General features: G+C 48.6%; 2 protein-coding genes across 2 annotated transcripts in view; one reads left to right on the forward strand and one right to left on the reverse strand.

The window, feature by feature from the left end:
* Positions 1–7,568: 7,568 nt before the first annotated feature.
* Positions 7,569–110,322, forward strand: KCNB1 (potassium voltage-gated channel subfamily B member 1; the record flags this gene model as incomplete). Its single annotated transcript, XM_082600474.1, has 2 exons — positions 7,569–8,223; positions 108,313–110,322. Exons 1-2 carry the CDS (start codon positions 7,657–7,659, stop codon positions 110,320–110,322), a joined length of 2,577 nt encoding a protein of 858 aa, XP_082456600.1. The 5' UTR covers positions 7,569–7,656.
* A 31,045-nt stretch (positions 110,323–141,367) lies between these two features.
* The window catches only part of LOC309816692 (somatomedin-B and thrombospondin type-1 domain-containing protein-like), a gene marked incomplete at both ends in the record, with an annotated part of 18,022 nt that continues 15,210 nt past the window's right edge, over positions 141,368–144,179 (reverse strand). The window contains one exon of the mRNA XM_082644479.1: positions 141,368–141,485. Within this exon, the coding sequence (XP_082500605.1) occupies positions 141,368–141,485 (118 nt within the window). The remainder of the gene's footprint in view (positions 141,486–144,179) is intronic.

The following is a 144,179-nucleotide window of genomic DNA, read 5'->3' on the forward strand; positions in this document are numbered from 1 at the left end:
AAAACGTTAGGTGGTCGATGGGTGGGAATGGCTGAGAAAGTGGGTAGGGTGGCTGGGGGGGTGGGTGAGTGGTGGGTAGATGCATGAATATTTGGGCTGGATGAGTGATTGGGTGGTGGGATGAATGAGTATGTAGCTGCATGGGTGGGTAGATAGTAGGTGGATGAGTGACTAGGTGGGTAAGTGATTGGGCATATGGGCGGATGGATGGATAGATTGATCGATCGGTGGATGGATAGATGGACGAGTGAATGGGTAGATAGGTGGATGGAAAGACAGATGGTATATGGATGGGTAGATGGCTGGATAATGAGAGATGGGTGAATGAGTGGGTAGACAGATGGATAGTGGATAGAATATGTGAATGAATGGAAAAAAAGATGGATGAGTGAATAAATGAGTGCATGGATTGATGGGTGAGTGGGTAGATAAATGGGTGGGTGTATAGTTGGATAGTTTGGTGGCTGAGTATATGGATGGATGAATGGGTGGTTGGGTTGATGGGTAGGTGATGAGCAAAAGATGAAAATAAAAATGGAAATTGTTTGGGTTGGTCAGAAAATCAAGCTCACACACTTTCCAGGAACCTGGGCCAGGAACCCCGGGGCTTGATAAAGGTAATCAGGCTACATTGAAAAAGTACTAGAATCAGACATCTGGTCACTCAAAGACCATCCAACAGCTAATAGGTACAATCAGTGCCTGGCATATAGTAGCTGCTTAATCAATGTTAGCTGTTGTTATTGTGGTTGTTAGTGTGGTTACTAAAGTTATATTAATGTGTACTTGCTAGTATTATGTATGGTGCTAAGCACTTCCCATGCCTTATCTCATTAGTCCCACCAGCAACCCTGGGAGGTAGAGTCTATCATTGACCCCATTTTACTCACGATTATGATTATTATTATTGGGTTTTATTATTATTATTGGGGCAAAAGAGAAACGGGCAAAAAGATTGGAGTCCAAGCTGCTAGAAAAATCCCTGGGGCTACTGGAACTGTATCTGGGCAAGGCCACAGCATAGAGCAGTTGTCCTGAGTGACAGCCACTCAGAGGTGTCAATTATACCCCTTGAGCCTTTGGGTACCCTCATAACTGAAAACAATGATTCCTTCCCAAGGGTCTGTGGGTAGAGGGGAGAAGGGATTGATTAGTTTTGCTCAGTGCCCAGCAGTGCTGAGAAACCTGAGTAGGATACTCAGTGGGATTATAAATAAGTGATGCCTGGTGTTACAGAGTCCAAGAAAAAAAATCTGACTTCAAGTGGACATGTCTCTTGCCAGCCCAGCTTAGACGGGGATTCACTTGTATTTACATGGATGAATTGGGCTGACTTGACCTCATTCAGCCTCGGAGAAAACTCTCAACACCTCTCAGTGGGAAGTCTGCCGAGAGGGCCTGGACAGAAGATGGTTTGTGACCTAGTGCTGGTACTTGGCTGCCTACTTACTGGTGACCATCAGGATACTTACTGCACCTCTTTTTTTTTTTTTTTTTTTTTTGCAGTATGGGGGCCTCTCACTGTTGTGGCCTCTCCCATTGTGGAGCACAGGCTCCGGATGCACAGACTCAGCGGCCATGGCTCACGGGCCCAGCCGCTCCGTGGCATGTGGGATCTTCCAGGACCGGGGCATGAACCCGTGTCCCCTGCATCGGCAGGCGGACTCTCAACCACTGCGCCACCAGGGAAGTCCCTTACTGCACCTCTTGATGAGCTTTTTAGTTTTCCCATCTGTAGAATGAGATGGTTATACTTGAACTCTTAATGCAAGTCTCCTTCTCCATAGAACATTCTAAGTTTTATTACTCTTTTTGCACTGTTTCCTATAAGTACATTATAAGGAGATGATAAACTCCTGGTTAGTGGAGAGAGAATTGAATCACTTGGGCTCTTTGGGACTTAAATGACAAAATCACAACACAATCTGGCTTTACTAGGTAAGAAGGGGTATTCAGTACCCATAAGTGGAAAACCCAGAGGCACTGCCTTCAGGCATGGCTGGATCCAGGAGCTCTAATGACATTGACAGGACTCAGTATCTCAGTCTCTGGGCTCTATATTCCCTTCTGTTGGCTTTATTTCTAGATAGTCTCTCTGCTTATGATGGTGGAAAATTCTAAGAAACGAAGACCAGGTGCTTTCAAATAATTTATAGTCTTTTCATTTAGAACATAAAATTTCTAAATTGGGCACTCTGCAGAGCCTGGGGAAACAGAGAGCGGCAAGACAACTTCTTTGGACTTCCTTGGCCTTTGTGTGCAACAAGCATGAAATTAAATTTATACCAAGGCCAGGAAAGTAACATAAATAAGAAAAGGGTCTTGAGTGAGGAATATTAAGCAGAGGTGGAGACTGTAGCATAATAGAGAGCACATCCTGCCTAAAGGGGGTGGCTGTGATTCAAGGCCAGCCACTCCTCTTGTGCCAGCTGTAATTGCCATGTTACACAGGAATGTGGGCCAGTTTTAATCAGTTCCTCTAATTTTTCAAGAGAAGACAGAAATCCAGATTTTCATGGAAATCCCTCTGATATTTAAATATTAACTAAAAAAAAAAAAAATCTGTGATGGCCACACAACAAAAGTCTGCAGATAACCAGCTCATGACCTCTGCTATTTAGCATAGGAGATTGCCCAGAGGACTTGAACACTGCTTACATACTAACGATTTCTTTTAAAAAGATGTATACAAATATCAGTTTAGCTGACTTGAGACTATGAATCATCTCAGAGGGTCTCCTCATGAAAGGCTTGGAGTCAGAGAGGGGGCCCATAAGAGAACTCTTTGCCAGTTTTATTTCTCATATACCTTGCCCCCACCCTCACCAATAGGATTGGATACTCCTGGAGTCAGAGGTGTGTCTTATTCATAAGTTTCTTGTATACCTTCATATAAGAGGATTTCTTTATTCATTCAATAAATATTTATTGAGCATTTACTCTGTACCTGGCATTGTGCTGGGCACTATGGGAACAGTGTGGCAGACACTGTTGGTTGCCTACCCAACTTTAATCTTCACTTCTTCCTTGTTAAATAAACTTCAATTTTGTAAGGGCAATAATTAGTCTAGCCCTATAGGGTGAATCTTATTTTCTTTGACAGTGATTGGTATAGGAGTGGCCATGTGACCCATGATATGGAACTTGGCAGAGATTTTTTTGGGGGGTGGGGGAGGATAAAAGGAGAATTATTTTTGGCCACCTTGGCCATCTCCTTTCTGCCTTTGAATATGGTATTATGGAGACTTATGCCTGGAGTGGTGGCAACTATTTTGTGAATATGAGGCAACAAGCTTGGGACAAAAAGCCAATATATTGAAGAAGACAAGAGAAAAAAAAACGGAAGAAGCCTGGGTCCTTAATAACATAGTTGAGCTGCTTAATCAACTCTCCTACCACCCTCTTCCTAAATTTTTATGTGAGATAACTAAATATCCTTAGTCTTTAAACTCCTGTTAGTAAAGTATTCTGTTACTTGAGATGAGCAAGACAGACCACCTCCTGCCCTTGGGTAACCTACAATCTATCAGATGATGAGAGCTAGCCATGAGTACATGCTTTCTATAAATTCCTTATAATAATTTCCATCCTCCTTTTACACGGAAGAAAAAAATTGAGCCTCAGAGAGGTTAAACCACTTGCCCAAGGTCATTTTGCAAAAAATGGCACCCATCATTCTTACTCCAGAACTCACTCTTTGAGTCACTAGCAACACTTACTTCCTTCTTAAGTTTGCACTGAATCCTTTGCACTGAGTAAATGTATGAACAAGTCGCAGCAACAGGGCTTTTGCAGAAAAGTTACAGAACTGTCTGCGCTATCTGCACTTCTAACACCCAGCTGTACACGGATGTTCTTTATCGGAATCTGGAGCCAGAGGCAGAACTTTGCAGGAATTGGGCCACCTGGAGTGACAAATCTGAATGACATGGAATATCTAGCACTAGCCTCGGACTTGGGGAGGACTCTGCCCTGGCAGAGCACTGTAGCTATGAAATTGCCCAGCTATTCCCACCACTATCATCCCGGTCCAAACCCCATCATCTCTGGCCTGGACAATTGCAGAAGTCTCATGATGGGTCTTCCTGCTGCTCCCTTATGTCCCCCAGATTCCATAACACACGCAGCAGCTGGAAGAATCACTTTGAAACATATACCAGCACATGGAACTTCTCTGCTTAAAACTCTATCATGGCTTCCCATCACAATTAAAAAAAACTCAAAAACATTCCTTAACCTTGAGAATAAAATCCCCAAAGGGCTCTGCCTGGCCTGGTTCCATCCACTTCTCTAACTTCCTTTCCCAAGCTCATTTCTATCTTAGGGCTTTTGCTTGTTTTGTTTCCCCTGCCTGTACCTGCATCCTCAGGACTTCACAGGGTTGTCTTCTCCCTGCCCTCAGATTCTTGCCTTAGATATATCACCCCCTCCAGGAAGCCTTTCCTGCCTGACCACCCTATCTAAAGTTGCTGATACCTCTCCCAGTCATGCTCTATCACTTCCTCTCACTTACTTTTCTTCATGGCATTTAACACAATTCAAATGATCTGGTTTATTTTTTTACTTGTTTATTAAGTGTATCCCCCACCAGAATATAAGTCCATGAGTGTAGAGACGGCCTGTTTTATTCTCACTGTATTTCCAGTGTTCAGAGTAGTACCTGGCACATAGTAGGTGCTCACTAATTACTGGTTGAGAGAATAGCATTTCCAGACTGGGAAATACCTTTGCCTTCTATTAAATTAATCTAAGGCTTCTCAACCTTGGCACCATTGACATTCAGGGCTGGAGAATTCTTTATTGTGGGGCTTCAACCTGTGCATTGGAGGATGTTTAGCAGCATCCCTGGCCTCTACCTACAAGATGATGGCATCTTGGACACGGATCATGATGATGGAGGTGACGAGAAATGAACAGATTAAAATATATAATAATATTATGTGCAACTCCATGGAAATGAATTCCTTAATTTTAGAAATGAAGGAAAGGGCCAGATGGGGAAGGATCTTACTTTAGGGCACTGTGGCTTGCTTTTCTCCTCCAGAACAAGGGGCTCACCGCTGTGTCCACAGCATCTATTTACTTATCATGCAGTAAATATGTATGTGAAAGCATAAATGAGTAAACATGGGGCCCAACTATGGCATCCTTAGGGAGGCCTTGCTCACTTCTCTAGGTAAATCCTTCAGTTTTTTATTCATTTCTGGAGTTTATTTGATCGATTCTGTCTCCCCCACTGGACAGGGGGCTCCAGGGGAGGACGTATTCTTTGTTGACCCTGGCACAGGGTCTGGCACACAGGAAGCTCTCAATAACCAGCTGTCCAAAGTGACATGAATGAATGATTGAATCACCAGGCTTTATAAGCTAGCTCACCCTTCACTCTCTCTTCCCGTCACCTTGCTTTATTTTTCTTCTTAGCAGTTATCACCAGCTGCCACACTGGATATTTATTTGTTGATGTATCCATTGCTCACCTTCCCCTACTAGAATCTAGAATTCCATTCTAGAATTAGACTTTAGAATCTAGAATGGAAGCTCATGAAAGCAAGGGCTATTTAAAATTGCAGTCTTCTCCCCCTACCCCTGCCTCTATCCCTCTCCTCTGCTTCATTATCCCACTGCGCTTATCACCGTCTGACATATTCTTTGACTTTCTTGGTTTGGGTCTGTTTCCAACCAGCTCCACAAGGGCTGGACGTTTGCGTTTGGTTCACAGCTGTATCTCGGACGCTTATCTTTGTGCCTTGCACACAGTAGGCGCTCAAGCCACGTTGTTGACCGGATGAAGGAAGCCGGGATTGGAAGGGCCAAACCGCTAGGCGCGCCTCCTTCGTCCAAGACCCCAGCCCTCCCCGAGCCTCACCAACTGGCTGGCCCGGGCAGGCAGGAGTTAAGCGGCGCGCACGCTTCTGACCCGCAGGTGGCGCCGTCCCGCCTCGGTGCCCGACTCTGGGCGCTCAGAAGTGCGGGACAGAATCGCAGCGAGCGCGGAGCCGAAGCTCAGCCCCGACTTGTTGATCTCGCCCAAGCAGCCGCCACCGCTGCCGCGGGAGCAGGAGAAGGAGGAGGAGGCGGCGCCGCCCGAATCCGGTCTTGCCACCCGCGCCCCCAGCGCCCGTCCGCGCCCCTAGCCTCGGAGAGCGCGCTCCGGCCCCGCAGCGCCTGCTGCTCCGGCGCGTCGCCTGCCCGTCCGGCGTAGGCCGGGCCCAGCCCGGCCCCGGGTCCGCCGCTGCCCGCGGGCGGGGGCGCCCGGGCGACCGCGGCGATGCGCGGTCCCTGGCCCCGGGAGGCGGCCACCCTGGGGGTGAGTGTTGGGGCTCGCGGCGGGGGCGCAGGGGGACGCAGGAGGGGGTCTCCCCTGCCGCGGTTCGGCCTGTTGGTCCACGCAGGCTCCGCGGTTTCAGGCTGGGGGGTGGGGTGGGTGAAGGGCCTGGGCCCGGGGAGGTGCGCGATCCGCATTCTGGGGTGAGGGGTTAGGGCGTGAGCTTCACATGCCTGGGGGCTCAGAGGAGCCCCTGAAATCCCCAGTGCGCGGAGAGAGGAGGGCTCGTTTTGAAAAGGCCAGAAAATTCAGCTCACTTCCCCGCCTCCCACCTCCCCCACCCCTTCCCTTCCAAGCCCCGGGAAAGGCGCAGAACCCGGAGTTATAAAAAGCCACCGCAGGAGAGGAGCGAGGAGGAGGCGGCGGAGGAGGAGGAAGAGGAGGAGGGGGCGGGGAAGGAGCGAGGGGAGGACGAACCAGGTGCATCTCCAGGACTCTGCTCCCCCCTCCTGCCGTGGGGCAGGGGGCGCAGAGGGAGGGGCGGGACCCCGCGCAGAGCTTGGCTTTGCGTCTTCAGGGTTCACCTCGTTGCCGGAGAGACCTCAAGAGATGCTCCCGTGGCTTGGGGAGAGGGGTCGCTTCAGGACAGCGGGGCTTCATGACCACCCCGTCTGTTGTGACCGACAGGTGGGCACCTGAAACCCTCCGGAATTCTTCCCGATCTTTAAAGGTTTAGAAAAAGCAATCCCGCTGCCACCCCCAAGCCCTCAAATCCTAATTATCTCGGAGCGGGGGAAGGAAAAGATGAGCAGTTAAAAAAAAAAAAAAGTTTTCTCATGCAGCTCCCTCTTCTCCCCATTGCGGGGCCAGGTCGGGGACTGGACGGGGAGACCTAGGGAGAAGCGAGTTTCAGCACTCGAAGGGGCGGACAGCGCCCCAGGCGGCCGGGTCGGGTCCCGGCAGCAGAAGCCCGGGGTAGGGCCTCCTGGGCCCCCGGGGCGCCTCTTGGGGACCCTCTCCCCGCCCCGAAGGGCGGCCCCTCCCTCCAGCCACGGGGTGGGGCGGGCTTCAGCACCGGCGCGAAGGACAGCGCCCAGCCTTTCTGCGGGCCTGAGCGGCTTAAGCGCCGGGAAGGTCAAGGCCGGCTGGGGCCCGGGTGGAGAGGTGGGGAGGGGCCGCGCACAGCTCCCTCTTTGCTGACCAGCGTCTGCTTTCTGCCCCGCAGCCGTCGGGATGGAGGTGAGAAGACGGCCGTGACGCGCTCCCGCGCGGCCCCCTGCACCCCCAGCAGCCCACAGCGCTCCCTGCCCCCCTCCCCCGCGGCGGCTGGCCTTGCCCTCCAGTGACAGCGGCCTGGGGGGGCAGGGGGGGCGGGGGCGGCCGGACCAGCGATGCCGGCGGGCATGACGAAGCATGGCTCACGCTCCACCAGCTCGCTGCCACCCGAGCCCATGGAGATCGTGCGCAGCAAGGCGTGCTCGAGGCGCGTCCGCCTCAACGTCGGTGGGCTGGCGCACGAGGTGCTCTGGCGCACCCTGGACCGCCTGCCCCGCACGCGGCTGGGCAAGCTGCGCGACTGCAACACGCACGACTCGCTGCTGGAGGTGTGCGATGACTACAGCCTCGACGACAATGAGTACTTCTTCGACCGCCACCCGGGGGCCTTCACCTCCATCCTCAACTTCTACCGCACCGGACGGCTGCACATGATGGAGGAGATGTGCGCGCTCAGCTTCAGCCAAGAGCTCGACTACTGGGGCATCGACGAAATCTACCTGGAGTCCTGCTGCCAGGCCCGCTACCACCAGAAGAAGGAGCAGATGAATGAGGAGCTCAAGCGCGAGGCAGAAACCCTACGGGAGCGGGAGGGTGAGGAGTTCGATAACACGTGCTGCGCCGAGAAGAGGAAAAAGCTCTGGGACTTACTGGAGAAGCCCAATTCCTCTGTGGCCGCCAAGGTGAGTGTGAAATCTAGGGGCTGCTGGGCTGGGGCATTCAGCCTGTGTCCCCAGATCGAGGACCACGGCTGGGGGGACTCTGGCTTAGTTCCCAAATGTGAAGACCAGAAAAGAGGAAGGGCTATGGCTGAGATGTCAGAGGTGAGGACGAACGACCCCTTCAGACAGTTCGTTTGTGGCACTGGCCACCTCATCCTTTTATCATTCAATAATTTATACCCCAACTTTGTGGGAGAAAAGGATTTACAGAGACTTATGAAAACCCACAGCAAGAGAATGGACACTGCAAATAAAAAGGGCACAGAGAGACAATAAAGCTTTGGGATGGAGTAAAGTTGAGTTTGGTCTATTCTACATAATGCTCCCTTGTGGAGGCCCAGACCCGGGCTGGAGGGGGGTCACCCTGCAATTTTAATACTTATCCCTATATTTATAACCTCATTTTGCCCCAAGAAGGGAATGAAGGCAGCTTACAGACATACGTGGAGGGCATTGAGACACTGTCAGGCGGTTTTAGCATAAGTGAGAGAAACGAGGCAAAGGGACTCTGGGGGGTGGGTGTGTGCGTGCATGACGCATGCAGCTGGCTGTGGATGCCTGTGGGCGAGGGGTCACCCCTGGTTTGGTCTTTCTTAATTTGGTGAGTTGATTCCAAGAATGGTTTGATGCAGCTTCTAAAGATGCTTTGGCTGTTGGAAGAGGATGTAAATTTCGAAATAGGAGAGAAAAAAAATGAGGCAATGTGAAAAATAAAGCAGGAGAAAGAGGCAGGAATGGGTCCAATCACACTGGGTAGGCCAGGGAGTCCTGTGTGCTCTCAGGTAAAAAAGCAGAGGCTGTAAGGGACTAAGAAAGGATTGGGGTGGGGGCCAGGCCAGGCCAGGAGGTCATTTGTTGATGAGCAACTTCTCTGTGTCAGGTTGGGACTCAGGGATGCCTCAGAGAGGTGGGGGCCTGTCTTCACGTGGTCAGTGTGCTGGGATTTGGGAGTAAATGACAACACCGTGTGTGCAGTGCTCTAAAAGAGGCCATGCGGGACCCAGGGGGAGCCCAGAACAGAGAGGTGTTGATGTCAAAATCCAGGAAAACTGAGTTGGGAAAGATGTGTTGAACATAACTCATTCTCTGAGTGCAGGGCCAAAGAAGGCGGGGGCAGGTAAATGTATTTATGGCGAAAGGAAAAAGAGAAGAGGAAGTCTACATACCAGCCATGGTGTATTAGCTAGGGCTGCCTCCTGTCCAGCCTGGCCTCTCACTGTGGGTGCTCCCTGGCTCAACTGCCCCCCACTAAAGGCCCACCTACAGGGCTGGGTCTGGAGCGGGGTTTGTGGGGTCCTTTCTCCAGATCTGTCTGCCCAAGGAGAGGCCTTTGCGAGTGAATGTAGGACTGAGTGGCTGGTTGGAGGGTGGAGAGAGGCCCAAAGGTTTTCTCTCTTCCATGTCGACTCTAAAGAGGACAGGGAGATTCCTAGGCCTGTTTCCTCTTCTGTGGGCTGCCTCTGGCCATAATCCTGCCCCAGGTTTCATGTCCAAAAAGCCTCTCTCTTAAGACATAGTCACTCACCCTTAACCGGCTTAGGATCAACAGACTTATTTTGCTATTTCCAGGCCTGACACGGGTTCTTCCCCTCCACACCTGGTTTAGACCCAGATATGACTCTCCCTCCTTCCTGCCCTGTCCCTAAGACAAGAGGGGTAGAGGAGGGGAGGGTCACTTCCCCAGAAGAAGCAGGCAACAGGCTGTGTTTGGGTTGGTGCCTGACAGCTAGGCAAGTAGCTCAGGCTTGCAAAAGGCGCTGTTTGGGAATCAACAGCTTCATCTCTCCCTCGGGTTAATCCGCTCACAGGGACGAGTTTCATGACCTCTCTGTGATCCTAGGCTGGGGCTGCCGGCTAGTCCTAGCAGATGGACGACGGCCTAGGATATTCTGCAGCCAAGGCTGAAATGGTGAGGCAGGCAGGCTCATTGGCCCTCAGTATAGAAAACCTGCCATTGATCACGTATCTACTGTGTATGAAGTATAACAACACATTTAGCCTTATACCAATTCTCTACTATTATCCCACCTTTCACAAAGGGGGAAGATCAGAGAGGTTAAGTAACTCACCTAAGGTCGTGTGACAGGCAAACAGGAGGAGCCAGAAATTCAAACTCAAGTGTGATTTTGAAGGCACTGTTCTTTCCATAGTGGTTAAGTACCATAGTCTCCTCCGCAGTCTCCCTGCTTCCACCTTTGCCCCCTGCAATCCATTCCCCATTCGGCAGCTGGAACGAGCTTTTCTAAATGTATATTGGATCACATTATTCATCTGCTCGAAATGCGCCAGAGAGGTTTCCCATCGCACTCAGAATAAAGTCCAAACGCTTCACCATGAATCCAGCTTCATGACCTCTCTGAGCTCATCTCTTCTCTCTTCACTCAGTTTCAGCCCCACTGGCCTCCTTGCTGTTCCCTAAACAGGTCAGGCTTTATCCTAACTCAGGACCTTTGCACTTGCTGTTCCTGCCGCCTAGAATTCTCTTCCCCATATTGTCCCATGGCTGGCCTCATTCCTCGTAGGAGCTGGCCCCTGCTCAAATGTCCCCTCCTCTGAGAGACCTCTCCTGACCCCTGTTTAAAACAGCCTCCCTCCCCTTACACTCTGTCACATCTTGCAGTGTCTTTCCTGCACAGGGTTTAAGCACCATCTGAAATTATACTTGCTTCCTTGTGTTTCTCCGTTTCTCCCCCACAAGAGTATGAGCGTCAAGAGTGGTATTCACTGCCCTGTTTCCAGCACCCAGCGTGGTGCCTGGCACAGAGGATCTCCAGATAACTACACGTGGAATGAATGAATGGAGCAGGCAGTCAGTCAGTCACTGGGTCTCAGGGTCTGGGAACCTGTCATTCCTTCCTCCCAGCCCACCTGCAGCCCAGTTCTCTGTGCCTCTGGCCTCCTTCAATCGTTTGTTCTTTGCCCTTCCCACCCCCATCCAGCCCCCCAACTTGGATGCTTTGCTTGTCAGAACAGAAAGGCCTGTAGAAATTTCTCAGAGATCACAGAATAAGAAGTCAAGTGGAGGATCATTGCTGGGTGATTGTGAGATACAGAAATGACCATACCTCATATATTTAAGAGCAAGGACAGACCTGGGTTCCAAGCCCATGTTCACCCCCTCCCCAGTTTCTGGCCTTAGGCAAGTTCTTCACCTCTCCAAGCTCTAGCCTCCCACCAGCTAGCCTTCTAAAGTATAGATAAAAGGCCCACCTTGCAGGGTCATCATGAAATCATGTTGGTCAAAATTTAGCACAGTGCCTAACCCACAGTACATAGGGCTTATTGTTATAAATAATAGGGGGCAGAGGCCTTTCTCTATGCCTGGGTGGCTGAGTTGCAGCAAGCCCTTTCCTTCTGATAGCGGTCCTGGAAGGCTAAGCTGCCACTGTTAATAATTGATGGATGTTCTGGCAACACAGAGACAAACCAAAGCACAGGCCCTCGCCTTCCCCGTCAGGGGAGTGAAAATCAAAATCCATTAGGCAAAGGGCAGTGTGGTTGATTCTTGTTTGGAAGCTGGGGTCAGCTTCATCAGAGTGACATGATTGCAGTGCTGGGCCACCACTGAGTTTCTGCTTTCTGGGAAAACTACAGGCTTTTCTCAGTAGGAGAGACAGGGAACTAATTTGCCAGGCCAGGAGTGTCTGTGGTCCCTGGAAAAGTCTCAGGGTTAAAGCCTGAGATAATTTCCAGAGTAGCTGCTGTTTATTGTGCCAGGCACTGATTAGTGATACTTTATATGCACTATCTCATTGAAGTCCCTTCAACAATTCAATCAAAGTAATCTGCCAGTTTGGGCTATAAGTCACAGATAGAAACATGGAAGTGGCTTCTGTAAGGAGGAAGATGCATCTTCTCACTTAACGGAAAGTTCCACGTAGCTGGTTTTGTGTTAATGATTCCATGATGCCAGTAGAATTCTAGATTCTTTCTGTCCTTCTGCTCCTCCAGTGCCTGCAGGTGGCTTGGTCCTCAGGCTGGATGCCTCATCTCACAAAATGGCTACCTAGTTCCAGCCTTCAAATGTAGACACATGATATCTGACCATTGAAGAAGAGCGTGCCCTCTTATGTGCCTCTTTTTTTTTTTTTTTCTGCAAGGCAAACCTTTCCCAGCAGCCCCCTGGCAGACTTCTTTTTAAATCCCATTGGCCGGCATCAGGTCACATGCTCATGCTCTATCTGCAGGGAAGCCTGGAAAAGCGCGTCTGGCATTTTCAGATGAGGGAGGGAATGGATTTGATGAGTGGTATTAATATTCTTTTATAAAGAGGAAATGGAAGCTCTGAGAGGGGCAGTCACTTGCCAGAGCTCACACAGCTAAGTGCTCAGTCAATATTTGTTGAAGGAATGAAAATAGCAGAGCAAGGGTCTGAACCCAGGTTGGTCTGGTTCCCAAACCTGTGCTGCTTCAATCTGGAATCTTGGACAGCTCATTCAAGCTCTCGGAGCTTCAGTGAGCTCATCTGCCAAATGGTGATGGTATAAGTGCCCACCTCTTGGGACAGTTTTGATGATTCAATGAGATTTCAGATGTTGAATGTAATTTGCAAATGGAAAGTACTTTATACATATGAATTAGTATTATTATATTCCAGTGTGAGAGTATTCTTTATTTAGAGACTTTGGTCAGTACTTTGCCCACCACAGAATTAAAAATCAGCTCTGGGGACTTCCCTGGTGGTCCAAGTGGATAAGACTCTGTGCTCCCAATGCAGGGGGCCTGGTTTCATTCCCTGATCGGGGAACTAGATCTTGCATGTATGCCTCAACTAAGAGTTCGCATGCCACAACTAATACCCAGTGCAGGCAAAATAAATAAATAAATAAATAAATAATATTTTTTTAAAAAGCCTTCCCCCCCCCCTCAAAAAAAAAGATTCAGCTCTGGAGTCCAACAGATGTGGTTCATTTCTATGTTGCTTACCAGGAATATGACCTTGGGTAAGTTCCTTTCCTCCTCTGAGTGTTAGTTTCCTCCTCTAGAAAATGAGAATTATAATGGAGCCCGCCTCTTAGGGCCATTAGGAGATAATTTGCATAAAGAGCTTAACCCAGTGCCCGGCATGTAATAAATGTTCTATATGTGACCACAGTGATGATTAGTATTATCACCGAATTCCTCTTCTAGCTACTCCCCTGGTTGGCAACATCCCCTATTCCAGTGTTGTTGATTGTAGGATCACCGCCTGCCCCCTTGGGATTTCATGCCGTTAGTGTGATGATGCTTCTACTTCCTTGACTTGATCCAGGAGGGATTCATGTTTTATCATCAAGAAAAATGAGGGAAACCAACTCAGAATCCATGGGGCCCCTCCAGTGCTATGAATCGTCTGGCTGAGGCTCTTGCTGGCCCGGGTCAGTCATCCTGGATGTTTGTATTGGGTTGGCCAAAAGTTCGCTCAGGTTTTTGTTATGGAAACCCCGAACGAACTTTTTGGCCAACCCAATATGCCAGAGATTCAGAATCCCGGCTGTGGGGTCACACAGACCTGGGTTTGATTCCCAGCCCTGACATTTCCTAGCTCTGGATTTTGGACAAATCATTTCATTTCTCGTAGCTTCCATTTCCTAATCTGTAAATGAGGATGATAAGCAAAGCTACCTCCCAGGGTTGCCTGGAGGATTAAGTTTGATCGTGCATGGAAAGCACTGAAGCCACACTTCATAAATCCAGTATCCTGATTTGATAAGGGGAAACACGGAGGATGCTTCAAGGACTTGCCTGGGTCACAGAACAAGTTGGGGAAAGATCAGGGACCAGGATCATACCTGGGCAGCTGGTCTCCCAGGGGTTTTTGAAAGGCTACAAAAAGCTAGAGATTGTGAAAATGTTTAGGAAGGACAAGTGCTGGCCAAATGAGCAGTTTGGCCAAAGCTTAATTAACTGAAAGAGAACAAGCACGCATTAAGCACCAACCCCATACCCAGCAGTATGTGTACTTCCTATACTTGATAGTGTCGTGGATGGGAGCCCTGATTTTAGGGCTGCCCAAGTTCAACCTGTCGTGGATGGGACCAAGTTCAAAATTTGACTCCCCTGTTACTCACCATGTGACATGTGACAAACTACTGCACCTCCATGTGCCCCGGTTCCTTCAATCATAAAATGGGGGCAACAGCAGGGGCTGCCTCATTGAATCACCACCAGAATTAAATGAATTAATGCATGCAAAGCATTTCAAATAGGGTTTGACGCGTAGAAAGCCCTCAGTAACTGTTAGCGGTTTTTTTGTTTTGTTTTGTTTTTAATTGTCGTTTCATTTAACCCTGCATACTCTCCTGCCAGATAAATAAGATCCTTTTCAAAAATTCATTATTCTTATACAAAGATACATGCTCATTATCAGGTGAGGTTACATAACTTTGCTCAATGTCACATAGGCAATTGGAGCAGAACGGGGACCCAATCCTGATGGGGAAGATATGGTCAGCGTCCCACCCATATCCTTTTAGCTCTTACCTTTTCAGTGCCACTAGCCCAACTCCCAGCTGCAAGCACATGCAGTTCTTTGCCTAGAAGCTTCCTCTGGCCTGTGGAGTTCAGTAAAGAGAGGGAGTTAAGGCCCTACCTGGAGGGAGAAGCCCTCAACTGATGACTGATGGGGAAGGTGTATAATACTTCAGCTCCCTCCCCCTGGATGGGGATATAACTCAGAGGTTCATGGTCCACACTGGCCCTAGAGTTCCTCAGCAGAATTCAGCCCCAGGTGCCCACAGTGGTTCCTTGCCTGATAGTACACTCGTTGGCCTCTTCCCTGTCTCATGTCCCCTCTCCCCTACCAGTGTTTTCTAGGATCACTTCCTACATAAGCCACTTTACTCAGATCTTTATCTTAGGATCTGCTTCTAGGGATGCAACAAAAGACCTGTGGGAAACCTCAAACTCCTATCGGGGATCAAGCTTGCAAGAAAAAATTCCAGGGCTGGTTGGGCTCGGTCAGCCTCATTTCCAGCTCCTGGAGGAAATAAAAACAATAGCAGCCGCAGCTACCACTGTGCCTGACGCAGTGCAAGGAGCATTAAATGCAGTGTGGTATCTGATTCCCACAGTCACCTCACGAGGGAGGGATAATTATCCTCATCTTACAGCTGTGGAAACTGAGGCCCCGAGAGGTGAAGTGGCTGGCTCAGGGTCACATAGAGAATGGGAGGACTGCGAGCCCATGATCTGGCCTCTGTGCCATGTGAATGACCTTCAGGAAGTGAGAAAAGAGCTCCAGGATGCCTCTTCACCTTGGTGAGAGGCCTTCAGCGTCTCCCTCCTAACTTGGGAGTGTTCCTGGCCCCAAAGACTACGGGATGGGACTATTGGAGACACAGGGTTAGCATTAAGCATTATTTTAATGGATAATTTAAATGTTAAGATAAGGCCTTACCTTCTCCCTGACATGGGATATTCTTGATTTTGGTGTCTCTGGTAGAGGTGGGCTCGACCGGATGGGGGCAGGGGCAGAGGCACACCCCTGCCCCCAAATTGGAGGCGGGTGGGGCGGGAGCCGGAATTCACATGTTCGTATCCAGAGCACCAGTTCTCCTTTAAAATTTCCCTGATGACATAAATAGCAAATAAGACTTAATGTTACCACGTGAGACATATTCCTGCGGGTACGGGTATGGCCTGGGTTCCAATTCCACCCCCACTGCTTCCTGGCGGTATAAGCCCACAAGTCACCTCACCCGTGCTGGGAATGGGAATAAGAAATAGGGCACACTGGGCTTCCCTGGTGGCGCAGTGGTTGAAAGTCCGCCTGCCAATGCAGGGGACACGGGTTCGTGCCCCGGTCCGAGAAGATCCCACATGCTGCAGAGCGGCTGGGCCCGTGAGCCATGGCCGCTGAGCCTGCGCGTCCGGAGCCTGTGCTCTGCAACGGGAGAGGCCACAACAGTGAGAGGCCCGTGTACAGCAAAAAAAAAAGAAAAGAAAAGAAATAGGGCACACTTCACAGAGCAGGGTGCTCACCACTGTCTGAACATTTGGGTCACCTGAGCTTCGACAAACACCCATACCTGGACCCCACAATTGAAACAATCTCTGGGTGATTTCTTTTTTATTTGTGGTAAAATATACATAACATGAAATTTACCATCGTAACCAGTTTTAAGTGGATAGTTCAATAGTGTTAAGTATATTCACGTTGTTGTGCAACCACTCTCTAGAACTTTTTATTTTGCAAAATTGAAACTCTGTACCTGTGAAGCAATAACTCCATCCCCACCCCTCAGCCCCTGGCATCCATTCTTCTACTTTCTGTCTTTATGAATTTGACTACTCTCAGTCCAGTATTTGTCTTTTCATGACTGGCTTATTTCACTTAGTGTAATATCCTCAAGGGTCCCCTATGTTGTTGCATGTGTCAGAATTTCCTTCCTTTTTAAGGCTGAATAATAATACATTTTGTGTATATACCACATTTTATTTATCCGTTCACCTATCAGTGGACACTTGGGTTGCTTCCACCTTTTGGCTGTTTTGTGAATAATACTGCTAGGAACGTGGCTGTACAAATATCTCTTCGAGACCCTGCTTTCAGTTCTTTTGGGTGTATATCCGGCAGTGGAATTGCTGGATTATGTGGTAATTCTATTTTTAATTTTTTGAGGAATCTCCATACTGTCTTTCACAGCAGCTACACCATTTTACATTCCTACCAACAGTGCACAAGGGTTCCAGTTTCTCCACATCCTCACCAACATTTGTTATTTCCTGCGTGTTTTTGGTTTTGTTTTGTTTATCGTAGCCATCTTAACGGATATGAGGTGGTATCTCATTGTGATTTTGACTTGCATTTCCCTAATGATTAGTGATGTTGAATACCTTTTCGTATGCTTGTTGGCCATGTGCATATCTTCTTTGGAGAAATATCTATTTAAGTAAGTTGCCCACCTTCTAATCGGGTTGTTTGTTTTTTATTCTTGAGTTGTAGCAGTTTCTTTATATATTCTGGATATCAACCCCATATCAGATATATGATCTACAGATACGTTGTCCCATTTGGCAGGTTGCCTTTGTACTCTGCTGACTGTGTCTTTTGAGGCACAGAAGTTTTAAAGTTTGATGAAGTCCAACTTGTCTATGTTTTCTTTTGTTGCCTGTGCTTTTGGTGTCAGATCCAAGAAGTCATTGCCAAATCCAATGTCATGAAGTGTTTTCCCCATGATTTCTTCTAAGAGTTTTATACTTTCAGCCTTGCATTTAGGCCTTTGAGCTTTGTTTACAAACTTTGGGACTCTCATCATTATCACTAACACATTTCTAGAAGTCTGACTCTCATCTGCTTCTGCCATGCTCTGGGTGCAGGATGTCTCTGGCTTTTCAACCTCAGCGCTGTTGACATTTGGGGAGGGATAATTCTCTGTTGTAGGGGGCTGTCCTGTGCATTATAAGATGTTTAGCAGCATCCCTGGCCTCCACCCCCTAGGTGTTGCATGAAGAGTGGGCATTAGAGAAATAAAAGATGAGCAGCTGCCAGGAGGATGTTGCAGCATTGCAGTCAAGAGAAGACGGCGGGGGACTCCCTGGTGGTCCAGTGGTTAGGACTTGGCACTCTCACTGCCGGGTCCCGGGTTTGATCCCTGCTTGGGGAACTAAGATCCCCCAAACCACACGGCGTGGCCAAAAAAAAAAAAAGAGAGAGAGAGAGAGAAAAGATGGCAGCTTGGAAGAGGGAAGTAAGTCAGTGAAAGGTGGCTGGATTGGGGATACATGTGGGATGTGGGGGCGGTTCCTGGGCAACCACAAAACCTCAGCTTCCACCAGCAGCCACAGATGCCCAGTCCATGTGACGGGTCTTAGGGCCTGGCCACTTTCTAGCTGTGTGTCCTTGAGCCAAGTGGCTCAGTTTCCCCATCTGGAAAATGGGCCCAATCACAGCCCTTACCTTATAAAGAGGTTGTGAGGATTAGATGATGTAATATAGTAAATAACAATAAACAGATAACACCCACAAGCTCAATAGCAGCTGTTATTATTAGGATTGGTCGTATTCATTTATTCAGTAAGATTTATTGAGCACCTCCTATGTGCTGAGCACTGTCCTAGGTGTTGGGGACACAGCACAGAGAACAAAACAAAGATTCCAGCCCTCATGGCACTGAGATTCCAGTGAATAGAGAGATTAAGACCATTCAAAAAAGAAACAAATACAGATACTTCCTGGAGCTGAGAAACTGTGAAAAACAAATCATGAGACAGTCAGAGGAAGATGAATGCTAACTGGATATTTGATGTTATGGCGGAATGAATGCTATTTTTTAGGTGTAATAATTGCTATTGTGATTATGTTTGGAAATATTCATATTTTAGAGATACATACTGAAGTATTCATGGATGAAATGACAAGATGAAATAAATATGCAATATTTTGGTTGTAACAGGTGACACGGAGAAAGGTCAGCAGGGAAGGGAGCGGGAGTGTTCGGGTGCAGGGTGTTTAACCAGGATGGTCAGGAAAGGCCTCACCAAGAAGGTGCCAATTAAGCAGAAAACTGCAGGAAGGGAGAGAGGGAGGCATGTGGACTTTGGATGGGGAGAGTGTTTCTGGTGGAGAAAACAGCACGTGCTAAGGCCCTGGGGCTAGTACACATCTGGGGCAGTCAAGAAACAGCCAGGTGGCCAGTGTGGCCAGAGCAGAGTGAAAGCAGGGGAGCTGGGGAGGTAAGATCAAAGGGATGACTTTGTTGCTGTTGGACTTTGGTCTTTCCTCAGAGTCTGAGCCTCTGCACTGGCCTCCCTGCCTCCAGGGGTCCCCTTCCAGTCCCTTCTCTGCAGGGAACCCAAGCCATCTTTCTCAAGTGTAACCTGCTCATGCTAATCATCCCCTTCCAAAAACCCTTCCATGGTTCTCACTGCCCCCAGAATAAAGTCCAGACTCCTCAGCCTGACCTTCAAGACCTCAGCCAACCTCTCCACCTTCGTCTCCCCCTGTCCTCTGTCCATGGTACCCTCTGCTCACACCACACCCACCTTCTTGCATTCCCCGAATACACCATCCTTCCTGGGTCCTGCTCCACACTTCTGCCCAAGCTGAGTCCTCTGCTTTGCACCCCCTTCTCCCTCTTGTCTGCCTGCAGCCTCTCTCTCCTCACCCTTCAAGGCCCAGCTTCTCCTCCCTCCACCACCCACATCTCCATCAGGCAGCACTGCCTGCTCCCTCCTCTGTGCTCCAGAAACCTGATGTTCATAACTTCCTTGCACAAAACACTCTGAAGACTAGCTTATGAGTTTTTCTGTGGATGCCAGGCCTGGCCCACAGAGAGACAGGAGTGCTTAAGAGAGCAGGCTCTGCAGCCCGACTGCCTACATTCAAATCCTAGCTCGATGATGATTCAAGCTGTGTGCCCTTGGGGGAATGAATTTCTCTGGGCTTCAATTTCCTGATCCATAATTTGGGGAGCCTCCTAACAACCAGAGTAACAATTCTATTTCTTTCTTTTTTTTTTTGACCGCACAGCACAGCTTGTGGGATCTTAGTTCCCCAACCAGGGATTGAACTCGGGCCCTCGGCAGCGAGAGCTCAGAGTCCTAACCACTGGACCTCCAGGGAATTCCTGTGACAATTCTATATGAAGCACTCAGCGATCCCTGGTACTCAGCATGTGTTCAGTACAAGTTAACCATTGCTGTTATTATTAATTTTTATTGTTGTTTAGTGTTAGTAAACAATTGTTGAGTGAATGAATGAGCAAACTTGCATGATCTTATGGTGATTGATCAGAGGGGTCTCCCATACAAGGCAAGGGTCTCCCAGGTGTATCCCCTCCAATCTCCTCCCACCTTCCTTATCTCTACCTGCCCTCTACCATCCCCATACTTCCTGGGCCAGGAAGAAGTGACTTCTGGCCTTCCATTCACAGCGAGGAGGTGCAATTGAATTAGACACTTGAGGTGTTCCTTCACACCCTGTCTGCTCCATTTTTGCTCTGCAGCAGGGCTGGTCTCCACCATAATTGCCCACCATGGCCTGGCAGACAGACACTGTCTTTGAGAGAATAATGTTATATTGGCCAATTCCACATCATCTTTCACATCTGCCAGGTAATGCACCTGGAATCAAACAGCTTCTAAACATAGAGCATTATATTTCACTAATTGCTACCCAAGGCCCATCCCTGAGTCTTTCCAAGGTCTGTGTGATCCCTGTGGCCCCTTACCTTGGCCAGCATTGCTTCTCCGTGTCTTTGTAGACCCAACTGTTCGTACCGAAGAGGCAGTGCATGATCGCCCTGCCAGGGGCATGTGAGAACAGAAAGAAAGGTGGGGATAAGATAATGTTGGGGGACTTCCCTGGCGGTCCAGTGGTTAAGACTCTGTGCTCCCAATTCAGGGGGCATAGGTTCGATCCCTGGATGGGGAACTAAGATCCTGCATGCCGCAAAGTGTGGCCTCAAAAAAAAAAAAAAAGATAATGTTGAACCAGCCTTCAACATGTCTAGAATTCCCACTGAATAGATCAGTTTTCTTTTATCTCTTATGCTGTGGGTATGTTTACACATGCCTTATTGTTCCTTGAAATACTGACCGAAATTTGATTCAGTCATTCCCTCCTATTCCTGGGACAATCCTATTGGATTCAAAGTTAGTTTCCTTTCTAGGCTTCTCTGGTCCTTCTAAATTCATGTGGGTATATGTGCATGTTTTGAGGTCCTCCTTCAATGCCACCTGTTGTCTGTGTGACAAACATTTACTGCATGTTACTATATGCCAGGCATTGTGCAGGGTGCGTGAGAGGCACTTGTGTATCTATTGGTTTAGGATTCCTTTGGTTGTGGGTGACAAAAATGCAGTTCAAATGGACTTAATCAAAAATAAAAATGTAATTGAAAAGTCTTGGGTTAGGTAGGGCTTCAGGCAGGGCTGGATCTGGGGCTTAAATATATCATCAAGAATTGGTCTCCAATCCATCTAAGTCTCCTCTTATCCATGTTGGCTTCTCAGCAGGCTGTGCAAACATGGCTGGAAAGACAGCACCCAGCAACTGTAGGCTTCCATCCTGGGGAAAAAGCAAGTCTCTTCCCCAATAATTCCAGCAAAATCCCAGGGCTGATTTTCACTGGTCCATCCCTAAGCCAATCACTTAGCCAGGTCTGGGTCACACGACAATGGCTGGTTCTGAGTTGGGACTGAGAATGGGAAAGAGGTGGTTCTTCAAAGAAAAATTGAAATACTGTTAGCAAAAAAAGGAGAGAATAAATGTAAGCTGGCAAAAATAATCCATAGCCATTATGGAGTTTATAGCCTGCTGGAGGGAGATAGGCATTAAACAAATAAAAAGTTAAATGAAAGAATAATCACAAAGAGTAATATGTATGCTGGGAAGGAAAGAAGGTGTTTAGATAAAGAATAACAGGCCAAGGTCAAAGAGGAGTGCGGGTGGCCCTTTCTGAGAACCTGAACTTGATTTCTCTCCTTCCTGAGCCGCAGAAGTGATCTTCTACAAATTCTGTTTCTACCTCTCCTGCACCATTTAGCATGCTCCCTCGTGTATTCTGTTTTCTTCTAGACTTGTATTACCGCCCCAACTAAAGCAGGATATTCTCAAAATCTAGGACTGTATCGTACTCATTTCTGTGTTCTAAAGCAGGGTAGGCTGCCAGTTTTGTAAATAAAGCTTTATTGGAACATCAACACGTTCATTTACCTATTATCTAGGGTTGCTTTTTGGTAACAACAGCATTTACAGGGAAAGTTTTCTGACCTGTGTTCTAAAGTCACCCCAGGGCCTGATGCAGGGGAGGGGCTGGCTTTGTCAGAGGGGGTTTGTTGGAGGACTGGAGGGAGGGAGGGAAGGCACAGTTAGCCCTGTGACCTTGAACAATCACTTAACCTTTCTGGGCCTCTGGCTCTGTATCTTGCAATGCCAGCTGCCCTTTCTCATCCTTCAGATCTTGGCTCATATGTCACCTCTTCAGAAAGGCCCTCCCTGACCTTGAACAACCAGTTTGGACTTGGTGGCATTTCCACTCTTTCAATGATAAAATGTCTCTCTGGTTTATTTTCAGATTAGGCCCACTTGGGAGGCAGGTGTCCTTCCCCTCCTCTTCACCAGTGTTTTTCCTCCTCTCATATGCCATCTCCCTGGGAGGATGAGTGGAAAGAGCTCTGGCTTGGAACTCTGGAGGCCTGGGTTCATAATCCTAACACCACCACATATGAGCTATGAGACCCAGGGCAAACAGACCCATCATCTCTCTGGGCCTCAGTTTGCCTACCTGGAAAATGGGCATGGTAACTTGCCAAGCAGGACTACTGGAAAGACAGGTGCACTCATCTGTGCCAGAATGGCCAGCACTGCGCTGGCCAGGCACAGATGCTCTGTTCATGTTGTTGGTTTTCCTTCTCTCTTCCTTTTGTCAAGAGGGAGAGAGGAAAGAGAGGCTACCCCAAACCTTGCCTTAATCGGCCTCTTATGACACCTTTGCTTGCTTGAACCCTTCATGCAATGGCTGTGCCAAGGCATGACTGGAGACCGGGGGGCTTAGACCCTCCCCCCAACCTTCTCCCCAGTCTCCATCACACCCCGCATCCGTTGATGTGGGCACATGGAGCCTTCTCCATCTTACATAAAGCTCCATGCAAATGCAACCCAAGGCAAGTCCCCTAATTCCCCTCCCCCTTCCTTCAGGTTTCTACCCACCAGTACCCACCCCCTGCATAAAAACTTTAGACTCTTGCTGGCCTCACGACTGGGAGGATAAGCCAATCCAAAGAGGTGGTTTTCAACACTCAGTTAAGGAGGCAGGAGAGAGTGGTGGGGACTGCGGTGAACTGGAGCATATGTGCCCATCCAAGGAGGCAGCTGCTATTCAGCTCGAGGCTGGATTCTGCGTCCAGACTGGGTTCTGGGCCCAGCCAGAAATTTTAGCTTTCACTGAGATATTCACATTTTTCAATGTTGCCAAATAATTTTTTAAAAATTAAAAACATTTGAGTGAGCCAAACAGAACACGTCTGTGGAGCACATTCAGCCTTTGGGGCTCCACTTCTTGACCCCTGCAGCATAGAACCTTCGATGGCTAGAAATAGCAGGGGGTGATCACTTCTTGCCTCTGAGACACTCCCATCCGGAAGGGAGTGGGGAGGAAGGGTATAGAGCCTGGGTGTCAGAAGTAACAGGTCCCCTCTCCCCTCTCCTTACTGAAGCACAGCACAGGGTGGCAAGTGTCTGTTGAATGAATGACTGTCCCACACATGTGGGACTCCAAAGCTCAAGGCAGCCCATCCCCGGTGAATGACAACATAGGTCAGGGAAATTCACAGCTAAGTCCTAAGTTTATTAGCTAATAGGATCCTAGGTCCCCCTACCCAAACTCCAAAGAGAGCAGGAGGAAAAATCTGCTGAAGTGGCTGGGAAAAGCACTGAATATTGAGTCAGCAAACCAGACTGACTCTGAGTCTCAGGTTCCTCATCTGTAAAGTGGGAATAATAAATTCCCTGGGGTGGTCCAGAGGATGCAATGAGATATAGCATGTGAAGTGCTCAGCAAAGTGCTGCAAATAAATGTGAGCCAGTGTTATTCATACTGTTATTTTCATCTTCATCATCATCCAAGCCTCTGGCTTATTTCTGGGGGCTGTGGGCCTGTGGGAGAGTTTATTGTGTAGAATTCAACTTTATATCCTTATGAGGTGATGTTAGCTCTGCAAATTCAGGCTGGAAAGCTTGGGATTTCAGAAATTCTTGGTAGAGATTAGGGTGCCTGGGATTGGAATTCTGGTGTTCAGGGTTGCAATTCTGTCACTCAAGATCACTGCTGTGGTTGATGTTCATTCTTGGAGCATCGCCATTCAAGGTCACAACTCTGGGGTTCAAGGTCAGAGGCTGCCATCCAAGGTCAGAATCCTCAGAATTGTAATTGGACCCAAGGAGTACACGGCCAGAGTGTTGATATTTGTGATTGAAAACTCCAGCAGACAAGGTTGGAATGCTGATGTTTCAGGTTGGAACTCATGGTTGGAGTTGGAATTCTGAGGTTTCAAGGTCAGGACACTGACCTTGGCATTTGTGATCAGAATTCTGTCAGGCACATTCGGAACGCTGTTGTTTAGAGTCGGAACTCCTATTTCCAACGCATTATTTGTGGATCTCTTCCCTTGTGTGTGTCATTACTGCTCAGCATCCCCCTCTGGCAGAGTTCCTGAAGAAATGCAAACCACAGAAGGTTCCCAAATCTCCATTTAGCCAGAGGGGTTCTGTTACACCTCTTTCTGTTTCTGACGCCCATCCACTCGGGTGGTGCTGGCAGAGGTGACGTGATCCTCAGGAAGGCGGCTGAAGAATGGCTCCCCTGCCCCACTCCTGCCAGAAACCCTCGAACCTGTTGTCAACTCCACTTAAATCCACTTCTTTTTCTTGCTGGCTGGCCTGGAACAGGCCGAGAGATGCAGCCCTGCCAACCCCCTGGGGGGCACCCGGATGATCTCACCACCCTATTATCCAGAGAAAGGCAAATGGTGTCAGGCAAAGGTGAGAACAGAATGCCTAGTGCCTGTGGCTTCCTTACTTGCGGCTGGCAGCAACACGTAGGGAAGTGGAACAGTTTTCTGGTCACTGTGGTCACCACAAATGCACTCTTGGTGCCAAGTAGAGGGGGAGCTTAATTGATTGTGGGATGGAGAGTGCTAAAAAATCATCTTTAAACTCTGCTTACAATGGTGCAAATAATGGACACTCAGGGGACACTGGGTGGAAAGGGGGTCTGCAGGGACAATTTGCTGGGTCACATCCCCTAGTAAATGGTTACAGCACCCCCTCCCCCTGATCTTCACACACTCCATTCTTTACCTTCTTTTATTTTTCTCATAGTCCTTTCCACCACCTAGAATGCTATATATTTATCTGGCTCTTGTCTGTCTCATTCTATTGCATTATAAGCTCCATTAGAGAGGAACTTGTTCAGGTTTTACTTCTATCCTCCTAGTGCTAAAATCGTGCTTAGCATATAGTCGTTACTAAATAAATATTTGTTGAATAAATAAATGAATGAATGAATGACTACTGCTCTTTCTGATATAGTCTCAGAGAGTTTTCCAAGCTCTCAAATCATTCTATGCAGAGCCCATGTCCAATCACATCCACTCTACCTAGAGAGTTTCTGAATGGGGGTGAGGGGGAGCAGCGGTAGGAAGAGTATCAACCCCTCCATGGTTTCTCATTGTTCTCAGGATAATTTCCAAAACCCTTACCTGGCCATTAAGGACCTATAAGGAGTACTACCCCGCCTTCACATTATAGACACATCTTATGGCTCCCTACCTCCTTTCTCAGATCTTCAGGACACCATTCCGGGTCTCATCTCAGGACCTTTGCGCATGCTGTGCTGACTAGCACAAGCTTGTAGCCCCTACCCTGGCCCCCTTGGCCTCCTTAATTCAACCTTTGAAACTCTGTTTGAACACCCTTCCCTTGACTTCAGATTTTTTTTTTTTTGCCACGCTGAGTGGCTTGCAGGATCTTAGTTCCTCGACCAGGGATTGAACTGGTGCCCTCGGCAGTGAAAGCGAGGCATCCTAATGACTGGACTGCTAGAGAATTCCCTTGACTTCCCAAACTTGATGACATTCTAAGCCCCACAATGGGCCCTGGTATTTCTTTCAAGAATTTATCATCAGGGGGCTTCCCTGGTGGCGCAGTGGTTGGGAGTCCACCTGCCGGTGCAGGGGACACAGGTTCGTGCCCCGGTCCAGGAAGATCCCACATGCTGCAGAGCAGCTGGGCCCATGAGCCATGGCTGCTGAGCCTGCGCGTCTGGAGCCTGTGCTCCGCAGCGGGAGAGGCCACAACAGTGAGAGGCCCGCGTACCGCAAAAAAAAAAAAAAAAAAAAAAAAGAATTTATCATCAGACCCCTTTGGTCACTGCTTTTGGATTCCAAAGTTCATTGCTCTGGGGTTAATCTTCCCTGAACTGGAGGTTCCTTAGAGGAGGTGCCCAGAAGCCCTTCCCTTTCACTCAGAAAAATGCAGAACCTGGTTCCTCCTCCCAGATATGAGACATTCTCACTCAAGGGAGGAGGAGTTTCGCTCTCCCAGGAAGATTTCTTAGCTGCCCTCCAAAGCCTGTCTCATACTAGCCCATCACTGTGGGCCCTGTGTCTCCTCAGTACTTCTCACCCTCCAGCTGTCCAGGCTGAGCCCAGGTTTCCCTAGGGACTCTGAGGGCTTCAGAGGCACCATCCAGCGTATTTCTCTACCAACACCCACATAGCTAACATTCCTGTACCACTCATACAGACGTTAACTCGGATAGTCCCCTCCATGCCCTATGAGGAATGTACTGTTATTATCCCCATTTTACAGATGTGGAAACTGAGCCCCAGAGAGGCAGAGTAATACATGCAAGGATGCAGCTAAGAGAGGGCAGGGCAGTGTCTGACCCCAGGCTGTTACCTGCAGAGCCCAGGCACTGAGCCAGCACCCCCCCCACCCCCCCCACACTGCTCTCCTTCTCTCCATAGCTCTCCCTCACTTGCTTCTTCCTTTTATTCTTGGGCTTCTTGCCTTTCTCTTTTTGCTCTTCTCCCTTTTCTCCTTAAGTAGCTCAAACACCCCAAGTTTTTAAAGAATCTCAATTGTGTGGATATTTTGTTGTATTTTTCAAATTCCATAAATCATAAGGGCAGTGGGGTTTTTCACAGTTTTATGATGTAAAGGAGGGAGGAGGGGAAAGGTGGGTGATTTCCATTTGATTTGCTGGAGAATGGGTGGAAGGAGCGGTTAAATCTCCTCCCAGTGGCCGGCAAGTTTCCATGTGGCCAGGCCCCCCACCTCTCTGACTTCATCTCCCACCACAGTCTCCTGGTTCCTTGTGTCCAGCCACACTGATCTCATACTAAATTCCTTCTTGCTTCGGGCCTTTGCACATGCTTTCCCTCAGCCTGGAATTTGTTTTCCTTTCTTCTTCACCCAGTATTGCCTGCTCATCCTGAAGCTCCCAGATCAAATGTCACCTCCTCCGGGAAGCTGCCCATAATCTCTGAACAGGTCAAACCTCCCAGTTATGGTTTTCAAAGTTCTGTGTACCTCAGTTGGATGGTCCTTGTTCCCACTGTAATTTCACATCCATTTTGGTGATTATCTGATTATTCTGCCTTCTCTTGCCCCATGTGGACTATGAGCTCTCTGATGGCAGGACTTGTCTGCTGTGTTCATCTGTGTCTCCTGCACCTAGCAATGTGCCTACCTCCCTGTAAGCACTCTGTAGGATTGTGTTGAATGAACTGATGGATGAAAGAATTCAGAGGTTAGTCACAGTTGCCAGGAAGCAAATATCGAACTCCTTTGAGTTAGGAGTGGGTGAAATAGTTTTAAAGGTCTGGCCAGAATTCCAACCAGAAGGCTCTTATCATCCCAAACTGAAAGGAGGAAGGGCACCAAATTCTTTGCAAACAGCCAAATATCTTCTCTGGTGCTCGGAATGTATTGAATGATAATTCGTGTTTTCTATCAGCTTTTTAAAGGTACCTACTTGGGTTATCTTTTATAGGGTGTTACTGAGTTTTTCTAAAGCAAATGCCACATACGAAGACTCTAAACCCAGGAAACAGAAGTTCTGAGGGAGGTTTCTAAATGAAAAATTCACCAGAAATATGGTTTAGTTGGAAGTTGCACTACCTTTGGGGGCAGATGGACTTGGTTCAAATCCCAGCTCCGCCACTAGTGCCTGGAGCCTCAGACAGGTCACTTCCTCTCTCTGAGCTGACATTTTCTCTGAACTTCATCTTCTGAACACCAAAGCCAGCAGAAAGAGAGGCCCTCTTCCCTGGCTGTTCCAGCAAAAGTCCCAGGGTTGGCTCTGATTGGACACACTTGGGTCATGTGCTCATCTCTGAACCAATCCCTGTGGCCAGGGGAGGACATAAGTGAGGGGACTCACTTGGGTCAGAAACCACCACTGAGTGCAGGGGAAATACGCGAAATAGGATTTGCTTAATATTCTTTAATTAATTTATTTTACTTTAATCAAGTTATCTTAAGAGGAAATTTGATATCACGAAGAATTGGTACCATTTGCCATAAATCACGTTATGAAATTCCAGCCAGATGCTGGAGCCCAACACCTGCTCTCTCTGGGTTCAAAGGGGAGACGTATGTGTGTTAGAGAGGTGTGATAGTCCCATTAGCTTCCAACAGGGACTTTCCCCTTAAGGGAGTCTGAAGGTTTGAAGGAGACTCGGAAAGGCTAACACCTTCTCACTTTGAATCCATGGGATTTGATGTCTTTCCCTGTACAGCTAACCCAGTCTTGGCTGCACGTGAGAATCATCTGAGGATCTTTGAAAAATCCCAATGCCAGGCCACCGTCCAGACCAATTAAATCAGAATCTCTGTGGGTAGGACCCAGGGACTGGTATTCTGCAAAGTTCCCAAAGTGATTCCAGGGTGCATTGAGGTTGAGAAATCAGATTTCAATGCATCTGGTACTGGTGGTATGTGTCCCACATTGGCACCCATAGGGGTTCAGCAAGTCCACTGGGCTGTAGAAAGGGGCTCACTGGGAGGCTAGGGTGCCCTGGGCTGGTCAGAGTGGTCCAAGGGCAGGGTTCCTTTTCTCTAAGGAATTAACTGAGCAGGAGTCGGGGGAGGATCATTTAACAGTCTCAGGTGGGAAGGAAACACTCATCCATCTCCCAGTCTAGCAGGATAAGATTCCCGGGATGAAATTCAGCTCGCACTCGGCCCCTACCCCCAATACCTGGGGTCTGACTGCTTGTTATCTGAACCAGCTGTTACCTCTCCATCCAGCTGTCAGCCATCCCAGACCCAGCTTTCCTGCTGTGTGGCCTTGGGCAAGTCACTTAGCTTCTCTGGTCTTCAGGTTCCTTGTCTGCATACTGGGAGCACATTGCTGGGTTGTGTGATCTTTAAAGGCATTTCCACTCTGGGGACCCGTGAATCTTCATCAGGGAGGCAGCCACAGGCTCCTTAACCCCACACGCAAGCCCAGGTCAGGGATTCTCAAACCCCAGCAGAATTCAGATTCCCAGGTCCATCACTCAGACCACAGAATCAAAGTCTCTAGACGCAGCCTGGGATCTGCATTCTAACAGGGATCTCAGTGGATTCTGATGCCGGTGGTCCTCAAAGTACACTTTAAAAGCATAGTGCGTCTGCCTTGGGGCTCACCGTAAAAACTCCTTCAGCCATGCCCTTCTCACAGCAGCCTCCTTTTTTTTTTTTTTTTTTAAAGGTAAACTTTTTTTTTTTTTTTTTAAAGTTTTCTACATACAACAGCTTTCTTTTTAAAATTAATTTATTTATTTTTGCTGTGTTGGGTCTTTGCTTCTGTGCGAGGGCTTTCTCTAGTTGTGGCAAGTGGGGACCACTCTTCATCGCGGTGCGCGGGCCTCTCACTGTCGCGGCCTCTCTTGTTGCGGAGCACAAGCTCCAGACGCACAGGCTCAGTAGTTGTGGCTCACGGGCCTAGTTGCTCCGCGGCACGTGGGATCCTCCCAGACCAGGGCTCGAACCCGTGTCCCCTGCATTGGCAGGCAGACTCTCAACCACTGCGCCACCAGGGAAGCCCCAGCAGCCTCCTTTTTATAGGTGAGGATACTGAGGCTCAGAGAGGCCAAGTCTTTGCCCAAGGCTCCACCCTGAGTACCTAACTCCAAAGCTGGAGTTCTTCTCCTGTCTCTCACCTTCCATCTTTTTTTTTTTCTTTTCTTGTGGTACGCGGGCTTCTCACTGTTGTGGCCTCTCCCATTGCGGAGCACAGGCTCCGAACGCGCAGGCTCACCGGCCATGGCTCACGGGCCCAGCCACTCAGCGGCATGTGGGATCTTCCCGGACCGGGACACAAACCCGTGTCCCCTGCATCGGCAGGCGGACTCTCAACCACTGCGCCACCAGGGAAGCCCTCACCTTCCATCTTTAAATGGCGACTTCTGCACCCTGCACTCTTTCTCCCTTCCCTGCTTTATTTATTTATTTATTTATTTTTCCATAGCAGTTATTCCCTTCTGGCCCACCCCACTCCTGGCCTACTTGAATATAAGCTTCATGTGAGCAGGGCTTTCTGTTTTGTTTATTAAAGTATCCCCAGCACCTGAATTAGTGCCAGGCACAGAGTAGGTGCTTAATCAACACTTGTTCATGAACGAAGTCACTGCATCTCTCTAAGCTTCCGTTTCCCCATGCGTAGAATTTTGACTCACCCACTTCAGAATGCTGAACTAATAGGTGTTTTGCTCACTGTAGAGAGCGCTGTGCCCAGGTGAGGGGGTTGGAGCTTGGCATGGGTGAGGGTGAGGTGTGGCCCTGCCCTTGGGGCTGCTCAGGGCCGAAGGGTCTGGTGCCTTTCGCGGCTGGGATGGGGGCTGCAGGCCAGGCCCTCACTTGCCCAAGGATCCTCCGCCCCACATCCCTGCTCCACCACCTCCCCTTCTCACAGGATCAGATCTCGCCATCGGTGCCGGGGCCTCCCCTGAGGCCTGGCTAGGCCGCTTTGTCTTTCTTCACCTTGTAACTTCATCTGTACAGCCTGGTCCTCCAGCTGGGCCCCGTCCCATCTTCCCTTGGTGAGGCCTCCCCAGCAGGCAGATCAGCTCAGGGCTCCTGAAAGCAATGATTCTGACACGCCACCCTGAGGGTCTCACAGATTCTAGAATCCTACAGACAGAATAGTTCTAACTTGTACTCTGTGAGCCCAGATGTATGAAGTGCCATTTCTTTTTTAATTTCTTATTTTCCAAATACTAGATTCCATGGCCTGCAGTGGAGAGGGGATGGTGGAAGCTTAACCTCAGCACTATTCAGTCTTTTCCTCATTTTCTTCTAAGGGTTGGCCCTAAGCTGGGGAGGTTTAGATCGTGATGAGTTACTGCACTAAGTCAAGATGGATGCTGTCGGTGCCTCCCCTACATCCCCTTTCCAGGCTGGTGCACCTGTACCTCTCTCCCCCTCCCCCTATACCCCCCAACCCTTGCAGCTGCTATGAGTACCAGCTGCTGATAAGTTACAACTGCCCCCGTCTCACAACTGCCCTTGGCCAATGGGAGTCACCTGCTTGGGGGACTACACCCTACAACAGCTGTCCTCCTGCCGCCTCCCCCCATCACTGGCAGCCTGTAGCCAAGGACTCACTGAGTCAGGGGTACAAAAGCTCTGCCTTGGGCTTCCCTGGTGGCTCAGTGGTTGAGAGTCCGCCTGCCGATGCAGGGGACACGGGTTCGTGCTCTGGTCCAGGAAGATCCCACATGCTGCGGAGCGGCTAGGCCCGTGAGCCATGGCCACTGAGCCTGCGCGTCCGGAGCCTGTGCTCCGCAACGGGAGAGGCCACAACAGTGAGAGGCCCGCGTACTGCAAAATAAAAATAAAAATAAAAAAGCTCTGCCTTCTTACTTTAAGGTGAGATCAACTTCAGGTGCAGTTCACGCTCCCAGGTTCCCCGTGGGGGGATCAGGCTGAAGCTAGCTTCCTGTAAGACCCCATCTTACCGTAGCTCCTGCCCTGCCGGGTCCTGCTTCCCTCGCTTGCTGTCTCCTCAATAAATCTTGTGCATAAGGCTCTCAATCTCTGCTTCTAGGGACACCCACTTAACGGTTATGAGGGGAAGTCATTGTGTGTTTAAAATGTACATCCATGTACAAATGCTAAGGATTTATAACTAAACGTGACCCTCGGTCTCGGGCAGTCTACTCTCTCCCCAGCATTCCCACCCTCCTCTCATTTCTCCTTCATCTTCAGGATGGGCTCTCACTGACCCTGTCCCCACAAGCACAGACCTCAGGCCACTCCCCACTGTCCCGCTGGGCTGAAAGCTTTAGCTTCTTCTGCTGACTTGGTGGGGACGACGGCCAGAGTGGGCTGCAGTTCAAGCATTTATGCACAGAGGGCATTTAAGGGCTGGCCTGGCCTTGCCTTCCCTCCTGTCCTCTCCGCCAGGAATGCTCCCTATCCCCAGCACGAAAGCCCTGGCAAGCTGGGCCTTGTTTCCCTTCTGCACGGGCGTTTTCTGAAGTTTAGCTTGGCAGCCTTCCACGCCGACCTTGGACAGCGTAATGAATTTAGGAGAGGCTCTGTGCCAGCTCCCCATTAACATGGCCTTTGAGGGTGTTTCATGGGCTCCCAAAAGCTTTTGGCCTGCTCAGGTCAGGAAGTAGAGAGAGTGAACCAGGCACGGAGAAAATGATAGATTCAATGGTCCTAAGGTGCAGTGTGACCTTGGACAAGTCACACCCCCTCGCTAGGTCCTGGATCCCCCAACTATAAAGGAGGACATTGGACTGGGTGATTCCTCCCAGCTCCCTGCTGTACCCATTCATTGGAAAAACATTTATTGAGTGCTGAGTACATGCCAGGCACTCTTCTAGGTTCTGGGAACATGGTAGTAAACAAAACAAATTCTCTTCCTCGTGGGATAGGATAGCCCTACTGGGGAGAATAAAAAGAATGTGGGATTTAGAATCAGAAGACCTGGATTTTTTTGCCACTGACTTCTCTGAGCCTGTCTCCTCGTCTTTAAAATTGGGTTCTGGGCTTCCCTGGTGGAGCAGTGGTTGGGAGTCCGCCTGCCGATGCAGGGGATGTGGGTTCGTGCCCCGGCCCGGGAAGATCCCACATGTCACGGAGCAGCCGGGCCTGTGAGCCTGCGCGTCCGGAGCCTGTGCTCCGCAGCGGGAGAGGCCACAACAGTGAGAGGCCCGCGTACCGCAAAAAAAAGAAAAAAAAAAAAAAAAAAAGAATAGGCAAAACTAAACTTTGGTGAGAGAAATCAGAACAGTGGTTGCCTCTGGGTCTATTGACTGGCAGAGGGCTCTGAGGGAACTTTCTCGGGTGATGGAAATATGTGTACCTTGATTGGGATGGTGTTTACACAGGAGTTTCCATTTATCAAAAGGCATTGCGCTGAAACACTTAAAACATGTGCATTTCATATGTGTACTTTATACCTCAATAACTAAGAGCATATGGGGGAAAATGATCACTTATGTGATCTCATTTACTGAGGGCTAACTAACCACGTGCCACGCACCGTTCTGGGCGCCTTACAGGTGTCTGTCATTTAATCCTCACAGCAGCCCCACGTAGCATGCCTGTATGTACCTTGTCTGGGGCTCTTTCTGTACACGTTTATGCGTGGTTCACGCATATACACTCCTTCATCCCCAAATTTGAGGGCCCCAGCGGGTAGGCACGAGGGTGCACATATGTCCACAGAGAGCAGGAGGGAGCACGTGCGTCCACAGAGACGTCCACAGGAATAGATGTCTGCTAGCACCTGTGTGCTACATGCAGGAGCATCACTGGACCACACTCCATGCACTGTGCCATAGTTAGATGCTAACAGCATTCCAGGCCCCTGGTCTGTGTAGACAAATCAAGCGCCGTTTCAGAAAACAATGGCAAGAGATTGACAGCCAGCCGCCTGTGCCAGGGAGGAGTGTGGACTCCTGGACTCCAGGCAATTAGCATCTCTAAAGGGCGTCTTGGCTGACTGGTGGCTAATTTGCAGACATGGTCCCATCAGCCAAGCGCAGCAGGCGGATGAAGGGCCTCCTCCAACTTGTGAGCCACTCTTGGCTGCAGGTTTTGCCCTGGGAGGAGCCCACATTTCAAGAGTATAAATAGAGCCTGCCTGCCCGCGCCAGCCCTGCCTCTGTCCTGTCCACCGCCTTGTGAGCTGGGGAGGACACGGAGGCTCAGAGAGGGTAAGCAACTTGTCCAGTGCCAAACAGCTAGCAGGCCAGCGACCCAGGAACTTGCAGGCATGTGTGTCTCCCACGACTGTCAGGCACTGACGTGCAGCTTTCATGATGTCTTCTGGCCATTTCCTTTCACTAAAGGTACTATTATTTTCTTAGTATTTTTCCTGTAAACGGCCCACTTATTAAATTTAAGTAAGTTTCTTTTAAAAGGAATCTGCTATTAATGGAAAACCAATATCAGATACCCCTAAACGGAAGTAGAGTGACCAACCTTCCCTGTCCCCATTTGCCTGGGACTGAGGCAGTTCTCTGGACATGGAACTTTTCAGTTTTAAAATTGGGATGGGCCCAGCAAACTGGGTTGCGTTGCTTACCCTAAATGGAAAGCAAGTTTAAAAATGCATGCTGTGAAAACGAGCTAGATTATTAAACTGTAACCTGCCACGGTGGCCTGCCACAGGCTCTGAGTGTACAGTTTTAGACTTGGAGCCCCTCTTTTCTGTAGTCCCCCTGCAAGTTCCAGGGTTCACTCTGATTGGCTTGATTTGGTCATGTGCTCAAACGGAGCCAATTGTTGCTGCCAGGGGAACGCACCGTTCTGATTGGCCAGGCCTAGAGCTAGAGGTGGGCTCAGCCTCAGCCAAGCCACCTGGCTCCAGAGTAGAGGGACAGTTCGTCTAAAGAGTGAGGGGATTTGTTACCAAGAGGAAGCCCTCCAGGCAGACACGAAACAGCAGATGACCCGTCCATTCTTTTTTTTTTTTTTTTTTTTTTTTTGCGGTACGCGGGCCTCTCACTGTTGTGGCCTCTCCCGTTGCGGAGCACAGGCTCCTGATGCGCAGGCTCAGCGGCCATGGCTCACGGGCCCAGCCGCTCCGCGGCATGTGGGATCTTCCCGGACCGGGGCACGAACCCGTGTCCCCTGCGTTGGCAGGCGGACTCTCAACCACTGCGCCAAGGAAGCCAGACCCGTCCATTCTTGCAGGTACAATCTCCTCTTGCTCTCCCAGACCCTGGTTCCCAATCTGCTTCTTTCTCCCTGTGTCCCTTCCTCTCTCTGGGCCTCGGTCTCCCCATCTACAAAATGGAGGGTTGAGGGAGGTTAACGTGAATGATCTGTAAGAATCTTCCAGGCTTTGACATTTTGAGATTTGTCTTCCCTGGAACAATTATATTATTGTTGTTTAGTGGTTGTTACTGTTTTTCTCCCTTTCAATTGCTCAGAGGTAGATGAGAAATGGGGAGGTCATATAGCATGAAGAAAGGAACATAAGGCATTTCCAGATTCAAATCCCAGCACTGACACTTTCTGCCTCTGTAATTTTGAGCGAGTCAATTCATTTTTTCGAGCCTCAGTTTCCTCATCTCTAAAATGGAAGAATGATAGTATCTATTTAGAAAGGTCACAATGAGGATTAAAACTGGTGGAAAGTCTTTGGTAAAAGAGATATGTCTGTAAGGATGCATTTGGGGGCAAGAAAAAGAAAACCAAATCAAACTGGCATAAACAAGGGCATCTATTGGCTGGTGTAGCTGAAAAGTCTCAGTGAGTTTTGATTCAGGGGTAAAAGAGGGGTCACAATGTCTTTTCAATGTCTATGATTCATTCTGCTTTGCCTTTCTCTGTGAGTCAGCTTTGCTCTTGGGCTGGCCCCCCTCATGGGAGCCCTAAAGGTAATTCTAGGCTTCACATTTGCACACCATGTCGTCCAGAAGAAGAGAGAACTCCCAGCATTCCAGCAGAAGTCTCAGAAGTCAATCTCACCGGACTAGTTTAAGTCACACGTCACACTCTGAGCAATCTCAGTGGCTAGAGGATGCAATGTGCCTATCCTGGGGGATGCAATGTGCTGATTGGCTTATCCCTGGGGCAGGGGCGGAGTCAGCTTCCTGAGGACCAGATGGATCCCAGCTGACCAGGAAGTGGTTGGCAAAGGGAAAATGCATGCTGGGAATGATGCAATCAGATGTGGAAGATCACCAGAGACTCTAATGATGACAGCAATGAAAGGGCTGGCTCTCAGGGATATCTCCTTTTGTCCTAAACTATCATTTACACAAGGGGAAACTGAGGCTCAGAGAGACGAGGTTCCAGGTGGGTGTCACGTCACCTAGAAAATGTGCACTGAGATCTACCTTTGTCTGGGTTGCTGTAAGACCGCACTGAGATAAGAATAATGCTTTAAGAAGGAAAAGAAAGACTAAAATGCATTGTACGCCTACTCCGTGCTAGATTTTCTACCCCCATCATGTCATTTAATCCTTGTAGCCACCCTGGAAAGTAGGTTCTGTCATTGTGTTACCGAGTCCAAGCTCGTTCTGCTCGCCGCACAACAGGCCAATGAATCAGAGATGAGGTGTTGAGACAAGGAATACAGCTTTATTCGGAAAGCCAGCAGACCAAGAAGATGGCAGACTAGTGTCTCTGAAAAACCATCTTATCTGGGTCTGGATGCCGATTTCTTTTATAGAATCAGAGAGGGAGAGACGGTGAGGAAGTAAAGTAAAAGGGCCATCGGTCTTGCAAAACATCTCCTCGAATGACCAGCCTCAGTGAGGGGATGTGTTAGTTTCTACTTTCTAGCAGCCATTCACAGGTGGGCAGGGTTCCCCGAGGCAGGCCATTACGTATGATTATAGTAACAAAAGCAACGAAAAGCAAAGGTTAAAGTCAAAGAAACAGATCGAACATGGAGTCCGATTTAGCTCTTCCTGTTACAATTCCCCACTGTCAATGCCCATTCCACAGTCTTGTGGCAAAAGGGGTGACAACATTCTAACAGCTCCCTCAGATGGATCTTTCTGGGAGTGTCCACCACTGGTGTCAGTGTTCCAAATGGTGAGATTTGTCTTTTGTTCCGCTTTGGACATGTCTACTTTACACCTGCGTACTTAAAAATATTCACAACCTAAAAATTGAGAGTTATCAGGAATTTTGAGGGCTTCAAGCCCAGGAGGCCACATCTCAAGTTCAGGAATTTAGCATTTTTCTTTGTATGGGAAGATACAAGAGTCTGGGCTCACTGAAATCATTTCTTTGATATGCACCACAGCTATCTGGGGCCTGTATCCTGTATTTTCACATCCTGAGTTTCCTCAGGGCTCGCCATGGGGAGTGGCTGCAGTCTGATGGCTGCTAGGTGGCAGGTATTCTTCTCCTTCCTGAGTTTCCTCAGGGTTCACTGGCTCACATTGGAGGGCTGCAGTCGCCAATGACTGATCCTCTCCTCTTGGTCAGGAATTTGACCAATATTTGGGAGATATTTCATGATAAGATTTTGTCCCACGGTGCTGGGCGGCTCATCCCAGGTCAGGGGAAAATTCTTGATATGCCACTCCAGGTGCCAATTTTCAGATTAGTCCCTATTGATAATTAAAGATTCTCTGGATCCTCTAATTATGATCCAGGAGACATTTTCCCTTGTTGCTTCTCCCCATACTTAGAATCATATTATTAAAATTATTTTTTGTTATAAATGTGATGTATTTCCTTAAGATGTTTAGCCATAGAAGTTTTGCTGGAGGCCTGGTTACACACTGGGTACTGCAAGAGACAACTATCTTATAAAATAGGATGTAAGCAATGCAGCTAGTAATATGGACAAAGAGTACAGCGAGGAGACACAAAGCACAAACAATTTGGAAATAAAGAACAAATTAAGACAATGATTAGCATAATGTCAAGTCCACAGGAGAGCCAGCTGGAGACAACAAATTCTGGCAGGATCAGGTAGAGAGAAAAAGATAAATGTTTCATCTTTGTTTACAAAGGCATACTTTATCAACTTGTAGGTCATAGCACAAGAGAAAAAGTTTTTCCGAAAAACAAAGATTAAAGCCAATATATTTCCCAAAGTCGTAAAGTCATAAATCATATTTACCAGTTTATTCAGTCTCATGTAATTAATTCCCGTTGATCTGGGTGAAATAGTCAGGTTTCCCATTAGTTTTGTCATTTGTTACCCAGTCCAGTGATATTATCTAAAGGCTATCAGAAACTTGTATTTCTTTTCCTCTTTTTTTTTTTTTTTTTGCGGTACGCAGGCCTCTCACTGTTGTGGCCTCTCCCGTTGCGGAGCACAGGCTCCGGATGCGCAGGCTCAGCGGCCATGGCTCACGGGCCCAGCCGTCATGGCTCACGGGCCCAGCCGCTCCGTGGCATGTGGGATCTTCCTGCACCGGGGCATGAACCCATGTCCCCTGCATCGGCAGGCGGACTCTCAACCACTGCGCAACCAGGGAAGCCCCAGAAACTTGTATTTCTTAAAAAGTTCCTTTTTCTCAGTCTTCTTGAAAATCTTCATTTTGTAAAAACATCAGAACAAAACAAAATAGCATGGATAAAGATTTGAGTACAATGTAATTAGCAGGAAACTTGGATATACCATTTTAGAATAGCTAGTATGATGATTGATAACATATGAGGACATATCAGATGTTAGGGATTCCATATACATTTTGGAATATCGATATAAATGGCATATCTCCACACACTATAATCTAAAGTTCATCTCCAATCACTTGACAATGTTTTTGAAGCAATTTAACATATCAAATAAACTTAGTTTGACATCTGTCTCTGAGATGTCTCAGAGATGTTCTTTCAAAGTATCCTCGAGTCAGCTGGAGGCTAAAAAGCTTGAGTCAGATTTTGATATTTGGGAAGTTTGTCAAAAATATCAAAAAGGTTTTAAAACACAACAGGATCGTAGGTCACCGTGAAACAGTACTTATCCATTTAACCAAAGTCACAAAACGATTAAAAGAAAACAAATACGGATCACCTAAGGGCACAGAAACTTATATAATCTGTTATCAAAAGAAGCACTTCTAACAGATCAAATTCCAGTCTTGTATTAGCTTACTTTAAAAAATCCATTTATTGGGGCTTCCCTGGTGGCGCAGTGGTTGAGAGTCCGCCTGGCAATGCAGGGGACACGGGTTCGTGCCCCGGTCTGGGAGGATCTCACATGCCGCGGAGCGACTGGGCCCGTGAGCCATGGCCGCTGAGCTTGCACGTCCGGAGCCTGTGCCCCGCAACGGGAGATGCCACAACAGTGAGAGGCCCGCGTACCGCAAAAAAAAAAAAAAAAAAAAAAATCCATTTACTTAGTTAACTTCAATCCAAATTTTGTTAATCCTGACCATGTGCAAAACTTTCTCAGTAAAATGTAATTCCATTTCTCATACCTTCTTAACTGAAAATACACATTCCACCGTACGGAAATGTTTTATTATTTTCAGTCGCTTTAATTATATATTTAAATTAGAATCCCTGACTCTTAAAAACTTTAATTTCTAGTGACAGCAAAGAGGCAAGTAATAGTTACCAAAATCTGGAGAAACTATTTTAGATGATTTTTAGAACATAAAAATATTTTTATAGTTTACCTAAAAGCTCTTATCTCATTTATAATTACTTTAAAGTTTCATCATATCAAGTTACTTTTCTTGCTGACAAATTTGTAACAGATATACAAGATTTCATTTAACTTCTATTAGACCTAGGTGCAGTGAAAGTACTATACTTAATGCTGATGGCTCTAAAGACATGTCTATATTAATTAGATCAACAAACTTAAACATTAATACCAGATATTAATTTAATACTAAATATTTTCCAGTTCAAGTGAACAGGAGACTCATTTAGCTTAATTTCTCTTGTATGTAGAATCATTTGGTTTGAAAATGCTTCCTTTTCTTTAAGACAGTTAAATAGAGCTCATTTACAGATTAACCTCAGCAATGTTATCCAAAGACAAAAACACATACAAACACACAAACAGAGAAACAAAATAGTTCTCATTTCAAAATTTCAGCCCTGAGTCAGGCACGGCAGTGTAAAATCCATCAGTTTACAAAAGAGGTTGGATTAAAGTTGGGTTTCTGGCAGATGGAACAAATCAACTCCCTTATCTAGATGGCTAAACCCTTTCTACTAAAGTTTATGGAAAACAAGTCAAGTTCTAAATTACTGTACCCTCTTTTTCAAAATTTGCATTTTAAAAAGATGGCAGAGATAAAGGTTTCTGAGAAGACCAGATAGAACATTTGTATCTCAAAGATACAGGCAAGTTTCTCCTAGGATGACTTTGTTTCCCCTTTGTTTAATATTTACAAGCCTCTTAAGATCTCCCGTATTTATTAGAAAATCAGTCAACTTGTTCCCCACTGTCAGTGTTACCCGGGGCTCCTGTGGGGAAATCAGAAGTGGACGCCTCAAGTCCAAGGGAGTCCCCTGGCCTCTTACAGGATATCGGGGCAAGGGAAATTGCCCTGCTGCAGAAGTGGCTCCCGGTCCAAACTGGGTGCCCTGTTGGGTCTTAGATGGTGATACTAAACCAGGTCCCTGTGCCCCGCGGGTTACCATAGAAACTTCTATTTGATCCCCACAGGTAGGGGAAACAGGAGGCAGTGAGAATATGTTGGCGGCATGGGGTGGCGGGGGGAGTTGGAACAACTGCCGGTGTAGCCTGCTCGGCCACTGGGGGAGCTGGATTCGCTGGAGGGGGTGTTAAGTTTTGAAATAAAATGTCCCCACTCTCATTTTCTTCCTCTTCTCTTGTAGAACAGGTTTTCCTTTGTGTTTCCTTTTAGACCACGGCACCATTAGGGGGCAGCCCTCTGACTCCTTTTCCCCCTGATGCCACAGCATAAATGCTCCTACATTTGGAATCTCATCTCTTTTCCCTGCTCTTTTGCAGAACATTTCTAACTGTGAGATTGTGTAATAATTGAGTGAGCCATTCAGGGGCCATCCTAACATATACTGGGTCCACACCCTATTACAGTAGTACATCATGTCTTTCTTAGTCATAGGCTCACAGCTGTCTTGCCCATTTATCTAATATACGCCCAAAAGGGCTCTCCTTCAGGATAAATGGAGTATTTCCCATTTTTTTAAGTTGGATAACACCAGAACACAAAAGATGCAGACAAATTCCAACACAAAAGCACAGATTCCAGCATCGATGCACACAAAACCAAGACAAAACCAGCGAACTAGTTTCCAGATCGGGTAGACTTACCCGACAAAACCAACGAACTAGCTCTCAGCGAACCGGTTCCCAGAATCAGGTAGAGTCCAGCAACAATTCTCCCCTCCAACAGGGTACCCCAACCAGACTGGCTTGTCCCGTAAGGGAAAAGCCCAGATTGAGGGGGGAATATGTTCCCGGCGTGCACGCCGGAGCGACTTACCCTCCAGAATCTGAGTCCGTCAACTTGTAGCCCCAAATGGAACCAAAGTTCCCCAGATGGAACCGAAGTTCCAGAATCAAATCGAGCTGGTCGACTCGTAGCCCCAAATTGAAGTTGGTCGGTTCCTTGCTTCAACTGCCAAGTGCTGGGGTATCTGGTGCCGCTTCAGGGAACTTTGAAGGGACGATCCTCAGGACAAATGGTCCTGGCAGCTGCTAGGGCCTTGCCCCAGTATTCCCTGACTGGGGCCGGCTAGCCATGAGCAGGAAGGCTCCTGGCTGGCTAAGCCAAATTTGTTACCGAGTCCAAGCTTGCTCTGCTCATCGCACCACAGGCCGGTGAATCGGAGACAAGGAAAGCCGGCAGACTAGTGTCTCTGAAAAACCATCTTATCTGGGTCTGGAGGCCGATTTCTTTTATAGAATCAGAGAGGGAGAGGCGGTGAGGAAGTAAAGTAAAAGGGCCATCGGTCTTGCAAAACATCTCCTGGAATGACCAGCCTCAGTGAGGGGATGTGTTAGTTTCTACTTTCTAGCAGCCTTTCACAGGTGGGCAGGGTTCCCCGAGGCAGGCCATTACGTATGATTATAATAACAAAAGCAACGAAAAGCAAAGGTTAAAGTCAAAGAAACAGATCGAACGTGGAGTCTGATTTACCTCTTCCCTGTTACAATTGCTCCCATTTTACAGATGTGAAATGTGACATTGAGCAAGTTGAAGTGACTTGCCCAGGGTCACATGCTAGGAGGCAGTGCAGCTGGGGTACAAAGCTGGCTGCATTTGAATTCCCATCAGAAGGACACTTGCATTTCCTGTGTACCACCTGTGTGCTAGGTGCTTCCCTGGCCACCATCTCTTACTTGAGGGGTCAGTGGGTCTGCCCCCATTTTGCTGAAACCCTGTTTGCCTGTGGGAGGGGCATGTTCTCAGGAGATACCAGAGATCCCTTCTTGCCTTCCAGACATGGTCTATTTTTCAAGTTGTCTTTGCCAGCGGGGAATCTGTGACTTCTTTCTTCCTCTTTCTTTATCCTGCTCCCCATACCACTCCCCCAACCTTTTCTGGCCTGGCAGCTCCCCGCTGGGAGCTTCTGTGTCTTCCAAGTTCCTGGGACCTAGCCCTGGGGCTGGCTGAGGAAGATTTTCTGGACACCCAGGCCTCTGTCTCCCTGGGCTCCAGGGCTCAGCCCCGCCCCCAGCTGCCCCCTCCTGGGCCCCTCCCCAGCACTGGTTTGGGGCCAATGTTTGGGCTGCTATGGCCCAGGCCAGGCTCGAAAAAGGAATTATTTCTGTCTCCTTGCATAGTTCTCAGCCCAATTCCCAAAATGGGAAGTGGCCTGGGAGTGGGAGGTCCTCCCCAACCCCAGCTCCAGGGGAGGAGGGAGGAAGAGAAAACTTGGCAGAGCTGTGAGAAAGGGGGGGGCCGACAAGGACTACAGACACACACACACACACACACACACACACACAACAGCCCTTCTGTAGCCCTGCAGCCTGTAAAAAGTAGGAAGCTTTGGGGTGTTCCCAGGTCCTGGCAATGTGTCTGACGTGCTTCAGAGGGAGAAAGGGCTCCTGGGATGGGGCAGGGCATGGTGAGGATAAAAAGGTTGGGGAATGTGTGGACCCCATGCCCAGAGCTAGAAGAGGACTGGGGTTAAGGAAAGAGGAGACACAAACTGGAAAACTGCCTCCAATCCTGGCTGGGGGAGGGGCAGCTAGCCTACCCAGAATGCTTTGCTCTTGACTGCTAAGCCTGGTCCTCCTTCTTCCTCTTCCGGGAAGCTTTCCCTGACTGTTTAGTGTCTGTGTCAGGGTCTTGCGAAGGGTGTTCAGATCCCCAGTTGGTTATTCTGTGACCACCTGTCCCATTTCCCAGCGTCCCTCACAGGGTCCAGTTACTACACTGCCTGGCCTGGATCATAATGACCAGCTGGGTCACTGGCCAGGGAGCAGGTTGAGTCTGACTGTCTGATTTGCCCACCACACCACTGACTGGAGGAGGAATGTCTGAATGATTGGCTTGGCGGTTGCCTGTCTTCCTGATGATCTGTCCATCTAACAAACTGGTTACTAGCCTAGGTCACTGTTGGTCTGTCTGCCTTCCTGCCTGGGTGTCCGACTGACTGGTTGGTTGACTGGATGAATGGTTGTCTGGCTGTGTCTTTCTGTCCACCTAGGTGTCTGCCTGACTCACCTGTGCTGACTGAGTGGGTGATCACCTCTTTGTCTCCAGACTGACTGAGTGGTTATGAAAATGAATGGCTCCCTGTGTGATGACACTGTGAGACCTCTGACTGAATGGATGACTGAGTGACGGTCTGTCTGTCTGCCTGTCTGACTGACTGTTGTGTCTAACTGGATGGGTAACAAATTGTCCATCTCCTTGTTTAAATGCCTTTATGAATGTCTGACTGACTGTCTGTCTGTCTGTCTGTTCTGCCTGGGTGTCTGACCCAATGGCTGAGTCACCACCTGGTGATCTGCCTGCCTTCACGTCTGTCTGACTGGCTGACAGCCTGTTGGGCTGTCTGTTTTCCAGGGTGTTCGGCTGTGATTAGATGAATGGCCGAGCCTATCTCTTCATCTCCTGGTCTGACTGCCCTCCTGGCTGTCTGTCTCCATGTCTGACTGGCAAGAGGGCAGACAGTCTGTTTGTCAAGCTGACTGCGGGCTGGATGTTGTGTATAACAGATGATGACAGGACGTCTCTCTGTCCATCTCCTTGTCTGACTGACCGTTCGTCTCTCGGCCTGGTTGTCAGACCGTGTGCCTGATCAAATAGCTGAGTGACTGACTTGTATCTGCCTGTCGCTGTGTCTGACTGACAAGATGGCCGACAGGCTGACTGACTGCTTTTCCACCTCCATGTCCCACTGACTGGCTCACTGGATATTTGACTCTTGACTCCCCAACTAGGACACAACTCACAGGCTGTCCTAGGTAGTGGTGGGGTTTGAAGGATGCCCAGCTGAAATACCCCCCAGCCGGCCTCAGCAACCACGCTTCCCTCCTTCCCCCATGTACCCCTCCATGTACCCCCATGTACCCCATGTACCCCTCCATGTACCCCCAAGTACCCCCAAGTACCCCCATGTACCCCTCCTTGTACCCCATGTACCCCCATGTACCCCTCCATGTACCCCCATGGACCCCCATGTACCCCCGTGGACTCCCTTGTACCCCCATGTACCCCTCCATGTGCCCCCATGTACCCCATGTACTCCTCCATGTACCCCCATGTACCCCTCCATGGACCCCCATGGACCCCGATGGACCCCCATGGACCCCCATGGACCCCTCCTTATACCCCCAAGTACCCCCATGTACCTCCATGTACCCCTCCATGTACCCCCATGTACCCCTCCAGAGGAGGGAGGGGAGTGGGGTGGACAACTCAGCATCTGCTCCATCTCCATGATTTCACGTTTGCACTCTGGGGGAATGAGGAAGGTGATGAATGTGTGCTCCTCACTCCATCCCCCACCACCGTTTTCAGGGAACCCCCCACCAGGGGCCTGATGGAGGAAACATCATTCTTCAAGGAGACCACAGGGACATGCTCCCAATGTGTCATGCCCTGCCCAGGCCCTGCCACCCTTGGAAGGGGGGACCCTTTGCAAATCTTTACACTATTGTTGTTCAGACACGGGCTGATTCCCAGGCCCAGAGGCAGATCCTGGCCATCTGAGGGGCAGACAGCTGCTGCTGGGGAGACAGGTTCCTTCTGCCAGCAGGCCTTCTCCACCCATTGGGGACTCCACAGCCCCTCAGAGTCAGGCCAGGCTCAGGGGGGAGTGGGTGATGCTTGGCGGGGAAAAAGAGGGCACTGTCCTTTCCTGCTGGCAGCACTTCCTCCTGATAATAGAATTTTGCCCAGCTGCTGGGTGGCTATCTGACCTCCCTTCCTTAAAGACAGAATTCTGCTGATGGATTTTATTTCAAGATAAATGTGTGCATGAACATGAAAGAAGGAGATGGGCAGGGAGAAGTAGGAGGGGTTTGAGATCCTCTGGATGGAAAGGGGCCTCCTACCCAAGAATTTAGCTGTATCTAAATCATGCCTTCCTGGTCTTTCTTAGGGCTCCCCAGGTCCCCCAGACTGGCCCTTGGAGATGGCAGTCTGGACGATCCTCACACAGGTGGAGGGAATGACTGGTCCAAGCTCAGGGATAGGTGGGAAGAGTGCATTGTAGAAGTTTACCAGACCCTTGGACAGTAGAAAGCAGCAGGTGGAGAGGGTGCTCTCTGCCTGAGGCCAAGGTAAAGCTCATTGTGTGACCAGGGTCAGGACTCAGTGCGTGATGAGGGTCGGGGCTTATTCTTGGCAAGGATCAGAGCTAAATCTGAGCCTGAGGTCAGTGTGTGACCTGGATCATGGCTCAGCCTAAGACTGGGTCTGTGACCAGGACCAGGGCTCAGGTTGTGACCGAAGTGAGAGCTCTGTCGTAACCAGGGTCAGGGCTTAGACTAGGACCAGGGTCGTGAAGGAATCTGTGGCCAGAGTCGGGATTCAGCGTGACCAGGATTAGGACCCAGTCTGTGACCCAGGGCAGGGCTCTTTCAGGGTCTGGAATTAGATTCAGTCTGGATCCTTGGGCTCTAAGAGTCAATGTAGGTCCTTATCCCTAAAGGACAGGCAGGCAGAGGCACCATGGGCTGCTGGTTGTTCCTGCCCATTCTGACCCCTCTTCCCCCTGGGCTCTGAGGGCAAAGCCAAGATGCCACGTGTGCCACGGAGGCAGGTGAGGGTGTGAAGGGATGTTCCCTCATCCTTGCATGTTCTGCTGGAGGTGGGACCAGAGGGCCATCCTCAGTCTGGGGGAGGGCGTGGAGGCAGAGGTTGGCCTCTGATGAGCAGGGGAAAGGAGGGAAAGAAGTCATAAAAGGGAGTATTTACAAGTTTGGGGTCTGGAGGTTTCAGTTCTGATTCTGCCACGTACCAGCTGCATGAGTGACCTTGGGCAAGTTACTCATCCTCTCTGTGCCTTAGCTTTCTTTTCTGTAGCATAGGGATAAATATCCTATTTACTTCATAGGGTTGTAGTAAGGATTAAGTAAATTAATATGTGTAAAGTGCTTACAGAGTGCCTCGTAGGTTGTACGTTCTCAGTCAGTTTTAGTTGTTTTAGCTCCGGAGCCACACGGGGCCACACCCTGTGAACAGTGCGGGGCAAGGAAGTTGTGTCAGGGGAGAGAGGGCTAGAGCCCAGGCTCCTGACCCCTGGCCAACTCCCCAAATCTGTAGGCCTCCCCTCTGTTAAGTACTGATGCCTCTGTAATCCCCTGGACGTCATCACTGTAACACGAATGACACTTGTCGTTACTTCTCCAATGGGTCTGTGCCCCACAACTAGAGCACCTACCCCTTGAGGGCTGGTTTCTCATCTTTCCTGCTCACCACTGTGTCCTCAGCACCCAGCATAGTAGCTGCATATACTAGGTGCTCAAGAAACAGTTACTGAATACGTGATCATAATAAAGGCAACCGGGGGCTTCCCTGGTGGCGCAGTGGTTGAGAGTCCGCCTGCCGATGCAGGGGACGCGGGTTCGTGCCCCAATACGGGAGGATCCCGCGTGCTGTGGAGCAGCTGGGCCCGTGGGCTGTGGCCGCTGAGCCTGCGCGTCCGGAGCCTGTGCTCCGGCGGCGGGAGAGACCGCAGAAGTGAGAGGCCCACGTACCGCAAAAAAAAATAAAAAATAAAAAATAAAGGCAACCGGGCACTGTGCTTTGCCTCTAATTTTTTGATCCGGTCTTTTAAAAACTGATAATTAAAATGAATGCATGCACCCAGTGAAGACTAGTTCAGACAATACCAAAGGGTATACAGTGGAAGGTTAGCAATCTCACTCCCACGTCTCCAGGCTCAGAAGAAACCATTTTCTTGTACTTCTTATAAAATCTTCATGTGTTTGAATCTTCATACTCACATTCCACAAGCTCTGAGGAAATAGGGATTTGTCTGTTCTGTCCACTGCTGTATTCCTACTGCTTAGAGCAGTGCCTGGCAAGTAGTAGGTTTTCAATAAGGATATGCTGAGCATTCAATTTTTTTTTCTAATACCAATGGGATTATTTCATACATCCTGCTCTATACCTTGCCTTTTAACTATTAATAAATTAATAAACCTTAGAGCTCTTCCCACATCAGCAAAAATACATTGATCTCATTCATTTTTAATGGCTACATAATCTTCCAGGCCATGGATGAACCATAATTTGTTTAAGTAGACCTTACATTGAGGTTGTTTCTGGTTTTCATTTTTCTTCCCCCATAATGTGACACCTGCTTCACACCTCAACTCGGCAAGTGGTTATCACTGATTTTGACTGAGAAGACAGCATCCCAGAGAAGTTAAGGCACTTGCCCAAGGTCACCCAGCTGACCACCCAGTGACCTCCACCACGCTGCTGTCCACCAGTGACCCTCACTGAGTTTTCCCATCACCAGTCTCAGAGAAGGCTGCCCTGCAACACTTCCATCACCTACACAGGGCATGGACCTCCAGCAAGGATCTCTCAGATTTCTCAGTGCCTCCCAGGAGCCTAATCTGGGCTCAGGAGGGTAAGAGCCCCCAGATGGACCCAGAATCCATTCCTCCAGAGCTGTAGTTAAGGCAGCAGTTCTCAGCCAGGGGTGTTTTGGCCTCCAGGGGACACTTGGCAATGTATGGGATATTTTGGGTTGCCACACCCAGGAGGATGGGTGCTATTGGCATCTAGTGGGTAGAGGCTAGGGATGCTGCTAAACATCCTACAATGCACAGCCCCCTAGACAAGAATGCTCCAGCCCAACAGTGCCTTGGTGGAGAAACCCTGTGTTAAGGGCATGGACTCTGGCCCAGGCTTCCTGGAACCAAACCCTGGCCTGCCACTTACTGGCTGAGTGATCTTAGGCAAGTTGTTTAACCCCTCTGTGCCTCTGTTTCCTTATCTGTAAAGTTGGATAAGGAAAATAGGATAAGAATAGGCTCTCTCTTCCAAATGTGTATATGTTATATTTGTAAAACACTTTGGCAAGTGCCTGACCTATGGTAAGCTCTCGGTATATGAAGCCATAATTAGAATCATTGCCCTCAGAATCCAGGTGTCAGGGAGAGCTGGAAGAAGATGTGCTCTGAACAGAAAGCAGGACAGCCAGGCCGTTCTCTGCTCCGCAGCCCAGACTCCCCCAGGGAGTGTGGCTACGGTCCACAGATAGAAATAGAAGCCCCTGGATGCTACTGACCTCTGATTGGTCAGGAACGAAGGAAAAATTGCTCAGAAGACTGTTTCCATTTTGGGGGCTGAAAAAGTGGTTCCCTGGAGACCCTCAGACATTGGGGATTTTCCAGAAGCTGAGTATTAGAAGGTCTTAGAGACCCACAACTCCAAGCTACCCGTGTTACAGATGGGGAAACTGAGGCCCAGAGAGGGGGCAGGACTTGCTCACACAGCAAGGTAGTGGCAGATCTGAGATGAAAGCCAGCCTGGGATGTATTCTGCGCAGCTCCACCCAAAGGCCCTTCTCAGGCACAGACCGGCACCCAGGTTATATTCACTCTTCCCTCTTTGATGAGAGTCTCTGGAATCCAGCCTGCCTGGGAAGCAATGTCATGTAAGTGTTTAAAAGCACAGCTTTGACATCAGACAGACCTTGGTTCAAATCCCAGTTCTACCAGTTGCCTGCCATGACCTTGGGTAGGCCACATACAATTCCCTAAGTCTTGGCAAAATGGGCATTAGCAATTTTTGTCTTGCAAGGATTGGAGACAATGCATGGGGTCTCTAGCACATTGCGGATGGAATGCAAATTGGCCAAACCTCTTTGCAGAGCAATTTGACATTTGGGAACATTTAAAAGGCATCTACACTTTCTGCTCCTGTAGATATGCCCTCACATGTGGGAAATATATATACCTGGATAATCTTTGTAAGGTTGAGAACAATCCAAATGAGGCCTAAGAGAGGACTGGTTGAAGGACTTATGGGGCATGAGTACAAAGTCTTTGACACAATAATTTAATTACGTTTGGGGCTTTGTGTGTACTGATTAGTAACAACTTCCGAGATACATCATTAAGTGAAGAAGTAAGATTCTGAAGGGTAGGTGTAAAAAATGCTACATTTTTGTGGGGAAGAAAGAATACAGATAAATATAAATGCCTATGTATGTATAGTACATCAGCTAGGGAGGCATGCTGCTGCAAGGAACAGAAAATTCAACAGACAATGGTTTGAACAAACACAACAGAAGTCCAGAGCTGGGTGGACCAGTGCCGACCCAGATGCTCAAGGACTCAGGCATCTTCCTTCTTCCTGTTCCAGAGCATGTGGCTTTGATCCTCATGGTTTCAAAATGCCTGCACTGCCTCCAGGCATCAAGTCCACATTCCAGGCAGGAAGGAAAAGGAAGAGAAAAGGGCAAAATGTGCTTTGTCTTTGGGGGGAAGTAGAAAGGAATGACTTGCCCAGGGACTTTTGCACAGAACTGGGTCACATGGCTACTCCTAGTTGCAAGGGAGTCTGAGAACATGAGTATTTTTACCTGGGCACATGGCTGCCTGAACAAAACTGGGATTCTGTTAGTAAGGTGGAGAGTGGATATTGGGTAGGCAAGTGGGGTCTGCCATTCATAGCTCACCACTGGAAGGATCCATAACAAACTGGGACAGTGGCTGGCTCCAGGGAGGGGAGCTGAACGACAGGAATGGGGACAGAAGGGAGATCCCCCCTTACCTGTATGTAGACCCTCTTGTACCTTTTTGATTTTCAAACTGTATGCATGTATGACCTTCTCAAAAAAATATAATTTTTGTAAAAATACAATTTTAAAAAAGGCAATGCCTACAAAATGCCTGGAACATAATAGGCACTCAGTAACACCAGCTTTCTATCTTTTTTTTTTTTTTTCCCAGTACACGGGCCTCTCACTGTAGTGGCCTCTCCCTCTGCGGAGCACAGGCTCCGGATGCGCAGGCTCAGCGGCCATGGCTCACGGGCCCAGCCGCTCCACGGCATGTGGGATCTTCCCGGACCGGGGCACGACCCTGTGTCCCCCGCATCGGCAGGCTGACTCTCAACCACTGCGCCACCAGGGAAGCCCAGCTTTCTATCTTTAAACAGTTGCTTTAGCATCAGATGTGGATTAAATTCCCAGGTCTGCCACATCTAAGTTTTGTGACCTTGGGTGCATTTCTCCATCTTTCCATCTTTCTGTGCTTCCATTTAAACAAGATACAGAAAAACACATTCTTTGAGCGGCTGGCAGGGGAATTCCTCCCAGGAGCCCAGTGCTACTGGGGAGATGGCTTCTGAAGACCTCTAGAAATGAGTGAGCCTCTCGGTGGTTGGGGGTAGAACCAGTGCTTCCCAGAAAGGGAGTGAAATTATGCTTCGTGAGAAGAAGACAGGAATTTGCTGGTGGGAATGGGGCAAGGGAAGAGAATTAGCTCTGGGTTAGCATCCTTTAATACCTGAACCCCCCACCCCATGATCTGCCAAATACCCCTTACCATTAATCATAATACAGCAATAATAATATACAATAATAATGCATAATATACAATAATAATAACAGCCAACATTTATTGAATGCCAACCATGTGCCAGGCACTGTTCTGAGTGCTTTTACATACATTAACTCACTTAACCCTGACAACGGTCATTCAAGTTATCTATTACTATTCCCACTTTATAGATGAAGAAACAGTCTGCAGTTAAGTCTGCCAGAATGATAAAGTGTTGGGTGAGGTTGGGTTTCTCATGAAATTGGTAGTGGAGGCTGAGCCAGGGCCCAGACGGGGTCAGGACTCTTGGTCACAGGAGAGAGAAGAAGCAAGGATCCTGAGCCTACAAATCCATAGGAGTTTTCAGGGTTCTGGGTAAGGGCTGTGGATTGGGTGTTGACCTTGGACAGTGCAAGGAGTTCAGACTGTTCATTAGGTAGGAAGCCCCCTCTCCCAGCTGACCACTGGGCAAGTTAAATGGCAATAAAAGTGCCTGCAAATGTCAGGGCTGTGGGGAGGTGCAGACAAGACCAGGGATGGGATGGTACACTCCACACCCAGCACCTGACCACTTCCTGCACCTCCATCCCCAGAGCCAAGCCCCCATTATCTCTCACATGGCCCATTATGGTAGCCACCTCCCTGGTTTCCCAGCTTCCCACTTCCACCCCCGAGTTCATTCTCCATTCCCAGCCAGAGGGGGCCCATGAAAACTTTAGTCAGAACCCATCCCTCCTCTGCTGTAAACTCCCCCATGGCTCCCACCTCGCTCCGAATAAAGCTACAGTTCTTACCGCAGCCCACCAGGCCCTCCGTGATCCAGCCCCCATCAATTCTCTGACCTCACCTCCTGCCACCCTCCCTCTGGCTCCTTACATTCCAGCCCCACTGGATTATTGCTCCCGCCTCAGGGCCTTTGCACTTGCCGTTTCTCCAGGTGCTCTCCCACCAGATATCTGTGACTCCCTCAATCTCTTCATTCAGGTCTCTGTTCAAATGTTGCCTCCTCACAGTGGCCTTCCTGAACCACAGTGCCTCTCTCCTGCCATCTATCCCTCTCTTCCTTTCCTGCTTTATTTTTCTTATCACCAAGAGTCAAATTACACTTTTATTTGTTCCCTTGTCTCTTCCTTGTTAGCTTCCTGAGAGGGCAGGGGTTTTGCTTTGCTCACTTTGCTCATAGTAGATATTTCATAAATATATCTATCTATCTACATGCATATCCACATACATATAACAGCTCTGTTGAGATATTGGGATGTATAATTCACCCACTTAAAGTGCATAATTCAATCATTTTTAGTATATACAGAGCGGTGCAACCATCACCATAATCCATTTTAAAGCATTTTTATCACCCCAAAAGGAAACCCCGTACCCACTAGCAATCACTCCCTATTTCCAGTCCTAGTCAACCACGAATCTACTTTCTGTCTGTATGGATTTGCCTCTTCTGGACATTTCACATAAGTGGGGTCATATAATAAGCAGCCTTTTGTGTCTGGCTTCTTTCAGTTAGCATAATGTTTTCAAAGTTCTTCCGTGTAGCATGTATCAGTACTTCATTCATTTCTATGGCTGAATAATATTCCACTGTATGGAGAATACTGCATTTTGTTTATCTTTTGTCAGCTGATGGATGTTCAGGTGGTTCCCACTTTGGGCTATGATAAATAATGCTGCTGTGAACATTTGTATACAAGTTTTTGTGCGGACATAGGTTTTCATTTCTCTTGGGTGTATACTTAGGAGTGGAATTGCTGGGTCATATGGCAACTCTATGTTTAACCTTTTGAGGAGCTGCCAGACTGTTTTCCACAGTGGCTGTGCGGTCTTGCATTCCCACCAGCAATATACCAGGGTTCCAGTTCCTTTACATCTTCAACACTTGTTACTGTCTGTTTTTTATTCTAGCCATCTTAGTGGGTGTGAAGTGGGATTTCCCGGTGGGTTTGATTTGCCTTTCCCTGATGGCTAATCATGAATATTTCTTGAGGGAGTGAATTGAATGACAAGGGTCTACATGGCCCAGCCCCCTCAGCTGCCTTCCATATCAGGGCAGGGCTGAAGTCTAAAGCTCAGGGGATGGGGCTTCCCTGGTGGCGCAGTGGTTGAGAGTCCACCTGCCGATGCAGGGGACACGGGTTCGTGCCCCGGTCCAGGAAGATACCATGGAGCGGCTGGGCCCGTGAGCCATGGCCGCTGAGCCTGCGCGTCTGGAGCCTGTGCTCCGCAACGGGAGAGGCCACAACAGTGAGAGGCCCGCGTACCGCAAAAAAAAAAAAAACAAAACAGTAAAGCTCAGGGGACGCCCCCGCCCCCTCCCAGGATGCTATCTGTGGCTGAGTAGTCTCCTGGGTCAGACCAGACAGCCAGGGCAGCCCTCTATGCCGACCGGCAGCCATGGCCAGCTTTCGGGACTAAGCTCTAGGGACCGTCACTGCAGTCCCCTCCCCAGTATCACAGAACCATGGCTGGGTCTCCCCTCCTTCCATCTGCTCCTCAGCCTTTTTGGGAGCTGCTGTTACCTCTTGAAAAAAGTGAGGCTCAGAGAGGTGACTTCCCGGCCCTGGGATACCAGCTGAGCCCTGTACTAACTTGCGGGGTCCAAAGTGACTGAGTCCCAGCCCAGTGGAGCTCGCCCTGTAGTGGGAGAGACAGATGGTACACAAGTAGACAAACGTGTAAGATAATTTCAGGAAGGGATAAGAGCGGTGAAGAAGAATAGAGGGAATTGAGGGACAAGTTGAGGGGCTGCAAATTTAGATGACAATAAAAGTACTAGACAGTACTGTGGTGTTTACCAAGTGTTGGGTGCTGTTCAAAGCAGTTTACATATATTTCCAGGTGAGGCAGTTAGAGAAGCCTCTCTGTCACAGAGAAGACAGATCACGCTCTCCACACCCCCCCACACACATGCTTCGTGGGCCTTGACTTTAAACCAGAAAAATAAGGAGCCATGTGAATCACTGCATGAGGGCGCTCCGGAAATGAAAGCAGCAAGTGCAGAGGTACTGGGCTGGGAATGCATTGGGTAGAGTCTAGGAATGGTGGAGAGGCTAGTGTGCTGCTGTAGGAGGGAAGGGAGGTGAGGTCAGCAAAGCTGGCAGGAGGCGCACATCAGGGTGAGTGACCTTGCAGGTTGACATATCGGTAGAACCCAGACTATAACCCAGGTCTCAGGACTCGCAGCCCAGCGTGCTCCCAGGGGCCACACACTACTCTTCGGCCACCCATACTCTCTACCCCACTCCCAGGAGAAAGCATCTCGTAGGGGTCTGTAGGTCTCCTGCCCAGAGGCTGGGAACAGGCAACATGACCCCCCTTCCTGTTCCTGCTCTGAACCAGCACCAGCCTTCACTGGAGCCCAGGCCTGCCACATCCCCATTGTGTGGCCTTGGGCAAGGGACCTGACCTCTCTGTGCCTCAGTTTCCGCCTCTGCCGAATGGAGCTCATCATAGGACCCACCTCAGAAGGTCCTTGTGAGAATTAAAAAAGGTTGAGATAGACCCAGAGCTTGGACCAGCACCTTGTAAACGCTTTATAGACTCTGGCTTTTCCTATTTCAGCCATTATTATTTCATTTCATTTTTATTCCTGGCCTATGCTGTGCGCGATTGGCAGGGGTGAGGGTGCTTATGGCCAGCATAACTTGGAGCCAGGGATCTGAGGGAAGCTGGAAGAGGGAGGAGGGAGAGGGTCCGGGGCACAGCCCCCCGGGAGGGGTCTCACCTGACACTGTAGGTCCAATGCTAAGAGGATAAATGAGTGAACCGTGAGTAAGTAAGAACTTGCAGGGCACCTGCTGTGTGGAGTTGGGGTGTGGGGAATCAGAGAGTCAGCATCACTGCCGTCACCTCCCGTTCCCACCGCCACACCCACCCCAGGCCGGCAGTCCCAAGCTGACCCCAGGCACTGTCCCGAGCCCCCAGCTCCTGCGGTAGCACTGGGCTCCGCGCTTAGAAGGGCCCCTCCTTTGTTTATGCCCTGCTGTCACTGTCTGGAAAATCATAATAATTTCTGAACACGAGGCCCTGCATTTTCACTTGGCACTGGGTTCTGTAAATTATGCATCCAGTCCTGGCTGACAAGGAGCTGGGAGGCCCCCCTCCCTTGCCAGAGCCAGCCAAATGGATGCCTGCTTTCTGTTGGGATTTGGAGGCATTCGTTGATCTATCTAATCAAGTGCCTTGTGAGTTTTCTCGGAGGGTCAAGAGAAGCCTTTATCCTTAAGGGGAACAGGGGAGCCCAGGAAACAGGGAGAGAGAGGGCCTGATGATGCATTTAGCAGGGGGGAGGTGGGGTGCATATGACCAGGGACTTTGTCCCCTGAGATTTTCAAATAAATCACACCTCTGACTCCCAGGACTCCAGAACCTCCTGGAAAGGAAGGGAAGTACCACTGCTGAGCACTGCTTTGTGTCAAAAGCTTTCCCTGATGTTATTTCACTGACTCGTCATTACTATTCATTACTGTTATTAGCCCATTCTGCACAGGATGAAACTGAGACTCCAAAAGGCAATGCTGATTGCTTAAGACCCCATGGTTAGTGGGAGGAAGGGGAGGAGTTGGAGAAAGGGGAGAAGGAGGTTGAGGAGAAGGAAAAAGGAGGAGTGGGAGGAGGATAAGGAAGAGGAGGTGGAGAAGAGGGGTGGGGGCAGGGCTTCCCTGGTGGCGCAGTGGTTGAGAGTCCGCCTGCCGATGCAGGGGACGCGGGTTCGTGCCCCTGTCCGGGAGGATCCCATGTGCCGCGCGGAGCGGCTGGGCCCGTGAGCCATGGCCGCTGAGCCTGCGCGTCCGGAGCCTGTGCTCCGCAACGGGAGAGGCCACAACAGTGAGAGGCCCGCGTACCACACAAAAAAAAAAAAAAAGGGGGGGTGGTGACAGAAAGCAGGACCACGTTATGCATTTCAGGGGCCCTGGGTACTTTCGCCTTTCTCCATGAAAATTATTCAACATTACATTTGATGGCTGCATTGATATAAAGATGACTAGATTAAGATTACCTATTGAAACATCTTCTGCAATCTAAAAGTTCATTGTTTTCTGGGGAATTCCCTGGTAGTCCAGTGGTTAGGACTCGGAGCTTTCACTGCAGTGACCCAGGTTCGATGCCTGGTGGGCAAACTAAGACCCCACAAGCCACACGGCACGGCCAAAAAAAAAAAAATTCATTGTTTTCCTTCTAATTATAAAGAAATGAGAACCCTGGGGAGGGGACCTTAGAAGCCGTGTGAGCCCCACGCTCTGTGTCTCTGGTGTTTCATGGAGAAGTCAGCCCTGGCAGGTGTAGAGGCAGAGAAGGAAGATGAAGAGGAGAAAGAAGGCAGAGGAAGAAGAGATGGGGCTGCATCACATATCGAAGAGATCAAGGCTGCAATGCAACAGGATGGGCACCAGCCAGAACTTCCGCCCTCGACCCTCAGCCCAAGCGTTTGCACCCTTGGAGTCACCTCCCCGAGACCCCCCTCTCCCTGCCCACCTGGCCTCACCTCTCCCTGGAAGCTTTATCTTCCCAGACTTCACTGTCTGAAGCTACATCTGTCAGATCAGCTTTGCCCCACGACCCTGCATGGAAACCGCAGACATTGAGAGGGTTGGCCACACCCCCTGCCCCCTCACCCCACGTGTTCTAGAAGCCGCTGCCCCACTTCACAGATTGGACCTGTTTTGATTCCTGCCATCACCTTGGCGGGCCACACCTGGCATGCAGCCAGCCACACGGTTACCTTTTGCTGCCATTAACACGGCTATTTACTCCCGATAAAAAGACCTTCATTTACAAGGCATATGACTAATACCAGATGATTATGGCCATTAATATTTATGGTTTTCACTCCCAGGAGGGGACTTGGGGGCTAATTGGCACTCTTCTCTTTGCTTCGTTTCTCAATGAGGCTTCCGATTTCCGCTGCAGTTCTGGGTTTCAGCTTCTTAGTTTCAAAGGGAACTATTGCGTGGGGCATTTCCTTATTTCTGGATGATTCTCATTTCATTCTCTTCTGATTCTGTAAGCAGTGTAGAAACATGCCGGATGCACTGGGGACTCCAGGATATTGGCAGAGTGCTGGGGTTATGGCTGAGGGGAAGACGGCGGCGTTGAGCGGCCAGGAGAGTCTGTGCTGCTGCCCAGAGGAAGGGGGGAGGGAGGGGAGGGGAGGAGGGAGGGGAGGAGGGAGGGGAGGAGGGAGGGGAGGGGAGGCAGCCGGGAATGTGTACGTTTGCCCAGAAATAGAGCCCCGTCTCAGACACCCACGCCTTCCTCTATCTCTAATCAAACATTTTCTGGTCTTTTTATATAAGATGGAATCTAAATCAACCCCTCCCTACCCCCCATCTCTGGGTTGGTTGAACAAATGGGGGTGTTTGGGGGCACCTGCCTTTGGGGTCCAGATTGGAGAAGACAGATCACACTCTTCCTCCTGCTGGCTCTTAGGTTTGGGGGGCATCAGGAGTTGATGTTGCCTGAGCCGAGAAGAGAGATGTACTTGTCGCCTCTCCATTTCGAATGGAAGATGTATTACAAATGGCAGCATGTTGCCATGGTCACCCAGGCGCTTCCTTCCAAGAGAGGGGAAGAGTGTCCCGCCTGGGGTCCAGTGCAGCCTCGCCCACTCACGCTTGTGCCCCATCCGCTGGGGCTAGATTGTAACCTCAGAATGCCTCTCCCAGCCTGTACGTGAGTGACATGCCAGGAGGGCCCTGGGCTGGGATGGAGCGCTTGTATCCCAACTAAAGGGGCAGCCACACTGCAGCTCCAGGAAATGGCTGCCAGGCAGAAAAATGGGCACAGCGCTGCCAAACCTTCCAATTATCTAAGAAAAGTGAGAAATTTGGATTATAGGCTCACTGTCCCAATTACTTTTATTGTTGGCAAAGAAGGCGAATCATAAATTCTTTGAGAACTGTGTGGTCCAAACAAAACATGCATCAATACATGGGCCGGCCATTTTGCGATCTGAGCAGGGAATGTGAGTGACAAAATGGCAGCCCTGCTCAGCGTCCTTTTGGGGTCATGAGGTAAGCAAATCCGGGGAGACCGCTTTGTGAGGAGGTGGGGCATGACCAAATCCCCCAAATAGACTTGGCTTTAGGAACGAGAAATTGTGATCGGCTGCATCATGTGTCTCTAAACAATCATTCCGGTTCTACCAGTTGGTATTGATCCTGGGCTCGGAAAGGGGCACGTGGCCTGCATCTGCCGCTTGCTGAGGGAGTTTGGACTCTCCCCTTCCCAGTGTCTCCCCATCTGTACAATGACGGGATTGAACCGTTTTGGGGGGTCTTGCTCCTGCTGACTGACTGCACCCCCTATGCTTATTCATTCTTTGTGATGTGATGTCCGCTCTGTGTGATGCCCAGAAATTCCCAGAGATTTCAGTCACGAGTCTGCTACCTCCAGTCCATTCACATCTTCTTTACCAGTGACCTGCTGGACAACCTCTGTGACAGTCACTGAGCTGGGAATGGGGATAAAGCACTGAGTAGGACAGGCAAGACCTGTACCCACATGGGCTTACCTCCTGCTGGTAGAGGCAGGAAAAATGGAGGGGGTCATCTGCGTTTCTGCTGGTACACTGGCCAGATGCTAGGCTTGACTCATTTCCTGGATTGGTCTGGCCAATGTCCATCTTTTTAGACTGAGCTGAGCTGTTACAGCCTCCAGGAAGCTTCCCTAACCAATTTCCCACCCCCTGCCGAGTCAGGATTTGCTTCTGATTGGGCTAGGACATGGTTTTTCAACCTGAGCACTGTTGACATCTGGATAATTATGCTGTGGGGCGGTCCTGTGTGCTATAGGATGTTCAGTAGCATCCCTGGCCTCTACCTGCCAGATGCCAGTAGCACCCCCAACACACACAATTATTGCACCAAAAGTGTCTCCAAATGTCCCAAGGAGGAAAAAAATCACCTTTGGGTAAAAACTGCTGGTTTGAGACAATCATGGTGGCCCCATTACTTTTACCAGTGATGGCTTAGGTGAGGATATATGATGCCCACATCAAATCTGCTGGGGAGTTTCTGGAAAGGTTTTTCTCTACTTCAGAAAATGATAGGAGGATGAGAAGGACTTTTTTTCCTTTTCTTGTGTGGCCATGTCTTCATGTGATTGCCAGAGCAGTGGCAGCCATCTTGGGTCCATGAGGTGAGTGAGCCTGAGAATGGAGCCAATCCTCTGAGGATGGTAGAATGGATGGTAGAGAACTTGGATCTTTTATGATATTGTTGTGAACCTCAATGATGGGGTACCTATCTCAGGACATTTTGTTATGTGGGATTATAAATACCCTGCTGGTTTGAGTCTCTTACGAGTCAGCATTTTCTACTTCTTCAACCAAGAGCATTTCTCACTGATAAATTGTAAATCATATTTATGTCACATATCAACTTCCTCAGAGAGATCTCCTCTGCCCCCCAGTAGAAATTAGGTCCCCCTTATTATTCTGAACTTTTCTCTGGTGGCATTCATCCCAATTTGTGTTGCTATTTTGTGGGTCTACTAAGACCCATCTTCCTCCACTAGTCTGTGAGCTCCATGAGGACAAGGAGCTTGTTTTATCTTTTCTTCCATGGTACCCAGTGACTAACACAGTGCCTGGCACATAGAAGGCCCTCAATAAGTTTTTGTTGAATTAATGAATGAATGGGGAAATGGATGGATGGATGGTTGGATGGATGGAGATGTGAAAGGGTGTGTGTTTGCAGCTTTGTCTGTACACTTTGGTGGGAAATTCTTCTCAGGTCTGCAAACCCCAAAGCTGAACTTCAAAAGAAAAGGGAGGGCCTCTGAAAAGCATCTCATTTAGCTCTGAAGAAAGCAAGCCTGTGAAATCGCATCATGCAAATGCTTCACAAGGCTGCAACCTTGTCTTCTTCCTTGAACCCCAGCATCAGGGTTATTTGAGAAGTGATTATAGAGGCCACAGTGCAGAGTGGCATGCCAAGCGTGAGAAGGACAGAGTTGAGAAAAACAGCACAGATTTAGCCTAGAATCCCTGGGTGGGTGGGGCCCTGAGAAAAGATGTTTGGCTTTGTTCAAATGAAACCTGATGAAATGTGGAGAATCATTATATCAGAGGCAGTTAGGGGTGGTCTGGCTGAAGCCCCCACCAAGACAGGGAAGGGGACAGTGAGCTGGGATTTCGTGGTACAAATGGGGAAACCAAGGCCCACAGAGAGTGAGGAACTTGACTGGGGTTCCCCTGCAAGTGGCCCCAAGTCTGCCTAGGCAAGTCCCTTGTGCTATGATGTAGCTGAGAGCATCACACACCATGTGACCTTGGGCAAGTCATTTCCTTTCTCTGAGCCTCCATTTCTTTGCCCAGATAATGGGGGTGAGGAAATTCTCTCGCACTCAGCAAGGCTGTTGCGTGGCTTCAGTAAGATATCAAAGGCAGAGCACCTGGACACCAGGTGTTGCCCAGTCATCATGCTGGGTTCATTTTCCCATCTGTGGTTAGGATATCTGGAAGGGCTTCCTGAAGGAAGTGTCCTGCAGATTCCCAATTCTCTAGGAACAAGCCCTAAGGTGAATTGTTGGGGCCTCGGGTTGGAATTCTGTCTTGAAATCCTTCTTGAGACATCCCGGAAGACAGCATGGGGCTGCCCATTCTTGGGACGTCTTCTCATTTGTGTGTTCCTCCTTCTAAAACTCTGTTGTCATGGAAATGCTTCTCTTGGTATTCTTTTAAAAATGGTTTGGTTGGGATATAATTCATGTGGCATAAAAATTCACCCATTTAAAAGGTATAACTCAGTAGTTTTTAGTATATTCACAGAGTTGTACAGCTATCACCACAGTCTGATTCTAGAATATTTACATCATCCCAAAAAGAAACCCATACCCATTAACAGTCACTCTCCATTCCTGCTTTTCCTCGGCCCCTGACAACCACTAATCTGCTTTCCATTTGTATAGATTTGCCTCTTCTGGACATTTCATATAAATGGAGTCATACACCATGTGGCCTTTTGTGTCTGGCTTCTTTCACTTAGCATAACGTTTTCAAGGTTCATCCATGTTGCAGCATGTATCAGTGCTTCATTCCTTTTTATAGACAAATAATGTTGCATTGTATGGATATGCCACATTTTGTTTATCCTTTGTCAGTTTATGGGCATTTGGGTTTTTTCTACTTTTTAGCTATTATGAGTAAGCTATTACGTGAACATTCATGTACAAGTTTTTGTATGGATAGAGGTTTTCAGTTCTCTTGGATATATACCTAGGAGTGAAACTGCTGGCTTGTATGGCAACTCTGTTTAACAGTTTGAGGAACTGTTCTCTTGGTCTCTCTCTCCCCCCAGATTGTGGAGTATAATTTAGGTCAGAGCTGCTCTTGTGGATCAAGGCTTTTACCTCATAGCTGGGCATTCCCAAGGTCTCTTCCTCCACTAGAATATTCTAAGGGATCCTCAGCCCACAGTAAGATGTTATGGATTTAGGTCTGCTCTTTCCAGGCTGTGTGATCTCAGATAGGTGACTAAACCTTTCTGAACCTCCATTTCCTCACCTACAAAATGAGGAAAAATACCATTCCTGGCTTGAAAGATAATAATGACAGTCGAAATGAGGGAATGTGTGTGAGACTTATTTGTAAAAGCTTAAAACAGCTGAAGCGATGTTATTTATTTATTCAACATATATTTATCAAGAGCCTGTTATTTGCCAAGTACTATGTTGTGTGGTGGGGATGGAATTGTGACCAAGGCAAACAAAGTGCATGCCCTCTGAGATTTTACATTCTGGTCTTTTCAGATTGTGGCCAACTGTGCTATAATCTTGAGCAAACCATGCTTCCTTTTCAGGCCTCAGTTTTACCACCTGTAAAATGGGTGAGCTGGATCCACCCAGGTGCAGTAGAGTTCCTACTTCTCTCAGCCCATCAGTAAAATGGGCACAAATGTACCACACAATACAAACTCCCAAACTCCAGGGAGCATCTTCAGGAGACAAGGAGAGCAGGCTCTTCCTAGCTACTCAGAATAGTTAAAGAAAGTCCGTCTAGGATGGGCATGTGGACTGAGATGAGCTTCCTTCCCCCTCACCTCTACATCCCTGAGACTTAATGATACCACCATCCCCAGGCAGCTCCCAGACTAATTGGCATGATTCTGCTACATCTGCTGGTTCTTTCCTGTAATGGAACCCAGCCTGGTGGTCTAGACCTGGCTGCTGGGCCACAGCTGAAAAAGAGGCACCCTGGCGGGGGGGGGCATGTTCCTCATGGAGATCAAAGATGTCGACATCAGTCTAAAACAGACATGGAAAAACACTGCTCTTTGTTTTCTCTCTGGAAGGGTGGCTGAGTGATCCACGACAGGGGACCCAGAACATCTGTATTGAAAACAGTTATTATCAGACAGCCAGAGGAAGGAGCTGGGAGCTGAGGGGCTGATGGAAGACACCACCCCTCTCACCCCTGAATGCTCTCTAGGCTGAGGTTTGGCCCCAAGAGAACGCTGAGCCAGACTTGATATCGTGGGGGATTCTCACTCCTACTTCCCCACACCCCTGCTGACTCTGACCGTGTCCCTTGCCTTGCTCCACAATCTTCTGTGGCTCCCCACTACCCTCAGGAGAAGTTGAAGGACCTAACAAGGCAGTCAAGGCCCTGCAGATTCTGGTCCCAAATGACTTTGCTGGCCTCTTCCCACTCCATACTACTTCTTGGCAGTCCTAGAACTTGCCCTACATTTTCATGCCTTTGCTTACTCAGTGCCTTCACCTAGAATGCCCGCATTAGTCCAGAAACTCAATTCTAACTGATTAAGGTAAAAAAAACCTGTGATGTCCCACTCCCTCCATCCAAAACCAAGCTTAGTGACCTCAGCTTGGAGACCTGGATTGCGAGAATAAAGACCCCCAGAGGCTGCACATGGCTGTGTAAATAAATGAAAGGGGCCAAATGGTGCACCTGGCAGACAGGAATTCTCACGTTCTGTCTACAGGGGTGGCCGCTGCTGAGCCCCCGCCAGTGGCTGAGATGCAGAAACGTGTAGCTTGATCCTCCAGTTTTGCAAGACAAGTTGAAAACTGGTATTTTAAAATGAAATCTCCCCAATTTTATGAAGGTTAGCAAGTAATTCAATGTTTTGGAAACACTATTTAGACCAAAGAAAACGTATCTGTGGGCCATATTCAATTTACAGGCCACAAATTTTCAATTTCCCTTTCCTTGTCACAAATAGAAGAATCTAAGTCACAATCTGTGTTGTACGTGATGTAGATATATTTGGTCTTATCCTTGAGGCTGGATTGGGAGCTTTCTCCTAGGGTGGTCTTGACAGTGTCTCTCTGAGGAGATGAGATCTGTGCAGAGACGAAAAGGGAGTGAGGGAGTCAGGCTGTGGTTATCTGGAGGAAGTTAGAGCTACAAGTGCAAAGGCCCTGAGGCAGGAAAGAGCCTGCTATCTCTGAGGCACAGCAACAAGGCTAGTGGGCTGGAGTGGAGTAAGAAAGGAGGAGAGTGGAAGGGGATGAGGATAGAGAGATAACCAGGTCCACATCTATACAGGGCCTCTAGGAGCCTGAATTTAATTCAGAATGAACAATTAAGACAACAAGTTGATGAATGAATGAATTTATGAATGAATGAATGGGTTCCAAACTGCTTTCACTAGAATATTGATACTGGTGTGGGAGTGTGGGTGTAGCTGCTTTGTCTTAGGTTCTGAAGTCTTCAGAATTATCCTGGAAGATGTTGGTCTGTGGGTAACATCCCCAGGTTGCCATCAGTCTGTAGCTGTTGTAATCATGCTTTGTTAGAAGCCTCAGATGGAGAGGGGTCTTCATGAGGGTGGGTATGTATGAGAGAGACAGACAAACCGAGAGGAACAAAGGCAGAAAGAGATGGTGCTCACCAGAGTACCCGTCGAGTCAAGTACCCTCATCCCAGCAGGCCAGGGACATCAGGCCTCCATGGGGGGGACTCTGAGCTCACCAGCGCGCCTATGAGACTTCCTGATCACCAAGTCCTCAGGACTCCTGCAGCAACCCCTGGTGAACCCACCAGTGATGGCGTGTGGCAGGCCTGATCCTGAGACTATTTTCTACCTTGATTCAGGCACTGGCATCCCAGCTGTTGGCAGGCGAGTTGGGTGGGGTTGCCATGGCGACCCTCAGGCTTGGATTCCCAGAGATGCTCCCTGCATCCTCCCGAGCCTGCCACTGCTGATTGCTGGGGGAGAGCGTGACTCACCGTTAAATATATCACGGCCGTCCCAAATGGCTGCTCAGCCCCAGCAGCCGGATGTGGGGACAGCAGCATCTGGGGGTGTGTGGGGTTGGGAGGCTGAGAGGCACGACCTTCTGTGTATCTTCTGAGCTTTCAGCTCCTGTCACTCCCAGGTGTTACCTTTGCCAGTCCCCTGCTTAGATCTCCTGCCTTTCCCAATCTGTCTGGGTTTCAGTCCCAGCTCTGTCACTTTGCTAGCTCTGTGACCTTGAACAAGAAGCTTTAATTCTCTGGGTCTCAGAGTCCTCATCTGTAAAATGGGGGTGATGTGAGCGCCAACTGTCAAGAACTGTGGAGGGTTCTGAGATTTTACTTTGCTTGCAAGCAGACAAGTGAGCCTGCCCCAGTTTAATAGATACCAGCAGGAGACACGAGACCCCTGGGTCAGAAGACAAAGGACTTTATTACTCACAGCACAGCAGGTGGCATGAACTTCACATTCGCATCAGCTCTTTTTGCTCCCAGGTTCCATGGGAGCACTGCAAGTTGACCCAGGTGGATGCTGCACCACCTGGACTTGTCACAACTGAGGATCCCCAGGCTTAGGAAACCCCCAGTCTTATAAGAGGGCTGCTGGCAAACCCACCCAGCCTTTGCTCTGGAGGGAGACCTTATCTTTTTTTTTTTTTTTGCAGTACGCGGGCTTCTCACTGCTGTGGCCTCTTCCGCTGCGGAGCACAAGCTCCAGACGCGCAGGCTCAGCGGCCATGGCTCACGGGCCCAGCTGCTCCGCGGCATGTGGGATCCTCCCGGACCGGGGCACGAACCCATGTCCCCTGCATCGGCAGGCAGACTTTCAACCACTGCGCCACCAGGGAAGCCCTACCTTATCTTTATTATAGTGATTGGGAAACAACTGTCTCTGCCCCGGAGGGAGATACTCTTTCTATCTTCCAAGGCTGCTTGCTATGCAGACATCCTTGAGAAGAGAATCCAGTACAAAGCTCTCAGTGTCTCTTGCTCAGAAGACACGCAGACACTGAGCGACCCATGGAGAATTTTCTCGCAGTATCAGTTCATAGGGCTGCTGGGAGGAGCAAAGGAGTTCATATGTGTAAACTGCCTCGCACAGCACCTGGTGAAGAATAAGTACTTAATAATGTCAGCCGTTATCATTATGATTCTCAGCTTTTATCCCTGTCACAATGTAACTTCTTTTTAACTAGTAGGAAGTCAGAGGCCTTCTGCTCCTTGGTTTCCCCAGTTAAGTGACTAAGAAAATCACAGCTTCCATCCCTTCTAACCAGTACATACTCATTTATCTCCTGTGCTCCACGAGGCCTTAAGTACCCCCAGTCCCCACCCCCGGCTCCTCCGTCTGACTTCCCTGGGTTTTTTAAATGGCTCTATTGGGGACTCATTTATATACCATAACATTCCATTTTAATAATATTGGGGAATCATTTATATACCATAACATTCCATTTTAATAATATTGAGGAATCATTTATATACCATAACATTCCATTTTAAATGTACCATTCAATAATTTTTCGTAAATTTACGGAGTTGTACAGCCATCGCTATAATCCAGTTTCAGAACATTTCCCCAAAACCCCTCCCGCCTACTTGCATTCACTCCCCATTCCCACCCACAGGCCCAGAAAACCACTAATTTACGTTTTATCTCTATGGATCTTCCTCTTCTGGACATTTCATAGAAATGGAATCATATGATATATGGCCTTTTGTGTCTGGCTTCTTTCACTTAGCACAATGTTTTGGAGGCTCATCCATGGTGCATCAGTGCTTCATTCCTTTTTATTGCTGAGTAGTATTTTATTCTTTGGATAGACCACAGTTTGTATCTAGTCACCTTCACCGGGTTCCTGAGAGCATTTTCCAAGGTAATGCTGACGAGAGCTTTTTGGGTGCTGTCAGTTTCAGAGCGGGCCTTGACTGTCATGGCTAGGATCCCTCTACTGGCACTCCTTGGGCCTGTCCTGTCATCTTGGCCCTTTGGGGAGTTCGAGCTAGCTTAAAATAAGAGAGGAACAGTTTGGCAGACAGAGTTTTAGAGACTTTTAAAACCACATGACAAACCCACTTCCATGAAAAGCAGGCAAATGACTTCCATGGAGCCAGTCCAAGCCCTAGAAAAGAGGCGTTCATGAAGGTTTTCCAGGCCGAATTTTCCCCATCTCTTCCCAGTTCCATATCCATGGCAGCCCCACACGGTCATTAAAAGAGAAAAGCAGAAGGAGAGGTTTCTGGTACTTTCCTATACAATGGTCTTCTTTCCTTTGATATTCCAAATAGGACTATAGCTACCAGATGATTCCATGTTCCATGAAAATATCTAAAATCCTGAATTAAAGGAAAACATCTATTCTCCACCTTTGCCACCTTCACCCCTGACTATCGAGGATCTGGGGGGTGGGTGTTGGTTAATAGAGGATTCTATCTCAAATAGGGAAGAGTCCAAGACTATACTTAGCTATTCTAGTTGATGAGACTGGAGAGAGATGGGGGAAAGTCAGCAGGTGAAGTTTTCTGGCCTGATTTATTAGCCTTCTTTTCAATAACCAGGCCTCTCTGTTGATATTAACATCCTATACCTGGATTTGGGGTTCCTGCAACACACAGGAAATGTCTTCCAAGTTGGGGAGGTGTTCTGGTTATCTATTGTTGCATGAAAAGCCACCCTCAAAACTTAGCGGCTTGGGCTTCCCTGGTGGCGCAGTGGTTGAGAGTCCGCCTGCTGATGCAGGGGACACGGGTTCGTGCCTCGGTCCGGGAGGATCCCACATGCCGCGTAGCGGCTGGGCCCGTGAGCCGTGGCCGCTGAGCCTGTGCGTCCGGAGCCTGTGCTCCGCAGCGGGAGAGGCTGCAACAGTGAGAGGCCCGCGTACCGCAAAAAAAATAATAATAATAAAATAAAAACTTAATGGCTTGAAACAAACTCAATCATTTATTTGTCCATGAATCTGCAACATGTGCAGGGCTGGGTGGGGCTAGTATATTTCTACCCTGCATGTGGTATCTACGGGGGCGCCTCACCTGGGGCTCACTCACACAGCCCAGCCCGGGGCGTCATTCCCGGCTGTCAGTTCCTCTCCATGGAGTAGCTTATGCCTCCTCACAGCCTGGTGGCTGGGCTCCAAGAGTGATCATATCAAGAGACAGGAAGTGATAGATGCCAGTTTCTCAAGGTTTGGGTCCCAACACTGGCACCACATCATTTCTGCCATACTCTACTGAACAAGCAATTGCAGAGCCCAAATTCAGGAGGAAGGGACACAGACCTCACCTCTTAATGGAAGGAGAGGTAAAGATCATGAGGGCGATGTTTTAAGACTCAAGTGAGTGGTAAGTTCATGGCACGTCAGTAGGTCATGAGGTGGTTTTTTTTTTTTTTGCAGTACGCGCGCCTCTCACTGTTGTGGCCTCTCCCGTTGCGGAGCACAGGCTCCGGACACGCAGGCTCAGCGGCCATGGCTCACGGGCCCAGCCGCTCCGCGGCATGTGGGATCTTCCCGGACCAGGGCACGAACCCACGTCCCCTGCATCAGCAGGCGGACTCTCAACCACTGCGCCACCAGGAAAGCCCATCATGAGGTTTTGGAGGAAGACGCACCATGGGACTATTAAACCAGAAGGGCCTGCCCCAGGACAAGACACTCCTTTCCACCTCATGTTGGCAATAGTTTTGAGCTATGGCTCAAAGCTCAATAGTTTTGAGCTTTGGCTCAAAATGGTTTGAGCCAAATTTCATTTTGCCTCATGGGCTAAGCGTGAAGCAGGTCCCTACCCTGTCTGTTCTATGCCCCTAGGCCAGTGTCCCTGCCCTCCATCCCCGACGGATTGTGTACTTGGAAATCCAGTCGGTGGGGCAACATGCACTTGGCTGCTCCAGGCCCCTAAGCACTTGCTTTAATGGAATCCAAAGAAGCTTCTCCAAACACATCTTTCCTCGCCTTTCACCAGAGCTTTTAAGGGGGAATGGCCAGAGCTCTCTGGCTGTCTTCCAGGAACACACCAGCAGTGAAGTGTAACCCCAGACCGAACTCCGGGTACTGTATGACTGGCTACCCTTGTCATCTGGATGATCTAGAATCCTTTTTTTTTTTTTCAGACCCTGGCCAGCAGGCCTGTCCTTATCTGCATGGTTGTCTTAGCAAATTGCTAGTGCGAGTGTCCTTAGAGGATCTTTTCTTGGATTTGGGGTGAGAAGACCAGGGTTTGGGTGCTGTCTTTTGCTCTTAGTGACTGTGGGACATCAGACAAGTCACTTCACTTCTCGATCCTCGGCGTTTCCTTTGCTGGCAGGCAGGAATACTCTTCAGGGATATCATGAGGATGAAGTAGACAGTGTACTTCATACAGTGCCTTGTCCATAATAGTTGCTCAGTTAGTGGTAACTATCATTATTATGAATGATTATTTTCTGCCTAATAATGGTCTTTTGAAAAAGGGAGCCAACCCCAAGGAAAGCCTATTTTACATAAGATCTCATTTCCTGTTTACAAAGAAATAATTCCTGGTTCCTTGTAAACCATGCACTTGGAGCAACATTTCACTCTACAAATTTTACCTTGAGTCCCAAAAAGTTCTCACTGTGTTTGTGTGAGTACCTTGAGGAAACAGAGCGTGCTTTGCCTTCAATCACAGAAACACACCGAGTGGGTATTGTCACTGCAGTGACTTGGGCATGTGGCCAGCAAACTACCCAACCCCAGTGGGAAGCAGGGTTTGCATTTCTCGGAGAGAAAGATCCATGGGGCATTTCAGAGCTCCTTGGCCCAGTCGGAGTCCTGAGGAGTCTGTCTGGAGACCTGGATTCATTTGTTTGTTCTCCAACAAATCTTTTTTTTTTTTTTTTCCGTACGCGGGCCTCTCACTGTTGTGGCCTCTCCCGTTGCGGAGCACAGGCTCCGGACGCGCAGGCCCAGCGGCCATGGCTCACGGGCCCAGCCGCTCCGCGGCATATGGGATCCTCCCAGACCGGGGCACGAACCCGTATCCCCTGCATCGGCAGGCGGACTCTCAACCACTGCGCCACCAGGGAGGCCCTCCAACAAATCTTTATTTAGTGTCTACTGTCCACTAGCCCCTTGCTAGGCTCCGAGGATACAGTAATGAAGGAAAAGAACCAAGCCTCCACAGCTCATGAAGCTTGCATTCTAGAAAGGAGAGAAGAACAAAAACAACAGGACACAAATATATAATATCTATGCATAGATGTAATATGTCAGGAGTAAGGACACAGATATTCATGGGAGGTTGGTGCCACTTGAAGTAGGTCAGGGTAAGCCATTCTGGGGATGTGACGTTTAAGCAGAGACCTGAAAGAAGTGAAGGAGATGAGTATGTATGTCAGGGTGGAGTGTTCCAGGCAGAGGGGACAGCCAGCGCAAAGGCCCTGAGGCTGAAGAGTGCCTGGTGTGTTCCAGGAGCATCAAGAAAGCCAGCGTGGCTGGAGCCAAGTGAGCGAGGGGAGGAGTGGAGAGAGACGGGTCAGAGAGGGAAGGAGGGCCCAACCACGCAGGGCCTTGTGGGCCTTGTAAGGACTTCGGCTTTTGCTCTGAGCGCACTGGGACACATGGCAGTGTTTTGAGCAAAGAAGAGTGAAATGACCCGGCTTAGGTTCTGACGGGCTCCCTCCAGATGAATGTGGAAGATGGAGCGGGTTTCTTGTAGGGATCAGGACAGAGGCAGGAAGATAGTGAGGAGGTGACTGCAGCCATCCAGGCAGAAGAGGATGGTGGCCTGGCCAGGGGGCATCTGTCGGGGTGGTGAGAGGTGGGTACACTCCAGACACCTCTTGAAGGCAGATGTGACAGGTCCCATGGATCCATTAGATACTCTGAGATTCCCTGTCACTGGTGCCTCCATGTGCCTCCCCCCCGACCCAGGCTCAGCAGCACAGTCTAGACTAGGTCACCTGGTCTCTGCCCACCTGAAGAGGTGGGGGCCTTGTCTATCCGTGCCCTGGGGACCCAGGCACTGGGTGAGGCCCACCCTGGCTTCCCCCAGGCGGTGTCTCAGAGAGAGCTCTGGACTGGAGCCGCTTACCATGTATGATACTCCCCCGCTGTGTGACCTTAGACGAGTCCCCTCCCCACTCTGAGTCTCAGCTTCCCTGTCTGTAAAGTGAGAATTATGAAAACAATCCTGCTACCTCCTAGGGTGGCCGTGAGAAGTAAGATGCAGGCTGGGCACAAGCTTTGAAGACAGTGAAGGGCAATGCTCACAAAGGTGTTAAACTCGTGCACATTGTTAGTAGTGACATTTGGTCATCTCTGCTGTCCTGCAGGCTAGTGGGAAACTTTGACCTTGGTTCAAGCCAGATCACAGCCATGCTAGGTCAACATATCTCACTTTTTCTTACTGAAGTATAGTTTATTTGCTATATTATATTAGTTTTGGGTGTACAACATAGTGATTCTATGTTCTTATAGATATACTCCATTTAAAGTTATTATAAAATATTGCCTATATTCCCTGTACTGTACATTACATCCTTGTATCTTATTTATTTTATACCCAGCAATTTATACCCCTTAATCCCCTACCCCTATCTTGCCCTTCTTCCCTCTGGTAACCACTAGTCCATTCTCTGTATCTGTGAGTCTGTTTCAGTTTTGTCATATTGATGAGTTTATTTCATTGTTTCAATTTATAAGTGAAAACATACAGGATCAACATCTCTCATTTTGATCTAGTGGCTACAAAGCCTGGGCTGTGGGTTCAGACAGAACTGGGAGGGGCTTCTAGCTCAGTTCCCAGAAAGGCAGCTAAAAAACAAGATGGTCCCCCCAGTTCGTAGCCAGACCAGCCTCCCAGGCTGGTATTCCCTCCTGCCCCCGTTCACCAGGGGCCACGTTCCCAGGGGCGGGCCTGACCCAGCCTCTGCATCCTGGTGAACTTGTCGTCGTCCCCTGGGAGTGGCTAAATATGGGATTGTGGGTTTACTGTTCCTGGTCTCTCCCTGAGGAGAACTGGGACAGGGTCCCTCAGGCCAAGAGAAGCTTGGAAGACTTCTATTTTTTGAGACTCCTGGAATATTAATTTATTTTTTTAAAAGCCCCCAAATGAAGACATCCCAAAAGTAATGGTACATTTCAAATATTAGGGGCTTCCCTGGTGGTGCAGTGGTTAAGACCCCAGGCTCCCAATCCAGGGGGCCCGGGTTCAATCCCTGGTCAGGGAACTAGATCCCACGCGCATGCCGCAACTAAGAGTTTGCATGCCACAACTAAAGAGCTGGCGAGCTGCAACTAAGGAGCCTGCCGGCCACAACTAAAACCCAGTGGAACCAAATAAATAAAATAGAATAAAATTTTTAAATATTAAATTGAAGAAATTCATGCTTTTGGCCCACCTGCACAAAATTACAGCACAATGTATGTGTGAGGCTCACAAGATAACCACAGGATTTGTTTTATGTACTTATATATTTATATTTTAAATTCATGCTGTTCTCGAGGCATGAGCCAGTAATGGGATACAAGGATGGTGAGGTTTGACGAACATGGCCTTTTTTCGTCATTGTCACTGTGTCCCTGTTTATGTATGTAACCCATCTGGAGTTAAGGTCAAAATTCTAAAACTATTGGGATGTCAGTTTTTTGAATAGGTGATGTATTTTCTTGGTATGAACGTCAAAGTGTCCAAAAGGGCACACAGTGAAAAGTCCTTCTCCTGCCCCTTCCCCCAGCCCTCCTCCCCAGAGGCAGCCACTGTTACCAACTTCTTCTGATCCCTTCCGGAAGCAATTTATCTATATACAAGTTCATCCCAATCCATGTAGGTGTAGATCCTTTTTTCTTTGTTTTACTGAAACGGGGACTGGTTACAAACATTGTTCTCATCTTGCTCTGTTTGCTAACATCATTCCTCAGGGATTATTCGCTGTTCATGTGTATTGAGCCACCTTGCTCCTTTTTACAGCTGCAGAGTATTCCTGTGTGTGGCTGACCCACTGCTGATTTAACTTTTCCCCTGTTGATGGACACTGAGGTTGTTTCTGAACTTTCTGATCTAATAAACAATGGTGCAGTGAGGAACCTTATGTCTATATCATGAAAACGCTTGTTTAAGACCCTTAGGGGGCTTCCCTGGTGGTGCAGTGGTTGAGAGTCCGCCTGCCGATGCAGGGGACACAGGTTCGTGCCCTGGTCCGGGAAGATCCCACATGCCATGGAGCGGCTGGGCCCGTGAGCCATGGCCGCTGAGCCTGCGCATCCGGAGCCTGTGCTCCGCAACGGGAGAGGCCACAGCAGTGAGAGGCCCGGGTACGGCAAAAAAAAAAAAAAAAAAAAGACCCTTAGGGATTATGAGGTCTGGGTGGAATGGCCCCTCTTTTGCACACCTCCAACCCCTTCCTGGAAGCTGAGGCTCGATTAGGGATAGCATCACAAAATGGACAAAGAACCTTCCAGGCAGAGGGGACTGCAATGCAAAGGCCCTGGGGCAAAAATGAGCTCAATATATTGGGAAAGGGCAAGAAGGCCCTTGAGGCTGGAATGGAGCATGTCAGGGGAGAGGAGTAGGAGATGAGGTTAGAGAGGACTGCAGAGGGCAAGCGGGCCATGGTGAGGCTGGAGCGGGCGAATGAATGAATGAAGCCATTCTTTTTCACATTTTTTTTTATTTTTGGCCGCACCACGTGGCACGTGGGATGTGGGATCTTAGTTCCCCGACCAGGGAGCGAACCTGTGTCCCCTGCAATGGAAGCGTGGAGCCCTAACCACTGGACCACCAGGGAATTCCCAATGAAGCCATTCGTTGATATTCATTCAGTGACAACTGAAAAGACATTATATCCCAAGAGACAGGCATGGCCCTCCCCTGACCTCTGGTTGCTGGAAAGACTGGTGGCCCCTCCCCTCTTGGGTCCCCTAGACCTTTCCCCAAGGTCACCCACATCGAGGAGAGAGCCTAGTGACCTGCCTCAGGTCTGGAGCTCACCAAGGCCTTCAGTGGACTTGACTGTGGCCCCTCGCACTGGCCTGGGGCAAGCACATTTTTATTTTTATTTATTTTATTTATTTATTTTTTGTAGTACGCGGGCCTCTCACTGTTGTGGCCTCTCCCGTTGCGGAGCACAGGCTCCGGACACACAGGCTCAGCGGCCATGGCTCACAGGCCCAGCCGCTCCGCGGCATGTGGGATCTTCCCAGACCGGGGCACGAACCCGTGTCCCCTGCATCAGCAGGTGGACTCTCAACCACTGCGCCACCAGGGAAGCCCTGGGGCAAGCACATTTTTAAAAGGATGGGAACTTATGGGGTGCTGAGGTGGGCTGGGCTCAGAACATCCCACCATGCCGCTACCCTGGAATACGTTCCTCCATCTTTGCACGGCCAGCCCCTCTCTCTCTCTGAGCAGATCACCTTCCGAGGCCACCAAATATCAATTGCCTGCCTCTCCTTGTGCCCACCCACCTGCCCACCTTGCCCATTTCCTCACTCTTTGGAGCCACCCTGAAGCCTGATGGTTTCAAAGCCAGACTTCCCGAGCGGAACCCGGCTCTGCCCCGAGCAGCCTGTTTCACTGCTCACAGGGGTGAAGACAATACTAACACCCACCTTTTGGGGCTGGAGCAAGATGCAGTAAACGCACGTAAAGCATTCTGAGCAGGGCTTGGCGCAGAGAGCGCTCAGAAGGTCGGTCATTGCTTTTCCACTCAGTGCCTCAAATCTTATCTCCTTTTATTCATGACTTGTGTGCGCTCCAGCTTCCGCTCTGAACTGTGAGCTCAGGAAGGGGGTGTTGCCAGTCGGGTTCAGCCCTGTGTCCCCAAATGATATTTAAAGAGACCTTGAAGGAGCAGCCAGTGTTATCAGAGGCAAGAGGAGTGAGGAGAGAGCAGAGCCCGTGTATGGCCCCTCGGAACAGCCCAGTGTGGGGACGGGGAGAGGGGACCTGGGCTGTGGGGAGGCGAGGAGGGGTGTGGGGACGGAGGCAGCGGGAGGGGCAGCAGGGGCCACACCTTTCAGGGCCTTGAGAGCCACAGTTAGGAGTCTGGGTTTATTCTGAAGGCACTGGGGAGCCACAGAAAGCTCTAAAGCAGAGGAGTGACAAGTTCAGGTCTTGTAGAAGATTCTGATCTTGGGATTCTCTGGGAGGAGGGCTTAGAGGAGGCAATAAATGTGAGCAGCACCAACTCAAAACATGATTGCCCTCTCAAGTCTGTCTGTCTGTCTGTCTCCCCCATCACCCTCTCCCCCACCTCCTCCTCCTCCTTCTCTTGCTCTCTCCCACTCTTTCCTCCTCTTTCTTCTTCTTTTCTCTTCTCTCCTATCACCTTCCCTCTCGTACTCACTCACCATCTTCTCCTTCCCTCCCTTCCTCCCTGCCTCCACCCCGAACAAAACTGTAATTCATCTTCCCCACTCCGGCTGGCCCTGGCGCCCTTCCTCTGGCACGGCTCATTATTTTAATTAAACTCTGGGATCTGTTTTACTAACCTGACATCTTGCTTAGGAAAACCAAAAGAGGAGCTGCCTGGGGCCAAGGAAGGGAAATTGCCAGGCGGGGATTGTGGAAAGGTTTCCATCGCCCCATCCCAGGAAGGGGCCCTACTTACCCAGCCCAGCCCTTAAAGGGGCAGCTGAGCACAGCAGTTAAGATTTGAGGTCTGGCTTGGCCTCAAAGCCCCATTACTTACTACGGCAAGCTCTTTCCTGATTTATAAAATGAGGTACTAATAGTTCTTCTCTCATAGGGTTTTGAGAGGTTTAAGTGAGTTAACACAGTACGGCGGGTCAAACGGCGGGTCATAGAATCAAGTTAGTGGGTCACAGCCACCATTGAAAAAACAAGAACAAAAAAGGCCAGAGAGGGCTTCCCTGGTGGCGCAGTGGTTGAGAGTCCGGCTGCCGATGCAGGGGACACGGGTTCGTGCCCCGGTCCAGGAAGATCCCACATGCCGCAGAGCGGCTGGGCCCGTGAACCATGGCCGCTGAGCCTGCGCGTCCGGAGCCTGTGCTCCGCAACGGGAGAGGCCACAACAGTGAGAGGCCCGCGTACTGGGAAAAAAAAAAAAAAAAAAAAAAGATTATTCGGAGTAGAGAAAGGACTGCGGGGTAAGGGAGGACACACGGACACCGTGCGGAGGCCACTGCCGTCCTTGCAGGATACCTCAGGGACTTGGACCAGGGTGGTGCCGGTGGAGGTAGGGAGAAGTGGTCAGACTCCGGATCCGTTTTGAAGGTGGATCCCACAGGGCAGCGAGCAGTCAAGCAGGGCTCCCAGGTTGGTGGCCTAGGGATTTGGGAGCATGGGGGTGCCATTTGCCAAAACAGGCAAAATCCAGTAAAGAGCAAGTAGGGGCTCAAGAGCACTGCTTGGCCTTGTTAAGTGTGAGACGCCCATGGGACAGCCAAGTGTCAAAGCAAACCTCTTCCCACCCAGCCAGGCCCCGCCAGCCCAGATGGTGAGTGGAGGGGAGCCCACCTTGTGGCCGAGGTTAATTCCCATGACCCAGTTCTGTCTGCCTGTGGCCACCTGGACTGCAGGTCCTCACCCCTCAGGGCCTGTCCTGCACCCGCCCTCCCCCCTCTGGTGTTTTCAGTTCTCTGGACCTGCTGCCCCGAGAACACTGAGGGAGGGAAACCAGAGATTCCTCTTCCACTGGCCTTTCTGTGAACCCTGGATTTCCCTGCCTCTGCCTTTGCTCTTGTTATGCCCTCTGCCTAGAATTCACTTTCCCCTGTTAACTCTCACGTAGCCAGATTCCTTCCATCCTTTTACGTCAAGCCTAGAAGCCTCCAAGAAACCTTCCTGTGCTTCCGCTTAGAATAATAGGAACCATATTGTAAATGCCTATTACGTGCCAAGTTCTGTAAGAAGTACTTTATCTTTCTGGTCTCATCTAATCTTTGGAGATAGGGATGATTGCCTCTGTTTTACTGATGAGAAAGTTAAGGTTGAAGGAGGTAAAGTCACTATCTTGAGGTCATGCAAGAGAAGTGGCAGAGGTGGCAGAGTGGAAATTCAAACTCTATACTCTCTGTCATGTTTTACAAAGCAGCCGAGGTACTTATTTGCCTAAGGGACTTGGAGCTCCTCAAGGGCATAGATTGAGTTTATTTAGTTTCTGCATCCCCAGAATCTGGCACAGGCTCTCCATAAATGCTGGCAGGCTGGCTGGCTGGCTGGATGGATGGATGGATGGATGGATGGATAGATGGATGGATGGATGGATGGATGGATGGCTAGATAGATAGATAGATAGATAGATAGATAGATACACAGATGGATGGGTGGGTGGACATGTGGATGTGTGGATAGATAAACAATAGATGAACAAGTGGGTAGATGATGGACAGATAGGTGGTGGGTAAGTATATAGATAGTAGAAGGAAGGAAGGAAGGATGGGTGGGTGGGTGGACAGATGGATGATGGAGGGAGTAGAAAAAGAGAGACAAGAAAGGTGTGAGAGATAGAAAATTTCCACATGAGAAAGCTGTTCTTGCACATTAAGTCATTGGTGACGCTCCCCTCTGACTTGGGAAGCATGCAGTTCCAAGGCCACCTCTTTTCAGAGAAGACAGGAAACAGATCCACCATTTATTGAGCACCCATTGTGGACCAGGCACCACTGTAAGAACCAGTTATGCATTCATCAATCCTCACAAAAGCCCCATGAAAAGAGTGCTATTCTTATCTCATTTCTCAGATGAGAAATCAAGCCACTTGCCACAGGAGTGAGAACCCCATGGATGATCACAGCACAGCCTGTTAGTGGGATGTGAATTAAAAGGTAGGGTAGCCCTGAAAGTTCCTCCGACCCCAGGGCCTTTGCACTTACTGATCTCTGCCTGGGACTGTCTGCCAGGGCTCTTCCCATGATCAGCTCCTTCTCACAGTCAGATCTTAGCTCAAATGTCTCCTCTCAGAAAGGCCATCACCAACCACCCTGCTTAGTAGCCACCCTCCCCCCCCACAATTATTCTAAGAATTACTTACATAAGATACAGATTTGGCTGCTGTGATAGAGACCCAAATGGCAGTGGCTTAAACAATATCAAAGTTATTTCTTCTCTTTCTCTCTCAATAAGGAGAGGTCACTGGTTCTTGAAATGTGGTATATACATCTAAAGTGTGTGGAGCCCCAACAGGGCAGGAGAGCACAGTGTTTACAGTGAGGGCTCTGAACCCAGCTCTGCCTGCATCCAAATCTCACCACCATCTCTCGCAACAAGGGTCAGATGGACCTGGCACAAGGATCTTAGCCTCTCTGAGCCTCCATTTCCTCATCTGAAAATTCAGTTGTAATAGCATATGCCTATTTCATAAGGGTTCCAGGAGTGAATACACACAAAGTGTCCAGAGCAGGGGTCAGCAACCCAGGGCCCACAGGCCAAGTCTAGCCCACCACCCCTTTTTGTATGACTTGCAAGCTAAGAGGGCTTTTTATATTTTCAAGTCACTGAAAAATATCAAAAGAAGAAATTTCATGATATGTGAAAATTATATGAAATTCAAATTCCACTGTCCATAAAGTCTTACTGGAACACAGCCAGGCTCATTTGTTTCTGTTTGTTTCTGGCTGCCTTTGTGCCAAGTGCAGAGTGGAGTGGTTGCGACAGACCATGTGACCCACAAAGGCTAAAATATTGGCTGTCTGGCCCTTTAAAGAAAAAGTTTGCCGACCCCTGGTCTAGGCAGCATTGCCTGGTACACAACAAACCTCAGTGTGTTAACTGGTCTCATTCAGGCCCTTGGGAAGCTGCTATAGGGTGAGGACCAGACAGGGTTTATTAAGCACGAACTGTGGGCCACCCCCTGGGCTAAGCACATTCTGTGGACAGATCTCCTTCACAGCACTTCAAGTTAGGTGTGACTATGCCCATTTTATAGATGAGGAAACTGAGGCTCAAAGAGATGATGGCACTTGCCCAAGATCACCCACCTGGGTAAGCAGCAGAGCTGAGATTTGAACCCAGGGTCTTCTGGTTCGACTGACTGTCCCCTTCCCTCCCCTGCCATATACACACCACCCACCCTACTGCCTGAGGTGGCTCTGGGAAAATGCCAGCAACTGTCTCTCTAAGGCCCAGTAACGGAATCATCTGGAAGAGTTTGTTAAAAATGCAGATTCCTGGGTGCTACTGCAGACCTCCTGAATCATTCTCTGTGTGGAGGACCAGGAATCTACATTGTTAGCAAAATTTCCCAGAGGATTTCAGTGTCAGAGGGGTGGTCAGGGAGGAAGAGGTCCCCACGGGCTCAGCTGTCAGGGAGGGCTTCCTGAAGAAGGGTGGGCTGAAGAGAAGCTGGACAGGTGAGGGGAAAGGAAAGGGCATTCCAGGCAGGCAAATCTGCCGGAGCAAAAGTGAGGAGGCAGCATTGAGGCTGGTATCCATGAGCCCTGGCACTCCCAGCAGAAAAGCAGCTCTTCCACCCTGCACCCAGAACCTCCCCTTCCTCTGGGTTTTTAGAAAAAATTGGAAGCTCCTCACTCTGGCCTTCAAAACCCCGTGTGATCTGCTTCCCGCCTGCCTCTCCATCATCATCTCTGACCTTCCTTTCCCTTGCTTCTTCCTCACTGGCCTCTTTCTGGCCGTGAAACATACCTTGTTCCTGCCTCAGGGCCTTTGCACTTCCTGTTTCCTCCGTCTTGATGTACTCATCCTCAGACCTCAGCTGTGTAGGTACCTCAGAGGGGCCTTTTTTTTTTCTTTAAAAAAATTTTTTTAACTTTTAATTTTTTTATTATTAATTTTATTATTTATTTAATTTAATTTATTTATTTGGCTGCGTTGAGTCTTCGCTGTTGCGCGCAGGCTTTCTCTAGTTGTGGCGAGCGTGGGCTACTCTTTGTTGCGGTGCACAGGTTTCTCACTGCGGTGGCTTCTCTTGCTGTGGAGCACGGGCTCCAGGCGTGCAGGCTTCAGTAGTTGCAGCACGTGGACTCAGTAGTTGTGGCTCGCGGGCTCTAGAGCACAGGCTCAGTAGTTGTGGCGCAGGGGCTTTGTTGTTCCGCGGCATGTGGTATCTTCCGGGACCAGGGCTCGAACCTGCGTCCCCTGCATTGGCAGGTGGATTCTTAACCACTGTGCCACCAGGGAAGCCCGAGGGGCCTTTCTTGACCAGCTGCCTCCCTCCCACAAGCACCTCTCCCCGTTGCCCGTTAACCCCCCCACCGCCTGCCTTCATTTATATGCTTGTCGGCTCCTCCTCTCCCCTGAGGACCGTGACTTCCTGCCTCATTCACTGTTGTGGCCCCAGCACAGTGCCGGGCCCACATAAAGTGTCCAGTACATGACGACTGAGCGGACATAAAATGTGAAACGTGCCGCAGCCAGAGAGGAGCCGAGCGAAGCTTCTAGGCTCCTCTCTTGGTGAAGTACTCAACGCCCTGGGGGCTGCTGGCTAAGGTTGGGGGATGAGAAATTTGTGGCATGAAAGTGGGCAGAGAGGTGTGTGGGGGAGAATTCCTAAAAGAGAAAGCAAGGCAGTTGAAAGAGCCTTTTCCTTCCTCTACCCTCTGGAGGGCAAGATACACTGTCACCTTCTAGAATTCTCCAGTCACCCTCCTGCCTCCACAGACCTTGGAGCTAACAGCCACCCCAGCTCCCCTCATTTTTTTTTTTTTTTTTTTTTTTTTTTTTTTTTTTTTTTCTTTTTGCGGTATGCGGGCCTCTCACTGTTGTGGCCTCTCCCGTTGCGGAGCACAGGCTCCGGATGCGCAGGCCCAGCGGCCATGGCTCACGGGCCCAGCCGCTCCGCGGCATATGGGATCCTCCCAGACCGGGGCACGAACCCGTATCCCCTGCATCGGCAGGCGGACTCTCAACCACTGCGCCACCAGGGAGGCCCAGCTCCCCTCATTGAACAGGCCCTGGGCCAGCCCTCCACATGCATGTTCCCGTCAAATCCGCACAACTCAATGATTGAGGAAGGATCACTGCATCCATTTCACAGAAAGGAAACTGAGACTCGGAGACGTAAAGGAATTTGTCCTAGTCTAGGGTGAAACCCAAACACTAGAAGTCAGTTCTGTCTCCAGGGCCTGTTTTCTCAGCCCCCGTGTTGTGTGCCACCTATCCCCACCATTCATGCCATTCCCTCGTCCCACCCTAACATACCATTGTCAGAAAGTCCTTCTGAGATCTAACTCAAAGCCTCAGCACATCACCAAGAGGGAGGATTCAAAGATAGCTTTTGTTTCTGTTTCCAACGTAACTTTAAGGCTCAGTTCTAACCAGAAAAGCGTAGAGGGTGGTGAGCAGAGAGGACATAGAAAACCTGAACCCCCGAGGAGGTCAAATCTCAGAAACAAAGCTTCAGAGAACGAGCTGGGGCTCAGGGTGCCTGGGTTCAAATCTCAGCCCCAGCACTTCCTTCGCTGTGTGACTTTGGTCAAGCCAGTGTCACCCTCTGTGCTTCCACATGTGCCCATGTGGAAAAGAAGGGTCTTAACATGCAGGCCTTGTGTCCAAGGTGCCTCGAGGCTTGAACCAAAGAAGTCAGGTGAAGTCAAGAGTGAGCAGGAGAGGCACGCCCTGCTCCCAGGGAGCTGGAGGCTAGCAGGGAGTCTAGACCTGAAGGGAAAAAGCATAGTAACAAAACAGAGAAAAATTCCAGACTACCTGAGAAAGGCTGGTGATTAATTGCCAAGTAGAAAGACAATGGGATCCGGTGGGACCCTCCCAGGAGCTGGTGTGGCCCAGAAAAAGGCCTTGATTTTTAGCCAGGGCATCCAGCACCGTGGGAGAATTCTTTGCTGGTGGGGTGGGGTAGGGGTCTGCACTGTCGGATGTTTAGCAGCATCCCTGGCCTCCACCCACTAGATGCCAGTCAGGCCCCACCCCCGCCCCCACTCCACGCCCACTGTGACAACCAAAACCTTCCGTAGGGGGTACATTGCCAAATGTCCCCTGGAGAGTAAAATCACACCTGGTTGAAAACCAGTGCTTTCAGGTGTAATCTAAAATGTTGGCATCTAATTTATAAAGTTTTTAGCCTTCGTGAAGACCTCAGACATAGTTCATCAGCTCAAATGCATCCTGGCATCAGGCAGGTAACAGCCATCAGCAGGTGAGATTTCAGCCTGAGAGCTGCCGGTTTAAGACCTCTGTCCCACAAGATAGGCTGACCCTGGAGGTCATTCATTGTACAGATGGGGAGAGTGAGGCCCAAAGAAGGGGAAAGACTTGCTGAGGTCACGCAGCAGGGCAGTGGCAGAGCTGGACCTAGAACCAGACTCGGTTCCCTCGTCTATAAAATAGCCGGTTAGACTGGATGGTGGGTGGCTGCCTGGCAAACTGCTCTCCCCCAAGACTCAAGTGGTGCCTCCTGTAGAAAGTCTTCCCTCTCCCCACCCCCAGATGGACTTGGTTTCTCCCAGGCTGCGGGCTCCCCCTTCTCCCTGGGACGCCCCACTCTGCTTTGTGATAATTTGTATGTCTGTCTCTCTGCTACTAGACAGGGAGGAGGATTGCGTCTTACTTGCTTTTGCAGACCTGGCGCCTGGTCCAGAGCTGATCAGTTTTCGTCCTGCCATAAAGTTGAAATGAATTCATTTTAATTTACATATATATGAAATATGCCAGCCCTTTATTCCTTCAGCCAGTGACCACAGGGCCTCAAGCACCACAGTGCTAGGCGCGGCAGGATCATGGCTGAACCTGGCAGACTGGGCCCTGGACTGGAGCTCCCAGTGAAGCAGTGGAGACAGGTGTTGCAGCTAATCATACAAATATTCAAAATCGTGTTGGCAGGGCCAGGAAGAGAGTGAGACGAGTGAGGTGCCCAGGGCATAAAATTTAAGATGTTCACTCTAAGGGCTGTACAGTGCATACCTCAGCCTGGCCCTGAAAGCATGAGCGGAGAGACATGCCCTCATTGGGGAGGGAGGAGAGGGTCAAGGAAGGCAGCCCTGAGAAGGGAAGATGTATAAACACACACATCATTCAGGGTAATGGGTCTCCACCTGCCCAACCCCAAGCCCCCTTTACATATAACAAATATTTTGTTAACTCCTCTCACCACTTACTGCCCTAAAATGAAATTCATAGATAGTACACTTGACTTCCCTGGTTAAGACTCCATGCTTCCACTGCAGGGGGCTTGGGTTCGATCCCTGATCGGGGAACTAAGATCCCGCATGCCACACAGCCAAAAAGAAAAAAAAAAGGAGATAATATACTTTACCTGTAAACGTAACTCCCCCCGCCAAATCAATATATGTAATGCCCTAACTTTAGTAGAAAGGAGAATTATAAGGATAATAATTTATATTAAACTCTCATGCATTTCCATATACAAATGCCTGGTCATGACAATGACACCAGAAAACACGATGAAGTGTCAGGTGCTTACCCTATACATAGAAGCGCTGTGTGACAGTGACAAAAACAGAGAGCTACAGGTATGTCGGCAGCCCAAACACCACAAGTGGCGTTGCCATCAGCCACGTGGTTTTTCCAATGTGGTGAGTAACAGTACCTGAACAGATGAAAGCACAGTTCTTCAGCTGTTTTATTCAATGGTTGCATTTCTGGAAAATTCAGGGTATGTTAAACCTTGGCATTGGCAGAAAATATTTGACGTGTTTAGATGGAGTCAGGAAATCATGAGCAGCCCTGCCTCGTGTGTGCGTTACAGGTCGCCTGGCCTGCCAGCCTCTGCCCACTGAGTGCCTGAGTGTGCTCCCCCATCCTTGGGACATCCTCGAACTTTTCCAGCACCTGCCCGTGTGGGCAGTCCCCCCAACACACACACAGAATCACTGGCGCCAACCTACAACTAACAGCCAGTCTCTGAGCAGAAGGCCACTCCGTTACCTGTTGGTCCTTCTATCCTCAGCCTAATGGTTTATTTACACTTTATTTACATTATCAGGGGCCTTGCACACTGAGAGCAGCTTGTGTTTTTTTGCAATCTGTGCACATCCTCAGCAATTAGCCTCGGAAATAAAGGAGGCAACACCAGCACAGAGTCCCTCCTGACCAGTCGGAATGAGCCTTGCTACTCATTCCTGCTAAAGCTACCAAGGAAGTCAGCCGCCCCTGGCTGAATCCACTGTGAATTCTCAGCCACTCCAGACTAGCTCTGTAGACATTAACCAGTTCCCATGTGTGCTCACAGCCAGAAATAGGCAGCTCAGGAAGTCTGGAACCCCGGCAGTTGTTTCTTCAAACCAGAACCATAGCGAGTACTTCTATGAGCCACCGACTTTTAGCTAGAACAGGCTTTCTTACCCAAGCATCTAATACATGAGAACTGGATTTTTCTCGCTTGAGAAGGAAGAGAGACAGAAAAAGAACAATTCTTTATTTCCTCCTTCATCCTTTCACCTTCCTCTGAAGGCCCCACTTTAGACATGCACCTCCCGGTCACAAAGAGGGAGACCACATCTGAAGTAAAGGATGTTACTTCTTGCCTTTTGAACTTCCAGGGTTTGGGCCCTTCCAATTTAAAGGTAGGCATTTTCAAGAGTAAAGGATGGTGGGCTTCCCTGGTGGCGCAGTGGTTGAGGGTCCGCCTGCCGATGCAGGGGATGCGGGTTCGTGCCCCGGTCCAGGAGGATCCCACGTGCCGCGGAGCGGCTGGGCCCGTGAGCCATGGCCGCTGGGCCTGCGTGTCCGGAGCCTGTGCTCCGCAACGGGAGAGGCCACAACAGTGAGAGGCCCGCGTACCGAAAAAAAAAAAAAAAAAAAAGAGTAAAGGATGGTGATTCATGATTCGCCTTACGTGGTTATCCTTGGAACCAAACCCATGAGGGGTATGAACCTACTGTGTATTATTTCTAATCATCCTCACCACCAGCAGCATAGGTCTTTCTCATCCTTGTGTTGCAGGTGAGGAAACAGAAGTTCAGAGAGGGCTGTGACTTGCCCAAGGCCACACAGCAGGTCAGTGGCAAGGCTGGAGTTTATCCCGGACCTACTGCCCCCAGAGCCCACCCTTGTTATGGTCGCCCTGCTGCAGAGTCGTTTTCCTTCTCCCGGGGTAGAAATAGCTGTTTACCCTATTTTTTGTGAACAGGTTTCCAAAGAGGCCTCCAGAATGGGTGTGATCAAGCCAGAGAATTCAAAAATACAGCTCTTATTACGGAACTTAGTATTAGCCAGCCACCCACCCGCCTGGCTCTAATTAAAGGCCTGTCTGTCTTCTGCTCACAAATCATGGCTTTCTGGGGCCTATAATTTAACCAGTCGCAATTAAGGCCTGGCAAGTTGCGGGTGGAAGACTGGCCTCCTCCTTCCCTGTCTTACTGAGGCTAATGATAGAGACAGGGTACCTACCATTAGTATGGCCTCGGGGCCGGGGCTCGGGGGTGGCAGGCGAGACACAAAAATCCAGAATCAGTATTACTGATTTTTTCTTTTCCTTCAGACTCCAGGATGGTTCAGCATGGCAGATCCTGTCTTTACATAAGATATAGATGCTTAGTTCATCATGCATTTTTTTGCATTAAGTTTGATTTTCTAAAATATTGCATTAAATTATTATTTATCTTGATTACTGAGTTTTGAGGGACTCCCTTCCATTTTGCACCCTTAAATTTTTTCACCTTAGTCTTGGCCCTGGTGCCACTTCATGTAACCTTTGTCAAGTCACCACCCACCCGCCTCCAAGCTGTAGTTTTCTCATCTGTAAAGTGGGGTTACTGACAGTACCTACCTCATTGGGCTGCTGGATCTCAAGTCCCTGGCATACAGCTGGCACGTCATAATAGCTACCAACGTGGGGGAAGGGAGAGACTGGGGGCACTATTGGCACTGGAGGCAGGATGAGACTTTGATGCAAGACTGTGCATCACAGGACTTCTCCCACCCCTGGCTCCCGCCCACTGAACACAAGTAGCACACCCACCCCATCACGTGACAATCAGAAATGCCTGCCCACCCTCACATTTCCAAAATACCTCCGAAGGGACAGCGCTGCCACCACCACTGGGCTAGATCACCGTCTTGGAGTCACACAGACCTGGGCTCAAATCCAGGTTGTTGTTTAGCTGTGTGACCTTGGGCAAGTTCCTTAACCTCTCTGAGCCTCTCGTTTCCTTCATTTGTAAAATGACAATATCTCATAGCGGTGATTTGAGTGTTTGGTTATCAGATTTGAGGTAGCTGCTACTGTTATGATTATGTCATTTGTATTCAAAGCAATAAGCTCTTCTTGGAGCGAGGCTCTCTTGTGGCAATTTGTGCGGGAGGAGGGAACTATCTACCAGATGAGATTGTGAAGAGAGAAGCAGATCTAGCCTGCTAATGTGTATTGTCTGAATTGAACTGCATTTACATATTTTAATCAGCTGCCAGCAATAACAATTTGGAAGATTTCAGGGGAAAAACTATATTTTTTTTTGGTTCTCTTAAGAAGTTGGAAAATCAGGCCACCTTTGGGTCACCTCTGTTCCCTCCTGGAGCCGGTGAGAAGTCGCCTGAACACCCCTCCCCGCTCCTGGAATTTTACATGCAGCCAGCTGGAGTTATTTGCACTTCCTGCCTGGGCCCTTGTAGACCACTGCGTTTTCCACCCCTGGCTGGCTCTAAGGGGGAGGGAGAGAAGCACTCCTCAGGACACCGGAAGGAAGAGTTTTAAAAGGAAGCGAGGGATTGGGCCTGGGTTGTCAGGGAAGATAAGAAGCCTTGGAGGAATGCGGAATGCCTCAAAAATGGCTGAGAGAATCAAGGTTTTGTTTGTTTGTTCAGTCTTGCAAACTCATCGCAAATTGCTAAGAGCCAGGGAAATGTTAACATTCTAGGGAAGGAGGCTGGGATGAGGCATAGCAAGAGCAAAAACCTGGAGGCTGGAATCCACCTAAATTACCCAAGGACAGTGGGTAGAGGCGGGGACCAGTCAGGAAGGGGCCGGAGCACCAGGTCAGCAGACCCCTAGTCTAATCCCGGTTTTGCCACAGAGTGGCCTGGCGACCTTGGTTAGTCACTCCCTTCTCTGGGCTGTTCCCAGCCTCTTACCCTAGAATGGGTGTAAGGAAAGGGTTGTACCAGGGAGCAGCCTGCGGACTCTGAAATTCTAGGTCATCTTCTTCATTACACCCCTCATCACGCCAGTACTCAGTAGGCGCTTAAGCAGTACTGTACTATTTTTGTACACAGCTGCACAGAGCTGTGTGGCAACTTGGCCCTGTCCAGGGCTGTGTTCTCTGAAGGCAGGGGTTAAGAACAGCTCTAGGAACAGCCGGAGAAAGTGGCTGTGTTTATAATCTCTGCTGGGGCTGTGGGCTGGAACTCTAGGGAAGATTCCAAGCACAGGCAAGAAAAAAATGCCTGGATGAGAGCTGGGGTCCCTTGGAGGGTTCAGGAGACAGACTATAGGGGCAGCGAAAGGGAACCTGGTCCTGAGGAGCCACTGGTCTGGTTTAAATGTGATTTCTCTGAGGAAGGAATCAAGTGGTGATTACCTTACCCGTGGCAGCTGACACAGGGCCTGACATGCTTGAGGGATGGATGAATAATTGATTAAAAGAAAGATGGAGACAAACACAGGAAATGAGAGAGAGGAAAGGATGGATGGATGGATGGATGGATGGATGGATGGATGGATGGATGGTAGAAAACTAAAGGATGGTGGACGCTGGTTAAGTGGAGAGAAGATGGATGATTTTAAAAATGGAGAATGAGTGGAAGGAGGAAAGAATGAAGGGAGGGAGGGAAGAGAAAGAAGAGAGAAAAGGAAAGTGGAAGAATTGACAGATGGAGGGACTTCCCTGGTCGTCCAGTGGTAAAGAATCCACTTTCCAATGCAGGGGACGCAGGTTCGATCCCTGGTCAGGGAACTAAGATCCCACATGCCACGGGGCAACAAACCAGCCTGCCACAACTACTGAGCTCTTGCACCTCAACTAGAGAGCCTGCGTACCGCAAACTACAGAGCCCGTGTTCCCTGGAACCCACACGTCACAACTAGAGAAGAGAAAGCCCGCACGCCACAACTAGAGAGAAGCCCATGTGCCACAACAAACAGCCCATGTGCACTGCAATGAAAGATCCTGCATGCCTCAGCAAAGATCCCGCGTGCCACAACTAAAGACCCAACACAGCCAAAAATAATTAAATAAATAATAAATCCTAAAAAAAAAAAAAAAGAATTGACAGATAGAAAGCTGGCTGGATGAATGAATAGATGGATGGAAGGAGAGTGAGAGGGAGGAAGATGGACAGTATATGGTTGGGTGAATGGATGCATAGAAGAGTAGACAGATAAAGGTAGACTGGTAGGTGGCCGGCTGGCTGGCTGGCTGAATATAAGAATGGAGGATAGGGCTTCCCTGGTGGCGCAGTGGTTGAGAGTCCGCCTGCCGATGCAGGGGACACAGGTTTGTGCCCCGGTCTGGGAGGATCCCACATGCCGCGGAGCGGCTGGGCCCGTGAGCCATGGCCGCTGAGCCTGCGCGTCCGGAGCCTGTGCTCCGCAACGGGAGAGGCCACGGCAGTGAGAGGCCCGCGTACCGCAAAAAAAAAAAAAAAAAAAAAAAAAAAACCGAATGGAGGATAGGTGAAAGGAAGAATTAGAAGTATGTTAGATAAATGAATGGATAGGAATTTGCGTGGATGGAAGAAAGGAGGCTTAGTTCTGCCTCTGAAAAACAATCCATTAATAAGCATTTATTGAGCCCCTACTATGTGCCTAGCCCTATACTAGGCACTGTGCAGAGACAGAGAAGTAAAGTCAGGCTCTCTCTCCACCTCACCCCGTACTCCCCAAGCCCCGCGCGTCCCCCCTGCCACACACACACACACACACACACACACACACACGCATGAGGAATTCACTGTCTAGTTGGGGAGACATGTTGAGGGGCTGGGACCATTGGCCAAGGCAGCTCAGGTAAGAGGTAAAAGACAGCAGTCCTTGAGTTCTGCCTACAGACAGGGCTCCTCCACTATAGTCTCAGAACCCTGCATAGGAGAGAGTGATCCTGGCCAGGCTTCTTGTGTGGGCTGTGAGGAAACTTCTTGGAATGTCCCCCTGACTGGCAACCCAGCGAGGGCAGGAACCAGGTCAATATTCGCTGCTGCATCCCAGCATCTAATGGAGCCCATCCTCATGCAGAAGGCAGTCAATGGCATGTCTTCAATAAACGAAGGAGTAGGTGAGGGAGTGAATGAATGTTCATCTGAGTAGCCTTGCCTATGGCTGTAGGCAGACTCCATCGCCTTTGCAAACCTTCACGTCCTTGCCCGTGCAATGGGTGGTGAAAAGGCTTTGTAAACAAGGGAGGTTTCCAGTGGAGACTGTGACATTAATAGAGGTAACAGTGGTCATGCCAGCGCCAATCACAGGAGCAATAATGGCCCCAGCAGTCATATGTTCATGGTGGTGACGATGGTGTTACTCCTGGCAGTGGTAATAGACGTATTAATGGAAGTAGTACTTGCATTAGTGATGACAGTGATGGTTATACTCGTGGTGGTCGTAAGAACTGTACTATCGGTAGGAGGAGAGAAGAGAAAGGAGGACATTCCAGGAGGAAAAAAATATTCTGATTTCAGTGGCAAGTGGCAAATCCAATTCAGACTGATTTAAGCTCGAAAAGAAAGGGAGAGGTGATTTATTGGCTCAAACACCTGGAAAGTCAGGAAGTTGCTCTGGCTTCTGACCCAGATACACAGGCCCTTGAACCATATTGTCAGGACTTGTCATTGCAACTTAGGCTCTCTCCATCTTTGGTCTCTGCCTTCCCCTGGGTGAGCTTCACTCTCAGGCAAGCTCTCTGGGCTTCCTGGTTCCTCATCTCCCAGCTAGACATTCCCCTTCGAAAGAGAACTGCTCCTCTCCAGCCCAGGATTACATCCAAAGTCCCAGGACTTGCTCTCATGGGCCCATCCTGTGTAACATGCCCATCCTTCCAGCCAATCACTGTGTCTAAGAGGGTTGAAATATGCTGATTAGACCAGCCTGGGTCACATGGCCACTCCTGGAGCTGGAGATGGACAAGGTCATAACAGGGGAGGAGGAAAGAGATGGCAGGAAACCAGTGGGTGGACTTCAGAGGTAGGGCCAGGTAAAGATGACAGAGGTCAAAGGGCCTGGTGCTTGATAGGTGCTCAACAATTAATTTTTCTCCTCCCTGTGCTCTGAGGATGGGGTAAAACTCATCCTAAGTTGGAGGATAGAGCAGACCTGGGTTCAAATCCCCGCTCTGCTATTTGCTAGCTGTGTGGCCTTAGGCAAAGTACTTAACTTTTCTGTGGCTCAGTTTCCTCATCCATAAAATGGGACAACAATAATGGATTGTTTTAAATGTTAAACAACTTATTGCTTACAGCAGGGCCTGGCATATAGTAAGTACTCAATAAATGGAGGTAATGCTGCCAATTTATATAACTTAGGAGGATTAAAATCTCTTCCCTCTGACTGCACACTCCTCTGCTAGATCTTAAACAGCTGAATCCTTCTCCTTCAGGTCAGATGTCACCTCCCCAAAAAGCCCTCCCTGACCACCACAGCTAACGATGCCCTCCCTACACCCAGTCACACTCTATCTCATTAGCCCATTTTCTTGTCTTTGTGGTATCTGAAGTAATCTTGTTCATTTATGTTTCCTCATTTAATATCTTCTCCCCCGACCCAAATGTCAGAGACATGAAGACAAGGTCTGTCTTGGTCACTGCTGTCCTGAGAATCTAAAACAGGGCTTCACACATAGTTTAGGCTCCATAAATATTTGCTGAATGAATGGATCCTTCTTTTCTTCCCTGACACAATGTTTTTGTACAGTGTTTCCCACATCAGGGAGGACTCTGAGACAGAGATGCAGGAATCGGGGAGGGGTGCAGAGATGCACTCCCACATTGGCAGGGCTGGAAGGTGGGGGAGGCCTGGGTGAGCTTGTCACTCTCTGCCTTCAGAGAAGGGCTCCCTTTTGTCTTTGTCCCTGGCTGTGTGGAGGGTCTCAGCTCTGGGGGACCTTGGGGGGCCGGGGTGTCCACCTTGACTTGGGTCATCCCAGCCAAGGTCAGGCTAAAGCCGGAAGGACAGTATGTGCTCAGGCCTCGGATTACACATCCTTACATGTCTGGCTGCTTAGCTGGGATTAGTTCACACACCACGCCTACCTGTCCAGTCTAGGCCCAGGAGGATGGGTCACAGGCCACCTCTCTGTCCCCACCCCTCAGGCCCATCCTGTACTGGGGAAGGCCTCAAGACCCACCAGACACTGGGCCAGGGCTGCACACAGTGTGCCTGTATTTTCCATGCATTTTCATCACCATTTGCTGAAAGTCTGCTGTGTTCCAGGCCTGAGGCCGGCACTTGATAGCCTCTCACTTGGTCTTTCAAGATGGCAGACTGGGGCTTTTTTAAAAATTTAGTTCCTCAATAGATAGTCATGGAACACCTACTGTGTGCCCGGCACAGGTCTAAGCATGGGGGACACAGAAGTGACAAAGATGGTCACTACATTCATGGAGCTTTTAGAGGGGAGGGCAGACAATCAGTGAGTAAATGAAGATTTTTAAATGCACGTTGGCTCCTAAAGCAGGGGATGGAGAAGGAGGGGAAGGGAGCCCATGGATCAGCAGGTGAGATCTCCTTATCGACGCTCTGGTCTCAGGAATGTGATTTGTGCCCCTAAACCCATTGTTGGCTGGGGGGAGCATCACTGTCTGGAAGAGAGCAGAATGTGGATCACCTCGTCCCAGAAACGTTTGTTGAATGACTGAATGAATATTCTGCTATTGCTCAAAAGCCCTCCGTAGCTCCCCATTGCCTGCAGGGTCTCCTCCAGACCCCTCAGCCAGAGTTCACAGCCCATTGTGATCTGGCCCCAGGTGCTCCTCTGGCCTCTCCAGCATGTTCCTCTCAGTCCTCCCCATCTCAGAAAAGGCCACCACGAGCCTCCTGGTTGCTCAGGATGGAACCTGGAATTCCTCCTTGATTCTTCTTTCCCTCACTTCACACGTCTGAGCCATCAGCAATTTGGTTAGTTTCACATCCAAAATATGCCTTAAACCTTTCTTCTGTATTCTCAACAGCCACCACCATCTCTCACCTGGACACCTGCCAGGCTCCCTCACTTAGATTCCTGCTTCTATTCCTATCTCCCTACAGGCTGTTACCAAATGCAGATGGAGGATCTTAAAATCTACATTAGGCCGCGTCACTAGCCTGCTGAGAAACCCTCTGTGGCTTATGTGGTTCTCAGAATAGAAACATCCTATCAGGTCTTCAAGGCTTCCTTCACTTCTCTCTTGGACCTCATCTCTGACACGCCTTACCTTTCTCCCAGCTCCAGGTACACAGCTCTCCCTTCTCTTCCTCTTACAATCTCGTCTCTGCCTCAGGGCCTTTGCACTCGCTGTTACCTCTTCCTGGAACACCTTGTCCCCAGGTCTTCCCATGCCTGGCTCCTTTGCATCCCTCAGATCTCCACTCAAATGTCAGCTCCTCAGAGAGGCCCTTCCTGGCCACTTGAACTGAAGTAGTCACTCCTCCCCTCCCTATTTTTTTAATCCCATCACTTTGTTTTATTGGCAGAGTGGGTAGTGGAGAATGGGGGTGGGGAGGGCTTCAGAGAGGTCCGGAAGCAGGGGAAAAAATGCATCAGGGGCTCTAAGGAAGCAACAACACGGCTTTCCTACAGACCAGGAAGAGCAGGCCACAGTATGGAAGGGGTGAGGTGCTAGAGCAGGTGGGGATTCCAGCCCCACATCCCTGATTCAGAGCATCCCATGGAGCCAGCTGCAGACCCAGCGTTCCTTAAGGGGCCCATGACTGTTTCCCTGGCACTGTTTAATTCTTTCCCTCATCGCTGGCCACACTTCTAATCATTTATGCCTAGGCTAACAAACTGAGATCCCTGCAGAGGCCAAGTAGGCCTCATAAACACCTTGCGGGGGCTGCTTATAAGACTGGAAAAGCACAGGCCTGGACTAGCTGGCGCTCAGCCCCAGCCCAGCATTCACAGAGGAACAGGGGCCCAGAGGAGCCAGAGCTTCAGATTGCTTTTTTTTTTTTTTCCTTTTGAGAAACTGGAAATCTGGATTTGTAGCGGAAATAAATTTTGGCAAATAATCCACTGTGTGGGCCAAAACCACCTGCTTGTAGGTAGGCGGAGCCCTCCAGCCCTCAGTTCATATTTGTCACAGACACTCACCCTTCACTGGCACCAAGTGGCAGTTTGGGGTACACATGTTCCCCCCATGATTTCTTCCCTGCCTCACAAACACCTGTGTGGTGGAGACTATTCTGAACCCCATGTTACAGATGAGAAAACTGAGGCTCAGAGAGATGACATGATTGTCTATGCCAGGGCTCAGCCTGTATGTAGAACTGACTTGTGTGGCCCAAAAGCTAGAGAGATTCTAAACTCTGAACTAAAAGCTTTTACCTGCTTTGCCTGATTTCTTCCTCCATTCCTGTCCATTTCACACAACGGGAAACCAAGGCTCAGAGAGGTTAAGAAGTGTACCAGAGGTCACCCAGCTGGCAAGAGCCAGGATTACAACCCAACTCTGTTCAGTGTCAGAGCTTGCAGGTTAAACCCTTTATTCTTTGTCCAGCTCCAGTGAAAAGGAGCTCTGAGAAGTTCAATGACCACAGAATCCTTGGCAATACTGAAACCATTATCTGCGCACGCTTCTACTAAGTATAAGTTTCTAAGTGCTAGGATTTCAGGCCCTTCCCTGGAAGCCTTGGGTTGCAGCCAGGACCCTCAAATGGCATTTTTTGGAGGGAGTGAGATCCTCAGGTGTTTTGTTTAAACCCTGACATCCTGGCAGCTGATTCACTTTATTTGCCAACTCCTAAGCCTTGGTTCCCACTCCTGCCAGACCCCAACACAGTTTGGAAGTTTCCAGATGGAATCTGGAATCTGACCAGCAGCTTGGAGCTCCACATGGCATATCTCTTCCAGTCCTCTACTCTGCCATTCTTTGGTTTGTGGGGACGGGAACTGACATTTATTGAGGACCTATTAGATGCCAGGCACCTTCTATGTTATATCTCAGTGTGATTCAGTCACTTCCTGGCTGTGTGATCCTGGGTGAGTCACTTTACCTCTATGAATCTTAATTACCTTGCCTGTTAAATGAAGTTAAGAATTTTGTTAGCCACTTCACTTTTTATTTGCAATAGTCATAAACCCAAATCAAAAAAAGGGCACTGGTTGGTTCATATTATTTGACAGTCCAAGGAGAATGGCTTCAGGAATGGCTGTATCCAGGTGCTCAAATAGCGTCATCAGAAACTTGCCTTTGTCTCTTAGCATTGAGTCCCTCTACATTGGCTATATTCTTGGGCAGATTGTTTCCAGAGGGCCAAAGATTACTTTCTGGCCCCCGTAGGTTGATATCCTGTCAACTCAGCAGTCTCTGATGAAAGAGAGTACCTCTTTCCCAATAGTTCCAGAAACAATCCCAGGATGAAAATTAGCCAGTTTGAGTCATGCCCACACTGCTAAACCAATCACTGTGTCCAGGGGGAGAGATTATCCTAACCGGAAAGCTTTGATCTCATTCTTACCCTCCCTGGGACTGAGGAATAGGGTCAACTTCACTCAATACATAAGAGTGGAAGAGGGTTGATTCTCCCCCAAAAATGCTAAACAGTCTCAAACATCAAAAACTACATGGGAATTCTCTGGCGGTCCAGTGGTTAGGACTCCGTGCTTCCACTGCCGGGACCAGGGTTCGATCCCTGGTAGGTGAACTAAGATCCCATAAGCTGCACGGCGTGGCCAAAAAAACAAAACAAAAAAATGCTACAAAAATACCTACCACCTGGGTATTTGTGAGAATTAAATGAGATAATATGCTGTTCCTGGCTCTTAGTACATGCTCACTTAACAGCTTGCCTTTGTCTTCTCTCTTCTCGACCCCTGAATACCTCTCTGACCCAGCATGCCCACTCCAGAGTTAGGCAGGCCTCAGTTCAACCCTAATTCTGCTGTGTGACTTTGGGCAAGTTATTTAGCTGCTCCAAGCCTCAGATTGGTCCTCTGAAAAGTGGAGGTGATAAAACTTAACTCCTGGTGTGGTTGTGAGGAAATGCCTTGAGTGAGTAAATGGCATGCAGTAGGCGCTTAGTAAGTGGTGGCTTCCACTCTTGCCAGCCTCTCTCTCTGTGCACACCTGCCCCAGCCAAACTGGGTTGACTCTCATTCCCAACCCCCAAGCCTTTGCACGTATGGTTACCTCCACCTAGAACACTTCCTCCTCTCATCTCTGCCTGCTGGAATCCATCTCTAGCCCTCAAGATCCAGCCCAAAGGATTTCTCCTCCAGGAAGCCTCACCTCTCTGTGCCTTGGTTTTCCCAACTACAAAACAGGGATTATGAGAGTATCTACATCTTAGGGTTGACTTAAGGAGTTAATGAGACTGCCCATGTAAAGCAGTTGGTACAGTGCCTGGCATGGTGAGTAATCAATAAATACTAGTTGTTTTTATTATGTCATTATTATTAGATGTTCAGCTGCTAATTCCAGCTTGTGTTTCCCCATAGTGTCTCATGCAGGGTGAGTACTCAATAAACTTGTTACATTTGGGTGGTCTAGTTGAGGCCATGGCTTCTAAACCCACCCACCCATCCATCCATCCACCCAACAACCATCCACTCATCCATCCATTCATTTGTTCATTTACTGCACCAGTATTTGTTGAGTGTCAACTCCATACCAAGCTCAGTGCCGGGCAACGGGGGATCCAGCTTTGCAAGATAGACATGGTCCCTGCCCTCATAGTGCTAACCAAGGTCAATGGGGAAGAAAAACATAAATGAGTGAGCACATGAAGAAACAAGATGACTGCAGATTGTGGCAAATCCCCAGTGAGGTAAAACAGGATGGCAAGATTGAGTGAGTAGGGAGGAGTTTCTTTTGGATCAGGTTGTCAGAGACAGCCTCTCTAAGGAGGAAATGTGAGGGATAAGAAGGAGCCAGCCATAGAGAAATCTGGAGGGACGGCATTCCAGGGAGAGAAAACAGCAAGTGCAAAGGTCCCGTGGCAGGAATGGTCCTGGCATGTTGAGGAGCAGATAGATGGCCAGTGTGGCTAGAGGAGAGGGATTGTGTGGGAGAAAGCAGAGGAGAAGAGATCTGAGAGGCCAACACGGATGAGATCAGGCAGGGTCTTGTAAGGCCCATAAGAGATGGAACCTTATTTTGAGCACAGTAGGAAGCCACTGGAGGGCTGAAAAGGGGAGGGACAAGGCCTAGTTTCTACCTTAAAAAGACTGCTATGACAGGAGCAATAAAAGAGTTGAGAAACACACCAGAAGGGTGTTTAATTCAGTCTGGGGAAAGTTGAAAAGGCTTTTTTGAGGAGGTGACATTTCTGCTGAGTCTTGAAAGAAGTCAGAAAGCAAACTGTGTGTAAGAGAGAGGGAGTGGGGAAAGGGCTCTCCAGGCCCACAGAGCAGCAATCGAGAAGGTGCCAAAGGCTCTGTTGACTCCCTTTTATAATAGGAAAATGAGAGGCTACTGGGGTCCAGAGAAGGAAGGTGTCAAAGAAAAAAAAAATCAATGACACTTGTTAAGATGGCAAGGCAGACTTTATTCAGGACCGTTGAGACATGTGTGGGGACCACTGCAATGGGATTTTACAGTAAGAGAGAGATTGGGCTCAGCTCTGAATACAGCATGAGCAAGTGGGTGTTTTTTGTTTTTGTTTTTGTTTTTGTTTAACATCTTTATAGGAGTATAATTGCTTTACAGTGGTGTGTTAGTTTCTGCTGTATAACAAAGTGAATCAGCGATACGTATACATATATCCCCATATCCCCTCCCTCTTGCGTCTCCCTCCCACCCTCCCTATCCCACCCCTCTAGGTGGTCACAAAGCACTGAGCTGATCTCCCTGTGCCATGCGGCTGCTTCCCACTAGCTATCTAGTTTACATCTGGTAGTGTATATATGTCCATGCCACTCTCTCAATTCGTCCCAGTTTACCCTTCCCACTGTCCTCAAGTCCATTCTCTACATTTGCGTCTTTATTCCTGTCCTGCCCCTACGTTCTTCGGAACTTTTTTTTTTTTAGATTCTATATATATGTGTTAGCATATGGTATTTGTTTTTCTCTTTCTGACTTAACTTCACTCTGTATGACAGTCTCTAGGTCCATCCACCTCACTACAAATAACTCAATTTCATTTTTTTATGGCTGAGTAATATTCCATTGTATGTATGTGCCATATCTTCTTTACCCATTCATCTGTTGATGGACACTTAGGTTGCTTCCACCTCCTGGCTATTGTAAATAGAGCTGCAATGAACATTGTGGTACATGACTCTTTTTGAATTATGGTTTTCTCAGGGTATATGCCCAGTAGTGGGATTGCTGAGTTGTATGGTAGTTCTATTTTTAGTTTTTTAAGGAACCTCCATACTGTTCTCCATAGTGGCTGTATCAGTTTACATTCCCACCAACAGTGCAAGAGGGTTCCCTTTTCTCCACACCCTCTCCAGCATTTATTGTTTCTAGATTTTTTTGATGATGGTCCTTCTGACCAGCATGAGGTGATACCTCATTGTAGTTTTGATTTGCATTTCTCTAATGATTAGTGATGTTGAGCATCCTTTCATGTGTTTGTTAGCAATCTGTATATCTTCTTTGGAGAAATGTCTATTTAGGTCTTCTGCCCATTTTTGGATTGGGTTGTTTGTTTTTTTGATGTTGAGCTGCATGAGCTGCTTGTATATTTTGGAGATTAATCCTTTGTCAGTTGCTTTGTTTGCAAATATTTTCTCCCATTCTGAGGGTTGTCTTTTCGTCTTGTTTATGGTTTCCTTTGCTGTGCAAAAGCTTGTAAGTTTCATTCACGTGGATGTTTATAGCCAAAGAACAGAAGGGGGTCAGTGGATGGAAAATTACTAAGAGGAAACATCAGGGAAAAAGGGGATTCTGGCTAAATTGACCTGACAGGATTCTTGGCTGAATATCTGAGGGACTCCTCCAGAATGATTGTCTTTTCCAAAACGGGTCCTTACTCGGGCATGAAGAAGGGAGTCAGAAGAAGACTGCTGCTAATAATACCACTAATAATCATGACATGTTCTACATTTAGTGTATGTGGCCTGGAGACCCTTTAACACCTGCCCCCATTACCTCTCTCACCTCACCTCCTCTTCCTCTCCCTTTCAGTAGCCCTACTTCACACTGGCACAACACGTTCCCACCTCAGGGCCTTTGCACTTGCTGTTCCCTCTGCCTGGAATGCTTTTCCCACTGATGGTCACATGGCAACTCCTCCTATCATTCAAGTCTCAGTTTCAGTGTTACCTCCACAGAGAAGTGCTCCCTGACCACCTCAGCTAAAGTAAACCCATCTCATGGTCATTCTCTACCCCACTGACCTGCTTCATTTTTTCCTGGCAACTTTCACCACCTGAAATTATCCTGTTGACTTGCTACTGTTCACTGTGTATCCCTTCCCTCTACAAGATGGTCAGCTCTACACAAGCTCGGATTTTTGCCTGGTTTGTTCACTGCTGTATCCCTAGAACCTAAAATGGTACCTGGCATCACTGAATGAATGAATGAGGTCAATCTTAATAAAAACCTGACCATGTCGGTATTATTATTCCCTTTGTTTGTTGTTTTGCGGTACGCGGGCCTCTCACTGTTGTGGCCTCTCCCGTTGCGGAGCACAGGCTCCGGACGCACAGGCTCAGCGGCCATGGCTCACGGGCCTAGCCGCTCCGCTGCATGTGGGATCTTCCCGCACCGGGGCACGAACCCACGTCCCCTGCATCGGCAGGCGGACTCTCAACCACTGCGCCACCAGGGAAGCCCTATTATTCCCTTTTTACTGACAAGGAAACTGAGGTGAAGTTCCTTGTGTAAATTTACACAGCTGTGTAAGGGATACCCACCCTTTGGCCTCCCTCCAATGAAAAATAATAATAACTAATTGTAACGGCTGCCACCTTAGTATAGTCTTACATCGAGCTGAAGTCTTCCTCCCAGTTTTTAAAAAAATGAGCAGTTAACATTCACTGGGCCTCTACTGTGTGCCAGCCATCGTCTCAATGAATCCTCAGTGAAATAGGAACTGGTTATCCTCATCGCAGAGATGAGGAAATTGAGGCTCAGAGAGGTTAAGTAGCATGCCCAAGGTCTCATGGCTGGAAAATTAAGAAGCTGGGATGAAAATGCAGGTCTAGTTCTTAACCAGTACATTCTAGTACCTCCGTCCCGCTGGACCTAGCCCATTCATTCATTTTTTTTTTATTCACGTATCCTGCCTTCTTCCTCTATGTGATGAGTGAATGAAGCCAGGGATCACCGTGAAAGAGAGTGGATGAAAACCCATATTACAGAGTCTCCCTGATAATGATGACATGACGAGATCATCATTGTTTTTAACCTCACATTGTTACTGTTGAAGGACTCATACCAGGAGGAGAAGTATCAGTTTAGCTATTGTCTTGATGTTCTCCTGGGCTTGGATTATTCATACTATCTCCGAGCAGTTGTTTCTTTGCGAGGATCTTTGTAAGCCTTTCATCTTTGTGTGCAAGGACTAGTTCAGCTAAAACCAGAGGATAGAAGCTGCACTCCAACTCAACCGGATGAATTAGAATACCCTAGATTATGCTGCAGTGCGTACGAACACACAGTCTCATGACTGTATACGTCAAAGTTTATTTCTGACTCATGTGATTCCCACTGAGGATCCAGTAACAACCCCGCACAGCTCTCTTGCAAGTGGTGACTCAAGAATCCAGTAGCTCCATCCTCTGAGCATGAGACCTCCATTCCGGCAGCTACAGACCCTCAGTAGATATTGCATGAAAAAGATCAGAGATGTGAAGACACTTGGCCTAAGGATGCCAAGCCAGAATTAGAAAGTAGGCCTCTAGACTATCCACACATCCATTTTACCTCAATATGAATCTCTAGTGAGACTAAAATGCTATATGAAAAAGAACTATTGTTAAGTCACCCAAATGACTCTTTCTAAATGTATATTGGGCATTAACCAGCCAAACTGGCTATTGTCAGAATGACCACTCACAGGGCCATCATTCTGACATTAGCCAGAGTGGTACCCAATCCCAGCATCCAGACTAACACAGTTAGTTACTTTCAGCCACCCAACCACCTCAGCCAAGCTCTCAGAGACTACCCTTCCCACTCCCCATCCTGTCAGACGCAAGGGGCAAGAGGACAGGTTTGTGGCTGAGCAGAGCCTGTGGACAACTGCCCTTGCCTAACATCTCCTACGCTCCTTGTTTTTGGGGGGTTTTGTTTGTGGTACGCGGGCCTCTCACTGCTGTGGCCTCTCCCGTTGCAGAGCACAGGCTCCGGACGCGCAGGCTCAGCGGCCATGGCTCACGGGCCCAGCCGCTCCGCGGCATGTGGGATCCTCCCGGACCGGGGCACGAACCCGTGTCCCCTGCATCGGCAGGCGGACTCTCAACCACTGCGCCACCAGGGAAGCCCTATGCTCCTTGTTTTTTATTCGAAACACTGCTCTCTGCAGCAGGGATGGACTGATGCCATTCATCACCGTTAAGACTGACAGTCCCTTCCTCAGCTCCGCATGCCCTCAGCAAATATCAGGACTTGGCGATCACTCAGGCAGGAAGGACACTGCCCCACGTTTCTCGCCATCACCTCCTCCCTCTATAGGGATCAGAGTCAAGTTCCCACCCCCATCGGAGACATTGTCCTCAGATGGGCAGGAGGTTGTAACAGCACCAGCTTCTAGAATTCCTGCTTTGGCAAAGCTTATGAGAACTTAGTTGACCTGATAGGAAAAGGGTACCCAACCCAGAGCTTTTTGGGAAGAGTCAGGTCACCTAGGGAAGATGGTTCAAGTGAGGGCATACATTAAAAACCACAACCCAGACCCCAGGATGCTGGGATAAGAAAGGTCCTCAGTGTTTAAAAAAAACGTGGGGTGGGTGCTTCAGAGTCTAGTAGACGTGGATTTAAACACTGCCTCTGCCACTTCCTTAATTGTCGCTTTGGATATAGTCTTCCTCAGCCTCAGTTTTCCCAATTATTAAATGGAGGGAGGGAACACAGCACACCCTGCAGGTTCTTTGGGGGATGAAATAGCATTCTTTATTTAGACACAGCCCCTGCCCTCCAGTTGCTTGCCTTCTACAGAGGTGAGCATTATTGTAAAATTGCAGCTTGGACAGCATTATGAGGAGAAGGGCATAGTACTGCTAGAGCCTGCAGTTAGGAAGTTGACCTGGTCAGGGATGGCTTCCCTGAGGAGGTGATGCCTGAGCTGAGCTAGGAAAATCGGATGAGTAGGAGTTAACCAAGCAGAGTGGAGGGAAAAGCATTCCAGGCAGAAGGAACAGCATGAGCAAAGTCCCTGTGGCAAGGAGGATCATGGAGACTATGAGGGACCAAAGGAAAGCTAATGCGCCTGAGATGAGAAAGCAAAGGGGAGCATGGAACAAGACGAGGGTGGAGAGTTAGGCAGGGTATAGACTAAGTGACTGGAACTGTGAGACCCCAAAATACAGTGGCTTAAACAAGATGAATGTTATGAGGTGGACCGGGAGCTGGCAAACTTCTTCAGTAAAGGGCCAGTCCAGGGCTGGGGTTAGCTTCCCTCTCAGATCCGAGATAGTCGCTCCAGCTCTGCACATCACATCTGCCTCCCCTCCAGCAAGAAAGAGGAAGAGGAGAGAGGGCAAGCATCATTTTTGCTCACATTCCATTGGCCAAGCTTAGTCACATGGCCACATCTAACTACAAGGGAAGCTGGAAAATGTAGTCTTCATTCTGGGTAACCCTTTGTCCCGCTAAAACTCTATTACAATGAAAGAAGGGAAGAATAGATATTGGGGACATCTAGTGGCTTTGGGGACACCAGAAAGAGGTCAGTTTGCAGTGGTCCAATGGGAGGTGAAGGTGACTTGGGACAGGGTTATGGCTTAGCAGGTGGAGAGAATGGAACAGATCCAGAGATGTTTGTGAGCCAGAATGGACAGCACTTGGTGACAGTTTGGATATGGAGGCAAAGGATGGGGTTGGATGTGGCAAGTGTGACCCTTAGGCTCCTGGCGTGTGCAGTTAGATGCAGGTCTTGTCTGGAAAGTTCTTCGTATATGGTAGCAGGTCAGGTAAGTGTTGCTGTCTTCAATATCATATCAGCGGGTCCGGGGGCAAACCCAACACCTACAGAGACCTGACAGATAATGAAAGGAGTGAAGGGGCCTGTGGACACTGGGGAGCCCGTGCCCTGTCTAAAGGGACAGCTACTCCTTAGCGCCAGCAAGTTGTTGCCATGGGGAATGCAGGTTGAACGTGTAGACACAGCATGTGACGTTCCAAGGGAACTCTGAAAATCTAGATTTTTATGGGAAATCTCCTAATTTGGAAACTTGGACAAATAAGTAAAAATAAATTTCTCAGCCCCAAGGCCTCTGGTTTATAACGCCTGGGACGCCCCCAGCAATGTCACTGCGCCCTATTTCCACCTTTGTGTCTCGGTTGCCTTCTCACGGTGAAGGCCTCTGTTGCCTGGCTCACCCCAAGGCCTTCATCCTCTATTGTCCCTGGATTCCTGTCCCTTTGTGCCCATGAGCACCCCCTGCAGGCTCCTGACTCCAATTTCTCACCAACCCCCCCACCAGAGGCCCCTACCTGTAGAAGAGGGAGCCAAACCCATCAGCCTGCTCCCAATCCCCTTAATCGGATCTGCGCCAGTGACCCTTCTGATTAAAACTCCCCATCTGTAATCCCCCCTTAAAGCTGGGGAAGCGGAAGCACCATAAAAGGAGCGAAAGGTTTGATGGTCCAGAAACTGCCACCTCCTACGTCCTTGAAAACGTCTTGGGGAGACGCACAGACCTGAACTGGAGTCCCAGATCTACTCCTTGCAAGTTGTGTGGCCCTGGAAAAGTCACTTTGTTCTCTGAGCCTCCATTTCATTCGTTTGCTTGATCATTCATTTATTAACTATCTAGGGTTCTCCTGCTCTGTGCCAGGCACTGTTTCAGGAGCTGGGGTTACAGCAACGCAAGACAAATCCAGCCTGGGCCCTCATGCAGCTGAGATGCTATTGCGGGACACAGAGGAGAAAATTCCAGCTTGGAAAGATCAGTGCCATGAAGGGCCAAACTCAAGGGCTGTGAGAGTCCAGAGGGTGGGTGTTCTCAACCCACAACTGGGAGTCAGAGAGGGCTCACTGGAGCAAGTGGCTTCTGAGCTGAGGCCAGAACAGGCTGTAGGAATCAGCCAGGAGAAGTAGGGGAGGAAGGATACTCCAGGCAGAAGGAACAGCATGGACAAGGATCTGGAGGTGTGAGCAACCATGGCAGCATGGCTTGGGAATTGTAAGTGGTTTTGCCAGGATTCATAATGGAATATGCAGTGGGAAATGGAGGAAATGGTCTGGAGAGAGAAGAAAGGTGGACTTAATACAAAAGCCAAATCTGCTTTTTATGCCTCCTGCCTCTCTGACCTCATCTCCTCCCACTCTCCGCCTTGCTCATGCAGCCCCACCCACACTGAGCTTCTTTCTGTTGCTTGATATGCCAAGCTCATTTCCACCCCAGGGCCTTTGCACATGCTGTACTTGTACCTGGAATGCTCAGATCTTTGAATGACATACTCCTCACCTTCAAGTCTCAGAACCAGCACATCTCCTGTGAAAGGCCTGTCCTGACCACCCAACCTCATGTGGACACCCCCAGTGCTTCTCTACTGATACTCCTGGTTTGTTTTTCTCAGTAACATGTAGCACATAATACTATCTGACATCATCTTGCTCCTTTATTAGTTTACGGGGTTTTTTGTCTGCCTTTCCCTACCAGTTCCTTAAGGCCAGGGAAATTGTCTTTCTTATCCATGCTGCATCCCCAGCAAAGAGCATAGCACTTAGTAAGTGCTCGGTAAATATATGCCAACTAAATGCAAAAGGATCGGAACTTCATGGGGAGCCATTTCAGGGTTTACAGCAGGGCTGTAGCTTGCTCAGATTTCTGCTTCTCTCCTGTGACCCATCAATGTGGTTGTGAGGATTAAAAGCAATGGGATACTCTTTATGGAAAGCAACTTTTTGTATAACTTATATTGAGGCTAATTTTATATAGCATATAATTCACCATTTCCAGTGAACAATTCAATGATTTTTCAGTAAATTTGCCAAGTTGTACAACCATCATCCTAAATCAATTTTATAACATTTTCATCATCCCCATGAGATCCTTCATGCCCATTAACTGTTAATCCCTGTCCCCACCCTGGCGACAACTAACCTGCCTTCTGTCTCTATAGGTGTGTCTTATCTGGTCATTTCATATAAATGGAATCATACACTATGTGGTTTTTTGTGTCTGGCTTCTTCCACTCAGCATAATGTTTTCAAGATTCATCCATATCGTATCATGTATTAGTATTTCATTCCTTTTTATGGCTGAATAATATTCCATTGTATAGATAGACCACAGTTTGTATATCCATCAGTTGATGGACATTCAGGTTGATTTCACTTTCTGCCTCTTACAAATAATGCTGCTGGGAAGATGGATGTGTATGAAAACAGTTTGCAGGACCTGAACACTAGGTGCAGCTCTCTGCTGGCCAGAGCTTCTAGTGTTGCTGCACAGACTTGACCCCAGTGGGCTGTGTGACCATACACTAGTCCCTTCCCTTCTCTGCTTGAGTCTCCCCATCCTTCCAGAAAGGAGCCTGGACCCTTTTCTGCACAGACCTCTGTGCCTTGTCCATATTCCTGGAAGAGCAGGGAAGTGTTCAGAGCAAATGATAAACAGCCTGTTTATTGCTGGAGCCAAAGGTAGGCATCCTGTGATTAACCACCAGAGCCAACAATTTTTTTTAGAATGAGAAAGGCCTGGCTCCAGAATCCTTGATTCCCCCCTGGGTACCCCTACCTGCTAATCTTTTCTCTCAGAGGACCAAAGCCCCCTCCCACGCTTGGTGCAGACAAGTAGGCTGCAGGATTCAGAACCTCATTGCAGGGAAGGAATTTGGGGACAGCCTCTGAGTCCTGGTCCTGTTTCCTGCTTCTGCTCCCTGGGTTCCTGGAGTCCTGCCCAAACCCGATTGGGCTCAGATCCAGGAAAGCAAGGCTGAAAATGAAGGGACCTGGCCAGGGGTTTGAGCTGGGGCTGGGAGGACTCATTGCTGGCCTGGCTGGTCCCGCATCCCTGCAGCCCATCCCAGAGACCAAATCAACAGTGTTCATTTGGGTTCAAGACTGTTTAGAGGATGTCTGCTGCCTTAGCCAGGCACTGAGGTCCACAGACCTAGTCCTGGACCTCCAGAAGCAACCAGTCCAGAGGCTGGAGGTAAGGGTGACAATAAATTATCCAAATAATAATTTAATAACATAACAAATATATTACGTGGCTGTTATGTGGTAGGTGCTCAATTACTTTCATCTACATTTTAGAGATAAAGAAATGGAGTCTCAGAGAGAGGAAGTGACTTGTCCAAGGCCACTCAGCCAGGTGGGAATAATAACACTACTGCTCAGAGCCAAGTCCAACCGGCTTATAAATAAATATAATGCTGTGAAATAATAAAAGCAATAAAGGTTGATCTAAGGGCCTTATGAATTCATTGAATTCTCTCTGCCACCTTGCAGAGTGACCCACCCCCGTCTTACAGATGAGGAGACTGAGGCACAGAGGGTTTAACTCATGTTCAGGAGCTCCCCAGTCAGGAAGTGTAACCCTGACCCTAAGGGCTTCAGCGGGTCTGGAAGAGAAAGTAGTCTTGTGGGCAGGGCTAGGAAGGGTGGGTCACACTGCATTAGTACAAGTGCTATTTGATGAGCGCATGTGCCAGGGCAGGAGGCCTGGCACCCTCTGACCCTCCCAACCCAACCCTGAGCAGCGGACACCCCCCTCCAGGATGCAGTGAGGCCTCTGCCTGCATTTTCTTCTTTCCTAAGCATCCTCAGGCTGAGAGGACGGGAGGGGAGTGCACTTTCTGGGGTACAAGGAGGAGGTGCCCGCCTTAGAATAACAGCGCTAAGGACTGTACAATAGGTGGGTGCATAATTCATGCATCTGTCAGCAGACATCAGTTATGTGGGCCTTCCCTGGAGTTGTCTGGGGGTTAGAAACTGGAGCTGGCTTCCCCTGACAGCCTCTGGGGGAAATGAGATCTCCCAGCTCTTAAAGGAACAGACTCCCCAGGAATCTGCTCCATTCTCCTGCAGCTGCCCTCAGGGCCAGGAGTCAGAAACCGTAGCAGCTCCACTGCAGGGGCTCAGCCCGAGGTCCCAGCTGGCTGCTCTGTAAGGCCAGACCCACTCTGTGCCTAGCTCTGTGCTGACAGCTCTTTCCCCTCATTCTACAGCTCCTGAGGGGCTGACTACTGGTATATCCCAGAACTTCTCAACGTTGGTACTATTAACATTTGGGGCCCGATCATTTTCCTTGGTGGGGACTGTCCTGTGCATTGTAACAGCATCCCTGGCTCCACCCACCAGCTGCCAGTATCACCCCTCCTCCAAATCGTGACAACCAAAAATTTCTGCAGGATTTGCCAAATGTCCCCAAGGGAAGGGGGAGGGGTCAAAATCATCCCCAGTTAAGAACTACTGGAGGGGGCTTCCCTGGTGGCGCAGTGGTTGAGAATCTGCCTGCTAATGCAGGGGACACGGGTTCGAGCCCTGGTCTGGGAAGATCCCACATGCCGCGGAGCAACTAGGCCCGTGAGCCACGGCCGCTGAGCCTGCGCGTCTGGAGCCTGTGTTGTGCAACAAGAGAGGCCATGATAGTGAGAGGCCCGCGCACCGCGATGAAGAGTGGCCCCCACTTGCCACAACTAGAGAAAGCCCTCGCGCAGAAACGAAGACCCAACACAGCCATAAATTTAAAAAAAAAAAAAAAAAAAAAAAAAAAGTACTGGAGGATCCCCATTTTACAAATAAGGAAACTGAGGCAAGGAAAGTTGCAGTGCCCAAGGCCACCGGACCCATAAATGGCCGTGAACTTGAGCCACAGCCAAGAAACACCATGAAAACCTGTTGCCTTAGGCGCTGTGGGTGCAGAGGTGAATCTCAGAATCCATCCCTGTCCCCCCAAAGCTTACAGGTTCTGGGCAGTGATGGACGGGGACACACACACACACACACACACACACACCACACCACACCACACCACACCACACCACACCCACCCCCCCCGTAATAGGCTGTAGTGTGTGTGCTAAGAACCCCAAGGTGGAGTGGCTGGCCCCTCCAGGGATGACCTCTGCAGGGAAGGGCCATGTGGGCTGGGTTTTAAAAGATGGATTGGAATTCACTGGACAGAGAGGAAGAGCCACAGACCTGCAGAACTGACCAACAATAGTGTGTGATTAGGGGAGCGTGAAGTTTGGGAACCTGTGGCAGGAGAGGCCAAAGAGAGGGGTCAGAGTCAAACTCAGACTCGGCAACCATGTGTCCTGATCGGGGATTTATTGCAGGGGACAGAACCCTCTCACGCTCACCCAAGCAGCAGCGGCATTTACTTTCAGGATACGGCACGCAATTTCAGAACAAGGGCGAGAAGCAAAGACTAGCTGGCCCCTCCGAGGCTGGGTGTTCTGGGCTGACAGGGTGTGGGCTGAGCTATTTCCCCTGTGATGACAGCTAACATTTATTAGACATTCACTAGGTGCTGCTGGAACCTGTCCTGAGTGCTTTGCATGTGTTAACACATCTAATCTTCACAGCAGCTCTCTGAGATAGATATTGTCATTATCATCCCATTTTGCAGATGAAGAAACTGAGGCTTAGAGAAGTTAAATGCCTGACTAAAGGTAAGGAAGTGGAAGCACTGAGACTTGAATCCAAAACAGCCTGACAGCAGAGCCCAAGCTTTTAACTGTGGCCCTCTACACCCTTTTCAAATCTCCTGTGTCCTCTCTGCTCCTTCTCTCTGCCTCTGCCCTTTAATCTCTGGCTTCTCTAAAAGGTTCAGCTTTCTCTGATTTCTTTTTTTTTTTTTTTTTTTTTTTTGTGGTACGCGGGCCTCTCACTGTTGTGGCCTCTCCCATTGCGGAGCACAGGCTCCGGACGCGCAGGCTCAGCGGCCATGACTCACGGGCCTAGCCGCTCCGAGGCATGTGGGATCTTCCCAGACCAGGGCTTGAACCTGTGTCTCCTGCATCGGCAGGCGGACTCTTAACCACTGCGCCACCAGGGAAGCCCCTCTCTGATTTCTTTATGGTTTTTCTGATCCCCTACAACGTGGGTGAAAAGTTGCTTGAGGCTTGGGCTTATCATGAAGCTGGTTCAGGCCTGGACTGTACTTGACCATTTAATTCAGAGGCTCACCACCCCCATAACCCACTCACCCCTGGATCCCGGAACTCAAATCTTCCATGGTGGACTGGTTCAGCCCAGCCTGGGTTTTCTGTCCCTCTCTGGGCCACTCAGAGGCAGCCAGGATCAAATGATACAAGCATGGAGACCCCACCCCCACCCACTGCCCTTTAAGCAGAAAGGGAGGCACAAGCCTATGAGAAGAGGACAGCTTTTGTGGGGTGGTGAGGAGGGCTGATAGATAAGTTTAGGAGTTTAGATTTTTTTCCTGAAGAGTCCTGGAAATTTATTAAGCAGGAGAGTGATGTGACTGGATTTGTATTTTTGACAAAAAGACCCTAGAGCAATTTATTACATCTGCTTGCATTTCTGCATAAGCTGTAGACTAGCCTAGGCTCCATTAAATTCAACAAACATCCAGTGAGCCCAAACACCTGGACCAAACCCTCTTCTTGATCCAGGGGACTCAAAGGTAGTTAAGCTGTGATCCTTAGCCTCAAAAATTCATAGTCACACTCAGGAGTTAATAACATGAGACCAGGGTGTCTAGGCCTCCCTGAAAATCATCTGCAAAACCTTGAGCGTTTAGCAAAAAGGTCTGTAGCTTTCATCTCATTTCTAACACATTCTTAAGAGCTCACGTATTGGTGTCAGACAGACCCAGGTTAAAATACTGGCTCTGCAACTTATTAGCTTTGGAATCCTAGGTTTCCTCATCTTTTCATTGGAAGTACAACTTAATGGGGTTGTTGTAAGAATGAAATAAGGAATTGCATGGAAAGTGACAAGCATCGTGCCTCGAATACAATGAACGCTTGATAAAGGGTAACTATTGATATTATCATTAGTATAATGTTGGGAAAGCGGTACCCCACCCCATAATAGTTTTGAACCACTGGTCTAGATCACAAGACGGCCAATTATGGCTTGCAGGTCAAATTCAGCCCACTTCCTGTTTTTGTAAATAAAGTTTTATTGAATCAGCTATGCTCATTCGTTTATGTATTATCTAAGGCTGTTTTCATGCTATAACTGCAGAATTAAGTGGTTGCAACAAAGAATTCATGGGCTTCAAAGTCTAAAAGATATACTCTGTGGCCCTTTATAGAAAAAATTGACCCCTGGGCTTGATGATTAGCTTTAAATCATTTCAATTCTCTGGGCCTCAGTTTCCACGTCTGTATGATAAATGGATTTGAATAAATAATCTTTTTAGCTCAAACATCCAGTCATTAGGTAATTAGTGAGCTATGAAAATGCTCTTGAATGTTGAGGAATGTCCTTCAGACCCAGAGTATTAGGGTGACCATCCCATTGGTGGTTGATAACTAAATTCCACTCTCTTCTCCTCACAGATCCTTGCCATAATTTCCATCATGTTCATCGTCCTCTCCACCATTGCCCTGTCTCTCAACACGCTGCCCGAGCTGCAGAGCCTTGATGAGTTTGGCCAGACCACAGACAACCCCCAGCTGGCCCACGTGGAGGCCGTGTGCATTGCATGGTTCACCATGGAGTACCTGCTGCGGTTCCTCTCCTCCCCCAAAAAGTGGAAGTTCTTCAAGGGCCCGCTCAACGCCATTGACTTGTTGGCCATCCTGCCATATTATGTCACCATCTTCCTCACTGAATCCAACAAGAGCGTGCTTCAGTTCCAGAATGTCCGCCGCGTGGTCCAGATCTTCCGCATCATGCGTATTCTCCGCATTCTTAAGCTCGCACGTCACTCCACTGGCCTCCAGTCCTTGGGCTTCACTCTGCGGAGGAGCTACAATGAGCTGGGCTTGCTCATCCTCTTCCTTGCCATGGGCATCATGATCTTCTCCAGCCTTGTCTTCTTTGCCGAGAAGGATGAGGATGACACCAAGTTCAAAAGCATCCCAGCCTCTTTCTGGTGGGCCACCATCACCATGACGACCGTTGGGTATGGAGACATCTACCCCAAGACTCTCCTGGGGAAAATTGTGGGGGGTCTTTGCTGCATTGCAGGGGTCCTGGTGATTGCTCTTCCCATCCCCATCATTGTCAATAACTTCTCTGAGTTCTACAAGGAACAGAAGAGGCAGGAGAAAGCAATCAAGCGGAGAGAGGCTCTGGAGAGAGCCAAGAGAAATGGCAGCATCGTATCCATGAACATGAAGGATGCATTCCCCCGGAGCATTGAGATGATGGACATTGTGGTTGAGAAAAGTGGAGAGAACATGGGTCAGAAAGACAAAGTGCAAGATAACCACTTGTCTCCCAACAAATGGAAATGGACAAAGAGGACACTGTCTGAAACCAGCTCCAGTAAGTCCTTTGAAACCAAGGAGCAGGGATCCCCTGAGAAGGCCAGATCATCTTCTAGTCCTCAGCACCTGAACGTCCAGCAGTTGGAAGACATGTACAATAAGATGGCCAAGACACAGTCTCAACCCATCCTCAATACTAAGGAGCCAGCAACACAGAGCAAACCAAAGGAAGAACTTGAAATGGAGAGTATCCCCAGCCCCGTAGCCCCTCCGCCCACTCGTACAGAAGGGGTCATTGACATGCGAAGCATGTCGAGCATTGATAGCTTCATTAGCTGCGCCACAGACTTCCCTGAAGCCACCAGATTCTCCCACAGCCCTTTGGCATCACTCCCCAGCAAAACTGGAGGTGGCATGGCCCCAGAGGTTGGCTGGCAGGGAGCTCTGGGTGCCACTGGTGGTAGGTTTGTGGAGGCCAACCCCACCCCTGATGCCAGCCATCCCTCTGCTTTCTTCATTGAGAGCCCCAAGAGTTCCATGAAGACCACCAACCCCTTGAAGCTTCGAGCACTTAAAGTCAACTTCATGGAGGGGGATCCCAGACCGTTAGTCCCCGTTCTGGGGATGTACCATGACCCCCTTAGGAACCGGGGGGGTGCTGCGGCAGCTGTTGCTGGGCTGGAGTGTGCCACACTCTTGGACAGGCCTGTGCTGAGCCCAGAGTCCTCCATCTACACCACAGCAAGTGCTAAGACACCCCCCCGGTCGCCAGAGAAACACACAGCAATAGCGTTCAACTTTGAAGCAGGTGTCCACCAGTACATTGATGCGGACACAGATGATGAGGGGCAAGCGCTCTACAGTGTGGACTCCAGCCCCCCCAAGAGCCTCCATGGGAACACTAGTCCCAACTTCAGTGTCAGGACAAGATCAGAGAAGAACCACTTTGAAAGCTCCCCCTTACCCACCTCCCCTAAGTTCTTAAGGCAGAACTGTATTTACTCTACAGAAGCATTGACTGGAAAAACTCCCAGTGGTCAGGAAAAGTGCAAGCTTGAGAACCACATCTCCCCCGACGTCCGCGTGTTGCCGGGAGGAGGAGCCCATGGAAGCACACGGGATCAGAGCATCTGAACCACCTCCACACGGAGGAGAGACTTGTGGCAGGGTCCAAAGAGGAGTGCTGTTCAGCTTACCTGCCGTGGAGCTTTTCTGCATGACCTCTGAAACAGAAAGGCTCTGCAAAGCCCCCAGAAAGAAGAGAGACCAGGGAAAGCTCCCGTAAAACCTTGAGAGCCATTAACGGGTGCATCAGAGTGAAGTTGGCCAATCCACAGGGTATGGCGCCTCCTTGTAACAGCTCCACGACCCTCTTTGGAAGATGACAAGAGCAGAACTCACAGCCACCACTACCACGTTCTAGACATAACCAAGGCCACCTACTCCCCATTCTTCTCTCGTGGCTTTCCATCACAGCCTCTGAGGGCAAATTCTCCATCCCTCCTGGCTTCAGCTGGAGAAGGATGCAGGAACAAGTGGCTGGTGTTAAAAGAGTGGGTTGACCAATTTGGTTTGGGGTGTTGCCTGGCCACCTCTAGGAACTTCTGTCCATCACCTGCTGGATGGATCCCACTGTTAGAAGGCTACAGGGAATGCTTGTGTCATGGGGAAAACTGCACCATAAGCCACGATCCCAGCGCAAAACCCTTCCTCAAATGTCTTCATTGCCTTCAGTATCCCGTAGTACCTGAGATTTTATTTTGAGGTATCTTCAGGGTGAGTTGCACCACTTATACTCTATTCTAATCGCCCCCTGGCAATCTGGGAAGGGTTCAGAAGGCGGGCACTCTGCCAACAGCATGAACTCTGAGCATTGCTTTAGGGTTATAGAAGGAAAATGCTCTCTGTACGTCGCTAGTGTAGACTCAAAAGATATGCAAGTGTCAAATAGGCAGAAGAATAGCTTATTCAAAGAGACTGTATGGTACCGAAGAACAGAATAAAATCTGATTTTTTTCTTTTTTCCCTGAAAAAAACGAAAGGAAAAAAAAAAAACCCAATTGAAATGCCCAGTTCAGACTTTTGAATACCTCCTGCTGGGGCAGGGAAAGCATTTACTATAATAGAAATTCTTTTTTGTTTCCTGTGATATTCAAGTTTGAAAAAAAAAAAAGTTAAAATAAAAAGCACTTTATGTTTTTCAAACATAGGTTCTACCAGGGACAGTGTCAACATCTTGCACTTTACAACAAGCCTGATTTCCCGTGGGCCACTTGTTGGGACCGCAGTTGGGTTTTTGCTCCAGGCGTGTGTCTGGCCACGGTGAGTGATACTGTACTGGTATTGCTGTCTGTGGGCTCCTTCCCTGCCCCCCTGAAGCTTCCCCTTAACCCTCTTGCATCAGGAAGGGTACTTGGCCCCTGCATGGGGCCTCTTATAAAGTCATGTGTACAGGAAACAGGAACATCTCAGAAGAACGAAGTAGACGGTTGGGCGTTGGGTGTTTTACTCTCTTTCTTGTCGACCAGGTGTTGGTGTGTTTTCAGTGTCACCGTCTGTACTAACAGCTCAGCTCTCCTTTCTGCAGCCATCAATGCAGCCAGTACCGACAAAAGCAATAAGTATTTGTGTGCATTGTGAGCGGTTCTGGTCTATCTCTTGGTGTTGGTCTTCCTGTCTTAGTTTGATGACCTGGCGTTGACCTGCCTGATTTTAGTCCAACAGCATGTTGGTGTTGGCCATTCCTCAGGGCAGTAACACTGAGTGGAGCCGCTGGTTAGCAGGATGCCAAGCTGTTGGCCCCTGTGTCAGTAAAGATGACACACTGTGGATCTGCTTGTCTTTAGGACAATGAACCGATGTTGTTCTCCTAATACAATTTTGAAGGATGGTGTCCCAAGTACGATGGTGTAGATCTGCCGATCCTCGATACAGTGCCAGGCGTGTGTCTTCCTGATGGAACAAAACGTGGTTTCCCTGTCCTTCATAGAATCTGTTGTTGGTCTGCCTGTTAGTACAATGGCACAATCCACCTGTCAGTGCACAGACATCATGGCGTCATTCTGCCTGCGCTCTGCACAGTGGCATGAGGTTGGGCAACCTGTCACAGGTATGATGACATGGGATCATTCCACTGCCCTTAAAAACGCGTGTTCTCTGCTGCGTATGCACCCGGTTCATACTGCTTCTCGGCATCTCCAAGGATTGTAGCTCCCTCCAAGAGGGTGCAGTCCTGTTTTTTGCTGCATTAACAAAGTATCTTGACTCTGGAAGTATCTTCGGAGTACTCTCGCGGCAAATGCAAAGGGATTTAAGGGGCAGGGAGTATGAGGTCAGCCTGTGCTGGCAGCACACCAGAGAGAGGAAGCTCCCAAGGTGCTTTACTGAGCACACAGTACAAGCTGGGGGCCTGTGGAGGAAAGGCCGCGGAGCAGTCCTCCCTCACGTCTCACATCTCTTTGTTCCCATCACCATTTACATCCGCCATCAGCACAAATGTGAAAATTCAGGGAAAACAAACAAATGCTTTTTGATAAAAGTAAATAGTTGTGATTTCCGATTCAGATTTTTTAGAGCTGATGCTATCTGTAAAAATTAATAATAATAATATAGTCTATTTTACATATCAGGAAAGTGAACATGTTTCAATATAGCCATAGAGAGAGAAGGAACTTCACCCCTTCCTCACATCGAGGCATTTCATTTGCTGGTTGACGCAGACAAGAAGTGTACAGATTAGAAATGATTTCTTTCTTTTTTTTTTTCAACTAATAACCAATTGGTGCAACTCTCCTTGTCTCTAACCAAAGGCCCTTTCTGCCTTGTGTGCTCGTGCAGGACCTTCCTTCCTCGTGTATTTTGTCTGAACTTAAAGTAGCATTTTATTGAGTCACTTTTGAAGGATGAATTCAGAAGTATCATTAAGAACCTACCTTTTCAGGCTTAATAGCCAGAGTCCTATAGAGTTCTTATAGAAACAGAATAACTGAAACTCAGCATATACTATGCTTAGAAAGTATTGCATTTTGTTTTGGGTTTTCCCTTTACTTGTGGATGTATTGTAGGAATATAGCTTTTACCCTGTGCCGATTCAAAATAGAGTATTGTAAGTTCTCCCAGGCCCCCACCTGCCAAAAAGAAACATACCCAGATTTTTAATATGTGTACACCCTACCTGTACCTGTGTATGCGCACTGGGATATCTACCTGAGTCTCCAGTGAGAAGCTAAGCTTGATAGACGGGTGTTGATGGAGGAGAGGAAAGCAATGGTTTGGAGGCAAATACTGCTTTAACTTGATGGTCCATGTACCACCCATTCCTAAACCAACGAAAGTGGGAAAAAAACGAGTCCTCCCAAAGAAATGAATCTAGGGGCTGGAGGTGAATGGATGCCTGGTCCCTTTGGCAAATTCAGTAAAACTCATCAAGAACCCCACCAAACTTACACCATTATCAAAAAGGGCTAGGGACCAGGTAGCTCTGTGTCCTGATCACACAGGGGACTGTCCATGACCAGCAGAGAGAGGTGGGAAAGCTCTGGAGGAGTCCGTTTATTCACCTTTTTATCTTGGGGTAAAGAAGAGCAATAGGACTTCGGTGCAGTAGATTTCTCAGTGCCTTCTTTAGGAATTTTACCTTAAGCACACTTAATGGGGAAAGACAAAAGAGGAAGAACATTCATTCCCGTGAAGCCCCTTTCTCTAAAAGCACTGGGGATCAAGAAGGAAGACAATGACGATGGGGAAACGGCAAAATCCTGAGGAGGCCATTTCCTTTCAACCCACCTGGCTTGCCCCTTTGAATTGCTGGTGATACAAACTTTTTCAGACTGATTCCTGACCTCTCCTCCGCCGTGTCTTGGTAACTGTAAGCCTCACCCCTGCCCTTTCTCTGAATAAGATCCACGTTTCTAAGGAGAAAAAACAGAACCGTATTCCCTTCTGTAAAACTGTAATGTATTGTTGATGTTTGTAACTGTTGTATATTTCTGTCTTGCTCCAAGTTATGGCTGGAGTGTATAGTCCATGGGCAGGGGGAAATTTAAAATTCACCACGGACCAGGGTCACTAATGCCAGGTGTCTCTCTCTCTCTCTCTCTCTCTCCTTTCCTCATTCCTCTGTCAACTAGTCTCAAGTAACATGACCCCGGGCTTCAGCCTCCAGTCAAGTAACTTTGAATCCAATGTGGTGAGAAGCCTCTAGCATGTGATCCTTTGAGAAAGGACTTTTTCTACTGCTGCGAAGTTGGCAGGCGTTAAAAGGGGGCTTCCCCTGACTCCCCCAGCAGGACAGTGGAGAACCTGCAGCCCTGAGCTAAAATTTCCTCGCCTCCCACTGCTTATATGACAGCATCCAGATGCTTTCACTCAACCCCGGGCGACTCAAACCAGCCCTGGCTACACCCAGAAATAAGAGTTACCTCTGCATTTTCTGTTGCCATTTTTCTGGCTCTAGAAGTATCTGATGCGTGACTACATCATAGGATGTCCACGCATCTCAGAGTAGTCTATTTTTCTGTTCAGATAAAAAATATATATATGTATTTTTAGCAAATTTATAATTGGGCCATTGAGTCTAATTTCTTCTTTTGTAATACAGAATAACATCTTAGGGGTTTTATTGTTGGTCATAATCACAGCTGATATCTTCTGGTCTCCTTCACTTCCTCCTGTTGCTCCTTGGATCGTTTTTTTTCTTCTTCTTTTTGTTTCTGATTTCCTGGAGGTGGGGAAGGACTTTGGGGTCTGACTTCCCCATGCGGGCATTTCCTGACACAAGGCCTAGAATCTGTTGACCTGTTACTTTCCTCATTCTGTCTGTTCTATTTATTCTTAAAAACCCAGAACACAGATGCAGGAGGGAAACCAGGGGAAGCAGGGCTACAGATGGCCCTCAAAATCAGGATGGGATGTGGGATGGTTTAGCTCATCCTCCACACCGTTCCGGGGATCTAAAGGGACTGAGTTTGTTCATTTCCAGAGATCTTGGAATCTAAAATCTCGTGCGAGAAAACCTCCCTCTGGCATTTCTGAGATTCAGAAGACACCTAAACCCCTCTTGGCTGGCCTGTTGCCACGCCCAGCGCCCTGCTCTCCTGTGACATCAATTGGATCTGAAGGTCGGGGCACTTTCAGGTTCTTACGAAACTTAGAGAAAATCCTGGGCCTCAGATCTCATCAACTTTTTATCAGTTCTTCATTTCAGTCCATTTCCAACAGCCTTACCAAAAACCAGTGGCCAGACGAGCTTGCAGCCAAATCCTGAGAAGATGTGTCCCCAGAATCTGCCATCTCATCTCCCCTTCCCTTTCCAGCTGCCTGGCTCCATAGAGCCAGAGATTCGTGGCAAGGGCAGTGGTATTTTTCCAGCTTCTGCCTATCCAGGCCTCGGGGAGTGTCTGGACTATCCTGATAATTAATTCCACCAGGCGGTTTCCAGGAGTCGGGTAGGCAGAGGACATCTCACGAAGCAGTATCTTCAGCAGGAAACGATTCTCCATCCATCAGCTCATGCAGGAAGATGAAGTAAGCCCAGATGATCTCCATCTTGCATCTATAGATTTTCATATCCCACCTGCCTCGCTGTCAGCTACAGGGCTCCGGCCTCTGCCCAGGTCAGAGATCTGAGCCAAATCAGGACCCCCAGATGGCAGTGAGCCATCCCTGTTGGGTCAACCCCAAGAGGAAACCATCCGAAGTACAAATGTGTCATTCTGGACTAAGATTCTAATCAGCGTTTTCCCACCGCCCCCAAATTCCTGGTAATCTGGTTTGAACCAGAGCCAAATAAAACAGACAAGATTTTTTTAAACTACTGCACAAGAACAACAACAACAAAAAAATTATCTCCCAGTCATTTGCTAGGTTTGATGCCCAGATAAGCAAAGCCCCTTGCCTGTGGCCGTTTTCATCTAGAAGTGTAGTCTGGGTTTCCATCCACTGACCTTGATATTGGCTTAACCTGGAATTTCTCCTGAACTCCCCAAAATGCCATCTTGAAGACACGGATTTGGAAGGGACTCTGTCAATCGAGTGACCCCTCATCTTCACTGCTAACTAACTCTCCATTCCTTCTTGCAAAGGTCCTGGAAAGATCTCAAGGTTGGCGGGGATGGGGATGCATTTCGCCTGAGGGAGAGCCCACCTGCCCACATTATGTCTGCATGCCAGTCTCTGAAAGTTTCTCCTGCATGAAAGGGACAGGGCAGTCCATTTCGGCTCAAATTAAGGAAGCTCTCTAACAGGTGGGCCTGCCGCACCATGGAACTCCATGCCCTGTTGGGTAATGAGCTCTCTGTCAGCACAGGTGTTTGTTTAAAGACAGGCTAGCTGATGTACAAAACGGATGTTGCTGAGGGAACCTAGCACTGCATGCTGACCAAACTGAACGTCTGGGGAAGTTCTCTTTCCAGCACCTCCGCCCCACCCCCTTCCAATATATGCATGTGTGCGTGTGTGTGGTTTGAACATCTGAGCACAAGTTCAAGCCACTGGGGCAAAGGCAGAGAGCACGGTGAGCAGAAACTCAGATTCTAGAATGTGGAGCTTTCTGGGGGAATGCCAGGGAGGGAAGTGGCAACAGCGTACCCTGATCCTCTCTGCTCCCCATCTTGGACAGTTTTAGTGACTCTGTTGGTCGCTGATCCACCCCCAGGTCCCTGACAGGGACCACGCTGTGTGGGATGAGGCTCGTGCTCCCCTCCCCCAGGCCAGCCAAGGAGCAGTCCCCCCGTTTGGGTGGCCTTCTCACGGTGCTTCAGCCCTTCTCCCCAGGCCCTGGGCCCTCGTAGGCCTCAGGCTTTCTGTACAAGGGATACAATTTTCCTTTGCCCACTCGCCAGCTGCCTAATGAACAAACTGGCCAGGCAATAGCAAATGGTACCATCCCCAAAGGGATTTTTTTTTTTTTTTTTTTTTGGCAAATAAAACAGGAAATCCCATTCAAGACCCTTGAAAGTCCCCACCCAGTGAAGTAAGTCCAGAAGGGCCAAAAGAAAGAGACAGCCACAATCTAGTTTTACAACAAAACGAGGCTTCGGCTACCTGCAGGTTGAATGCTCACTCTCCCACCTCTGTAGCCCCTTCCCAAGTGAGTCTGGATACCGCCTTCTCCAAGGACAGCATGTGACAAAGAGGTTTTAAAGTTCCATCTAATTGTGTATGGTGGGCTTGGAGGAAGTGAGGCTTCATCCTCAGGGTGACCCCAAGTCCAGGAAGTCTCAGGTTGCTGCATTATAGGATGAGGCAAGGCCATAGGTTTTGATGGATAGTCTGAGCAGCTGCCTTCCTCCCAAAATTAAACAAAAACCCAGTTTCCAAGATCCCCCTCTGAGGCTCTGCCCTACAGAAATAGCTCAAGTTGCTGGCTGCAACGAGATGACAATTCTGGAAAATGAAGAAAACTCCCAATTCTGTCCCATGAGGATGCTCTGCAGAGTCCTGCATGGATTGTTGCATACTTCCTACCTCCCTAAACTAATCCAGGTTTGGAAAACAAGGAGGGAAGCACAGAAGAAGATGCCCATGAGGGGCTTCCCTGGTGGCGCAGTGGTTAAGAATCCGCCTGCCAATGCAGGGGACACGGGTTCGAGCCCTGGTCCGGGAAGATCCCACATGCCATGGAGCAACTAAGTGTGCCGTGTGCCACAACTACTAAGCCTGCGCTCTAGAGCCTGTGAGCCACAACTACTGAGCCTGCATGCCACAACTACTGAAGCCCCTGCGCCTAGAGCCCGTGCTCCGCAACAAGAGAAGCCACCGCAATAAGAAGCCCGCGCACTGCAGTGAAGAGTAGCCCCTGCTCGTCTCAACTAGAGAAAGTCCACGCGCAGCAATGAAGACCCAACGCGGCCAAAAAAAAAAAAAAAAAAAAGAATAAATAAAAAAAAAAGAAGATGCCCATGAGATCTGGACTTCTCCACAGCGGGGCTCAGACTCCCTGGTCTTCACCAGGGCTTTGGGGTCTCTCTCTGATGAGCTTGACATCTGAGCTCTGGATGCCTGCAGGGTGGAGAAGAGGAAGATCGGCAGCTGCTGGGTTGTGCAGCTGGCCCCTTTGCTCTCCAGGCCTGTCCTGGCTTCAATCCAAGGTCAAGGAACTCAGGGTTATCTCCCAACATATGACTCTGGCACATAGTGGTCACCCAACCTGTGGTGGTTGTTTTTTTTTTTGAGTGATTGTGTAAATGAGTGACTTCTGAGTGAATGAATGAATGAGTGAATGTGTGAGTGGAGAGAGGAGTTCATTCGTTCTCACCTGGCTTGAGGTTTTCCTAACTGGGAAGGAAGGAGAAATGGGAGGCTCCTCCCACTGAAGCCCGTAAGCCCCATCAGTGTCATCTGTTCTTTGACTCAGTTGGGGGTCAAGATGACGGTCAAATTTTCTGCCCTAAGGGTCTTCTCAGAGCTACACTTCCAGGGGGCTATGGGGACAGCCCCAGCCTCTTTTTGACCCTCCTATCCTGCATTTTCAGCCTCGTGCTCTAGTTTAGCTCACACTAGCCCATGGGAGACTACAAGGTGGTTTTCCAATAGGCTAAGCCAAGGGTCCAAGGTAACAGTTTCCCCTGGTCTGGGACTTGCTGGGGGCAGGAATGTGGGAGCTGATATCTGGAAACTGGATCGCATTCCCTGAGCCGTGGGAGCTGAGCTGGAAAACAGGGCCAGCCTGTCCTCCAGCTCTGAGAGCCAATGGTCTTCCTTTTTTCTGAGCCCAATGCCCCCCCATGGTAGCATGCTCCCTGATCCCATCAGCTAAGACCCTCTGTCTCTCCCAGGAACCATGGCGTGAGGTTGAGGCTTTTCTGCCGGCAAAGCCATTCTGATCGCCCCACCCGTAATGGGGGCCAATCACATTAGCCATAAATGACCAATGTCCTTAGCCACTCTTTTCTCGGGGTCACGTTCATGGGTTCTGTTCATCTCTGGTCAGTTGATGTCTCTAGTCCTTCCTGTAAAGGTGAAAATGAGCATCATACACACACACACACACACGAGGAAACCAAACAACAAAAAACCCAGTGTCTTTTTATGCATGTGATGAGATGAAATTGTGACCTCCAGCTGCTGTCCTGTCTTGTAAAATATGTCCAAAAATGTTTAAGAGTTGCTAAGCAAATGGTCCCTTAATGAGTCTGCAGAGTTCAATAAAAAAAGGTATGGAGAAAACAAGCTTGGTGGTTTATTTTCTGGAGGGCACAAGGAGGTGAGGGTGTGACATTCTGTAAGGGAGGCAGAATTGGAGAGCCTGGGGACCTGGAGGAGCAGCGCTGACTGTTTCTCTCCATCTGAAAGAGAGGAGGCATGAAAACATTACTGATTTGTCATCCCAATATTCAAGCAGTGGTCACCTAACCCATACTGTGTCCATGGAACCCCAATTCTGGTCATTTGACTCTCATGTCAACGACGCCTGGGTATTCCTAGCCTTGATACCTCATAAAAATGTCTCCTAATACAACTTATAAGCTCAAATGCCTACAGAAGTTAAGCAGGTAACATAACTGAGTAAAGCAACCCAGCTAAGACACATAGGGAGCAGTGGTGAGTGTGGCGAACTGAAGATCACATTCCCTGTCTAAAGGGGTGAACTCTATTCATCTCTGGCTGGTTGTCACCACACAGAGATGCAGGCCCAGCAATGCCAGATCCTCAGACTTTTTCAGAGAAGTCAGAAATCTTGATTTTTATGGGAAGTATCCCAACTTTTTAGTGTTAACAACTAATTCTGGTTTTTTCTTTTGGTCCTGTAGTAGCCAAATAAAAACATCTGTGGACAGGCTACCCTGCTCATACGTTGCCCTTTTGTGATCACCTTGATTGACAGGGCTTGATGATTTCTATATTAGTTATCCATTGCTGTGTAACAAGTTACCCCCAAACTTAGTAGCTTGAAACATTTATTATCTCATAGTTTTTGTGGGTCAGGTATTCAGGAGGGTCTTTAGCTGAGTAGTTCTGGCTGGCGGGGTGGGGGGTAGTTTCTCATGAGATTGTAATCAAGACATCAGCTGCAGTCATCTGAAGGCTGGACTGAGGCTGGAAGATCTGATTCTGACATGGCTCAGGAGGCCTCAGGTCCCTGCTGGCTGTTGGCAGGAGGCCTCAGTTCCTCACCATGTGAGCCGCTCCACAGGACTTTTTGAATGTTCTTACAGCATGACAGATGGCTTCCCCCAGAGTGGGTGATCAAAGAGAGAGAAAGCGAGGAGGAAGCACAATGGCCTTTGTGACCTAGTCTCAGAAGTCAGCATCACTTCTACCAAATTCTATTCATTAGCTCATACTCAAGATAAGAGGAATTGGGGACTTCCCTGGCAGTCCAATGGTTAAGACTCCACACTCCCAATGCAGGGGGCATGGGTTCGATCCATGGCTGGGGAACTAAGATCTCACATGCTGCATGGCAAAAAAAAAAAAAAAAAAAGAGGAATTGCACCTTATAAACACAAAAGTATGGAAGAATTTGTGGACATATTTTAAAACCACTACATTTCAAAGCCTGGAAAGAGTGGTTTCCAACTTTAGAACTTCATAGGCCAACAAAATTGCCAATTCAGTTTGGGGAAGTATATAAGCCTTGCTGGCATTTTTTTTTTTTTTTTTTGCCAAAGCAACGACCATGTACTATCACCATTTCCTAGTAAAACAAAAGATATTTCAAATCTCCCCCCAAAAATATTATCTCAGAATAAAAGACTGTCCTTAAAAAGTGGAACTTTTATTTTTTCCATAGATCAGGGTTTCTCAGCCTCAGCACTATTGACATTTGGGGCTGGATCATTCTTTGTGATGGGGGCTGTCCTACACACCGTAGTATGTTTAGTAGCATCCCTGGCCTCCACCCACTAGATTCCAAGAACACCCTCTCCCCAGCTGTGACAACCAAAAATGTCTCTAGACATGGCCGGATGTCCCCTGAGGGACAAAATCACCTCCAGTTGAGAACCACTGGAAAGAGGTACAAAATTCAAAATCCAAAAAGTATATTGAAAGGTGAAATTTCCCTCACACCTCTAGATCCCAGGCCCCCTGTCTCCAGAAGCAACTACTGCTACCAGTTCCTCATATATACTTCCAGAGACATTCTTGTCAAACACACACACACACACACACACGTATATGTGTGTGTGTATGTGTGTGTTTGGTTTTACCCCACACAAACAGTAACATTTACACTGCTCTGCACTTTGCTTGTTTCATTTAATATATCTTGAAAATCATCCTGTATGGATACACGAAGAGCTTCCTCATTCTTTTGCAAGCCTATGTCCTATTCTATTGTACACAGTAACTGCTAGTCTCCTACAGCTGAACATTCAGGTTGCTTCCAAACTTTTGCTGTAACAAACAGTTCTGAAATGAATGGCCTGTCAGCCGTTCCTGTGGGCTCTGCCTTCAAAATAGATCTGGAATCTGCACTTCTCACCCCTCCGCTGCCATAGCTCTGGGCCAGCTTGTCATTGTCTATAGCCTAATGATTGCAGCAGCCTCCAGACCAGGCTCCCTGTTTCCGCCTTTGATCCCTTTCAGGCCCTTCTCAACACAGTGGCCAGAGGGATCCTGTCAAACTGTCAGTTCGATCATGTCACTTCTCTGTCAAAACCTTCCAAAGGCTTCCCATCACATTCTGAATAAAATCCAAAGTCCTTGGCATTGTCTACAAGGCCATACATCCCCTGGCCCCTGCCTGCCGCTCTGATTTCGTCTCCTCCTGCTCTCCCCTAAGGATGCTTCACTGTCACTGGTCTCATCGCTGTCCTCAAACATGCCCAGCATGGGTTTATCTAGTGATGCTGCTCCTTTCTGGCCCCCCTCTCAGACCCTTCCACCCTCTCTGACCTCCTATCTTATTACTCTTTACTTCCTTCATTCCCCATCACACACATTAGCCACCAGCCAATTTTCCAATACACCAAGCACACTTCCACCCTAGGGCTTTTGCTCTGGCTCTCCCCCTCTACCTGGAACATCTTCTCCAGGCTAGTCACAGTGGCTCGCTCCCTATTTATAGTAGCAGCCTCCCACACTGACCCCCCTCACATGCACACATCTCCCAATCCATCCCCTTCTCTGCTTTATTGTTCTCCATAACGATTACCACCCTGTATTTTATGTGTTCATTTTGCTTATTGTTTACTCCCTCCAATAGAATGTAAATTCCTCCCTCCTGCAGAGGGGAAACTCAAAAGCTGAAAAGCCAAGAGAACAAAGACTGAAAAAAAGAGAAGAGAATATACAAGCACTGTAGGGTAACTACAAAAGGTTTAACATATATGTAATGGGAACACCAGAAAGAGATGAAAAAGACGAACAAATGAAATATTTGAAAAATAATGATTGATTATTTCTGCAAAGTAATGTCAGACACCAAACCACAGATCCAGGAAGTTGGGAGAACACAAAGTAGGATAAATGCAAACAAAACACAAAAATCAAACAGACAAAAAACACCCTACACTCAGGCATGTGATTTTCAAACTATAGAGAATCAAAGATAAGAAAAAATCCTGAGAGAGCTGAGTGCTGGCCCACCCAGCGGCTGCTGCTCAGCTGCTTTCCAGCGCAGTTGAATCCACCTCTCCAGGGATCCGGGTCCCGCTCCATGGCCGCTCTCTCCTCGACGCCTCGCAGGCGGGGGTCGCCACAATTCACTTCTTGCAATTCACAATTCACATCGTCCCTCCGGAAGCTCAGAAGGCTGTCCTGGGCTGCAGCTGGGTGCAGGTGAGCCCCCAGGAGGGGGTTGGGGAGGGGAAGGGGGCGGGGATTCGAGCGCGGTGGGTCGTCGTGGAATGCGTGGAGGGGCATGTTGGCTCGTTTGACTGAGGCGGGAGGTAAAATCTGAAGAGGCTGAGCCCCTGCCAGGCTTCTGTCTTCACCGGGAAGTGCATGCACGAGAGCAGTTGTCCTACTGAGCGCTGACCTTGCGCTGCTGAAAGGAGGAGCAGAAGGGTGAGTCCCAACTACCGTGTGACCTTGGGCGAGTCCCCTCCTCAGGTCTCTGATTCTCGCCGGTGCCTGCTGAGTGCGGCAGCTATTTTGCAGCGTGGTGTCAGTTTAGACCTAACTGCTGGGCATGGCATTAGGCTTGGCCCGTAGTCATAGTAGTAGACGGTAGTAGTAGACGGTGGCACTTATTGCCATGATGAACCCAAATACCCCAAACCTCCACTGTGACCTATCTTATCGGTCCTGGCATCATTAATAGGAAGACCTTCTGAGCCTGGCTGGGGGAACTGGAATGCCGTAGACTGAAATTCCTTAAATTCCACGTGTTCCTTCCCCTCTCTTCTCCCTCAGAATGCCTATTAAACTAACTGACCAAAATGAAAAAGAAAGGAAGGAAGGGAGGAAGGAAGGGGGGGGGGGAGGGAGGGAGAGAGGGAGAGAAAGAAAGATGAAAGGAAAGGAAAAAGAAATAATCCTGAAAGAAGCCCAAGGAAAAAACACCTCTCCTTTAGAGGAACAAAGATAAGAATTACATCCAGCTTTTCCTCAGAAACCATGAAAGCAAGAAGAGAGTGGAATGAAATATTTAAAGTGTTGCAAGAAAAAAACAAAAAGCCTACAATTCTGGACCCTCCAAAATTATTCTTCAAAAGTGAAGGAGAGGGCATTCCTTGGCAGTCCAGTGGTTAGGACTCAGCTTTCACCGCCCAGGGCACGGGTTCAATCCCTGATCAGGGAAGTAAAATCCTGCAAGCGGCAGAGCGTGTCCAAAAAAAAAAAAAAAAAACGTGAAGGAGAAATAGTGATTTTTCTCAGACAAACAAAAACTGAAGAAATTTATGGCCAGTATACCTGCCTTGAAAGAAATATTTTTATTTTTTTATTTGTTTGTAATTTTCACTTTCAAACATTAAACATACTTCAAAGAACTCAAGAGAAACATAATAGTCTATCCTATTCACCCAGATATTTCCTTATCTGCTATTGTTCTGACGATAATGGAGTCATCATAGTTCAGGCATATAAAAATGGAAACGTCTGCCATCGAGAATCTGGTCTCAGACGTGTCCTTACATCAATGAGAACTTGAACTTTCTTTGAACTTTGCCAAACCCAAGGATGCCACTTGTCCTACTGAGAACAACATAACCAGCTGCAACCTTATGGTCTCAAGGTTCCTCCTTGTAACTATGTAATCAAAGAAATGATTTTAAAAAGTTATTTAGGACTTCCCTGGTGGCGCAGTGGTTAAGAATCTGCCTGCCAAGGCAGGGGAGAGGGTTTCGAGCCCTGGTCCGGGAAAATCCCACATGCCACAGAGCAACTAAGCTCATGCACCACAACTACTGAGCCTGTGCTCTAGAGCTTGCGAGCCACAACTACTGAGCCCAAGTGCCACAACTACTGAAGCCCGTGTGCCTAGAGCCCATTCTCTGCAACAAGAGAAACCACTGCAATGAGAAGCCTGCACACCGCAAGGAAGAGTAGCCCCCCTCTTGCCACAACTAGAGAAAGCCCACGTGCAGCAACGAAGACCCAACGCAGCCAAAAATTAATTAATTAATTAATTTTAAAAAATTAAATTAAATTTAAAAAATAATTTAAGGAGAAGGAAAATGATATAAGTCAGAAACTCAGATCTACATAAAGAAAGAACAACCATCAAAGAAGAAATAAGTGAAGATAAAATAAAAACTTTTATTTTTCTTATTCTTAAATGATCTAATAAACAAGTGTGCCCCAGATAATAACAGCAACAATGTATTCCATTATGTATGCTTATATACATGTATGTATATGTATATATAAATAAGTATATATACATACACATACATATATGTGTGTATATATATACACATATGTATATATATATGTATATATAGGTATATGTATATATAAGCGAAATGAATGACAGCAATGATGCAAGAGACAGGAGGGAGAAGTTAGAATTAGTTTGTTACTATAAGGTACTCACACTACCTGTGAAGTTGTATAGTGTTATTTGAAAGTGGATTTGTATTAGTTGTAAATGTATATTGCGAACTCTAGGGCAACCACTAAAGAAGTTTTTTTAAAAAGTATAATGGGGCTTCCCTGGTGGTGCAGTGGTTGAGAATCCGCCTGCCAATGCAGGGGACACGGATTCAAACCCTGGTCCGGGAAGATCCCACATGCCGTGGAGCAACTAAGCCCGTGCACCACAACTACTGAGCCTGCGCTCTAGAACCCATGAGCCACAACTACTGAGCCCATGCACCACAACTACTGAAGCCCATGCACCTAGAGCCTGTGCTCCGCAACAAGAGAACCCACCACAATCAGAAGCCTGCGCGCAGCAATGAAGACCCAACACAGCCAAAAATAAATTAAATAAATAAAATGAAAGTCTGTCAGAAAACAAAAAATAATACTTTAAATGTAAATGGATTAAATTCTCCAGTCAAAAGACAGAGTGGGGCTTCCCTGGTGGCACAGTTGTTGAGAGTCCGCCTGCTGATGCAGGGGACACGGGTTCGTGCCCTGGTCCGGGAAGATCCCACATGCCGCGGAGCGGCTAGGCCCGTGAACCATGGCTGCTGATCCTGCGCATCCGGAGCCTGTGCTCTGCAACGGGAGAGACCACAACAGTGAGAGCCCCGCGTACCGCAAATAAATAAATAAATAAAAATAAAAACACAATACCGTTTACATTAGCAGCCAAAAAAAAAAATTTATAACAGCCAAAAATCTGTTATAAATCCAACAGATATGTATAAGATCTATATCAGGAAAACAACAAAAGTATAATGAATGAAATCAAAGAAATGAATAAATGGAGAGATACTCCATCTTACAGATATGAAGACTCATACTGTCAAGATGTCAGTTCTTCCCAACTTCATCTAAAGATTCCCTGCAATGCCAAGCAAAATCCCAGCAAATTATTTTGTGGATATCAAGAAACAGATTCTAAAGTTTATATGAAGAAGTAAAAGATCCTGAATAGAAAACACAATATTGAAGAACAAATATTAGGGAACTGACAGTACCCAACTTCAAGACTTATTTTAAAGCTATAGTAATTATTCACTCAACACATATACTGGCATCTTCTTCATGTCAGCTATGGATAAGCATTGCAATTCTGAGATAAAATAAGACATCCTTCCCTCCTCTGTTTCTTTTTCCTTCCTTCTTTTCTCCCTTTCCCCCACCTTTCCTTCCTTCCTTCCTTCCTTCCCCTTCTTTATTTTCCTCCCTCCTTCACGCCTTCTTGCCTTCCATAAACATTTATTGAGCACTTGCTGTGTAGTAGACCCTCTGCTTGGTGCTGGATTGGGCAGAGTCCCTGCCCTCATGAAGGTAACAATCTAAAGAGGGAGCCCACACTCATTCACCTTAGAAACAGGTGAGGGGGCTTCGAAAAAACCCACACATACACACACATGCATACACACAGATCACATGTGCCTGCAAGAAACAGGATGTGACCCAAGATCTCCTATTGTCCCAGATGCTTTGCTAAGCCCTTCCCACGTGTTATCTCCCCCAATCCTCACGAAGCACTACTAGGAAAACACTGTTATTACCTGTATCTTGCAGCCAAGGGGACTGAAGCAAAGGGCAGTAAGGTGACTTGTCCAAGGTAACCTAGCTAGGAAGAGGCAAAGCCAAGATTTTAACCCAGGTCTGTCACTTTTACCAGGTTACTACCTCTACCAAAAGGATCAAGCATAATAATTCAGTAGACAGAGCAGTGCAGGGTTTGAGAGGGCTTGTACAGAGCCAGACTGCCTGGGTTCAAAATCCTGACTCCTCCATTTAGTAGTTATATGGCATCAGGGAGGTCTCTAGCTTCTGTGCCTCAGTGTTCCCATCTGCAGAATAAGGCTAATTCCCTTAAGCAACGTAGATATTAATTAAGTACCTCAGGGCCAAGAATGGGATGAGGTGACCGAGGCCGAATTGTACCAGTGCAGAGTTGGATTCTGTCTTTATTTGAAATGTTGATATCTTGTTCATTGTGGATTTTTTGCATTAATATTTTTAATATGCTTTATCTTGATTACTGAGTTTGGGGCACACTCTTAAATATTGCATGAGAGATGACTTCCTCACTCACCTCACCCTGGTCTTGGCCCTTCCCCCTCCCCCACTCGGAATTTGCAAAGCAAATTCCTGCCTTAAAGAGAGAGACCCATATTCTAGAGGGGAAGGCTACCAATCAACAGAATTAAAATGTATGACACATCTGGTGCTAAGAAGAAAAATGAACTTGAGTAAAGAGACAGAAAGAGACACAGCAAAAAATAGTACCTATCTCACAAGGTTGGTGTAAAGATTAAAGCAAATGATCCACATAGAGCGCCTAGTATAGAGGCAGGCACATGGTAAGTGCTACTTAAACACTGGCCATTACTTACAGCTTGGGACAGTGTTTCATAAACTGTGAGTTGGGACCCCCTGGTGCCAGGGTTCTTAAACTTTGTGTGCTGTGGACCCCCAGGCAGTCCAGTGAAGCCCACAGACCCCTTCTCAAATAATAATTTTAAGTGCATAAAATAAAATACCTAGGTTTACAAAAGAAACCTATTCTGTTGAAATGCAATTATCAAAATATTTTTAATATATGATACAATGATACATGTACTTCTTAGCAAATCAAATAACAGGACCTAGCAGTGGGTCTAGTAACTACCATAATTTTGAGGTAGAGAAGCATTTATAGGCTGTTTCAAGGCATCTGAAACAGCTATAATGGGATGCAAAATAATCTATAGTGTTTGTTAGTGACAATGTCACAAATACTGCTTATGGTACTAAGATTGTTTTGCCCAAATTTCTAACTAAAGGAAGTGCTACATTTCAACTAGAAGTCAGTGAAAATAAAGCTATAGAGTTTTGTCCCATCCAAGTTCACAGACCCAGATTACAAATTCCTGCATTAGGGGACTTTGAAATCTATTTCATGGGTCACAACTAGCACTTTTTTGATGAAAGAATGATATAGACTAGACCAGATTAGAACAGAACATAATAGATCAGCATGCATTGCTCACAATAAAGTGAGTACAGATTCATGAAGCTTTCATTTCACTTGTGTGTGTGTGTGTGTGATACAGGTCATGATGCAAAAATACTTCTTCCTGCAACTCATGGTCAAAAATACCTGAGGAGCAACAGCGCAAGGGAAAGCAGGTCCAGCACAGCCACTGGCCACTGCCGCACCGCAGGTACACACTTCCACGTCCCTCCCTCTGGGGGCCCTCATCGGCCTTGGTTTGACCTCTGTCTACATTTCTGCCCACACACAAGTGTACACACACGACCCAAACTCAAAAAACACTGTGTTGTCAGTGGCTGCACAGTTGTTTCCCCCGTCCTCAGGAAGAGGAGCAGGTGTGGTGATGCCCATGTCCTGAGCTCATTGCCTGCCTGGGGACATGCCCCTCCTGATGGCCACATGTCTCCACAGCAAATATTAGGCAAGCTCTTTGTGAAGAGCCAGCTGGCAGCATGTCTGGAGGTGCCGGGCTGCAAAGGTTTGGGGCTAATTAAACAGCATCTGATGAGACACTCTAGGAAGCTAAGGCCAGCAGATATTCTTGTGCTTTTCTGAAATGTGTGTGTGTTCTTCTTATTGTCCATCCTGGATATCAAAGGAGTCAGGGAGAGGGTATTGGAATCAGAAAAACAAAACTTCTAAGGGAATCTACTCTCGGTTTCCCAAGGGGAAGGGGGTTTGACCCTCTGCAGATGGGAAATGAGGAAACAAATGATTCGGCTGTCAGATGTGTTGGCAATTAATCCTGTGCTAATAAACAGGAAATTGCTGAAGGGGAAAGAGGGCCTTTGGGGTGAGGGGGTGGGATTTCAAGCTGCAGCTCAATCTAGTGGTTCAGAAGAGAAATGTTGGGGTCTGAAGCATCTGAGTGTAAATTCTGCCTACACTACTTCTTTGCTGTGTGACCTAGGGCAAGTTATTTTACCTCTCTGTGCTTCATGAACTTGTAACAGCTAGTTCCCAGGGCTGTAGTGAGGATCAAGTGTGCTGTCTCTTGTAAAGTCCTTGTCACAGTCAATTAAAGTTACTGTGGGGCTTCCCTGGTGGCGCAGTTGTTGGGAGTCCGCCTGCCGATGCAGGGGACACGGGTTCGTGCCCCGGACCGGGAAGATCCCACGTGCTGTGGAGCGGCTGGGCCCGTGAGCCATGGCCACTGGGCCTGCGCGTCTGGAGACTGTGCTCCGCAACGGGAGGGTCCACAGCAGTGAGAGGCCCGCATACCGCGCAAAAAAAAAAAAAAAGTTACTGTGGCTTGTCCCTCTCTGCACCAGACTGTAAGCTCCATGCAGGAAACAACCATGTCTTATCTCTGTTCCAAGCACCAGCACAGAGCCTGGCACAGGGAAGGCACTCAGTAAAAGTTTGCTAAATGAATTCAGGCATTCATTTCACAAATATTTATTGAGCACCTTCTCCGTGCCAGGTCCTAGGGAGACAAAGGTGAATGAGGTAGGCATCTGTGCTCTCATGGGGTTTGTATTCTCATAGAGCAGACAGCCAATAAACAAATAGGCAAATAAGTAAACAAAAAGATATAAACTGCTCAGCGCTATGGAGAAAATGAAACAGGTGGTGATATCGGATGACTGGGCAGTCAGGGAAGACTGCCCAGAGGTGGTGATTGTGAGACAAGATCTGATTGACAGAAGGAGCTAGCCACCAGAAGAGCTGGGAGAGCTTTTCAGGTAGAAGGCACAGCAAGTGCAAAGGCACTGAGGTAGGAACACTCTCAGGAGGCCAGCTTGGCTGGAGAGGGATGAGTGAGGAGAAGAGCGGTGGGTAGGAGGTGGGAGAGGTCAGCAGGGGTCCATCACACAGCACCTTGTTAAGCAGGGTAACTCTGAGTACAATGGGCAGCCACTGGGAGGTTTAAGCCAGGGAACAACACAGTCTGTGCATCCAGGAGCCTCTCACATAATGAAAACAGTCCCCACTGAACCTAGAAGAATCTGCTCCTCCAAGGCAGCATCTGAGAGCTCAGCCAGGAGCAGCTCAGCCGGGAGTCGCTACCATCCATCCTTGTCTCGGCCACCTAGCGCCCCATTAAAATAAATGAGGTCTTTGCTGACTTGATTTCCAAATGAGTCCAGCCGCTCAAGATCTTTATTCCAGGAAATGTGAAATTTATGTAATGAAAATTAAAAGAGAAACTGGAGAAGCAGCTCCTTAAGTGCCTGCTTTCTGGGTAAGTGAGCCAGGTTTGCTCATCTGGCAGGAGTTGGATGAAGGCGCCACCCAAGGGAACCTGTGACCAGCAGGGAGGCAGGGAGCACGTTGGCTGCAGGCAAGGATGAAGCCCCCAGACCTCCTTCGTTTCCTCCAAAAAAAAAGCCATGATCATAATAGCTCATGTTCACTGCTACCTGCCCAGCCCTGTTCTAAGCGCTTTACTTACATGGGTTATTTCATTTAACCTTTATGACAACCAGATGGCGTAGGCACTACTATGTTCCCCATTTTATAGATGGGAAAACTGAGGCTCATGTTGGAGAAATGACGCTATCAAGGTCACACAGCAAAATAGTGGCCAAAATGGGACTCAGGTCTTTTGTCTATTATCCCCACAGACCCTCTTGCCCAGAGCTCAGACAAAGTGAAATGGAAGAAAGGCTCAGGAGGCAGGGAGATCTGGGTTCAAATCCAAGCTTCAACTACGGATCTGCTCTGTGACCTTGGACAAGCTGCTTCCTTCCCTGAGGCTCAGTTCCTTTATAATCTTAGCCCCTTCACTGAGTTCATCTCTGAATTAAGGGAGATAATGTATAAAGATGCCAAGCACAGGATTTCAGATGCCTTCTCAAACCAATTTAGCTTTAAAAACCAATTGTAAACTCTTAAAACTGGAAATTCTTCAGGCAATAGTTTCAGGTACAGTTGGATCCAGAGGCTCTAAAGATGCCAAGGGCTCATTTTCTTTCTCTTTTTCCATGTAGTGGACCCTCCTTCCAGGATCATATCAGATTTCTTATAGCTAGAAATCTAGGTTGAGAGAGAGAGCATTTTTCCCAACAGGGCAGCAAAAGTCCTAGGATTCACTCTGATTGGACCAACTTGGGTCATATGCTCATTCCATAACCAATCTTTATAGCCAGAGGAATGGACTATGCTGATTGGGCCACCTGGGCCACATGCCCGCTCCTGGAGTTAGGGGAAGGGGTGCAGAAAGCCCTCCCCCTAGCTCCAAAGTCTGGGACATTTGGACTGTGAGGGGGAGAGGCTAGGTTCCCCCCAAAAAACTGGGGTGCTGTTACCAGAAATACTGTATACTGGGCCAGCAGGAATACCAGATGGTGCTCCTGGCACATAGTAGGCCATAAATAAATACATGTGCAATTGAATGAACAAATATCTACCCCCAGAGGATGGTTGTAAGGATGAAATGAAAATAGGTATGCAAGTCCCTGGCACATAGCAGCACTCAATAAATCTTGTCTTAGAGGAACAAGAGGTGCTCAGATTGGGCTTGGATTCTGGTCATGTGCTGATGAGCACAGATGCTGGAAGAAACTAGAAGGAAAGGCTTCCCTTGCCTCAGCCAGGCCTCCCCCACATTCATTTTATATACACCCCCAGGGCAGAGCAGGGCCAGGACTATGGTAAGGAGTGTGTGGCATAAATTGTTAAGGGCAGACCAGAAAACTCAGTAATCAAGATAAATAATATTTTAAAAAATCAATATTGTAAAAATCCATGATATTCAAAATATTAACATTTTAAATAAAGACATATCCATATGCACACATTTACATATCACTTATATGCAAGCGTCCAGACACATGCACATATGGACATTTTCACAGACATTTTTTTGCTTTTTTGGTTTTTTTAACATCTTTATTGGAGTATAATTGCTTTACAATGGTGTGTTAGTTTCTGCTTTGTAACAAAGTGAATCAGCTATACATATACACATATCCCCATATCTCCTCCCTCTTACATCTCCCTCCCACCCTCCCTATCCCACCCCTCTAGGTGGTCACAAAGCACCGAGCTGATATCCCTGTGCTGTGCGGCTGCTTCCCACTAGCTATCTATTTTACATTTGGTAGTGTAGATATGTCCATGCCACTCTCTCACTTTGTCCCAGCTTACCGTTCCCCCTCCCTGTGTCCTCAAATCCATTCTCTATGTCTGTGTCTTTATTCCTGTCCTGCCCCTAGGTTCTTCAGAACCTTTTTTTTTTTTTTTTTTAGATTCCATATATATGTGTTAGCCTACAGTATTTGTTTTTCTCTTTCTGACTTTTCTCTCACAGACATGTTTTTATGTTTCAATGTTTACTCATAAATCTGCACAGGACCACTGCACGGCACAGCCCCAGGAGGTCTCATCACATTGTAATCTGCATGGATGGCGTCCCCTGCATTGTGTGGGCATAGCATCCGTGGCCAAGCACAGCCACATGTTTGTGTGAACAAATATGTACGCACATCTCCATCCATGTGTACACATCCACATCCACGGCACAACCACCCATCTACCACTAAATGTGTGCCACATAACACCATACATGCACACGTGCCAAGAGATATAACTGCACAATATGGTTTCATACATGCTCACTTTCCTGCGCCAGAGCCTTTGCACTTGCTGTTTGCTCTGTCTGGGATGTTCTTGCCCCAGATAAACACATAGCTCCCTCTCTTCCCTCCTTCAACCTGTGCTCAAAGGTCACTTTCTCAACGAGACTCTGACACCCTACCACTGTCTAAAAGTGCAAACCTTCACCCACAGTCCATATCCCCCCCACCATCACCTTGCTTTATTTTTTCTCCTGAACATTTAAAATCATCTGACATAATATGTATTTTTCCTTTTTATCTTATTTAATGTCTACCTGCTAAAATGTCAGCTCTATGCAGGCAGGGATTTTTGTCTGCTTTGTTCACTGTTGTATTCCCAGCCTCTAAAACATTGCCTCACACAGATTGGGTGCTCAATAAATATTTGTTAAATGAATGAATAAAGCCAGGGAAGTGGGGATCCCTGAGAATGACTGAGACCAACTTTCCCACTACCCCAGCAGAAAGGCAATCAAAAGTCAGATGTATCAAAAGGTAATTTCTAGAACTTAGTAACAATGCAAGATACATCTTAAGTGATGTAAGAGTATTATTTCATTTAATTATCACAGCAGCCCCAGAAGGTATCCATACTATTGCCTATCCCCTGTTTACATTGGAAGGAACCAAGGCACTGAGAGGTTAAATCACTTGCACGGGCTTCCCTGGTGGTGCAGTGGTTGAGAGTCCGCCTGCCGATGCAGGGGACACTGGTTCGTGCCCCAGTCTGGGAAGATCCCACATGCCGCGGAGCGGCTGAGCCCCTGAGCCATGGCCGCTGAGCCTGCGCTTCCGGAGCCTGTGCTCCGCAACGGGAGAGGCCACAACAGTGAGAGGCCTGCGTACCGCAAAAAAATTAAAATTAAAATTAAAAAATCACTTGCACAAGATGTCACGGTGCAGAAGTAGGCAAAGCTGGGATTCAAACCCAGCACGCTGGCTCCACATAGCCCAGACTCTCCTACACACACACACACACACACACACACACACACACACACACACACACACAAACTTATATAGTGCCACCAAGTCCTTTCAGTTTTTAGGCAACTCTCAGAAAAGAAACCTCCTTCCCCCACACTGGGTGTGTGGAGTCCCCACCCTCTGCCAGTCCCATCCCCATTGTCCTCACTGCATCCCAGCCAAATGCAAATCTGCATCCCTGGTGACAGCTGGAAGCTGTAGGCTGTCCAGTTGTCATGGCGATGGTCTCCAGCTCCTATAAACAGTCCTACCTCCTGGCTGCTGGGCTGGCTTACTCTTACCATACTTAGAAGCTGTTCCCTGGGCCTTGCTTCATACTTGACCCCTTCTGGGTGGCTGGGTGTGCCCGAAGGTCCACATGTCTATCCTGTTCCCACCGGGGAGCCACAGGAAGCTTGGAAGCAGGGCACCTGGCTCCCACCTCCCTTCCTTTCCCTTCTTGGCTACGTGACTTTAAGCTGTCGCTTCCCCTCCTGTGCCTGCTTTACAGGGTGGCCATGAAGAGTTAATGAGCTCAGTCATTCATTTATGCCACAAATTATTATTGAGCACCTACCATGTGCCAGGCAATGGTGTAGGTACTGGGGGTACAGCAGTGACCAAGATAGACCAGGTCCTCTGGGATTCAGACAACAAAAAAGTTCTGGGAAGGAGATAATAGAGCTGAATGTGTATGAGTGGAGGCATCAGGGCAGAGACTACTTAGGGTGGTCGGGGAAGGCCTCTCTCATGGGTGACACTTGAGCTAGAGCAGAATAAGCAGATAGCCATGCAAATATATAGGGAAAGAAGAGAGTGCAGCATGTACAAAGGCCCTGAGGCAGGGATGAACTGGACTATTTAAGGCACAGAAGGCCCTTCCCTCAGAATGATGCTTATAACACTAGGAAGGCAGCTCCAAGGTATGAACTCCAACACTGCAGGTTGAGGGAGAGAAAGTGAACATTGACAAGGCATGCTGCTCATGGTGGCAGGATGAAGCTGACCTCATAGCCAGCTGCTGCAGGTCCAGCTTCCAGCTCTTGGAGGGCAGCCCTCGGACTTGGAGTCTGAGCCTCTGCACCAGGTAAGAGGAGTAAAAGAACAGAAATAATACAACATATTCTAGATGCTTTACATGTATTAACTAGTCTATTCTTCACATTCCTAAGGGAGAGTTTACTGTTCTCATCATCTCCATTTTATAGATGGAAAGCTAAGGCAAAGAGCTACTTACCCAAGTCCCATGAATTGTTTATTTTAAATATCAAGCAGTCCAATAAAACATAGCATCACTCTAGATATCCAGGTGGGACCAGCAGGGACCAGTGCAAAATGATAACACAGGGCCCCTTGTTCAAAAATGATTAAGAATCTCAAGACAGGGACTTCCCTGGTGGCGCAGTGGTTAAGAATCCACCTGCCAGTGCAGGGGACATAGGTTTGAGCCCTGGTCTGGGAAAATCCCACATGCCACGGAGCAGCTAAGCCCGTGCACCACAACTACTGAGCCTGCACTCTAGAGCCTGTGAACCACAACTACTGAGCCCACGCACCACGACTACTGAAGCCCGCGCACCTAGAGCCCGTGCTCCGCAACAAGAGAAGCCACCACAATGAGAAGCCCGTGCACCGCAACGAAGAGTAGCCCACGCCCGCTGCAACTAGAGAAAGCCCATGTGCAGCAACGAAGACCCAACACGGCCAAAAATAAATTTTAAAATATATATTTTGGGGGGCTTCCCTGGTGGCGCAGTGGTTGAGAGTCCACCTGCCGATGCAGGGGACATGGGTTCGTGCCCTGGTCCGGGAAGATCCCACATGCAGCGGAGCGGATAGGCCCATGAGCCATGGCCGCTGAGCCTGCGCGTCCGGAGCCTGTGCTCCGCAACGGGAGAGGCCACAGCAGTGAGAGGGCCGCGTACTGCAAAAAATATATATATTTTTTAAAATTATAAATATATATAAATATCTCAAGACAGCAACAATAGAGCAATAAGCCAAGTGCAGGGCCCTGTACAACCGGCCAAGTTGCACATCAATGAAGCCAGCCGTGCCTCTAAGGTAGGCACTTCCTAAATACTTGTTGAATCAAATGGAAGACAGGGGGAAAGGAAGGAAAACAGACATGTATTTGGCCCCTTGATGTATCAGGCACAGCTTTATATAACAGCTCACACTTATCAAGCAGTCAGTACGTGCCAGGCACTGTGTTAATGCATTTAAACCTCACAGCAGCACTATATTATTATTCCCGCTTTCCAGATGAGGAAATTGGGGCTTAGGGAGGTGAAGTCCTCTGGTTATCGTTAATACTTGATCAGTTGCAGGGTGAGGAAGAACAAATGCGGGGAAGGAAAAGTAAGAGAGAGAGAGAAAGGCAAGAGGAAAAGAAGCCACCGCGGGCGGGCCTGTCTCCCAAGCTGGGCTGCACTCAGGTCTCTGCCAAGAGCGAGTGGAATTTGGGGAGGCCGCCGCACCCCAGATCACAGTGCCATCCGCCCCAGCTTGGCTGCTCTCCAGCGATCCAATTACTAAATGCAGCCGCATTCTTTAAAAACGTCTTTCCTCTTATGTAATGCAATAGTGACAAACGCCAAACAGATGGTGCTGTGACAAGCTTTTTAAAAGTTGATCAGGAGCTCATCTTTCACAATTAATGTATGGGCATTTAAACGAGCTTCAGTCAGCCACAACACTCCATCGAGAATCCGTACAGGACAAATCGCTCGACGATTGGCCATGCTTCACCTCCTCACCGGCCGGGGGTTGATAGGACAAGTGGTGACGTTGCCTTGTGAGCAACAGTCAGAAGATACCTGGTTTGGACAGAGTGAAGAAATGCCTTGGGCCTCGCAAAGCCCCCAAAGCTGGAGGCTTCCTCCATCTCTTACCAAGACTTTTATTTCCCCAAACTTTTATGTCGTCTTCGAGAGAGCGGACTGTCTCTCTCAGAGGGAAACGGGTTAGTCACCAACAGTGTCAGATGCTGCCAGCGAGCTATTTTCCCTACCCCCACCCCCATCCATCTTCCTCAGTGTTCAGGGATGAGATCATTTCATTTGGAGCCAATTATAGATGGAGAACGCTGGGGATGTGCAAAGAAACCTCCTTGGAGCCCTTCCCTCCCACCAACACAGGCTGTACCCTGCCTGGATGAGCAAGAACAGGAGGCTGGATGTCCGGTCCCAAGTTCAATCGCAGGGTATGTGAAAGCCACGCATTCCTAAGCCACAGAGCTTGGATCTGTCAAGCTAGGATGCTGGGCCGCTGGCTAAATGAAAGCTTTTGGTCTCAGAAGTTCAGAGCTGGATGAGTCCAAGGAGATCATCACTGTACAGATGGGGAAACTGGGGCTCAGAGAGGGGAAGGGGCTTGCTCAAGTTCACACAGCTAGTTGGTGGCAAAGCCAGAGAGCTGGATGGTAGCTCCTCCACCTCCCATGAGGAAGAAGTCTGTCGTCTGGGACCTGTCCAGCCCACTTCCTGCTGCTTCTGATAGCAGCACCCTGAATTTTCCTAGGGGAACTATCCCTTCCCCTTGGTCCATGTGGTTAAAGTAGGACTAACCCCTCTTCTACCCCCAGGACTGACCCAGTCCCAGCCAATCAGAGCCCACTGCCCTACTGGTTCAGGGATGAGCATGTACAATGAGCCGGGTCAATAAGCAGCAACCCCAGGACTTTAGCCAGAGCTATGGCCATTGGAAATGAGAAGCTCTCTTCCACTTGGCGTTACTAAACTGGGAGGAAGAAAACCTAGAGATGCTGATGGCCATCTATGCCACCACAAGATGCCTGCTAAGAAAAAAGCCAGAGGAGAGCAGGGCCAAAAGAGAGCAATAAGACAGCTTCAACCTTGAAAACCCTGGATCTAGCCATACCCAGGAGATCTATCCTGAATATTTTAATTACATGTGTTATTGACATGTAATTATTGACATTAATTACATGTAATGTAATTTCCATTTTTGCTAAAGTTGGTTGAGTTCTGTCACTTACCCCTCAAAGGTCCTTGACTTGAAGTGCTTAGGTGTGGGGTAGGGCTGCAGGAGCATCACACTGCATGCTTCCCACCTCTGTCTGCAACACATTTCTGAATTTTTTTTTTTTTTTTTTTTTTTTTTTTTTGCAGTACGCGGGCCTCTCACTGTTGTGGCCTCTCCCGTTGCGGAGCACAGGCTCCAGACTCGCAGGCTCAGCGGCCATGGCTCACGGGCCCAGCCACTCCGCGGCATGTGGGATCTTCCTGGACCGGGACACGAACCCGTGTCCTCTGCACCGGCAGGCGGACTCTCAACCACTGCACCACCAGGGAAGCCCCTGAATTTTTTTTTTTTTTTTTTTTTTTTTGGTATTGGCTGGATGGAGATACCTCCCCTTCCCCTAGCAGATTCCCTGACTCTGCACAAACTCCAGCTGAAACTGGGGATAATGGTCAAATCCATTTCACCTGCCTTCACCAATCAAGGCCTTCCATGTCCTCCAAGCAGCACGTAGCCTAAACAATAAGACGTTTGACTGAGTTGTTTTCCAGGAATTTGGAGTTGGCTGTGTCTAGTTCTAGCTGAGCCTGTTAAGACGGGACAGGACCACTGACCCTTCAACTGGGTATTAGTGAGTGTTCCTTTGGTGACTTTTTTTTTTCGCGGTACATGGGCCTCTCACTGCTGTGGCCTCTCCCGTTGCGGAGCACAGGCTCCAGACGCGCAGGCTCAGCGGCCATGGCTCACGGGCCCAGCCGCTCCGCGGCATGTGGGATCTTCCCGGACCGGGGCACGAACCCGTGTCCTCTGCATCGGCAGGTGGACTCTCAACCACTGTGCCACCAGGGAAGCCCTCTTTGGTGACTTTTTGACGTCAGAGGGTCGAAAACTCCACCCTCAGATGGTGCTAAGTGCCTTCATTTTTTAACATACAGAGGCCTGTAGCTTGGTTGCACCTGCGCAGAACAACAGTGACTGCATCTTTTTCCAGTCACCTTTCCCTATGCTCCCCATGCCTCAGACCGCCCTGCTGCTTTATTGTTTATCCCATAAATACCCTGAGCTCCTTTGGGGAGGCAGATTTGAGACTTGTTCTATTTCCACAAGGTTTGCAAACCTTGGTACCTCAGCGTTTTGGCTTGCTGTGAGTCAGGCAAAATGAAGCTGGTTCGGTGACAAAGCAACACACTCCAGAAACAGTACCCAAGGTAAATGTCCCATTTCATGGTACCCGTAACCCGGTGTTTCCCACCACAGCCTCTGCCTTCCTGTTTGGTCAAGAGCACAGGCTTTGGAGCCCAGTTCGAATCCCAGCTCCAGAATTTCCTGGTAATGAGAACTCGTACTGGTCACTTGACTTTCCTAAGCCTCAGTTTTTCCTTCTGCAAATGGGAGAAAGATCATCCACCTTCCAGGATCCTTGAGGGGATTAAAACAGGCATCACTCCTTAGGGGCTGGTTTTTCAACGGTAGCTATGAGGGACTCCAAAAAGTTTATACTACAGAGCCGGGGCATCTCAGACACTTAGTCTGCTTGGGAAGACAGCAGCTAAACACACATAAGATAATTTCCATGTCAAACGACCTCCTGCGGCCAAAACAGGTGTAGGGGCAGAGGCAGAGAAAGCCTGCTTCTAGGGAACCTGGCCTGGATGTGAACCGGGCAGCCCCCTCACTGGCCCCCTGACCAGTCAGCACCTCTTTCCCCTGCGTTGCCCCAGGTCCTCACCCCAGACAGACACACACAGGTGCTGCTGAAATGCTTGCCCAGTGACTCATTCACACTCCCAGAGACGGGGAACAGACAGTGATTCCCAAGAGTGCCCGGAGTCCTGATTTAGGAAGGAGGATTGAGTAGCAGGAACATGTGGGCCAGACCCTGCCCAGCCCCAAGGACAGCGGAAAGATACACCCCTCCCCCAACTCCATCCTCGGAGCTCCTGGGTCCAAAGGCTGGGAAGGCTGGGCCAGCACACTCGCATGGGGAGCGGAAGTGAGCCAGGACTCCCCCATGTTTCTTTATTCACTATCACCGTGCTTCCCAAAGTGAGGGACTCATAAATGAGATCGTTTTACACGAATTCAGGACAGGGCATTAAATAATTGACTACAAGATGAATGAACCTTGAAAACATTATGCTACGTGAAAGAAGCCAGACACAAAAGACCATTTGTATGATTCCATTTATATGAAATGTCCGGAATAGGCAAATCCATAGAAACTGGAAAGTAGACTAGTGGTTGCTTAGGGCTGGAGGGGTCTGATGAATGAGCAGTAACGGCTAATGGGTACAAGGCTTCTTCTAGGGGGCCACAGAGAGTTCTAAAATTACACCAAGTTATATGATCTTACGAATATACTAAAAAAGACTGAATTGTACACTTTGAGGGAATGGTATAATATTGTGAATTCTATCTCGATAAAGGTATTAAAATGCTTATTAATTACAGTTGACTTCCAAGGGGAGAAAATCCCCTTGTAATTCCTCTAGTTTGTCAAGGGCCTAGTCTCCATTAGATACTCGTGTCCCCTCACTCCCTCTCACCCACGTGCTAATGTCTTGCTTGAATAACGAGAGAACAGGCTTCGTGCTCCGCTCCTTGGGCAACAATACCTCACCAGACTTGTCTGGTTTCCATTGTGTTTGTTTTTCTGATTGCCTTCTAATTATGGCAACTGATCACTCACCTATTCATTTCATCTATTCAACAAATATTTATTGAGCATTATGATGTGCCAGACGCTATTCTAGGCACAGGGGACACAGCAGGGAACAAGACAGACCAAAAACCTTGCCCTCCTGGAGCTGATATACTGCTAGTGCAGAAAATCTTAGCAGTAGGTAGAGCTCATGGGTTTCAACTCCCCACTCTGCCACTCACTAGCTTTGTGTCCTGGGGCAAGTAACTTAACCTCTCTGTGCCTCAGTTTCAGCCCATGTAAAATGGGGATAATAACTGAACCTAACTCAGGATCCCAGTGAGTCAGTATGTGTAAAGGGCCAGGACAGGGCTTGGCACACTGTACCTACAGTACTTGTACCTTAATAAATGTTTGCTACTATTATTTATTTTCATTTCTAGTTGTGATTTTTTAAAAAAACATTTCCTATTTATACACATATATGTAAGTATAAGCTTCCTTTTAAAACAAATTTATTTAAGTAAAAAAAAAGGATGAGGTGGGGTGTCAAAAAGAAAAAGGTGTCCGCCTGCCGATGCAGGGGACACAGGTTCGTGCCCCGGCCCGGGAAGATCCCACATGCCGTGGAGAGGCTGGGCCCGTGAGCCATGGCCGCTGAGGCTGTGCGTCCGGAGCCTGTGCTCCGCAACGGGAGAGGCCACAACAGTGAGAGGCCCGCGTACCGCAATTAAAAAAAAAAAAGAAAAAGGTACAGGTAAGGAAAATAGGGCAAAATGGAGAAGGGTGTATTTAGGAGATGAAATCTGGGAAGCCCTGGGAGATGGCAGTAAGGCTGTGACTCAGCTGGCACCCAGTGGAAACATAAAGCTATTTTCAGTGTCAGCATAAGGGCAAGGCTTGTTCCTTCAGTCTCAAATGTGCCGGTTTCTCCCACTCCCTCGTCCTGGAGGATCCCAAGCCCTGGGGGTTTCCCTGCCACCCAGGGAGGCTTTGGAAAGAAGGGCTCTGGACAGACGGGGGTCACCGCTGCTAGAGGAAGACGAGGCTGTGGACCTCGGGGCAGGAACAGTCCCGGAGCTGCCCAAGCCTCTCCCAGGTCCCTCGGCACCGGGGGTGGCCGGCTGCTTGCCACAGCGACAGCTGGTGCCTGCAAGACATGGGGCTGCTTCAGCGGCGTCATGACTCTCCTGGGAGCCAGCGATATTTGCTTTCGGGGGCGCCTTCTCCATGCAAAAATATTTTAAATCAAAGTTTACAACTGCATTATAAAAAGATAAATATAATCCGGGCTGGAGTCAGTATCAGATCTTCACTACTATTACATCTTATTTCTTCTGATTTTAAGAGGTTAAAATTAAAGCATTTTTGTGGAGCCTGAACATGTGTGGGCACTGGGCCCTGTGTCTACTGTGCCTGATGAAGTTGGGCTGGCCGCAGAACTGCTGACCCTAGAGGCCACCCGGGGCAATCCAGACTTGGCTCTTAGGGTCTGGCGACACTAAGACATCCTTAACCTCCCTGCCCACCGCCCCCCCTTTCCCTCCTGTTGGAAGGCAACAGAGTGGAGTGATTAAGAAAGGTTTTGGAATGGTGGGGTGGGGAGGTTCACGACGCAGCTCCTAGGAGCCTCTGGCTCTTCAATGAATAACAGATAACTATAATCTCCGCCCCTCTGAAGTGTTGGGAGGGTTTGATGAGATGCTGTGTGCAGAGAAAGTAAAAATGATCATGACAATAATAGCTAACCATTTCAGCAACAAGAATGAACGATCCAGTGCTACAAGGCAGCCACGTGCACAGACCTTGCAAACCGCATGTCGAGCAAAGGAAGTCGAATTCTAAAAGGTACCACTTTACATATGTGAAGTTTGGGGGGAAAAATTTAAACTGTAGTGTTTAGGGATCTGCACCGAGTTGAGTAAAGCTATAAAGAAAACTGTACAGTGGATTACCATAAAAGTCAGGATGGTGGTCTCCTCTAAGGGGAGGGGAGGGGCTGTGGTTGGGGGCGGGACTGGGGGGCTAGCCAGGTTCTGTTCCTTGCCTGGGTGGCGACTACCCAGATGTGTCCTCTTTGCAAACATTTATTAACCTGTTCATATATGTTTTAGCCAATTCTCTGTAGGTATAATTCACATCTTTTAAAAATGCAAATAATGACAATAATAATGCACACAGATTGTCTTATGTGCCAGGCGCTGTTCTAAGCTTCTAAGCACAGTGCCTGGCACCTAATAGGCACTTCACAGATGATAGCATTTAAAGTTACCATTGTTATTGCCATCCTCAGTGTATAAAATGGAATGAATGTCCCTTGTCTCAACAGGGCTTGTGAGACTTGAGTGGGAGCTCACATCTAAAGCACCCACTTGGTGCCCAGCACACAGTAGGTGCATGACTATAGCAGGTATTCCTTCTGCTTGTCCCAAACTCAGAGACACTTCTCATGCTAAGTAAACCGTCCTAAAATCCCCAAATGGCAGGCTAACCCTCCCCGGGGTTGGGCCCTTTGCATGCCCGCCCTCACCAGCTGCCCACGGAAAGAATCTGGTTGGCAGCTCGTCTCCATCCTCACTTTGATCCTCCTCCTCTGCCCAGTCCTGCCTGGTGAGCTCATGCCCCCAGTCAGACCTTCCGTCACCTGTTCTGTGAGCCTGGCCTGGCTGGGGTGGGAGCAGGGAAAGATGCCCCTGCCTGGCGCAGACTTGGCTCTGCTTTCCATCCCCACCCATGCCTGGTAGAGGCCGCAGTCCCTGCGACCCTCATCTCAGCCTCACCAAAGTGCCATGTTCCTGGAGTATTTGCATCCAAAAAGAGAAGTTTGGGATTAATCAGAGTTTTAGGGCTAGAAAGGCTTATTCAAAGATGGATAAGTAAACTGAGGCTCTAATAAGTGAGCATCTAGTCCAAAGAATGAATCTCTAATGGTAGAATCTCAGGTGTAGGACGAGTACGTGGTGGGGGGTAGAGGTTGGAGGAAGGTTGGTTGAGAGGGCCTCCCTATTGTCTGCCATTTATTTATTGGGCACCTACCATGTGCCAGGTTCATCACATTTATCACATGTCATTTTCACAAAGTACATATATTATTATACCCATTTTATAGGTTAAACATGACAAGAGCGGCTTCCACTACTAAGCATCTACGAGGAGCCAGGTGCTGTGCAAAGGGCTCAGGATCCTTCCCACCATCTGAGTGGTGGGGACTGTCAGGGTAAGAAGGGTTTGCCCAGAGTCACATACCTAGTAAGGTCCAGAAGTGGGGTTTGAACACAGATCTGTGCAGTCCCAATGCCTCTCGTTCAGATACATCTGTCCCTAACACCCCAACAGGCACTGGCATTCCCTGCTCTAGGTTTACAGTGAGCAGGGCTGCTCAATTTTAAAAGTCAGGAAACTAACATCCTTAGAAATGGGAGAACTCCCTGGAGAGACCCCAGAGAGAGCTCTTATTCCTACAGTCTAATCATCCCTGCATGGAAAAGCACAGTCAGTGGAAAACAGTCTAGACTTGTCTTTAGAGCTTGGCCAAGGAGTCTGAGCAATTTAGGTTCAAAGCCTGTTTCTGCCACTTGCTAGGTGTGTGACCTCGGGCACCTCTTTGTGAATCAGTCTCCTCATCTAGAAGGAGAGGATCCCGAAAGTATCCACTTTGGGCTCTTGGAGTGTTTCAAGGGCATCCTGTGTGTCAATGTGTCCTCACCTCCTTCCACGCTCCCCCTTGCTCATTCCATGCCAGCCTCAACGGTGGCACGCTTCTGCCTCAGGGTTTTTGCACTTACTGTTCCCTCTGCTTGGAATACCCTTCCCCCAAACCTCCACATGTCTACCTCCCTCATTT

This window comes from Mesoplodon mirus, assembly GCF_964341445.2.
Source record: "Mesoplodon mirus genome assembly, chromosome: 15".
NCBI lineage: Eukaryota > Metazoa > Chordata > Mammalia > Artiodactyla > Ziphiidae > Mesoplodon > Mesoplodon mirus.